General features: G+C 31.6%; 4 protein-coding genes across 7 annotated transcripts; 2 read left to right on the forward strand and 2 right to left on the reverse strand.

The window, feature by feature from the left end:
• The first annotated feature begins 9,100 nt into the window (after positions 1-9,100).
• Positions 9,101-76,256, forward strand: shd (shade). 3 transcript variants are annotated; one of them, XM_065504514.1, is made up of 8 exons: positions 9,101-9,694; positions 69,536-69,855; positions 69,934-70,132; positions 70,203-70,598; positions 70,677-70,845; positions 70,921-71,160; positions 75,322-75,534; positions 75,610-76,256. In XM_065504514.1, the coding sequence occupies exons 2-8, from the start codon at positions 69,543-69,545 to the stop codon at positions 75,718-75,720; spliced, it is 1,641 nt and encodes a 546-aa protein (XP_065360586.1). In that variant the 5' UTR covers positions 9,101-9,694; positions 69,536-69,542; the 3' UTR covers positions 75,721-76,256. The 3 variants fall into 3 exon arrangements, with proteins under 3 accessions (XP_065360586.1, XP_065360584.1, XP_065360585.1); XM_065504512.1 differs by lacking the exon at positions 9,101-9,694 and adding an exon at positions 38,457-38,472; XM_065504513.1 differs by lacking the exon at positions 9,101-9,694 and adding an exon at positions 60,437-60,934.
• Positions 76,257-81,518: 5,262 nt separating this feature from the next.
• On the forward strand, positions 81,519-118,118 carry LOC135954512 (uncharacterized). 2 transcript variants are annotated; one of them, XM_065504693.1, is made up of 5 exons: positions 81,519-81,771; positions 116,644-116,680; positions 116,766-116,869; positions 116,954-117,114; positions 117,196-118,118. In XM_065504693.1, the coding sequence occupies exons 2-5, from the start codon at positions 116,659-116,661 to the stop codon at positions 117,431-117,433; spliced, it is 525 nt and encodes a 174-aa protein (XP_065360765.1). In that variant the 5' UTR covers positions 81,519-81,771; positions 116,644-116,658; the 3' UTR covers positions 117,434-118,118. The 2 variants fall into 2 exon arrangements, with proteins under 2 accessions (XP_065360765.1, XP_065360766.1); XM_065504694.1 differs by lacking the exon at positions 116,644-116,680 and having other exon boundaries at positions 81,524-81,870.
• LOC135955637 (uncharacterized) lies at positions 93,776-98,203 on the reverse strand. The gene has a single exon (XM_065505996.1). The coding sequence runs from the start codon at positions 98,201-98,203 to the stop codon at positions 93,776-93,778; it is 4,428 nt and encodes a 1,475-aa protein (XP_065362068.1).
• Positions 118,119-120,543: 2,425 nt separating the features above from the next.
• LOC135955638 (uncharacterized) lies at positions 120,544-121,619 on the reverse strand. The gene is made up of 4 exons (XM_065505997.1): positions 121,559-121,619; positions 121,340-121,455; positions 120,885-121,017; positions 120,544-120,820 (listed from the first exon to the last, which is right to left on the reverse strand). The coding sequence occupies exons 1-4, from the start codon at positions 121,617-121,619 to the stop codon at positions 120,675-120,677; spliced, it is 456 nt and encodes a 151-aa protein (XP_065362069.1). The 3' UTR covers positions 120,544-120,674.
• Positions 121,620-121,896: the final 277 nt, after the last annotated feature.

Below are 121,896 nucleotides of genomic sequence, written 5' to 3' on the forward strand. Positions count from 1 at the left end.
AATACAACATAACTTTATTACTATAATGCTAAAGCTAAAGATATTCAATTGATTCAAATAAATTTCAAAATATTTTCATTGAATATCAACTATCATGGGTATTTTGCCCTTGAGCTATCATTATTGTATCGGAGTATCAAGTTTGTTAGATTTGCCTTTAGTCTACATTTGGAAAGGGTTTTTAAATTACCTTATAAATACACTGGCGGGACGATTTCTGATTGGTATTGGTTATCTTTGAGAATATTCTTCCTCTTTTAGCAGATACTCTGCTAATGGGTTGTGTTACTTTTAAATGTCTTTAAGTTACATTTAAGACCCAGTTACATTAAATACTCCTCAAAAATGTTGCTGGGTTGAATTAATTTTCCCTCAATACTCACACTCAAATACAAATATACACACAAGTGAGAATGTTAAGGATTTAATGACAGATTATTAAATCAAATTTAAGAAAACCTGTAATAAAATACTTGTAGAGTATATAATGTCAGGATTAGGTAGGTAAAATCCATCTATTAACATAATCAATAGACAGACAAACAATTAAATGGGATGAAAACTCATCCAAGCACCAAACACTCATACAACTGCACAATCATTCAAAACGATCAGCATTACGATCTACGTTTGTATGGGTGTATGATCTCGTAAAATGAAAACTGTCCATACATAAATATTGATGTTCTTTTTTTTTGTTTATTTTTTTGTTTTTTAGGAGTATGATCATGAGGATGTGTGTGAGCATTTGTGTGCACATACATGTCTACAGGTGTTTAGATGAATCTATGGGAGTATAATAAAATATTGCCTTGATGTGAACCTTTAAAACATTGTATTATTATAATTCACCATGAACAACGTGAACACGAATTCAATAGTAACAGGAATAATGCTTTTAGGGTTGCCAGCTGCTTTTGTAGTATTGGGGTTCAAATGAAACAAAGGATTGTGGAAATGTGATAAATATTAATGAATGAATAAATATACAAACAGCCTTAGTATATACCCAACTGACCAGAGCATTCGAAAAGTTTATCACCATCGCACTATCGTCTATCATTTTTCGCTTATTCTCTAAGATTCGAGAACAATATCAATAACGAATGACTAACAATCCTTCTAGGGCATCTTCAGCATATAATTCCGTTATTCGGACATTAGTGATAGTACAATTCTATGTTTATAAATATACATATCCATACACTTTATATTTTGATGTTATGCTAAAATGGTCAGCTCTCGGTTCTTTGCGGCGTGTAGGAGGGTATTTACATCGCTATACCCTGTCCAGTCCTGGATATTTTTCAGCCATGATGTTTCTTTTCTGCCTCTACCAGGTCTTCCTTCAATTTTCCTTTAAGGATTCGTTGTAAAATGTTGTATTTATTGCTCCTCAATATGTCTCCTAAGTATGAAGATTTCCGTTTTTTATAGTTGATATTAGTTGTTGGTCGACATTCATCCTTCTTATGAAATCATCATTTGAGGCTCTGGCAGTCCATGGTATTTTCAGAACTCGACGGTATATCCACAGTTCGAAGGCCTCCAATTTCCTTTCATTTGACTCATCAGGCTAATTGGTCGTTGCATTTCTTAACATTATATTTTTTTTTTGGTATGGCGATGAATGTTGATTTCAGCCAATCTTCTGGATAAAGACCCTGTCGTATATATGATTAAATAGTTTGACTAGAAGTTGTACGTTATTGCTGTCTATTAGTTTCAAAACTTCAGAGGGGATTTCATCTGAACATGTTGCCCTTTTGTCCTTTAAGCATTTGATAGCATATTCCACTTCGTTTCTTGTTATTGGTGCTCCTGTCATTGGGGTATCCATATTAGGTTCAAAAGCCGATCTTCCATTATCATTGAAAACCTTTGCTACATAATCCTTCCAAATCAGTTTTCTGCCCGCCAAATCCAATACAGCAGGTGATATTCTTCTATACACCCCGGCGGCTTCCTTTAGTTTCCTGTGAAGGTTAAAGTTGTCAATTCAATCCCTCTAATTATTCAAATTCAATCCCTCTAATTATTCATTATACAGATCATTTAGTCCTATATTTCTTCTTTTATCATCATCTTCAGATATCATCCAAAGTAATTTATATCGTTTTTAAACGTCTGTTAAGAAAATTTGTTTGGTTAACATGGTAGTTTACTAATCGCCAACAGTCAAGAAGAGTTTGCTTGTATGCCTACCTAGCACCCATTGATCCCCATATTGCGGTTTATAAATTGTATAGAGCGTTACTCATTAGAAGGGGACCACATCAACATTGCCACCCTACATGTGTCCAAACTACCTTTAATAGATCCCAGCGGAATTGCAACTGACACCGCGTTAGATATATTTAAAGCAGATCCCATTCTAACTTGCTCGCCTTGTCTTTAGTAGTAGAATCTATGCGAAGGGACCAAACTTATGTAATATCAGATATACGACCCAGCCTTGAGAGCTCTTTCCTAGATTGACTGATTAATATAGTCGAGCATGCAAGTTGCTATATGACTACCAACTTGCATGCTTCCACGAGTTCAAATTCATCAGAAAATACACCGGATCCAAAACCACATTGGCCAACGGTACAACGATTACTGTAGAAACTGACCTAATGAAGAAGAGGAAGAGATTGTATATCACCTTTTCTGCCAATGCCCGGCTCTGACAACCCAGAAAGAACGCATCCCCGGAACACATGCTTGGATGAGCAATCAAGGATGAATCTTAGACGAATCTACTCCATTATCAGGGAATCTGGTTGGTTAAACTCGAAGACAACGGAAGTATTGTAAATATTCGGCTGATTACCTCTTGGGTATCACAATGAGATCAGGTTTGGCTGCCCATGGATCCTAACCTAACACCACATTTAATTTTAAAGCGGTCTGTATATATACTGATCTCCTAGTCATCCACGAGGTTACCCCTACACCAATCATTTCAAATAAATCTATCAAAGTCCATATGTGGAGTAATATTTTTAAAAGATTTATTCAAGATCTGTGGAAATTGGGCAATTATATTCTTCATCTCCAACATCTAGTTGCACTGCAGACAGTAGTGCTTATTATGTGAAGATCAATAGGAATGAGTTGCAGTTTCTCAGAAGAAGGAGTTCGCAATGCTCCTTGCATGCTTCCAATGCATGCAGATCTCTGAACTTTATATAGCAGGTCCACAATATAGCTGCTAAGAAGAGACTTGAAGATGAATTTATAAGAAAAAACATGTATCCATTATCTAAAGAAATAGTCTAATTTATAAATGATTATTTTGAAATTTCCTTTTGATATACTAAATTTCCAACTAGGGTACAAGGAAGGAAACTAATTTTCAGATTCATCCATGAAAAGCGTATAAAGGTCGTAAAGAACGAAAATTCCACTTACTGACAAACGAAAAACTCAACCTCTTTCATTTGTACAGCACAGGTGCGGATCCCGAGGGGGTGAAATAGGAATTCCCCTGGATCCTCGCGAAGTACAGCATATAATTAAAAGGTTAGATAAATGGTTTCAAACCAAAAAATCAATGCACCAGATGAATACAACTATAACTTCCAGGATTTAACAAAGGAACAAATATTTTGGAATTTAGGCATAGCAGAGAGCAAATGGAAAAATTACTGGAACATCGTAAAAAATTATCCTCCAAACCTTACTTGGACCTATAGTATGGACTGCCAAATCTATAATACAGTTGGCTCCTGAAAGAGATAACTCTGAAGTTGACTTCCATATTCACCGGATCTTAATGAAAAGGAAAATGTCTGGGGTTTTGCTAGAAAATTTTACGAAACAATTTGAAGGAAGTAGTCCTAAATATATGCAAGAAAAGATGTCTGAACCATCTGATATATCCCAGAAGGCTGATGATATATCCAAGAAGTAATATTTAATTGAAACCTTTACATGAGTTCAAGATAAAACTTGAATAATCCTCATTGATTTCCGTTACTGGAAGAAATTAAATCTAAATATTCCCTCTGGGGAACCATAACCACCCGGGTGCACTGAGGGTATATACTGACAGCTCGATGAATGAGAGTAGGACTGCAGTATACTACAGGCGGTGATTTCTGTAAATAGAAATGCGTCAAACTGACTCGAGCATTCAAATGTAGCACCAATCCTAAATTAACATATCTGTAGATCTTGGAAAGCCGGGTGTCTTAGAACCAAATAGCGAGACATTCGAAGGTTACACTGATTTTGGATTTTGGGATATGACAACTGTCTGGGCAACATGGTTGCGACTGAAATTGCTAAACGGGTGTCGAAGATAAAACAATTCGAGCTGTTGATTTTGTGAACTTATTTTTATTAACTTACTTAAATGATGAAACGAGACATCGTATAGAGAGGCAAGGGTATGTGGTCTAACTACGACTATCGGAAGAAACGTCGCTGATCGGGTTTTATCGCGATGAAATTGGAACACTGATATCTATCATAACAGGCATAGGGAATCATGCTACGGAGTTGTCATAATGATGGGTAGTAGGGAATGATAAATCACTTACTATGTTACTGACCGTCATTGGGTGGAAAGAGGTCCATTCGACTCTAATTTGTTTAGGAATAAATTAAACTAAATTAAAATTCTGTAGTAACATCTAGCGGTGACCATTTATAGAAAATCAATGTGAAGTTAAAAATCCAAAAATTTTCCAAATCTTTTTACATCACAATCCCAATGGTAACTCTTTACTGCATCATAATTATTGCCTAAAAAACTACAGCTGATCATGATGGCATACCAATGTTTCTTCTAGCATAAACCTGGCTACTGATATTGATAATGACGTCGTTGTTAATGATAATAATGACGATGATGATGGGAAAGAATTTTAAGATATTCTCTAGAACCTGTTATAAATACGAAAACTCTCATACACCACAATCGTAGCCAACACACAACAAAAATACTTGTACACACAACCAGACACACATTTGTTGTCTCGTACACTTGTTGCAATTGTTGTTGGTGCTGGTGGTTGTAGTTGTTATTGTTGTATTTGGAAGTCAACAACGTAATACTACAACTTGATTTACAACTAATAAGAAAAAATAAATCGTCGTATGTACATACTTATGTAAGCAAGTGATCGTGAATTTTCATTTTCAATCAAATACAGAACGTTATTTGTTTCGGTTTATTTTTATTCATTTACTTTTTTTTTTTTTTGCTGTTGGTTTTCGTCGTTTTCGTACATTCCAGATGGGTACGATCCCCATACCCATCCATACAATCATGCAAGTTGTAGTAGTAGTTGACGGTATTTTTGTTTGTTTTTGTTTTTATTTTGCAAAAAACCGCTATTCGAACGTTACTTAAAATTCTATACAGTATTTCTTATCACTCTTACTCTCTTTTGCACAACGACATTCATACACAGTTTTATATTGTTCTCTTTATTTAGAAAAAAAAAATGACAAAGTCGAATATGTTCTCTCTTCACTAACTCTCTATTTTTAATAGAGCTGGGTTTTTGCATGAAAATTAAAGTGCTGCCAGATATGTGAATTTATTTTCAATATTCCAGAATTATTTTGATTCGATTTATTAATATAATTAGATAATCTCGGGCCTTCAATTTGGAAAGCATACAATGAAATAAAGAATGAACAAAATTAATATCGATGGACCTACTATGGCACCGTTTCAAAAACTGATAGGATGTTCATACAAAAGAACTCGAAATCTCTTCACTACATACTTACGAAACTGTAATCAGTGGATTCGTGAGTATGATATGGAATTGACATCCATATTCCTAGGATGATAATGTAATGGATAATGTCTAAAGGCTTGTTAGAAGAGTATTCGAAGACCCTAGAAGATGCATTTTCACAATTCAATAACTTAGTTGGACCGATAACATGGACTCCCTTTGAAAATAAAAAAGTCCTTAAAGGACACAATTGGCCATAAAGGACACAAAAATGAGGACCATTTTTTACAATTTAGAAACTTATTTGGACCCATGGCATGGAACGAAAACGGTCCAAAGATGTAAAACAGTGGAATTTGTCTCCATATTCCCCGAACTTTATTGACTATTTATGGAGGCTTGTTAGAAAAGTTTACGAAGACTCTAAACAATTTGAAACAATAGCCCTTAGAGGACGCAATAAAAGATGCCCGAAACTCCTGATGATCTTCATGATGGCTGTATTAGTGACACATTCAGAATTAAAACTGGAGTGAGACACTTGTCGCCCCTACTTTTTAATATCCTCCTGGAAAACATATTGAGATGAGCCGACGACATATGTTTACTATCCCACAACTCCAATGATATGCAGGCTAAGATCAGTGCAGTACAAACTGAAGCAGCTAAGGCTGGTCTAAAAATAAATATTTCCAAGACTAAGGCAATGAGAATTAATGCTTCTAACAACAGAGCATTCGCAATAGACGAGAAAAATCTTGAAGACGTATCAATTTTCTGCTATCTCGGAAGTCTTCTGACTATAACAAGTGGTTCAGCTGACGACGTAAGAAACCGAATAAAATCTGGTAAACATTCGTTTGGTATCTTAAATCCCATATGGCGATCAGCACATTTTTCGAAAAGAACCAAGCTAAACCTATTTAATGCCTGCATGAAATCATCACTTCTCTATGGATGCGAATCGTGGAATGCAGCGCAGAAGGAGGTTAACTCGCTACAGGTCTCGCTTCATAAATCGCTGCCGGAGAATTTTAAAAATATTCAAATGAAACCTCCCAAAACCCCGTACATGTCGAGATGCGAACAAGAAAATGGCGCTGACTAGGGCATACTCTACGAAAGCCCGTTGACGATGTCACAAGACAAGCTATCGAGTGGAACCCACAAGGAAGCCGTAGAAAAGGAAGACCATCACACATCTGGAGTCGCCAAATCGAAATTTAAGCAGCCAACCAACACAAGGGATGGAACGAGATAAAAACACTTGCATCGGACAAATCAGAATGAAATAAATTTATTATGGCCCTATGCTCCTTATAGGAACTACGGGAACTTATATATATACGATGATCCAAGTCATTGAGGGTATTTAGTTGTTAATAAGCCTATTCGAAAGTGTTCAAGGCACAAGTTCAGTATTATTTAGAAATAAATATGGTTTCCACGACTCAATCGTTAGAAAAATTCTAAAGTATTTTTAGAGTTTAAATCAATAACATATCGAGGAACCCTCGGAAAGCAGAAATAAGACATATTGATAGTTTTTTATGGCAATTCATATCTTCAGAAAGCTGTCATTAACACATCGAGAAACAAATCATAAGTGTCATTGTGACAACCAAATTAGTTGACAATCCAATTATTCAATCTTCATGATGGGTATTATATTTTAGTTGGAATTTGATTGTTTCAATGGTAATTTACTTTTAACAACTGACTTTCTCAATTCGTTAAATCGAATCTGTTTATGCTATACGTCAAATGTCAGACGAATCCATCCTGTTTTATGTACCTTAAAAGAATATGATTTCCTTCTGCTTTGATTGAAAAGGTCCTTTAGATATTTTATGGGACCGAAAGTAATTAAAAACAGTTATTTTTCACGATAATCTTTAAAAATAGTCCCAGATTGGTCAGTCGGCCAACAAGGTCTACGTCAATTTCATGGAGATTGAATTTGTTTTGGGAAATGCCATCAATTGGATAAATTGAGAAAACTGATTTAATTTAACTCTAAAATTATCTAATCTTCGCAAAGGAAATTTGATTAATTTTCTTAATTGCACTAAAACTCGATTATTTCCCAAATCACCGAAGGGATCATTATGGAGTCAGATCTGAAAATATATAAAAAAAAAAGTTGGAAAACCGAGCTAAATATAAAAGCTGAAGTAAATTTATTTATTTTACCATTAAGGTTAATCATTTTCAGTGACTGAAAACATATTTGGACTGCTGAATGATTGAACAAACATATCACTAATATAGAAAGATCACTTTATGTCATGATCCAAACTAAAATAGATTATGATATGCTTATCATTAGAGAATTCCTAACTAAATATCTAATTACAAACGATTTCTATTCCCCAACTGGGAATTAGTAACATTATTTTCCGGTAACTTGGTTTTAGAAAAAAACCAAAAAGAAAATCAGCTGCTTAGAAAACAACAACAACATTTTTTATTTACTATAATTTTTTTTATTATTCCATTAACAACAAATACTAAATTTATATGTTTAAAAAACAGCTGTTTAACAACTGATCATTTTATTTTATTTTCTTTCTGTGAACACAACAAAAAATAAGAATGACAACAATTTCATTCAGTCTCAATGGCTGCATGCTGACGATGTTGATGACGAAGGTGATGCATGATCAATCGATTAAAGTCTATCGATCAATGGAAAGAGAGAAGATAATCAACAATAACGAAAAACATACCGCCTGACCGATCAACATTTAAAAGAGCCAAGCCAAACCAAACCAGCAACCAGTCAGCCATGCCATGCGACCGATCAGCAATACTTTTCAACAAGATCGTAGATGTTGTTTTGTTTGCATGTTGTTGCTGTTGTCGTTGTTGTCAATTTCAGTATTAAACGGCGCCAAACCTACAATCGCCAAACACAACATTTTTTTTAGTCTTCTTCTCGTGGCCTCTGTGGAACGAACGTTCAGACTTGCAGATCGGTTGTTAGGTTAGTTGGTTTGTTGGGTGTGTTTGTTTGTTGGCTTATGTTTATTTCACTGGTTGGTTCGGTGTTTGGTTGGTTGATGGGTCGGTCGGTCGTTTGATCATTAGGTATCTACTGCTACTACAAGTACTACTACTACGATTTCATGATTACGATTCATACATAGTGGAGTGGAGTGTTTGTTGTTATTGTTGGTGGTGTGTATCGTTTGTTATTGTTTTTTTTTACTTATTTTTTATTATTATTTATATATTACTACTTGTTGATTTTATATTCGATCGTTCAAACTCACAGATACTAACGCACACCTTAACATGAATATTTATTATTTAGTATTTGCCTTACATCCACGACAAACTGTTGATTGACGGACGAACGGGCAAGCTCGCCTCGCTCACTTACGATCACTCTCATTTAATTCGTTTTTTATTGACTTGAGTCGAATCGTAGTATGTGTTTAATCTCGTTCGTTCAGCTCGTTTCGTTCAAATGTTCGCATTGTGGCATTAGTCTTTGACGAAAGCGGATGCGGATACGTTCAGACGCGGTTTTCAAAACGGTTAAAATTAAAAGCGTTTAACAAAGTTCTACTTGATACAAAGTTTTTCACACACACTCAAGCACGCACAATTTTCATTCATTGTTTCTGCGATCACTGCTTTTAATTTGAATTGTTTTGTAGTGTAATCAATCGATTGTATGAAACTATTTTGTTGCGGCTCAATTGTGTTTAATTCAAAAATTCTTAAAGAATTTTCATTAATATCGTGTTTTTTTAAAAAGAAATATCGTTTTGTTTTGTTTCATAGTTTTGTTAATTCATTTGTTTAACAAATAAAAGTTTTATTAATTTTCAAAAAAGTAACAGTGCCATATATGTATGTGATTTTTTGCCAATTCCTGTAAGGAATTTCAAAATAATAAAAAGTTATATTATAAAATTTATTAAAGATAACTTAATAGCAATTTAACCAATGCTATTTTGCAGATTAAATATTAAAACATATCCAGCGGAGTTATAAATAAAAAGGTAGGATTGTAATTGGTGTTTTATATAAAAAAAATAACAAAATTAACGTTGAAACTTTTTATTTCACAAGAAATAAAACAACTAAAATTTATTGTTAGAAAAAATGATTTTATATTAAAAAAATAAACTATGGACTTGATGCAAGATTTTAAAACTTACAAATAAATTTAAAAATCATAAATTCTTATTATATTCTAAAGTAAAGTGGTGAAATATTAATATGATTATTGTGAAGCCTTTAAAGCCGGTACTATTAGACAATTAATTTTGTTAATCTAACACCTTTATAAATTATGGTAATTGTATTAAAATAGAAACTGTTCGATATTAAAATAATTTTTAAACAAAATATAAGAAACATCTAAAGGTTTTTCTCTTTATATCGGATCGTAAGTAAGTTTTAGAACTATTGAAGTGAATTCTTCCTTGGATATATTATTTTTAATACATACAGGTTTATTGCTGTGTTGAAAATAGAGAATTACAAAAATACATTTTATTTAATTTTCCTTTTAAATATTTTAATTTATTTCCCTATCAAAATTTATTTATACAAATTTGAGGAGGACTTCTTTGTCGTATGCTCATAGGCTCTACGAGTTATTTCTTCTTATGGCACAGAATGGTGTGGGGAGCACTGATTTAATTTGAATTTAAATTATTATAGTAAATCCGAACACATTTTTAATAATTTATACTACGAATTGCTTAAATATTTTTACATTTTTATTGGTGAACAAATTTTAATAAAAAAATGTTTTGTTAAAATATTTTTTTATGAAAAATTTTTCTTTTGGGAAAAATTATAATATATTCAAACAAATTTCAACTTGTTGATTTCAAATATCAAAATGCTTGAAAGTTTATGGGGTATATTGATATTAGATTTGGTCCGTCAGTCCGTCAGAGTTCAACCTCAATTATATGATTATTGTAAAAATTAACTTCCATAATCTTACAAAGGAATGACAGTCCATGATGAAAATATAAATCAGATACGTATTTACTACATTAGTTGTGTTTTGGATCCGATCTTACAATGGGCATATATTGGCCTTTGAACCCACTCAGTATGACATTTATGTCAGGGCATTCTAACTTAATTTTCCAAGCTGAGTAACGAAGAAAACCGTCGCTGGCTGGCTGGAATTAAATCCGCAAACTCCATACTGACAGACTAGCACACTACGAACAAGCCTATCGGAACACCCCAAACATTTTAAATAATCATTCTGGTATTTGTAAAAATCTCTGTACAGCCGCGATAGAACAGTCGATAGTGTGCTGAACAATTACTCTGAGGGTTGCGGGTTCGATTCCCGCAAATCAATTCCAAAGTGAAATTGGTGCACCCCAAATTTTAAATAATCTTTCTGGTATTTGACGAAATGAAAGATGATATGCTGCCAAATAAAAATCCAAAAGTATTTTAAAAGATAGTTCGAGTTTCCAAAAAATAGTCTTAAATTGGGCAGTTATATAGAGTGACTCATTTGCGTTCTCCATGAGGTACTTAGTAAAGGGGTCGAAAAGAGAAAATCAATTACTTTATCCAACTAGTTCGAGTTATAATTAAAATCATTCCATTGCACATAAGATGATATCCAGCCTTCTGAAGTCTGTCTCCAAAATATCGATCAGGTAGTGCAAGAAGAAGTCACCCAGTATGACTAATTACTGATCAGCCAGACCGGGCAGTGGCAAAAGAGTTACCCTACCATTTTTTTCAGTCCTTCAATATCCTAGCGTGCACACTGAGCAGGACGATAGCAGTGATCATGCCACCACATTCAGCAGTCGATCATGCAGAATGCTTATTAGAGTTGCTGATCAATGACAGTCATACACAGGGCATATGACCGCCTCAAACGACCATCTTGTCTGTGTACAATCACTCGTCCTTCTTGACTCATTGTTTGCACGATGAAAGCAAGAGCGAGGATACCCTTTAGGTCAGTTTCAGGCACATTTTGGTCTACCGGTACCCAAACAAGTCCAATTGTATAATGTTTTACCATCTAATATGGAGATAACCAGCAATTCAGGACAACATTGGATTTCATATAGTTCAGAAATATGAGATTTCAAGGCTGCTTGACTATGAGTAAAAACTGAAAATTCTATACGAAGTTTAGTGTTTATTCGACTGTGATCTCAGCCTATAGAATACTAAACTAATCAGACAATCTAAAAGAAACAGGCGTTATCATCCATACACTAAGGATAAATATAAACCATCAGGGTTACCTAGAAGATATTGTATAATTCCAGACCACCCATAAGAGATTTCAAGGCTTCCTGACTCTGAGTATAACCTAAAAATTGTATCCGAAGTTTAGTGTTTTTTCGACTATGATCTCAGCCTGAAGAACATTTATACTGCTCAGCCGTTTGCTTCCTTACACCAAGGATGAATACAAGTGAGACCACCACGTGACCGTTACATCAAAGCCTCATCCGAAAAAAGGTCTGGGTGTGTTTAGTCCCTTTTGTCCGTAAGTTGAACAAGGAAACCAATAAGTTAGCTTGGCGGAAGCATTTTGGCATGGTACTGAATTAAAACCATTTTTGGAAACAGTACAGTTCAACAATTCAACTAACTTTAGAAAATGGATTTAGAAGATAATTATTTTGAATTGTATTTTTTAAGTTTCAAAAAGAGAAAAATTAGTCTATTAGTAATTTCAACAGTTCGGAATTTTTGGATGTCAAATAGTACAATAGGACTGAATTTTTCATTCCAGGTCAGTATAAATAAAATGAAATCGGATTGTAAGTTATAAAAAGTTTCTAAAGGAACAAATCTTCATGGCAGAAACAAAAGTTTCAAAATTTTTTTTCGATCACTTTAAAGACTTATTGATCGTACTAAGTTATCAACAAGATTAATGAGTTCTTTCATTCTTTCTGTCATATTGGTTGCACGTCGACCAATTTTGTGACCAGTACTAGATTCATTTGGGTTAGTTTTGTGGTCTGTCACACAGAGTGTCTAAAAGGTGTAAATTTACTGCCTTCTGGACCTACGATAATGTTAAATTTATAACTTCCTTTCATATGAAGTGTTAGAACTCGAACCGGTACCTACACCGGAGATCCAGTCACATAAAAATTTCAATGTCATTTCCCTTCTCCCTAGGGTAATTTTTTTTTTGTAATTTATCTATATTTGTATAAATAATTTCATAAGCTTAAGCAGTTTGCTTTATTCCAGAGCTTCTAAAAGCTTCTAGAATGTTTTGAAATCTAATCGCTTTGGATTTGGATAATGGAGCCCCAAAGCATGGGGACTCGTGTATGTCTTATTAATAGCAAGGCGAATTTATGTACCAATTATTTAATTTATTATATATGGAGTTTGACATTCGAAACAACTCTTTCATTGAGAATGCTTGCTTTAAACCCATTAATGAAACACATTCATTTGACTATTATAGTACACTTCTAATAATATTTGAATTTCTTAGCCTTATTTTCATTTAATGCAATTAACAATTTATTAAATAAATTCCCCTTTGAATCCCATGGTACGTGCATATTTTTATATTTCCTACGAAATTAAATAGAACATGTAACAAATATTTTGTTTTCGATTCACTTATCGATGAAATTTCTAGGAAATAAAAAATCTTTTAAAAATAGCTTGATATTATATTTTTAAATTGTTTACTGTAGATTAGGTTCAATGGCCTGTTAATAATTTAGCAAAAAAAAAATTGTTTACATTTTAACAAAATAAATATGATCGAATTTTGTGGAGGATTGTTAAGGGGATTTCCAAAATAACTACAGATTTTTTAATAACATTTAGGTAATTAAAATTAGTTTTATATATTAGAAAATTTCAATAAGATAAAACAAGTTTGAATATTTTTGTTTCAATGCTAAATCAATCGCCGATTTCCCTTTCAATTTGCAAAAAATAATCAAACTTTTAAATTGCTAGTCTAAAAATAATCTTCTTTAGCTTCAGAAATAGAGATAATCATATAGTAGAATATGATTATTCGATTATTCCAAATTATAATATTAAAATTCAAAAGAGGTCAACCAACCTATCCGAATTCATTTATGCTATTTGTTTAAATTGTTTAAACAACCTGGAACTATTGGCCAAAAATTTGCAAATAATATTTTATAGCAGCAACACGTGCCACTAAAATTTAAATAATATTTTAAAATTAATAATGAAATTAAGTTTCTCTATTTTATTTTATCGTTCTTAATCTTTATCATGGACAAAACAAATTGTTCATAGTGTTTGTAACATTTTAAAGTAGATATTTATAATTTGGAGAAAATCTATATAGTTAAAGAACGTGAGACTATTTACGTTCATATATCGCCAAGACCCATTTCACATTACACAATTTTGTAGCTCAAGGAGAAGAATTTTTTCAAACTTGAGTAAAGAGTACTTGTAGTCGGCAAGTTGTTTTGTTGTTGCACTAGAGACTTGCGAAACTAAATTACCTAATGTGAAACGAGTCTAAGTAAGACCCCTTTTACACTAGGCAATTTAGTTGCGCAAGTCTCTGGTGTTTGTAGATGCCAGAGGTAATGTCGGATTAAGTAGAAGAAACTTTTACATGCTGTTTCGTTGTTGGACAAGAGACTTGCGCAACTAAATTGCCTAGTGATCTTTTTGATTCTGCAACACATTAATTATGAATTTTGTGTTGTTATTACCTAAACTTAGCTGCTGTTGGTTTTAACTTTTCACTTTTCCATGCTCAGTGAAACCTTGAATCCGAGCTTTAGATTAATTGAAAATTTTGTATAAATAATCAACTGATCATAATCCAGTAGCTCAACTCAAAATGTCTATATTTAAATGTTTGAGCTAAAAGCATCATCCCCAGTAATAAACTTCCGGGGTAATTTTCTACAATTACCCTGAAGGGTATACAAAATTCGACCCAGCCTAATTATATCACTCTTACTTCTTATATTTATAATTCAGTCAATGTGCTGCTGCGGGTCAATGTATTCTAAATGATTGTTTATTTAGTTTTTTTTTTTGTTGTCTTTTTGTTATCACTATCCAAAATAAAAAAAATTACATTCGCAAAAAATTTAAAAAAAAAACGTAAATTACACAGTACAACACATGATTTTGGGATTCAATTCTAACAATTGCACGTGAAAGTAGCCCCAAAATTAAGAACTTATGCATCATTAGTTTTGTCAATTTGGCTGCCGTAATAATTTAATGGCCATACGATTTTTTTTCCTCAAGGTGGATTTTTATCACTTTTTCTATATTTTAGAACGGTTATATCTCGTATACCGTACGGAATATCTCTTTTGTGCCTGAAGCAAAGTTGTATATATTGAAAAGTAGAAGAAAAGTACGGAACATACCTATCCGAAAAAGGTGCATCCAGTGCCTTAAAAATCGCAAAAATGGCAATTTTTTCAAATTTTTTACCAATTTTTCACCTTTTTTGCTCAATAACTGGATTACAAATCCAATTATGGACCGAACACCATGAAATTAGGTCGTGTGATTTGTGTTTATATGAAAGTTCTTTATCATGAATTTTGCTTCTATACCATCATTTTTAACAGATTTATTCACTTTAAAGTGATTTTCGGATGCGGGTCTTATATGGGAGCTATGAATAATTATGGACCGATCATAATAAAATTTGGTGACATAAATTTTGTATATATAAAACTTATTTGGAGCGAAATTTGTGGAGATACATTTATAAATTAAACATTTATGACCGATAAAGTCCAATTTCGGGAGGACATTTGTATGGGGGCTAGGTGAAATAATGAACTGATTTCAGCCAATTTCAACAGGCTTCGTCTTTGTGCCGAGCAAATTATATGTACCAAATTTTTTTATGATCGGTCCATAATTATTCATAGCTCCCATATAAGACCCGCTTCCGAAAATCACTTTAAAGTTAATAAATAAGTTAAAAATGATGGTATACAAGCAAAATTCATGATAAATAACTTTCATATAAACACAAATCACACGACCTAATTTCATGGTGTTCGGTCCATAATTGGATTTGTAATCCAGTTATTGAGCAAAAAAGGTGAAAAATTGGTAAAAAAATATAAAAAATGAACATTTTTGCGATTTTTAAGGCACTGGATGCAACTTTATACGAGATATAACCGTGCTAAAATATAGAAAAAGTGATAAAAATCCACCTTGAGGAAAAAAATTCGTATGGCCATTAAATTATTATGGCAGCCAACTTGACAAAACTAATGATACAGAAGTTCTTATTTTTGGGGCTACTTTCACGTGCAATTGTCAGAATTGAGTCCCAAAGCAATGGACTGAAAAATGTTGTACTGTGTTATGTTTGCAAAAAAAAATATTAAATCACATTTAAATTTTGACGAGTGTTGGTGGTGCGAAAGTAAATAAAAAAAAATAAATATTTTTATTATTTCTTTGCAAATAAAATATAAAAAAAAACTTTTTATACACACAAAACAAATTTAATGTGAGACTCTTACAAAATAATAATAATAATAAAAGCATAAAACAACACCCAGTACTCGTGTAACGCGATAATGAAGTTCAATGCACCGAACTACCGAAGCGTTGCATTACAAAAACTTTATGTAATTTTAGTTGGATAAATAATTATTTTAGTGTTTTTTTTTTTTTTTTTTTTAAGCAGCAATAAATAAAACAAATTATTATTTTGGCGAAGAAGAAACAAACAAAACGAATATGAGTCAATAACATTCATTATTCTTTTTTGAATGTTAAAAATTGCTTTAATCTACTTCATATCTAAAATTTCAATATTTAATATAATAATTCAGATGTGTATGAATGTGCTTGGCCAATATAACAGAAAATCTCTTCTACCTTCATGTTATTGCTGGCGCCAATAGTTTTTCCACACTTCCGTCATGCATTAAGTTAGCACAGTTCCAGCATGTTTAATCTGGAACATTTTCATAAACTGCATTTGCAACTACTAATGGAACATTTTAAACGAAACTTTTAAGGTGTAAGAGTTTTAATCAAAATAAATATAATTTGTGGGTGAAAAATATTAAAACCAAAAACAAAAAAATGTAATAATTTACTATCTCCTATGTCTACGCCATGTTAACTCTTAACTGGTATCATGAGGACAAAATGGACCCCAACATTAAAAAAATACTTAAAAACAAAAGGCTACAATTTATATAAGAAAGTATATCTATATATATAAAATTGAAATGGTCCATGTATGTAATGGCATCACATGAGAACGGCTGGAGCGATTTGGCTGATTTTTTATACCCTACACCACCATAGTGGGGAGGGTATTATGCGTTTGTGCAGATGTTTGTAACGCCCAAAAGTATTAGTCTAACACCCACCTTAAAGTATACGGATCGACTTAGAATCACTTTCTGAGTCGACTAAATGATGTCCGTCCGTCCGTCTGGTCGGCTGGCTGGCTGGCTGTCCCTGTAAACCTTGGGCGCAGAGTACAGATCGCAATTTTGAAGATATTTCGATGAAATTTGGTACATATTATTTTTTCGGCCCAAGGACGGAGCCTATTGAAACTGGTTGAAATCGGTCCACTATTTTATCCGTCATAAATGTTTAATTTATATATGTATCTCCACAAATTCCGTTACAAATAAGTTTTATATACACAAAATTCATGTCACCAAATTTTGTTACGATCGGTTCATAATTAGTCATAGCTCCCATATAGACCCGCTTCCGAAAATCACTTTAACGAGCATAAATCGCTTAAAAATGTTTGTATACACACAAAATTCAACATACTTAACTTTAATATAGACATAAATCACACGACCTAATTTCATGGTGATCGGTCCATAATTGGTCATAGCCCCCATATAAGGCCCACTTCCGAAAATCACTCAAAATATAAGTTATTGAAATTTTAAAAGAAAAATGTTTTTGCTCTTTTACTTAGTGTAGGGTTTTATATGGTCGGGCTTGACCGACCATACTTTCTTACTTGTTTTTTATTCGATTCAAAATTTTCAGGAGATGGTTTGTAAAGAAAAAAATTCAAAAATTCGGGGTAAAACTCGGAATTTTTTTTTTTTTGAGTCCAGTCAACTGTAATAAAAAAGCTCCCTAAAGTATGCAGTACAAATTTTGATATTTTATTTGCAAATAAATAAGAACAGGCATGTGTATGTGGGTTGGAGAAACTTGCAGAACTAATATTAGTAAATGCTACCGGGCGAAGCCGGGGCGGTCAACTAGTATAATATATAAAAAATATATACACCGAGAAAACAGATTCGTAGTAGTAACCGAATTTGTTGACAATCGAATGATTCGGTTGCACACATAGAATTTTTCGGTTCTATCAACAGAAAGTCAGTTGAAAAAGAAGAATTTCGGTTGAAGCAACCAAACTTTTGTTACCACTTCTAAAATTGTGTAGCCACAACTGTAAAATTCGTTTACTAAGATACAATCATTCGATTGGCAACAAATTCGGTTGCTATCACGAATCTGTTTTCTCTGTGAACAAACTGAATTAATAAAACTTTTATTTCTATATTAGAAAATGTTTGCTTAATTTAATATATAAAAAAAAATATGTTTAGAACAGTAAATATATCATTTCTTGAATGGGGTCAATTTGGACCCCCGATACCAATTACGTAACTGGAAATATCGACACCAGTTAAGGGTTAAAATAACAGGTCCCTTTTCCTTGTATGTATCTCAGCATTTTTATACCGCTGATATATTGATATAATATGTGGCACAGTAGGTTATCTGTGGACTTCGAAAAAAGCTATTTCAACTAACAAAGTTTTGATCATACTTTCAATATGTGATAAATTAAACAGACTGTTTTAACAAATGTTGTCAATCATTTTATTGAAATAAAGGGAATTTAAATTGTAAACACCTATGTCACCTAATTTTTAATTCTTCTGAACTTTAATAATCATTTAAGTCATACCGAAATTACCGTTACAAAAATAGCGGTTTCCGATAAGCTACCGTTACCGAAATAATCGCTATGTCAAATAAGTATATTTAGTCGGCAATCTTTCACAATAAGATAATTATATTAAACTATTCTTGAAGCTAATAAATCATGCATTTGTTTCAGTTAAATAATGAAGATCTTTCCAAATCTAGAAACTCCAAAAATGGAAGAGTTTAATCTGAATGTTCCCTGTAATGTGTCGTACGATCCATTGTCTAAGCGACCACGAATAGATGAGACCTTGTTAATGAACAACACTTTATATTGTAGTATCGATAAACCAGTAAAACTCAACACATATTGCCACTATGATCCAGTGAATCGATAAAACTGGTTACCTTATTGTAACCGATAAGCATCTTCGCGTTTTCATGTAACTCCAGAATAGACTTCAAAGCACCGGGCCATACATGAGAGTTGATCGGATATATGTATGTGGTGTAAATTATAAAGAGATCAGCTGGAGTGATGTATTTCTAAGACCGTTTTAAAAAACCGAGGCACTTGAATGCTTCTTTAGACACTTGAAAAATGTGTTTTGTCCAGCGGTCATCACACTGAATTCTCATCCTTAGAATATCAAGAGCTTCTGATTCTCCAATATTTACACTGCTCATAAAAACTCAACATGATCTATCATGCGTTAATGGGTTAACATACAATATTGAGTCTTACGTTATATGTTACGCTATCAGCTACAAATCAATAGATAGGGTTGAAAGTATGACTTGGAAGGATGTTAAATAATTAAGAAATAAGCTAAGAGAAATAACGGAGCCAGATTCAACCTTGAACTCGTCTAGAGAGATCCTATTTATAATAACTCGTATAGTGCAATTTCTGAGAAAGCACGACATAGATCGAGATAAGCTATCACCAACCCCAAAAGCAATACGTTGGAATGAAATATTTAAATAATAAATAAAATATTAAAAGATAACTGATATTATGACTCATTTAACTACCATTTTAGATCAAAACAAAGGTAAATTAAGCGTTTGTCCTGTTATTTGTAACTCTTTAAAATATAAGTTCAACATCCACCTAAATGTATACCAAACTACTCAGGATCACTTCCTGTATCGATTTAACGATGTTCGCCCGCAATTAATCATATCCGTGTGATGAATCATATTGAAAGTTTTTGGAAACGGTCTAATATTTAATTTTAACATTCTAATTTCCTCATGGAAAGGGCATTACAATGTCAATATTTTTAATGCAAGATCGGTAAATAATTGATCATAGTTCTATCGTAGTTCGCGCAGAATATAAGGCGATATTACTATTTATAAAGTTAAAATTTATATGAGTAGTACTTATGCAGGTTCTATGGACATATCCCCATAAAATTCAGTTGAGTAATTTTGTTTAAATGAAACAAGTTTATGAGGAATGTTATCATTAGAGCTTTTCACGGGAATTCACCTTCTCACGAAGGTGAAGGGTATAAAAATGTTGGACCAACATAGCACAACCAAAAATATTTTGTCAATTCACAAGGACTCGGCGGCTCGGCTTTCGGCTGGCTGGTTGGTTACGATAACACAATAAACATAACATACAGTGTAGTATTATTTTAGGAAATTTTTTGATTGAAAGGCAATACATAACAACATTTTTAAACCATTGTGAAATATTAGGATATTATGACAATATGACATGATAGGAGACCTTGTGAATTGACCTTTTTTGTACACTTTTTTTTAAATGCAGGTAATAGTCTATGAAATCAGCTTATTAAAACTTTACTAATTTTTGGAATGGAAAAAGTCCAAATGCACTGCTGTAGAAAGCTCGTTAATATATAGTTAATACTGCCATTTAATTATATTAAAACACTTCAGAGCAGTCTTACTAGGTCTTAGTGTACAAATCCTATTATAGCGTACTATTATATTACAGTTAGAAAGCCCATTCTCTAAACAACATACATTTGCATGCGAATATACAAATACGATGAATGTATCTAGATATCACAGCAAATCTAAACATATGTTATATTTGCATGTGTGCTGCAACAGCAGCAATGTTATGTTTGCTGTTTGTGAAGATGCTGACGATGATGACGGTGTTGATGTTGCCGTTGATGATCATTACAATCAACAACTCCCAACTATTCCAACACAAATCTATGAGCGGTATACACAAATACACCGTACAATCTCTTTTTTTTCACATAATCACGATGATGATGATGGTAATGAACTTGAAATAAAAATAATACAATATTATTATTATTATTGTATTATTGTATTGTATTGTATTATTAAAATATGTAGTAAATACTTACTACATACATACATACATCCATGCGAACATTCATTCAGTCATTCACACAACACATTTGCTGTTCATACATGTGTGTATCACAACAAGTTTGTTACGTGTAAAGTATAACACAACAACAACAACAACAACAGCAATAAGCACAGTAATGTCGTGTGTTCGCAGATAAATATTCGTACATTCACACAATCATCATACATTTCGTATGTACATAAGTATCTACTGCATACTTGGTATCGCACAAATATCCATCCATACTTTTGTTTAAATACGAGATACTAAAAATGTTTGATTTGTGATGGTTTTAAATAACACCTTTTTTCAAAAAAAAAAAAACAAAAGAAACAACAGATTTTTTTTCTTTGAGCGGCTACCGTTTTTATTCGATTTGATTGTATGCTTCAGTTATTAACAGGTGGTTAAAGGTGCGAAATCATAATTGTTACATGTGGGTATTCCGTTAGATTATTTGCATGCATGGGAGCTAAAAGAATCCTCTCAATGTCAGTGAATTAGTTTTTGAGAAGCTATTAGTTCCAAAATTGTGAATTTTGATCTCAGTTACATGCTGTGATGCTGAGTCAATCGAGTAACTCTATAGGTTTTTTGAACAGTTCCTTGCACTCTCAATGCATGAAATATTAATGAATACCAAAATCGTTGTTTAGTTCCCTTATACCGACATTTTTATATAAATTCATTGAATGGTAAAATTATCCATCCGTTAATCCCACATCTATCAGATTCAATACGGCCATGACTTGCTATGTCTTAGAGCCGACTTAACAGATATGTATTTTATCAAATGCGTTTACTCTTTCCCTGACCATATTTTCGAAAAAAAAAATAAAAATATATCAAACAAGTAAGAGTACTATATTCGGCCGTGCCGAATCTTAAATACCCTCCACCTAAATATGATGGTATAACAACTGAAATAATATAACAATTGTTAATAAGACTAGTTTACGCAGATCTAATTCAGCAATTTATAATTGAAATTCCTATTAGAACGTATGAAATGTAACAATTTATATACCTAATAATAAGTTAATACGTTTGGATCAACATTTTTCCTTTTTAACCTCAAGTGAAGATTCTTCACTGAAGAAACAGATTATAAAAAAGGGTATACAAATATTTTAGACAAATTTCAAGATATTGGGTTGTGGGACTTATATGGGAGATATGACCTATTATGAGTCGATTGTCATAAAATATTTTAACGCGATTTTTATGTATTTATATGGGAGCTGTTGCCAAATATGGCACAAAATTCAGTAGTATGATTTTAAAAATTACTAATCTGTGTACTTTTTTGGTTCAATATATGGAACCTATGACCTATTATGGGCCTAAGTATTTGAGTGCTATTTTTGTACAATTTCATATAAACAACGCCATTAACAAGAGTGGACCTTATATGGGAGTTGTGACGAATTATGGACCAATATTTAAAAAATCTTGTAGTACGATTCTTGGATACAAATTACTGATCGGTGTAAAATTTTGGTTCAGTACAGATTATGTTGGATATTTGTGAAGGTTAATGTGTTTTCCGGAAGTGGTTATTATATGGAGGCTATGACCAATTATGGGCCTATCATCGTAACAATTGGTACAACGATTTTTGTATATATTGAACAAATTTGTTTCGAATTTCAACCTGATAAATATATTTGTAAGAAATTTATGAGGAGTTTAGTGATTTTCGGGAGTGGATCTTATGTGGGAGCTATGGTTAAATATGGACCGATATGCACAGTAGTATGATTGCTGGATACAAATTACTAATCTGTGCGTAATTTCATTTTGATATCGATTTGTTTTAAATATTTTTTTCGGAAATGGGCCTTATAGGGGAGCTATGACCAATTATCGGCCAATCTGCGTAAAATTTGGTACAGTAATTTCTATGTATATACTTAACATTTGTATTTTAGCATGATAAAGCTATTTATAAGAGATTTATGTGTACTTAACTGATTTTCAGAAGTGGACCTTATAAGGGAGCTATGGTAAAATATGGACCGATATTCACAAAATCCTGTAGTATGATTTCTAAATACAAATTAGAGATTTGTATAAAATTTTGTTTTGATATTGATATTTTCAGGATATTTATGTAGGTTAATGTGTTTTTCGGAAGTGGTCCTTATATGGGAGCTATAACTAATTATTGGCCGATCTTCATAGAATCAGGTATACCGATTTTGGTATATATGGGGACTATTTATGACGAATTTAAACTTAATAGCGATATTTATAAGACATTTATGCTTATTTAAGTGGTTTTCGGAAATTAACTTTATATGGAGCCTATGGTCAAATATGGGCTGATCCACAAAAAATTTGGTGTTGTGATTTTTTTAAGCACGAAACTTATTTTTCCTAAATTTTGTGTGGATACTGCAATTTGGTAGGCATTTACAGACCATAAAACCATATTTCGGGAAGAAATTTGTATGGGGGCTAGGAGAAATCATGGACCGATTCCTATAATTTTTACTAGAGTTAGTCCTTTTAACATAAAAATAACGTGTGTAATTTTATGGTATTATCTGCAATATATTTGCACAAATAACAAAAACAATTTTAAAATTATCATGTTTTTTTTAGGTTGTCTCACATTTTGGTTCATAACTCTGGTACCACTGAACCGATATAGCTGATTTTCAATACCAAACTGCTTAGGAGAACAGTAAACATTTTTCTTGCAAGTTTACCAATTTTATTTGTCTATTTTGGACGTGAGCGTGTTTTACACAGACAGACATACGGACATAGCTCAATCGACTTAGAATTTCATAAGGATCAATAATATATATACTTTGTTGGGTCTCAGATGAATATTTCTCAATGTTACACACGGAATGACAAACTTATATATACCCTCTTTCACCACTTATGGTGGTGGAGGGTATAAAAAGAAAATATTATGTCCGTGTAACACGTTGGTGGACTAATATTTATTTGCGGTCCCTGGAAGGAAATTGAAAAATCGTTTCATTCCCGGGAATTTTTTAACACTAAATTAAACCAAAAACCAGAAAAAAAATTTTCGGATAAATTGACTTATAATTTAACCAGGGTTTTAAAAGAAGTATAAAATAACTTGGCTGTACAATGTTGGTCCAGCTTTTATAAGGGTTTCTAATTTAATAGTGGCATTTGAGCGGTATTGTCACAGTGGTAGTTTTAATCAGTATAAAATCAATAAATTCTTTGTTTAATTAAAAAACTTAAGAATTTCGATCATGTTAAATCTATAAAATATGCGTAGTTAGAGAAATTTTTCAAATCTGATTGTAGATAAACAAATTTGAACCACTATTATTGTTATTGTATTCTCTAAATATAAATAATATTTATTGAATATTGATTTACCTGGACAAACACAAAGCAAACGAAACAATTTTCATATCAACAGAATCAAAAATAATGACGATCCGTTATCTAGTTTTCGAGATACTGTGCTCTCTTTGAACACTGAAAATCAGTCAACTTTGAAGGGCTATATCATCTGAAGCAAAAATCTGATTGTAATAAGAGTAGCATATTTGAAATCGTTGGACAGTTTCCTGTAAAATAGGTTCATTCAATCTTTTTTGCAACCTCAATTGTTCTGCAGGCGCCACTATGCATCGGTCAAGGTAAAATTCAAAAACAACATTTTTATCGAAATACTGAGTCATTGGTCCCAACTTATAGAACTCTTGGTCCTAAACTCATTGTTAATTAAATGGCTTTGTAATTTACCAAAATATACGTTATTGCACCACAATCCTATATGTGTTTCAAGACAGTCTATTGCGTCTACAAAAGGTAGCCGAGTGATATAGTGTAAATTAGATGCAGAAGTTTTGCTTGTTAGAGCTTTAGGATTAGAAAACCGATAAAGTATGACTGAGCCGCAAATTCTGTACTTCGGGGTGACGCGATCTCTACCCTGATGGTTCAAAGAAGAAAACGGACACTGGTTCGGGAATATTCTCTGATGAACTTGTTCTCTCTCAGACTGCCCGACATTTGCACCGTCTTCCACGCAGAGGCCTCTGCTATCAACACAGAAGAAACCGATATTTAAATCTCGAAACTTCAAACATAAATATCTACCTATAGCCTTGCATCAGTGAAGGCTCTTAATTACCTGACGGTTCAAAGACGAAAACGGACACTTGTTCGGCAATTTTCTCTGATGAACTTGTTCTCTCTCAGACTGCCCTACATCTGCACCGTCTTCCAGATAGAGGTCTCTGCCATTGACACAGAAGAAACCCGGATTTAAATCTTGAAACTTCAACTTAAATATCTACGTGGACAGCCTTGCATCAATGAAGGCTCTCAATTCCAAAGTAACAATTCCGGGGAAATGAAATAGACAATGAGTAAAAAACTGGTCGGCGATATCGAATCTTATAGAAGAGTGAGCGTTGGATGAGATGGATTTCAGGTTGTCTACTATTATTACTTGTAGAATGCGCTGTCCCTCTCCGACAAGGTAAAAGACAAAAACTCACTTATTTGTAACTGCCACGCTCTACAGGAGTGTAGTCTAATATATCTGTGTATAATTCTCTACAATTTTATCAAAACTACCGGTTGGTTCTTTAAATCTTCATTAAGTATTTGGAATCTTTATTACAGATGGACATTCCACTTCCTGGATTGCAAAATCATTGTTTTTACTTTACTCGTAATCGACTATTTATTAAGCATGTTTTCTCATGACTAATAAAAGTAGTGCACCAATTCCATAGAAGCTACTGGAGGTTTGCGGACGGGCCAAGAACACCATGTTGATTGTTTAAACATATTCGCACATAGGCAAATCAGAGGCTTAAATTAAGGAGTGTTTTGAACCTACGATACTTCCCTGTGAAACACAACAATTTCGAAGGGGTTTTAATCAAGTTATGATGTTATTTTGCCAATGTATGGAGTCTTTTTTCCAACATCCTCAGAACTATTTTTATTGTAATCATAATCGCCTAATCGAAATGATGAATGATTGTTTTAATACGCAACTTAGTTCATGACTGATAAATATCAATCCTTCCTTCTCGGCACTACATAACCAACTATCATCAGATTTTTTCAATGGATTTGGTTCCTCTATCGGTAACTTCAAAGTCTGCTATCCACATCTAAACGAATGACTTGCATCAGTTTCCTAGTAGCAATGTACTGCTTCTTATTGATAGCTGGTGTTCACTCTATTTTAACTTATACTTTTTGACAATAATTCGTTCAATATTTGCATTTTTGCAACCTGGGGGATTTGGAAACCACTTAAAATGTGAAGTCGTCATATTTAACATTTGAGTGGATGGCTCACGTATTTAAAACAATTTGTCCTCTATAGTGCCTCCTTTCAAGTATGAGTATTTGTACGCTGAAAATATTGAATGTAAACAGTATACTCCTGATATTGATGTCATCCCGTCAATCCACAGGTTTCAGTTAAAACTATGACAGTCTGATTGAACTATATAGCCCTTTACGGATTAGTTAGGTCTTCCAGTTTTAACAATAAATAGCTTTGTGAACTCTCCTCATTATTTAGGAATATAGCTCCATTTCTGTTTTATTTGAGTAACCAAAAAAACTGCTTATTGTTGCAATAACTTCGGAAAGAGATCATTGCCTGAATATAGCAAGACATCAAACAATTACAATCCTATTCAAATAAATGAATAACTTTTCATCACAAGGTCTATTACATGTATTGTGTTTATACATTTCCCTTGATCTTGAATTTACTTCAACAATTATTTTTACATCATTATTTACTTAATTGGCGATAAAATTCTTTTAATCCGCTGCACGTACTTACCATGTAATTCGACAAGTTTTGAAAAGTTCATTGTATTTTTGTTTGCGATGCGATTGTACTCGAATACGTAGTGTGCAGTAGCGGTAAATGCACTTTCATTTATTTACAATATTACAACATCTTTCAGATTCATTTATTCGTCATTATTTTCTGGGGCGTTAAGATGTTTTTTTTTGTGGTTCAGTAACATTTATTTATTATTATTATTTAAGGTTCCCTTAATATTTTACATGTGCAGTTAATGTTTTAGTTATTTTTATATACGTGAACAATAATTTATTTATTGTTTCATTATTGAAAATAATTATCAGAAATATTTTAACACAAATACTTATTTATTTATAATAATGATTTGTATACGTGCTTCATGGTCCATAATTCAATTTTTAATTTGATGGTAAATGGGCAAAATATGTTCTTAATATTGGGCGCTATAGTTGTTGAGTGATAAATTTTAGCTTTGTTTGTAATATTCAAGTTAAAATTGGGAAATTGATTTACAATTTTAAGGGAGTTATAAAGAGTGAGTCAGAAAAAGCTTGTACTTGTGTTAAGTTAAATAAAACTTAAACCGTTCAATATAAAAATTCTCAAAAAATACGTAAATTTATTCAAACATTAAAATATTGGCATATTACTCGGTATTTATAAATTTATCCACTTTTTTCGGAAATCCTCCCATTAAAGATTTTATAGTTGCTTCCGTTACCTTCTTCGATGAGGTGCTCCACTTACGCTTAATATCGGATATGTCCTGGGATACATTTTCACAGGCCGAAGTTCTGGACAGTTTGGTGGATTTGCCTCTCGTGGTAAAAAATTTACATTATTGTTTGAATAAGGGCCTTTTCCATAGAGGCATGATGCCAGATCTGGCCAGAAATATGATGGCACTCTGAGCTATTTGAAACTAGCCCCCATACAAATGTCCTTCCGAAATTGGACTTTATCGGTCATAAATGTTTAATTTATATATGTATCTCCACAAATTCCGCTCCAAATAAGTTTTATATATACAAAATTCATGTCACCAAATTTTGTTACGATCGGTCCATAATTAGTCATAGCTCCCATATAGACCCGCTTCCGAAAATCACTTTAACGTGCATAAATCGCTTAAAAATGTTGGTATACACACAAAATTCAACATAGTTAACTTTAATATAGACATAAATCACACGACCTAATTTCATGGTAATCGGTCCATAATTGGTCATAGCTCCCATATAAGGCCCACTTCCGAAAATCACTCAAAAATATAAATTATTGAAATTTTAAAAGAAAAATGTTTTTGCTCTTTTACTAAGTGTAGGGTATTATATGGTCAGGCTTGACCGACAATACTTTCTTACTGAAATAGTTGACCGATTTCAGCCAGTTTCAATAGGCTTGGTCCTTGAGCCGAAAAAATAATATGTACCAAATTTGATCGAAATATCTTCAAAATTGCGACCTGTACTCTGCGCACAAGGTTTACACGGACAGCCAGCCAGACGGACGGACGGACGGACATCGCTTAATCGACTCAGAAAGTGATTCTAAGTCGATCGGTATACTTTAAGGTGGGTGTTAGACTAATATTTTTGGGCGTTACAAACATCTGCACAAACGCATAATACCCTCCCCACTATGGTGGTGTAGGGTATAAAAATAAATAACAAAATGTAAAAAAATTAGTCCAAGGTCAAAGGGAATCCCGCAATTCCTAAAAATTGTAGCAAAAATCCCAGTATTTTCCTTCAGGGCTGGGAAAATACTTTGGGGATAAATAGGGAACACATCAGGGTTTTAAAAGCTGTTTTCAGTTTTCTGATCCCAGCTTTGGGATTTTAGGAAATTTTAAATTTATATATAAAAATAGGTCACATTCCCAAGGGTGTAGAGGCGACATATTCGAAAAATGGGACATATTTTTTATACCAGAATGTTCTCCGTAAAGATACCTTACAGAAAAATATAAAATTGCTATATGTTCTTAAAGAAAGTGTATTTTTAATAAAAAAAGAGTTAAGTCACCTTTTCGGCCAAAAAACAGCAAAAATTAATTATATTTTTAAATATATAAATTGAAAATCGTTTGTTTTTGGATCCTTAATTGATATTGCTCTGAAATCTTTTGTATGTTAATCATAATTTAGTTGTCTAACTAACAAAAAAAATTCGAGTTCATTCGGTGCTAAAGTACGAGATATATTTTTAAAAAAGCAGACCAAGGTTTGGCAAAATTTTAAAATTTAAATTTTGAAATGCCTATAACTCGGAAATTATAAGAAATATATAGCACACGCTAGCATGTTTTCAAGACCTAGCCGAGCGCTTTCCATAAATATAAAAATCTTTGAAATGGGTGGGAAACAAAAAAATTGCACGTGTTTTAAAATTGTACATGTTGAAGGTACCCTAATTTGAGCCCCCAGAGGGCCGCCCCCGGATCAGTTGTTGGGCCCATTTTAATAACTTAAACTCGAATACGTAAAATTTGATCCCGATCGGACCAGCCATTTATAAATGCCAGATTTATTTCCAAAAAATTTTGAATCTGCCCCACTGTGCAGTGTGACGATGAAACTTCAAATCTTTAGCTATTTTTTTGAAAATCCATATTGGATTCACTGTAAATTTTGAGCGAAATAACAGTTGAAAATTAATGATTTAGAAAAGATAATATCTGACATATTTTTCAAAGCTAACGGTATTAAAAACATAATAATTTGTATAAGTTTTTTCTGACTCACTCTTTATATGTAAGTAATTAAAGTGCAAGCTTAAATACAAAAATAATTCTTAAAAATCCAAAGAGTTTACTGTAGAATAGCGTTCCTAATTGGGAAAATTAGGGATACGCTTTACTTTGGAACACAGTATCCGATATTGGCTTGAATCGTTCTTGGATTTTGGCTCGAAATCCATATGTTGCTAGAAAGATGGGAAAACGTCATAGTTAACAATGGCCAATACTTTGAATAAATTTATATTGTAGAAATGTTTCAAAATAAAAGCTAACAATTTTAAAAAATCCGATAGTATTCTTTCTTGTGAATGGAAAAAGTTCGGAAAATTAGGAACCCAACTGTAGAGAGAATTGATACAAATATTAATTGACACTTGCACTTCCTTGTTAGTGGTTGAAAGCAACAATTTTGTAAAAATAACAAAGATAATTTTAATTTTATACAATAAATCATTATGATTTATTGTATATAATCGTTATTTACTTTCCATTTTTTGTGTGTTTTTCATAAGAATTTTATATCACACAGCCATAATTCATTCAATTAACACATTTCGTGTTTTTATTCTTTGAAAATTTAAAAAAAATATGGATGAATCAGACTAATTTTCTTTTGTGGTTAGTTTTGTTTTTTTTTATACCCTTGTAAAGTTAGTACAAAGGATTTAAACTTGTTTCTAATATCTAAAATTTGATATTAAAAATAAATTTTATTGAAAAAGTTTGTCGCTTTGCTGGCTTGGTGTTAAATCATATTTACAGAAACAAATTACATTTGCTATTACTCTGAAGTGTGTTCTATTTTACTGCATCACTAAAAATAAGATTTCGAATATCCAGTTTTGGTAAAAACAAATTGTAGTAGGACATATGTTTATACCTATAAAAACCATGACTTTTGAATATGTTCGAAAGACAAACTCCATAAATTATAAATACATGACGCCCTTATGATTCAAATTTTTTTCTTATTTATTTCGAAATACTAAACTGTTATTTGACCACCTATAAATGTATACGACACTTTATGTCAACGTCATTTATACTCATTATAAATAATTTTATTTCATTTAACACCAACATAAAACAAAATCAAATTACTATTCTAATAATAAAATTTAAACTGATTTATTAATATAAAACTTAATTTAATATTCACATTCGATTTAATCAGTCATTTACCAATAATTTGTAAGTTTACAATTACAATTAAAAAATTTATTTTTTTTAGAAATTTAAGATCTCTTTAAACTTGACACTGAAGCTTAAAATCAATAAATTATTTTTCTTTGTTCAACAATATCGAAATCAAAATTACAATATGTTTAGTTAATATGAGAAGTTGTAATATATTAGGTCAAGTTGGGAAACAAATGTGCAATTGATTGATTGTCTTTACAAGTGCAATTGTAACATTAAACTTTACAAAAATAAGTGCTTAATTCCTTAGTTGGGTAACGATCAGAAATACGATTTAAATTAAACCAGACTTACATTTATTTCAGCATTGAACAACGCTGGTTATAAGCTGACACCTTGTTTCTTCTCTCTTTAGTGTTTCTCATAACTACAAAATATTATATATGACGTTCAGCAAATGTTGGTAGACAAATTTGTATCCATAACACAGGTCAACAGCAAAAAAAGATTTGATGCATCATGGTTACCTAAGTACAAAATTGGTAAAATTGGACAGATTTTGAATAGATAATTTTCGTAAATGAAACACAAAAAATAACAAAAATGTGTTTTCAATTACTAAACTTATCTATTCAATAATTTTTGTATTTGAAATTCCACCAATAACGAAAATTGTATATTCAATTGTCAAAATAATCAAATTCAAAACTCAAAATTCAATAGAAAATTTCAAGAAATTTTGTTTTTGGGCAAATTAATACTTGATTTAATTATGAAATAATTGAAACCAGTTCAATATGTGACAAATATTTGAATTGAAACGGTTTAAGAATTAGTTTTTTCTGTGTATATATATTCTGGAATCTTATAGATAGCGGAGTCGATTAAGCCATGTCCGTCTGTCTGTTTTCTGTTGAAATCAATTTTCTGAAGACCCCAGATATCTTCGTGATTCAAATCTTCAATAATTCTGTCACAGAAGTTTCCTATTTAAAATCAGCAAAATCGGTCCACAAATGGCTGAGATATGAGGAAAAAACCAGGACAACCTCGATTTTTGACCTATATCTGGATTACTATGTCATTAATTTAGACAATATGGATATCTAATGATAGATATTTCAAAGACCTTTGCAACGACCAATTTTTTTCACAAAAAAAAAATTAAAAAACAAAAAATTTTTAAAATTTAAAAAACAAAAATTTTTAAAATTAAAAAACAAAAATTTAAATTTAAAAAATTTTGAAAATAAAAATTTTCCAAAAAATTAAAAAAACAACTGAGGAAAAAAAATAAATTTTGTTTACCTAAAAATATTTAAAATTTGTATTTTGAAGTATAATTTGGTGAAGGGTAAATAGGATTCGGCACAGCCGAATATAGCTCTCTAACTTGTTTGTATATAATTTCTCTAAGCGAGAGATTTGTGTTGAAATTAACTTGTTTAACTTTAACTCTAAATTAAATATTCACCCCTATCGCCAATAACATGTGAAATTTTGTTCCCATGAAATATCTATTTCCCTCGAAGGGAAAATTGCTATCGGGAATATCACGATGAACTTTACATTCACAATAGTTGATTTTGTTCATAGCAGCTGTTTATTGTTTACAAAATTCCATCTAAAAATTTAACAACAAGGGGAATTTTTTCACGTGAACAAAGTTGATGAACCAAAAAAGGAAAAGGGAAAATATTTCATGTGAAATATTGATTCGCGATAGGGGTGATTAAATAGAGTTATAATGAATTTTGGGGAGAATGTTTTTTTTTAGATTGAAAGAACATTGAAAAAAAATCTTGATCAGAAAGAAATAAAGGTCTAACAGATATTTGTAAGGCAAAAGAAGTCAAACAACTATTTCGAAGAACAGTCGTTGAAGTCGTATAAAGTTCAGGATGATGGCTCTATCAAAAAAAAAGCCCCTTGAGTGTTATTCATACAATAATGTAATTTTTGTACCACTGCACAGTGTGAGGTTTTGACATTCTAGCATATCAAAATTCATAACTCGGTAATAAATAAAGGTACAGTCACGCATTTTGGTACAAGTAATATATGACTAACTTCACAACTTCTGTAGAAAAATGGGCGGAATTGGGCAACTGCCACGCCCACTTCCCATATAAAATAATTTTTTTTTTACATTATAATCATTAAAAATCAAATAAGAAAATATAGTCGGGCAAGCCCGACCTATGATACCCTGCACCGAGTGATTATAAACAGTTTTATTTTGATATGAAACTTATTTGTATTGAATCTTATTTTCGAGAATGGTGCTTATATGGCAGCTATGATTAATTGTTGACCGATCGTCACAAAATTTGGTGGAATCATTTACGTACATATAAAACTTATGTATGCTGAATTTTGTTTGGATATGTTTATAATTAAGACATTTATGAGAGCTTAACTATTTTCAGATAGGGCAGTTGTATGGGGGCTAGGAGAAATAATGGCCCGATTCAATAGACTTAGTTCTTGGGGCAATATAAAAGTTCGTGCCTAATTTTGTCGAATTATCTTTAAAATTGCCACCTGTAGTCAAAAATTTGTTGTCACGAAATACCTGAACCCATGATCAGTTTTTGGAGGCAAGTTTTGGCATATTTTTTTGGTTGATTCTGTAAGAAGACAGATTAGGTTATCTAATGTAAATGATGCGACAACTTTTCCTTGCTTTCCTATATATTTGTATGTCCAGTGAAAAAACACAAAATTTCAAAATAAGTTCAAAAAAGAGATATATTTTTTAAAACCTTCAAACTTTTTTTCTACTCACGCGTTTTACAATTTATTAATTTTTTTTAATAAACAATATATGAAACTACAAATTAGAAAAAATTTCATGAAGATATTGCACTTTAAAAAAAAATTACACACATTTAAAATTGAGCTACGCGCCTTGATATGCTTATTTCTTATAAAAGTCTGCAATTACAGTGAAGTTTCAGGTACTGTTACTTTATAAAACTGTAAATTTCGTTACTTTCAAATGCAATTCTTTGTAGTTGGGAATGTTATCAATCAATACTATTTAAAATTATTTAAAAAAAAAAACAAACAAAAAATTGTATATTGATTGTATATCACTGGAGGCAAATCCAACCAACTGTCCAGAAATTCGCCTGTGGAAAGGCATTGGGATCTTGTAAAAAAAAGGATTAAAGAACACAGGAAAGGTATCCCAGGACATGTCTAATTTTAAGCGTAAGTGGTGCACCTTGTCCAAGAAGGTAACGGCAGCAACAATAAAATCTTTAATGGGAGGATTTACGGAAAAAGTGGATAAATTTATAAATAGCGAGTAATATGCAAATATTTTAATGTTTGAATAAATTTGTACAAGTATATTAATTACAAATGTCACTTTTTGTTGAATATGTATTTGTTGATTGAAAGTTGTATAGGATTTAGATTCCAAAATGACAAAGTTTTCGTGTTTTATTTAAGTTGGATAAGGCTGAAATATTGGAATCTTAATCCAAAACCTGTTGGAAAAATACAGACATTTTTTTTCAAAAATAAAATTACAATAATGAAATTAATGGTTTTTCGACTTTTCTATATAAACAACATATTTTTTAAATTTTAGCTTGAAAATAAATCGAATCGATTATTCGACAATAATTGATCGAATAATATTTTTATTCGGAACTGAATAATTATATTCATACGAAAGCAAATAATTCGATTTGTCGATTATTCGAATAATTTTTAATCGAATGACATTAATATGTGTGATATCTATGTAGATACTATGTAAATGTTTTCATTACCGATTATTATATTCATTAGATATTTTGCTATTTTTAGAATCTTTGATAAAATTTAACAGCGAAATGATGTGCCTGAAATAGCAAAACATATTTATTATCTTAGATTGGCTCTATTGTCTTCTTCAAAGCCAAAAAAGTTTCCAACAAAAAGTCTACTGATTTTCTGAGCAATCACGTTGGCACGTACAAAATAAATAAATAAACAAAATAAAATAATTAATTCAAATTCAAATACAATAAATATTAATTTAAATTTTGAATTAATTTGCAAAATTTTTATTAAAATGCCATAATTTCCAAAACATTTGAAAAACTTTAAACAGCTAACTTTTTTGAATTCTAATTTTAAAGCGAATAACGAATAACAGCAAAAGTTCAATTGAAATGTTGTTTACAGTTCATTTCAAGCCTTCTCATCAGATATGAAGACCTAGATTGTAAAGGTCTGTTTACACGTTATATTTTATTTATAAATTAATGTTTGTTTACATCCAAATTTGTATGCAAATAAGCCCCATCTGAAGCTTCAAACAGATATCGGTATAAATTATCAGACGTAATGGCGTTTGTTAAATAAACAGCCTAAAAATCTAACAATTTCATAATTATTTAGAATTTCTTGAATTAGTCATCAGTACAATGCTAGTGTTAACTACGTAATAACAAATTTTGAAATTCCCCTTAAGTAAAACTATTAATTTTCTAACGTCAGTACTGCTTAATGTTTTAGGCAAATACACTGTATGTATATGAACATTATTGTTAAGCTGTCTTTTTAAAGATTTTTATAACCAATTTAGTAAGATTTGCTCCACTAATTATCATTAATTTAAGATTTAAGAAAACAAATATTCTCAGAATTTCTATTAAAAATGTTATTTTCACTTCCTACTGTCCCACTATATATTTGTGTTTTTTTTTTATTTATGAATTTACAAGTTTGTATCTAAAATTCTTTATCTTCATTCATTTCGGACTTGTTTACTTATACCATTAGCTGGTATTTCAGAGAAGATTTTTTTATTTATTTGGTATTGGTAGCGTTTGGTAGTGATGGTATGGTATGGAATGAAAGATTCTTTCTTTCACTTTTCTAACTATCATTTTCTAACAACAATGTTTACAGGTAAAAGTTACACAACAAGTCCAAGTCGTCGAAGTCTTTAAGAATGAAGTATGAATTATTAATGACTTGTTTTACTGCTAATTTAAACATACACCATACAAAACAACACACAGACAGACATTCATGTTTTACTACATACATTTTTTACGTCTTCTCCTATTTACTTTTTACATTCAAACCATCAAGTCACCATACAGAACAGAAGGGTTGAAAATATTAGTACAATGTCTTATTGGCTTTCGATCCTCAAGGTGTTAGACTGGATATTTAAGATTGTAGACAAGTGGTTCCTAAATAGAGTCCCAAAAAAATCGGAATATTTTAGTATGCTTCCCATTTCGAGTCTTAATCGAATAAAAGTTTATATTCGAGTGATCGATTTAATCGATTATCGAATCAAATTATTATTAAAATTCTATAATATATGGGTGAGTAAATTTTTTTTGCGGCAAATTCCCTTACTTTTCTTGTTCTATAGGTCATTCAAAGAAACTTTTCCGAATAAATCATTGCTCTAAAATAAATTTGAAGCAAGCCAAAAGAACTGCTCATATTTTGAGGTCAAGAACGAATCAAGCCAATATCGGATAGTCTGTTCCAAAGTGAAGCGTATCCCAGACAGAGTGTTCTGCATCGATAGAAACTTCGTTCTAAATACTTTGTAACACATATTGCAACATGTGGCCGAGTGTTCTCATGATGTAATATTACAGTTTCATGTCTGGCCGCATATTCTGGGCGTTTTTCGTACAATGCTCGCTTCAAATGAATCCGTTGTGTTCGATACAGGTTCCCTGTAATGATCTGGCCAGATTTTAGCAGCTCTTAACTTTCGGTACCACCAAATACAGAGCATTACCTTAGCACCATGGATATTTGGCAGTGGTGTCGATTCGGCTAGTTGGCCGGTATTCAAGGACGATCTCTTACGCTTCGGATTATCGTAATGGATCTATTTTTCATCGCAAGTAATGACTCGGTGCAAAAAGGATTTTCTTTTATATCATTCAAGCATTATTTCGGACTTGCAAAATCGTATTTCCATGTCTCTCGGCTTCAATTCTTATGATACCCAATTTCCCTGCTTTTGGATGAATCCTGCTGCTCGCAAACGTCTTGTAATTGCTGCTTAAGTAGCTCCCAATGATTTTGCAAACTCTTGTTGAGTTTTATATCAATCTTAATGGAGTAATGGCTCTAATTCTTGGTCTTCAAACTTTTTTGGCTGGTAAAGACTTTTTTCATAGTTGATTTAATTATGCATTCTTCTTTCAAGACTTCAGCTTTTATCCAGTCCTCCTTCTTAATCGACAGAAGACACTATTAAAGAGTGTTCAAAAAAAAACTTATACATTTATTAAGTTAAATAAAACTAAAACCGTTTAATATAAAAATTCTCAAAAATAAATTTATTATTTATTCAAATATTGTACAAATTCATTAAGTACTAAAATATTGGCATAATACTCGGTATTTATAAATTTATCCACTTTTTCCGGAAACTCTTCCGTTACCTTTTTGGACGAGGTGGTCCACTTACATTTAAAATCTGACATGTCCTGAGATACCTTTCCTGTGTTCTTTAATTATATTTTAACAACAGTCCAATACCTTTCCACAGGCCAAAGATCTGGACAGTTGGGCGGATTTGACTCCAGTGGTACCAATTTTACATTATTGTTTGAATACCACTCAAGGGCCTGTTTTCCATAGAGGCATGATGCCAAATCCGGCCAGAAATATGAAGGCACTCTGTGCTGTTTTAAGAAAGGTAAAAGCCGTTTTTGTTCTACAAATACTCCGTAATATATATTTCTGGGTTTATAGTGACTGATGCCACATATGATTGGCTTCTTTTGCCACAACTGTCAATGGCATGCCACCATAAACTTCTCGAGAAATTTTTGCCCGGTATCGTTCTTGAACATTGCCTCGTCGATCAGCCGCATAAAAATCTTGACCCGGATGTTGTGAAAAGTCTGCCAGTACATAAGTTTCATCATCCTTTACTCAACAGGTGTATTTATTTTATAAAATTTGACCTCAATTTTTTCGCTCGTTATTTTGCTTCTAAGTTCTTTAACGCATTGCGATCTGGAACATTCTGAACTTTATACGACTTCAATCTATCATTAGCTTTGGCTCTGTGCACAAAAGTATCAGAGCATTTAACTTTACAAGCTGCTTTTCTGATAGAAGTTTTCGGTGCTCTTCCAAAGAGTTTGTTCGACTTCTTTTGCCTTACCAATATCTGTTAGACTTTTTTTCTTCCTGATCCAGGTTTTCTTTCAATACTCAAGTCTTCCTTATACTGTTTAATGGATTTTGAAATAGTTCAAATCTTTTGCCAATTTTTGATAAGTTTTAATTATTTTTTTACTTACTTTTTTTCGGCGACAAATTTGAGAGTTTTAAATGAATAATTTAGAAAATATAATATCAGACATATTTCTGAAAGTGAACGTGATTAAAAAAAATAATAATTTGTTGGAACCAGGATAACTTTTGGCTGGAATAGTGTGTATGACTGAAGCTTCTTCAAACAATTTTCAACATGTTTCGAAAACTCTGTTTTTATCAAGGGCACATTAAGATCTTAAGATCTCTATATATGAATCTGAGGCTTCATCAAATTATAAAGTAACAGCTTGTAATCTAAGCAATTAGTAGAGTTTATTTGAGTTAATTTTGCATCTATATGATACATATTTCCATATTAGACTACATCGAGATGTAAACCGAGATATTTAACCGTATCCTGTGGAATTATTTGGTTATTAATTTTAATGGGGGCACATGATTATCTACGCAATGTATAAGATATATTCGTGAATTTTTGTTCATTGACCTTAATTTTTATTTTTTTAACTTTTATCGTTCCAGTTGAAGTTATGATCCTGTAAGTATCGAGATGCTTCTTGAGGATTTTCATAAATGCTTAGGATAGCCTTATCATCGGCAAATGTAGAAGTAAGATTATGATTGTTTGCTGGCATATCATAGGTGTATATTAAATATAAAGTAGGGCCTAAGATACTACATTGGGATACACCAGCTTGGATTGGCTGTGGAGAGCTTAACAAATTTTCTTCTTTAAGCCTAAATTTTCCACCAGTGAAATAGCTATCTTAGAGTTTATCAGTATTAACGGGTGAGTTTTGCCTTATTTTATATAATAAACCTTCATGCTGTAAAGCTTGGGAAATATCGATGAAGAGAGCATATTACCGTAATTTGATAAATAATTATTAAAATTAGACTTACTACCTGTGTATAGAAACAGATCGTATAACCCGAACGAACAAACCACATGTTCTTGTTCGATAAACGAGCTGTTAGTTAGATCTTTGAGCGAAGATCTCGAATTTAGGTGAATGTATAGTGTCTCCTTTCAAAGTTTATATCCAATAAATCCATTAACTTCTCAAGTGCGTTCCAGCATACGGTAGATTATATACAATCTCCGCATTATTATGACATGTTAAACAGCCAATAGTGCCGAATCGAAGCACTGATCATTATCATCACATCAAGGGTCAGAATTCGCTGAAAAGTTCCAATTATCTTTATCATTGCATTCTTTCCGTTCAAATATTGTTAAATTTCTTCAAGAACTTATAGCTTGGAAGAACACCACAAACGTAATCGATATCTTCAACATACTTTAGACTAGTTAGTCTCAACTTTTATCTACAAAATTGCATACAAAGGATTAAATGAGATCCTACTCCTCAATAAAGATTCAAGCACCAACTTTGGATTGCTATTTTTCTCTGCTAATAGTGAATGCTATTTTGCTATTTTGGATGCCATTATCGAGATTTTGCAAAACTGATGCTGTAAAACACTATTTCAGTCTGACTAATGATTTGAGGTCCCAAAAAGCAGATCCTCAGTAGGACTAAAATTACAATGTAGAGTCCGATAAAACATGATCCCCCCTTCCGTATTAAGACAACTAGAGATGATACTGAAAGTTAGTTCGATCTTAAGAGCGTGAGTGTCGAACTCACAATTCACTTTCATTACACAGGTCAACAGCAAAAAAAGGCTTCACTAACCACTATATAGATTTGATGCATCATGGTTACCTAATTACAAAAATGGTTTAAATTCTATGGACAGATTTTTAAAAAAAAATTTTTTTCTAAAATTGTGAATTTTTTTAAATGTTTCTCCACATAATTAATGATTACTCAAAAAGGGTTAGGCTGATATTATTATTTTTTTCACATAACCTTTAATCTGTTTATATATTGCGTTTCAATCGGCTCAGTAGTTTCGGAGTTATAATAACAAAATGAAGCAAAAAATATATTTTTTAAGTGAAAATAGCTAATTTTTTTGTTTTAAAAAATTTATGAAAAATTGAAAACGGCAGTACTTGTTCACGTTTATTACTTTGTCGCAAAGCCACATATAATAGCAACAAAATGAGATATCGAAAATAAAAATCGAATGATTATTTTCGAATTTATTCACGATTAGGTGAATTTGCTTATTTTCACAAAATTTAACTTTTTTGTTTGATATACATAAAATTGAGTAGTTAATATTCTGCTTTCGAATGATTGAATTTTGAAAACATTTTCCTGTTGCTATGTACAAATTTTCACATATACATTGCGTTTCAATCGGCTCAATAGTTTCGAAGTTATGATAACAAATTGAAGCAAAAAATATATTTTTTACGTGAAAATTGCAAATTTTTGTGTTTTAAAAAAATCATGAAAAATCGAAAACGGTAGAAATTGTTTAGATTTATTGCTTTATCGCAAAGCCATATGTAATAGCAACAAAATGAGGTATCAAGAATTTATTCACAATTAAGTGAATTCGCTCATTTTCACAAAATTGTATGTGCTTACAAGCGTGTATTTTGAGTGGAAATACATTTGTTATGTTTTTGTTACAATAACAAAACACATGTAAAATGTAAGCAAATAAAATTTTGTGAAAATGAGCAAATTCACTTAAAACTTAAATAAATAAAAATCAATAGTCGTTCGTTGGTAATTGCATCAGTTGAGAACGGCCGGACCGATTTAGACAATTTTTTTTTAAAATCTTGGTCATAGTCTTAGGTTTTTACGTAATGAATTGGCCACGCCCACTTTTTCAATTTATCTAAAATCTTTTCGATGTATCTAAAATCGAAGAACTCCTGGACCGATTTGGCTATACATATTTTTTTAAATGTTCGCAAAAGTCCAAAAAAGTTTTTTCCGCCCAATAACACGCCCACTTATCAAATTCTGTAAATAAGTAACCAAAGGCATGGCATCTGGAAAATGGTTGATCGACCGCCATCTAAAACATTGACCAGATTTTTTGATATGTGCCGGAATGATAAATTTGGCTGAACGCTGCTATACTCCGAAATGCCAAGATATTATACTTGGAATCAATAGTCAAAGAAATTTCAACTGCGGAAACAAGGCATTCCAGTTCCAGGTTTCCCCCATTTATTTTCCAACGAAACATTATGTCCATCCGAGAAACGATGAGTATTTCTATTTGCGTTGCCCAAAAATCGATTTTTTATATAAAAACTCACAATATCTAAAATCGTTAATAACTTGGCCAATAAGCGTTTAATCAAGAAAAGGAGCTCGATCTGTGATCACTCATATTTCTGAACAAAAATCGATTATTTATATAAAAACTCACAATATGTACATTGATTTTGATCCATGTTTTTTCTCGGCGTGTAGAACTGCTAGGTATTTTTCAGGCTGAGAGGTTATTTATGGGTTCTAGTTCTTACAATTCACTTTAATATCTCATTGGCATCTGACTACTCTATGACAGGTCACATAACTAATCCATACGAACTTGTTCTCTTTCGTATATTATAATTCAAAGTAAGATTAAGTTTAAGTTTGCCATTCTGTTAAGGCATCTGTGACCATCAAATGATAGCAACTCCATTTTAGGGGAATTTAGATGATATAGTAAATGCTATATATGTTTAGTCATTTTAAAATATAGTTGAAACCGGAATATTTGATATCCTTGAAAAGAGATGTGTATTGTAGGGACATTGAGATCTTTATGGATATTACATGGACCAGACCTAGTTATTCTTAGAAGTCATGCCAGTTGTGTTTATAGTTTTTCGATCTAGAGACTGTTCGCCTTATACAGACGCTATATTGATTTTATAACTGCCTTTTTCAAGATAACATTGTAGTCCAAGTCTAGGGTGATAGTGAGCCAATAATCCAGTGCATTTGAACATACTTTTCTTCTAATTGTGCTGCTTTAGATTCAATATGGTGGACTCATGTTAGACTTCGGACGAGATAGATTCCAATGTTGCCTAAATAAGATGGGAGGAAAACTACCCTTGAATGATAGGGACACATTTGAAGACACTAAAGTTTATTTTCAATTTGTCCAGCCATTTATCCAACTCCTTGATGTGAGTCCGAAATTATTCATATATTATGGCGAGATTTTTATAAATGCTTACAAAAGCGAAGGTGGAGGTTTGATTCATTGCGATAGTGGATATTTATTTCTCATATAATATTTATTAAATAATCCTAGAATACTTGGATGGATTACACCAGCAGACATTTGTTGACATGAGGAGATCACATCTTTAGATCTTATACCTGAAAAGATCTGATTTTCAAGAAGCAACTTTTCAATATACCCAGTTGGTCCTGCTCTGTTTTATTTAATTTATACCATTATCAAATATCTATTCAATCTAATGTGCTACAATTTTCTCCACCACTTGCCAATTCGTGCGATTCTAGACAGATCATTTATATATTCAAGAATGTTTAAACATGGCATGTTGTTTTTGTTCCTGTTGCTGCTATAATTTAATATGTATGTAGTTAGAAAAAAAATAGAAAGAAAAAAAAACATAACAACCACTAAAAAAATAGCGAAAAGAATAAAAACAATTTCTAATATTTTTCTAAGTTTCTGGTATAAAACCAACAAATCAATGGCAGCTAAATTCTGTGTGTTCTTCTCAAGAAATTCGCAACTAACCGGCAGACTAGGAACAAGCCTAGTGTAGTGAAAAAAGTTAAGTAAAAAAAAAATAAATAATAATTTTGTTTTTAAAGTAATTCTTGTAAAACGTACAATGAACCAACCGACAAACTCCTTAGTACAGTCCAAATGGTTAGAACGTGATTAGTTAGCTGATGGTATTTTTTTTTTTTTTTTAATTCCGCTGCCAGTTTGTTTTTTAGCCAGCAGCCGCCTAAGGCCAATTTAAGCTGAGGTGATGTTATTTTTTTTCCTATTTCACAAAGAGGCATTAGAAAGATCATAGAAAAGAAAAAGTCTTATTTAGAATGGTAGCTATTTGGTTGGTTGTATAGCGGCTTCAAACCATGTATTATACAAAAAAAATAAAATTAAAACGTAGAAAAAGTGACATAATCGTTGAGTTGTGGAAGAAAGAAATTAAATTTAAAAAAAAAACAAACTAGTTGTTTACATTTTGTAAACAAAGTGACCAGATGTCTAAGAGCTCATCAACTGAAGTAAATTTTGCACTTATTTAATGCAAAATAAAACACATTTTCATAAACATTTTCAATTAATTATAGATTTTTATTTTTATTTAATGATTATTTGATGATTACGTGCCTCTTATCAGCTAAAACAGTGAATCAAATGTGCCTATAGGTCATTATCATTAGACACTATTTTACCATTTCATTTCTCATGTGTTGCTATAAAAATGAAAAAAATAAATAAATTTGTAGTTAATCTGATGGTGCCAAGGTCAAGGCCATGCTGCTGTTTGCAACAAAGTTGCTTCAGCAAATTTAAAATTAAATGAGAAAATATGTTTTAATAATGAGTAATTATAATATGTATTAGAATGTCTTATGTTTTGAAGGGGTAGATTAGTGTAAAATTATGAATGTAAAATGTTTATAAACGAAGTTCTCCGAGCAACCATATTCGGAACATTAAACTTCCATTGTACGATCTATAAGAATAAAAATACTCTCTATTTAAAACCCTGGTAATATCTTGCAATTACTCAATAATTTACTTTTCAATGACTACAACATACCGGCTCTTAACTGAAAGGTCAATACTGCTCCTGTCAACTGGCATCTGTCAGTTGACTCCTGTCAAAATTTGCACAAGCTGCGTCATTTAGTTTGTGTTTGACAGCCATTGATAGCAGACTACCTCGTGACTTGAGGAGAAATTCGAAAAAAGTGAATTTCGTTTTATTTTTTGTGGAAAAAAATCCATCACTCCAATAAAGGTTAAGCTTTATAAATACTATGGGAACTCTGCACCATCAATTTCAATGGTAAAAACAGTAGATTACTGAACTACGTTGTGGCCGTACTTTCTGGACGTCCACAACGTAGTTCAGTAATCACAGCCTGTGACTCACAGGTATCTCACATAGCTCAGTGGTTTCAATATTGAATGATTACTTGGATACGAGAAAGCTCTCCACAAGATGGCTGCCGGATTTAGCCCTGAAAGAATATTTATATTTCCAAACCTGATGAAATGACACGGCGGAAAGAGATTTGTGTTGGCCAATCGGAGATTGAAAGTACGAGATATTCTGCAAGTCACGGGCATCTCACATGCTCAGTGGTTTTAATATTGAATGATCACTTGGATATGAGAAAGCTTTCCACAAGATGACAGCAGGATTTAGCCCGGAGTGACTATTTCACTTTCCAAACCTGATGAAATGTCAAGGCGGAAAGAGATTTGTGTTGGCCGATCAGAGATTGAAAGTGCGAGAGATTCTTGAAGTCACAGGCATCTCACATAGCTCAGTGGTTTCAATATTGAATGATCACTTGGATATGAGAAAGCTTTCCACAAGATGGCTGCAGGATTTAGCCCGGAGTGACTATTTCTCTTTCCAAACCTGAAAAAATGTCTCGGCGGAAAGAGATTTGACTCCAACGATGAAATCATCTCACAAAAAAATATCTATTTTGATGATCTCGACAAATCTTATTTTTTGGATGGGATTAAAAAAATTGAAGAAACGTTGAGTAAAGTGCATAGAGCTCAAAAAATAAAATAATTTTATATGCGAATACCTGAGTTTCATTCAAAAAGGCACGAGCTTTTTGACCCACCCTCGTATATGCAAAAACAAAATCAATGAAACTCAATACAAGGCCCACTGTTCCTTATTATCAAATTTATGATCACATTATTCCAGCTTTCCTTGTTCTATAAGAATATCAATGTAAATTGATACGATAGATAATGCCAATTGACAGATTCAACAAAGTTTAAAAAAACTTGTCAAAAGGTCAAAGGGAATCCCGCAATTCCTAAAAATTGGAGGGAAAATCCCAAAAATGATATTTTTTACAATTTTTACAAAAGCTGCTTTCCGTTTTCTAATCCCAGCTTTGGAATTTTAGAACATATGGCCCAAAGTTGAAAATGATAAACAAAAAAATAGGTCACATTCCGAAGGGTGTAGGGGCGACATCTTCGAAAAATGGGACATGTTTTTTATACCAAAATGTTATCCGTAAAAATACCTTATAGAAAAATATAAAATTGTTATATGTTCTTAAAGAAAATATATTTTTAATAAAAAAAGAGTTAAGTCGCCTTTTCGGCCAAAAAACAGAAAAAATTAATTATTTTTTGAATATATAAATGGAAAATTGTTTATTTTTGGATCCATAATTGATATTACTCTGAAATATTTTGTATGGACCGAGTCCATTCGGTCCAAAATTACGACCTATATTTTTAAAAAAGCAGACCAAGGTTTCGCAAAATTTTAAAATTTAAATTTTTAAATGGCTATAACTCGGAAATTATAAGAGATAGGGTTACAAATTTCCCTGGAATTTTGCCAATTTTTCACTACCCGATTTCCGGGATTTTTAGTCGGGATTCCCGGGAATTAAAAACTGACGAAACTGCAAAGAAAACAATCTAGAACTCAATTTTTTTTTTAAAAAAATTGGAAAAAAGTTTTTTTTACAGTTTTTCGTTCATATCTCGGCAATAATAGACTGATTATTATTATTATTATTTATTTATTTGGGGTTTTTCGAATGAACATTTAAAAAAGCATGTGGAAAACTGTACGATCTAGAAATATAGATGCCAAAATGGACCGATGCGAATTATTCCAGAAAACACTAGTAGAACAGAGGCCCCTACTTTTGATGGCGGCACACCATTTGGTATTTTCAAGTATAGAATTGATTTTGGCCATTTTGGGAACAATGACAGCTTTATAATGGGTGTGTTTTGCAGATGTTGTATTATAAAAATTCACCTTTGAATCCAATAATTTGGAAATTTTCGAGATCAACATAAATTTTATCTCTTAACTATTCAGTTAAATGTATTGAATTCATTCCTTTTACTAAAAGGCTTAAAACATTTTTTTTCAATTTATTTTGAAAATGATTAAAAGCTAAATAAAACTGAATGAATAAAAAATATTTAACTCAATTTTTAGTTTAATCATTCAAAGTTTGAACAAATTCTGTTACTAATTAACTTCAAAATTAATTCAATTAGATATTGGGAATGGATTTATGAAATGAAAGGCTGACATTTTTTAATTACGGATTAAGATTTTAGTGAATTAAGCTCAAATTTAATTTATTAATACGAAGCTCTATATATAATGATTATAACACTAAATTTTTATATGAATTTTTTGTTATAATATTTATAGTTTACAGTATTATTATATATTTCGGGAATAGTCGGCTACCCGGGAATGTAGAGAAAAATTTTACCGATTCCCGGGAATCAAAAAAGGTCGGGAAATTAAAAACCCTAGCTGTGTAGCACATATCACTGATATCAAGTCCATATAATTCTGCAAAAACAAACAGTATTTCAATAAGGCACGATATCGATACAATGGCGTATTTATTTGTAGCTGATCTTCAATAATTTCCAAGCATTGCACGATCGTGAACCTCACCATGGTAAACATGTAAACCTTGACTGAAGTATCACAAATGAATTTAAGATAGCATTTCTTATGTCCCTGTTGAAAATCTCTTTATTACAGTACTAACATTCACTGCGGATACCAAAAATTTGGATCCCATTTGAAGGTTTGCTAGCAGAAAATAATATTGTTTTTGAACATTTTCTAAGGCAACAAATACATATAATCGCTTTCAATCTGGCCACTTTAATTTAAGAAAATATTTAATTTAGTATAGTACGCAAAATAAGCCTGTTTTAAAATATTTTTTTTTGTATTCCTCTTAATCAAGATGGTATTTAAAACCATAAGAAGAGGTATATTTTTAGACAAAAAATTAAAAATATTCATACATATGGATGGACAATTTTTTTTATTTTTATTGTATTGGGTTAATGACTTTTTAGACACAAACTTACTTAAACGATTACACAGTACAACATTTTTCAGTTCATTGCTTTGGGACTCAATTCTGACAATTGCACGTGAAAGTAGCCCCTAAAATAAGAACTTCTGCATCATTAGTTTTGTCAAGTTGGCTGCCGTAATAATTTAATGACCATACGAATTTTTTTTCCTCAAGGTGGATTTTTATCACTTTTTCTATATTTTAGCACGGTTATATCTCGTATACCGTACGGACTATCTCTTTTGTGGCTGAAGGAAAGTTGTAGATATTGAATAGTAGAAAAAAAAGTACGGAACATACCTACCCGAAAAAGATGCACCGAGTGCCTTAAAATCGCAAAAATACCCATTTTTAACAAAAAATACCAATTTTTCACCTTTTTTGCTCAATAACCGGATTACAAGTCCAATTATGGACCGATCACCATGAAATTAGGTCGCATGATTTGTGTCTATATGGAAGTTATTTATCATGAATTTTGTATGTATACCATCATTTTTAACAGATTTATGCACTTTAAAGTGATTTCCGGAAGCGGGTCTTATATGGGAGCTATGAATAATTATGGACCGATCATAATAAAAATTTTTGACATGAATTTTGTATATACAAAACTTATTTGGAGCGAAATTTGTGTAGATACATATATAAATTAAACATTTATGACCGATAAAGTCCAATTTCGGGAGGACATTTGTATGGAGGCTAGGTGAAATAATGAACCGATTTCAGCCAATTTCAACAGGCTTCTTCCTTGGGCCGAACAAATTATATGTACCATATTTTTTTATGATCGGTCCATAATTAGTCATTGCTCCCATATAAGACACGCTTCCGAAAATCACTTTAAAGTGCATAAATCTGTTAAAAATTATGGTATACATACAAAATTCATGATAAATAACTTTCATATAGAAACAAATCACACGACCTAATTTCATGGTGATCGGTCCATAATTGGATTTGTAATCCAGTTATTGAGCAAAAAAGGTGAAAAATTGTTAAAAAAAAATTAAAAAATGGGCATTTTTGCGATTTTTAAGGCACTGGATGCACCTTTTTCGGGTAGGTATGTTCCGTACTTTTTTTCTACTATTCAATATCTACAACTTTCCTTCAGCCACAAAAGAGATATTCCGTACGGTATACGAGATATAACCGTGCTAAAATATAGAAAAAGTGATAAAAATCCTCCTTGAGGAAAAAAAATTCGTATGGAAATTAAATTTTTACGGCAGCCAACTAGACAAAACTAATGATGCAGAAGTTCTTATTTTTGGGGCTACTTTCACGTGCAATTGTCAGAATTGAGTCCCAAAATCATGTGTTGTACTGTGTTATTCAAATAAAATCAAAAAAAAAAAAAAACACAATAAAATATAAAGTAATGAAAATATTTGTCATATGGCGCTTGTGTGTCTTTCACAAAGTATTATGAAAAAAAACAGAAACATAATTTAAATAAATCAGTCTCGTATATTGTTAACAAAAAAAATATAAAATAGTGGTCGTTGTGCGAGTATTTGGTATAATTTTCTAATTTTCTATTGTACAATATTCATAATTATCGGTCAATAAAAAAAATGCTAATCACTGTTAATACTCTTATTATTATTTCAATAATAATATTCAATAAGTTTGACTATGACCAGGCAGAAATTCACAAAAAGTTCACATGAAACTTCTAATCAAATATCAAAGTATGAAATTGAAAAGAAGAAAACAACAACAAATTATAACAAAAATAAGTAAAATAAAACAAGAAATAGAAACTGAAAATATTTAATATATTTCTATAGATAACAATTTAACACATGGTAACACTTATCGAAAATTCAGACACGATCAGTCACTGTATTTCTTTTTTTTTTAATTTATTCGTACTTAAGTACATATGTACATAATTTTTCAATTTAATTATTTATCTGTTTAAAATTATTCATATCTTTACAACTTAATGATTCTTGAGCTTAAACGTTTCAGTCTGAAAGATTAGGATCATTGTGTTAAATGACGTAATCTTGTTAATGTGGTTTAAACGAGACAAAAGGGCGCGTATTTTTATTACACTGCTGTATAAAAGTTATGTCATGGTAATGCTACAAACATATGTATTAATGGTAACATGAATCTAGAACCAGTTTTGAAGTTGCTTAGATACAAAATTATTTTTAGAATAATATTTAAATAGAGGACGTGCTTCGTTTTTTCAAATTGACTACTTTAGCTTAGTGTGATCTTCTAAGTAACTGATCTGAAAATATGTTTATGATAGTAAAGGTAGATAAAAATTGTTTATTTGATGAAATAAACAGTTGTGGGAACAAACATCATGGAATAAGATAATCATGACCTTCATTGTACCCTGATCACTTTTATTTAAAGTAAAGGGGAATATCGCTTTTTATTAACATCGACTTTAGTTAATTTTTACTTATAACTTATAAATTCTTATATATAAAACTTTTTCAATTATCTATTGGATGTAAGACTTAAAAATGCGCGAGTTTTTCAAATGTTTAACTTTTATTTTGAAACATTTGTAGAATATAAATTTTTAACGTCTGGCCATTGTTAGCTATGAACTTTTCCCATCTATCTGGCTACATATGGATTCCGAGCGAGAAGAACTACTCATCTTTTGAGGCCAAAAACGAATCAAGCCAATATCGGATACTCTGTTCCAAAGTGAAGCGTATCCCAAAGACAGCGTTCTGCATCGATCGAAACAATAGGGCACGATCTGGACTATAAAGCGGTTGAAGTAAAACTTCCCAACCACTTTATTATAAATACTTTTTAACAGGTGGTGCAACATGTGGCCGATCGTTGTCATTATGGAATATTACGGTTTCATGTATGGCCGCTTATTCTAGGCTTTTGTAATAACAATCACTTCAAACAAATATGTTGCTTTCGATACAAGTTCCCTGTGATGGTCTAGTCAGATTTCAGCAGCTCATAATAGATAGGATCCTTTTGCTCTCCCAAATACAGAGAATTACCTTAGCGCCATGGATATTTGGCTTTGGTGTCGCTTCGACTAGTTGACTGGGCTTCGCTTACGCTTTGGGTTATCGTAATGCTTCTCTTTTCCATCGCAAGTAATGATTCGGTGCAAATATGATTTTCTTTTATATAAATTGCTGATTACGTAGCTCCCAATGATTTTGCAAGCTCTTATTGAGTTTGACAACAATCTACATTGAGTAATGCCTCCAATTCTTGGTCTTCAAACTTTTTTGACTGGCCTGGGCGATATTTCGCATATCTCGCACAAACCATCTCTCGCACTTCGAAACCGATGGAACACATTCTCCATAAGCTTTGGTGAGCAATCGGTGTGCTTCAGCGGCACTTTTTTTCAAATTAAAGAAGTAAAGCAAAACTTCCAGCATTTGACGATTCGTTGGTACAAAATTCGATATTTTCGAAGCAAAAAGAACTTTGTTGTTTACACAATAATATTCAATAACTAAGTGAGAATAAATGACAGATATGTATTCTTCAAAATGACGTTTAAGTTATTAAAAACAAAAAATAAAGTTCAAAATATACGCCATATATTTTAAATCTCGCATTTTTAAGTCATACATCCAATAATTTTAAATTATGAAAAATTCTCAAGGTGTAAATTTGGATATGCATAATAAATACAGCTGTATTTAGTACTCATTTAGCCTTGTGCTTTTGTAAAATTATTGAGATTTTTCGAATAAAGTTATTCATTCGGTTATTAATCCAGAACTAAAAACGTCAACAGACAATCTGAAATATTTAATTCTTTAGCACTCAATCGTCCAACTTCGGTTAGTTTGTAAGAGCAGAGCTTCGAATTACATTATTAATTAAATTTGAGCTTAATTCACTAAAATCTTAATTCAGAATTAAAAAGTGTCAACAATTCATTCTAAAAATCCATTCCCAAAAAAAAACTAACTCTTTAGCTTCATGCATAGGCTTTTATTAATTTTTTTTTTCTTTATTGAATATTTCTTATTAGAAATTTACAAATAAGTATTCAAATCTTAACCTAAACTAAAACTAAAGTTGTTATTGCCGCTGCAATATCCAACATGAGTGCTCGTTAAATGATTATCTGGCCAGATCCAGTGTTTCAAATCGCCTCAGTCGTCTATGACCCTCAAATGACAGCAACTCCCTGGCGATGGGGTTTGGATGATCCATTAGTTTTGAAATGTATTTTAGACTGGAGAGTTTGATCTCCTCGCGTATTATGGGGACATTGAGATCCCTGTGGATATTACTATTGCGAATGTACCATGGGGCACCTGTTATTGTCCTTAACAGTGCTGACTGCTTTCTTTGCAATTTTTCAACGTTAGATGAGGAGGAGCTGAATGCCGTATAGCCATATCGGTTTTATAATTGTTTTGTACAAAAGCACTTTGTATTCTAGAGCAGACCGTGGGCCAATTAACCAATACAGTTGGACTGACTTTAATTTTATTTGCGTAACCTTGGCTTCAATATGGTGGGACCATGTTAAACGGCGATCAAGATGGATACCGAGATATCGCACATGGCTCTGTTCTGGGATTTTGATATTATTTATCTGTATGGAAGGGCAACTTTCTCGTCTTAAAGTAAATGTAACGTGAATACATTTTGTTGCATTGACCTTAATTTTCCATTTGTCCAGCCATTTTTCCAAATCGCCGATGTGAGACTGGAGTTGTTCAGAAGCTATTACGGGGTTTTCATGTGTACTTAAAATATTTGAATAGAATTCATTTATTGTTGAATCAATCCATAATGGAATTAATTCATAACAGAATTCATTCAACCTTGATGATAACGAATAAGTTCGGGCTGATATTTAAATTGATTTTGAAAATTAATTCTTTCGAATTTTTGGTTAAGAATAACTGGTGCACCATGGTGATAAGTTGATATTGAGTTTTATGCAAAGATACAAATTTTTCAAATTGAAATTGAATGTTTATTTATGAATATTTTGTAGTGGAATTTTACAGTTATATAGATTTTTCTATTAAAAATGGATAAATAAAAACAAATTTTGACACATATTATATTTATTGTCACTGCAATAAAGGAATGGGGAAAATCGGGAAATATTTCGATCCGCTGTTATTTTTTTAAATCGCAACACAAACGAAGAAATATGATGGTTTTAAAAATTAAACATACCCGAGGTGTCCTACTTTGGCAACCCTTGGCCGAGAGCCCCTGGTGGGCCCAAATTCAAAACTTAAGCTCGACAATACTTCATCTTTACGCATGTGAAATTTCATCCAAACCGCACTAACCGTTTAGAATTTCCAGATTTATTTCCCTCTTTTTTCTATGCCACTGTGTAGCGTTGCTCACGATTTATGATCTAAACGAGTCAGCATTAAGTCCATAAACCCTAGATTAAATCCATAAACAGAAATATATTCCCTTTTTGGCTGTCGAGTAGTGTAATTTTTATTTGATTTAAATATTTCCAAATTACTTCATTATAGGCTCAAGTATATATTAACTAGGCACTAATTTGGCGATCTAAAAAGAACATAAAGGTGAAATAAAATATTATAAGAAGGTGAAATAAAATATTATATTATATAAAGAAAGAGACTTTCTTACTATAACATCGTGGAATCATAGAGCCAGTTGTATAGCTTGGGTTCCTATGATACACTGTCTTGTAATAATTGATACCTCTATCTGCTCGCAATGGAATCGGAAATGGGATCCTGCATTTCGAGCTCAAACAGTTTATATTGGACAATCTCAAAAGGATTGCCAGGAAAAGTGTAAATTTCCTCATTATAAAGTAATTTTATTTGCTATATAGTTACTCAGACCTCGCTCTCTCATTCATGCATTTAACCTAGCTTCCGGAAAGAGAGCCGCTATTTCATTAATAACCGATAATACCTTAGCCAGTTACCACAAGATTGAAAGCAGACATTTTTGCCTGAAAAATAGTAAAAAAGTCAGCTAGCTTAAAAGTTGATTGTATACCATTTACTTCACTAAAGAATTAAGCGGACTATATTATAGGTGTCATTAGGGCATATACAGATGGCTCCAAAAAGGTTGCCATCTACATGAGGATGAGCCCTCTCATCCACAAAGGGTGCATAATTACATATCAAAATATTACAACATCATGGAGTGTCCAGAGTTCTTAGCAGACCATCAACCTCCAGCATTTAGCCAAATGTATTGCCAAATCCATTGGCATCCATTTTAAGATGGAAAAAAATATTTTCGATTGCCTTCCTGTTATTAAAATGGCCAAAAAGCCTACGAACTACCGAAAAGTGGAAATTCGTCAGTATTCGTAAGTAAGATATAACGTCCTTCCTCATTACTCTCACTAAAATAGACTGCGCCTGAACTAGATGTTTAATAAAACGATTTCTGTCGGATGTGTGACCCCAGACAAAGAATATTACATCTGAATACAGGGCCGATGACACCAAGGAGTAGAGCGTTGAATATTTCTAATTTCATTCACATATAATTTTTATTGATCGATTATTTTCGATCAAATGTCTGGCCGATTGGACATTGGATGAACATTTTTAAGAACAGGACATTTGCCTACGAACTACCAAAAAGGGGAGATTCGTAAGTATTCGTCAGAAGGATACAGCGTACTTCCTCATTAATCTCCCTAAAATAGACTGTGCCAGAACTAGATGTTAAATAAAACGATTCCTGTCGGATCTGTGCCGACGATACCGATTAGAAAAACGTTAAATACTTCCAATTCAGAATGGCAGTAGTCCTACGAACTAAGTGGAGGCGATCGATACCTTTTCTGTTCTTTTCCCTTGTTAAATGCATGCTAGCTGTACAGCAGAAACTAAATGAGACTGAACAAAACAGGTGAACTAATGAACCTTCCTGTGCTACAACGTGGTCGACCTGGCTTATATATGATGCCAGCAAGACAAATCTACTTATAATCTTGGATGAATCTACTCCTTCATCAGGGTACCTGGTTGGTTTAACTCGGAAACAACAGAAGTACTATGAATACTCAGCTTTTTAGCCCTTGGGTATCACAATGGGATCAGTTTTGAATGGACTCAAGTGAGCTGTCCATGGAACCTAACCTACGAACTACCAAAAAGGGGAGATGATATTTATTCGCCAGAAGGAGAACCAGCCAAAGAATATTACACCTGAATGCAGAGCGTACTTCTTTATTATACCCTTCACCTTCGTGACCGTCGACCCTATAAAGTATATATATTCTGGATCCTAATAAATAGAGGAGTCGATTAAGCCATGTCCGTCTGTCCGTCTGTCTGTTGAAATCAATTTTCTGAAGACCCCAAATATCTTTGGGATCCAAATCTTCAATAATTCTGTCTGACATGCTTTCGAAAAGTTTGCTATTTAAAATCAGCAAAATCGGTTCACAAATGGCTGAGATATGAGGAAAAAACCAGGACAACCTCAATTTTTTACCTATATCTGGATTACTAAATCATTAATATAGACAATATGGATATCTTATGATAGACATTTCAAAGACCTTTGCAACGACGTATATAATAAGACCATACAATGGGTGAAAATCGGAAAAAATATTTTTTAACACGAATTTTTTTTTTTCACCAAAAAAAATTTAAAAAACAAAAAAAAATAATTTAAATTTAAAAAATTTTAAAATAACAATTCAAAAAAACATATTTAACAAAAAATTAAAAAAATAAATTTTGTTTACCTAAAAATATTTAAAATTTGAATTTGAAGTATAATTTGGTGAAGGGTATATAAGAATCGGCACAGCAGAATATAGCTCTCTTACTTGTTACTATGAGTAAAATAGACTGCGCCAGAACTAGATGTTAAATAAAACGATTTATGTAAGACCTTTCCCGCATTGTCATTGATATTCAATGGAAAATTTATTTAAATTTATAACGACCTCCAGGACATTTAATTAGAACTTAGATTTTATTGTTTTAATTTACTCAAAATACATATTAGTAATAGTTTACGCTTTAAAACAAATTCTTTTTTTTTAAAAAAAAAAATCCCCCAACCACATTATGCTAAAAATAAAATAAGCAAAAATTTCATGCTTCCTAAATATATATTTGGAGGCCATTCAGATAAACTGAAACCTAAATATTGTTCTTAAATATATTTCATCTTAATCAACCATCATTATTTATTAACCAGTTTTTTTTTAATTATTTGGATAATAGTACAGCTAAAATATATTTAAATAGTGCTAAAATAAGAAACAAAAAACAAATAAATATAATCGGATTTAATATACATATTATTTGTTGTGCAAAAATCCAAATTAAAATCTATAATCTACAAAAAACTTGAAATTAAGAAAGTCATTATCATCATTTCTGCCGCTAACACCGCGCGCCAACCAGCCAGCCAACAAAACAAACAAACAAGAAAATTTAATAAATTTTAAAATAATATTAAACATGTTTGCCAAAGTTTGCGGTTTTTAGTGTTTTATTTTTATTTTTTATTTAAATAAATAGGTAATAATTATTATGTTTCCTAACCAGATCTCTTCTCATACATTTTGCAAAAGATTTTATATGTAGAAAGAATGTTTGACGGAAGTTTTTTTTTTAATTTAATTTAAACAACGCAGCAGGCAGTTTTAGTTTATATTCCTTTCAAAAATCATAGACAGACGCACCCATACTCGTTTACAATTAATAAACACTCTTACATAAATACATGCATATATTAATATTTGCACGTATAACGGAAGTAGTTTTGCAAACAAATTTATGCCTACCGATTTGCGGATCATATTCTATAAATTATGATCTCGAATTTGCATAAAATACTTAAATTTTGTTTTCACACAAACAAAATACTCAATTTGCCAAAACAGAGAAACAAGTTTTCTTTTTATTTTTAGTTTATCAAACAACAATTAAAAACTAGAATTTAAAGTGTTTTTCTAGATGAATCGGATAATAAAGTTCTATTTTTTACCAAATATCGGCATGTGACCGAGACATTTTATTAGGTGTTGGAAACCAGGAAATAAATAAATACTAATAATAGTTGCAGGGGTCTAAATGTGGACAATATGTATAATTGATAAGGAAACCAACTTATAGAATAACAACATGACAACTATTCTACATCTGCGATCATATTTTATTCAAATCCCCATTGAAAAGATTGTATACCGTATTCAGCTAATCAATGCGAATTATAGCAAAAAGACGAACAAACAAACACCTTGTTGGCACATTGAATCCATTTTACCACTAAAATAGCTTTCAGATCTACTCTCGTTAGTATAACGTTACCGAAATAACTGAAATTGACATTACCGGTACAACACCGTTACCGAAATAATACAGATTAGCCAACATTGGTATGAGCAATAGAAAGATCAATATGAATTGGAACTAATAATTTAACTTCCCGCTCTCCTCTTGACATGATCTTGAGATCAAATAAAGTGTGATCGGTGACGAAACTTTTCGAACTTCTTAAAGCGGTCTATTCAATCTCCATCTTAAACTTTTGAAATTAATTTTAATACGCACTAGTCCAATATTGGCAAAACATTAAAAATTGGACAACAGATAAAGGAATCAAATGTGAAATTTGGAACTAATAATTGAACTTCCCGCTCACCTCTTGACATGATCTTGAGATCAAATAAAGTGTGATCGTAGAGGAAGCTTTTCCAACTTCTTAAAGCGGTCTATTCAATCTCCATCTTAAACTTTTGAAATTAATTTTAATACGCACTAGTCCAATATTGGCAAAACGTTAAAAATTGGACAACAGATAATGGAATCAAATGTGAAATTTAAATGGCCAAAACATCTTATATAAAATATAAGAATATGTTAAGTAGTCGCGAAATGAACAGGCAACATCACCTCCCTATGGTAAAATGCTACAACTGATCAATTATGCTATTTTCTATGGATTCTTAAAACTGATCATATGAATAAACTTTAAACTTTCGAAATGTGGTCATACCATAGGCTTCTTCGTCTCAGTCTCATGGACAGAAATTGTAAAGGGTCTTTCATTAAGCGCTTCCTATCTTTAAATTTAAATAAAACAAAGTGTGTGCGAGAAATCAACGACTTTTTTATTCGTTTGAAAGGCTTATCGATGCCATTATGTATGGAATATTGTGCAAATGTCTGCCGTGTGCAAATGTCTGCCGTGGCTTCGCTGGGTGGCACTCATCCGAAATGTCCAATTTTCCATGACTGTGGCGAATAAATCAATCTGAATTTGACGGATGGAATGGACTGAGGGCCGCTGTGGTTTGTTGCTTATTCGCATAGAGCTGCGGCTTAAGAAAACCCCATAAGAAAAAGTCTAACGAGGTCAAATCGCACGATCTCGTTTGCCAGTTCAAATCACCTTCACGTGAGATTACCATATCCTCAAATCGGTCGTGCTGAAACCACATGTCATTTGTGCCCATATCATTAAATTCAGTTCAAAATAAGTTTTTGACTATTGGCCAACATCACACAGTGGGGAAGAAATGAATATAACTCGAAAATTATAAAAGATAAATATCACACGCAAGACCTAGACCGAGCGCTTTCTAAAAATATAAAAATCTTGGCAATCGGATGGGAAACAAAAAAAAGGTACGTGTTTAAAAATTTTACATGTTGAAGGTACCCTACTTTGAGCACCCATAGTGCCGCCCCTGAAGCATTTGTAGGGCCCATTTAAATAAACTAAACTGGAATACACTCATGGCAATTTTTATACTGATCGGACTACCCGTTTAAAAATCCTAGATTTATTTCCAAAAAATGATGATTCTACCCCACTGTGCATCGTTATCAAAGAAATATGCACCGATGAGTGACTTTTTAGAGAATTGGTATTGTCCTAAATTCGACAACTTTGTTTGTTGACTTAACCATTCATCCAGAAATGGGTCGCACCGTAAAATGGACGAAGCGTGCCCAACGTTACCGGACAGAACACCTATTTTGATAAAACCATTTTATCATTTGCTAATACTAATAATAGTTTTATCAGTTGAACGCTATATCCGTTCAAGATGATTTGGTAAAACAAATGGAATAAATGACAGCCATGCTATCAACTGTCAAAGTTCGGAAGTCCCTATTGGATGAGCCTTTACCAAATTTATATGCCAATTGACTTATCTATTGTTCAGTTAGATTAGTATCAGTATTATATACAAATTTGGTTTTGTTTATTCCTAAACAATAAAAGAAAGAGGGAGGGAGAATCCATATGAAAACGGACAGAAAACTGCTATTTTCGGATTTGACATATTCTATTTTAATGAAATTTACCACAAATATTATGGTTCCAAAGGGTTCATCAAATCATTGACTTTTTCTTCGGAAACTCCTTTCATTTAAAAAATATCGCGATTTGAAAATTGAAAAATTTGTCTAAAATTATCTACACATAATTTGAAACTACTCAAAGTCCAACATAATTCTTGATTCCATTTTAAAGGCAAAGATATTGTCCTTAAAATGGTGTGAATAAAATAGTTTACTTCCAAAAGGTTAAAGGTCAATATTCGGATTATATATTTCAATGTAAAAAATATCAAAGATATAATCAGAATATTGACCTTTAATCTTTTGGAAGTAAACTATTTTATTCATACCATTTTAAGGACAATATTTTTGGCTTTAAAATGGAGTCAAAAATTATGATGGTCTTTGAGTAGTTTCAAAGTTAATGGGTATATAATTATCGACAATTTTAAAAAATTTTCAATTTTTAAATCGCAATATATTTATATCGGAATGAGTTTTCATTGAAAAAGTCACTGGTATGAGGAACATAGTGGATATATTGTATGTGGTAAATTTCATTAAATTCGAAGATGGTTGTTATTGTTGTAGCAGCAGTGTTTGTTAAGTTGACAGCTCTTGGCCAACTGAACTCGGATCATTCCGGTGTGTAGAACCGGCTAGCGTGGGAATGATGGGAGATGGTAAATCCGTCTGCTGTCCGCTTTCACATGGATCCTCCCAGGAGTTTTATTTATTTTTGTTTATCCCTTAAAACTACGTTTAGAGTTGGTAAAAAGCCGATCTAGTGTAGAATGGAATGTAGGAAAATAATGAAATCAAAACTCTAATATTTTGCGTAAGCCTTATTATTTCTCATAGAGTTTATCGCAAAACTTGCATTTCTAGTTTTCCTAAAAAATGTGGGAAGGGTTTCCTGATAGGCTGGCCTAAGCAACTAGATGTAACAAAATATCAGACTTATGCTAGAAGTCTTAACCTTTATATATTCTGTTCTCTGCCAGATTTCCTAAGATGAGAACTCTTGGCTGTTGTATATTTATATCAGGCAAATATTGAAAATTCTAGCCCAAATACCTATTGACCTAAATTTCTGGAAATAGTTTAAGTTAAAAGTAAATACTTTATCTACAAATCAATAAATAGTTTTAAATACTTTCTTTAAAATATACAATACATCATATTCTAAATTAACAACAACATACATACATAAGTATATAAATAAATAATGGAAACGTTTTTAGGTTTTTAAAATTTTTCCAATTATTATATTGAAAGTTGACACAACGTGTTCACAAGTTTCTGACCTACCCTAATATAAATTATTTTGTTTGCATGCTTGGCAAAAATAAATATTTATAAATACAATTATTAACATCTCTTAAATAAACATGAGAGAGATCTCTAGTTTCGAGAGTAGACAGATCAGGAAATTGAATTTTCCAGTACTGTTTTCAGTACTTTTTGACTTTTAACAATTATAAATGCTATAATTTGGTTGTGACGAATCTTATATGCCCTTCATCTTAGTAAACTTTAAAAGAAAAATTTATATTTCTGAATCAGAAATTATAATTATGAGTAGCCAGCCATTAAAGGTATGTGATTTTGATATGACAAAACTTCTGAGAAAATTGGAGCCGTAATAGATTTCTTTCTATTTGAGGGAATTAAAACTTCAGTTTGTTTATAAACTTTCTCTCATTCAAGAACAAAAAAAAAATGTGTCAGTAATGATGACTTGGCAGTAATTTTAATTTACTCTATTAGGGGTAACAGATAACGGTTATCGATAATAGTATTTGAAATTTAACGCTACATTAGTAAAGTACTTAGTCCAATAAACAAATACAGACAATTACAATATTATGGCAACTCCATTTGTATTTTTTACACTGATTGTGACTTTTTTTCGATTTTATTTTATTTTTGTCTTTATTGTTGTTCTTGTTGTTGTATAAATTGTTATCTGTTTCATACTTAATTCAATAAATTTTCTGTATTTGCAAATACAATTTTGTAGATTTCATTATTGTTGGACATATGGTTATTGTTGTAGTTGTTGCTAGTGTTGGTGATCAGAATTTTTATAAAAAAAAAATACAATATACTGACTACTTGCACTTGAACTATGTAATAATTTCATACAACAGCAACAACAACAACAACGAAATTGAATTCATTCTGAATTAAAATTTTATTCATTTCAAAGTCATCATTACACGAGGAACACAAAATAAATAAACAATAAATATTGTTGAAATGCAAAATTAAAAATAATAATTTTCCGTAATACGCAATTGAAGAATTTAATAATTAAACAAATAAAACAAATTTCAAACCATTTCAAACAAAGGAAACAATTTTTAAATTAGTTTCAAAATCAAATATTTAAGATGTTTTGAAGTTGTAGCTTTAAGAATACCGTTATTTCAATATAAAGAAGTGATCGTGATCTTTCAAACTCTATGGACTCCAATAAAATAGAATTGCTATATATTGTGCACAAATTTGTAACATTTGTAATATGTTCAAATTAAACAAAGTGTTAATTAAATAAATGTTTAGTAATTCAATAAATCCATCTGGTTATTTCAAATATTGCTTGATCTAAAAAATGTTTGCTCTTTTGTGCGTTAAACATGTTTGTTAATTTTTTGAATAAATTAAAATAGTTAAACATTGTAAAGCTTTTTTTTTAAATTTCAAATGCATAAAAATTCAATGGCAGGTAAATATTTAAAAGTGATATTTAATTAATAAACATTCGTTCAAACAAACCTAATTGTATTTAGTCACACTTGTCGTTTTTCTGATAGATAATAGATCTATATGATTTTTAATGTACTCTATGCAATGACTTCGTTACACTCAGAAAAAAGTGTTAGTAGATCAGATAATCAATTTGGCTAAGCTATCATTATACCTAAAATACTCTTTCAGTTTGACTGTCGTTAGCGAAAGATCAGACAAATCAACAAGTAAGAGAGCTATATTCGAATCTTATATACCCTTCACCAAATTATACTTCAAAATACAAATTTTAAATAATTTTAGGTAAACAAAATTATTTTTTTTTTTCCAATTATTTTAAATTTTTTTTTTAAATTTTAAAAAAAGTTTTTTGGTTTTTGAAAATTTTTTTTGGTGAAAAAAAAAATTCGGGTTAAAAATTATTTTTTTCCGATTTTGACCCATTGTAGGTCCAACTTAATATGTATGGTCTTATATACATTGCAAAGGTCTTTGAAATATCTATCACTAGATATCCATATTGTCTATATTAATGACTTAGTAATCCAGGTAAAAAATCGAGGTTGTCCTGTTATTTTCCTCATATCTCAGCCATTTGTGGACCGATTTTGCTGATTTTAAATAGGAAACTTTTCGAAAGCATGTCTGACAGAATTATTGAAGATTTGGATGCCGAAGATATCTGAGGTCTTCAGAAAATTGGTTTCAACAGACAGACAGACGGACGGACATGGCTTAATCGACTCCGCTATCTATAAGGATCCAGAATTGTGGAAATTACAAACGGAATGAATGACAAACTTATATATACCCTTCTCACGAAGGTGAAGGGTATAAAAACCAGGGCAATAATAAGACAGACTCTTTACTGCTGGACTTTCTGCGTAATTATACCCAGCAGTTATAGGGTTATGTTCCGAACTGGTGATTTTACCTATAATTTAGGATGACTACTTGTTACTTAACTAGCTATGATAAAAAGCTCCACGTGCATGTCCCAAATAGAAGGTCAATTGACCCTTTTGGATTACAAAGTTGTCAACGCATTGGATTCCCATACTGGTTACATACTGGCTACTTGATCAGCTACATAACTAGTTATTTTAACCTTTACGGGTGCTAGTTAACATCAAATATTCATCTCATAAACAGTCCAAAAACCGATTGCTTGTTAACAAATCTTCATCCGACAACTCTCCAATAGAATATAACTACTTCCTATAGTGTAGAACAAAATATTCGTTTAAAGTGACCATAATCTAGGTTACTTAGATAAACTAAAGTGATAATTGACTTCACGCTAGGTTGCGTGGTATGTCAGTAAATATATTTAAGCAAAAAGAAAATAGGAAGTTTCTTGAAATATATTGTTGGTTACGCCTGACAACCAACATTTTCTAGTATTAAGCAGGCTGTCGCTCTGTTGGACGGCCTTTGGGAAGGAGCTAGACTGGAAGTGGTCTCTGTTAACGAGATACCAGACCGGCATATGTCCACGGGCAGTATAAACCGGAGGATATACTGGAACTCCTTCGTATAGGCAATACTAATATCCCGACTAGGGTATTCAATTAATCGGGTTTCTGGATTAATCGGTTAATCGAGTAAATAATTAATCGGGGTTTAGATTTAATCGGTTAATATTAAATTATTCGATTAACCGAATAATTTCTATTTTAATTTTAAATTGAAAAGAAAAACACGAATAAAAAGAACAAAATCATAAAAAACAAACAAAACATAATAATTCAACAAAACAATAAATAAAAATATACACATGTGAGTTCTTTTTTTAGATTTTAAGGAGATCTTCTAAAATAATCTTTTAAAAAAAGAATGTAATTTAAATGCTTCAATTTTAAATGATTTTTTTTTAGTTTTAATTAAACTTGACTTGTAAAAACTATCTCACTGATTGTAGAAATAAGGCACGATAAAAAGTATCCAATTTCTCAGTTATTTTTTTAGTTTTTTCTAAGCATATTTTTTTAGATTTTGAATACTTTAATAGTATCGTTATGTTCTGATTAAAGACTCATTTCAGTAATGTCTTTAGTTTCGTCTATTACCATGTCGTCCTTCAACTCATTATCACAATAATATTCTAGAAAAAATGTCATTTCCAAATTTCTTAGTTTCAGTTTTCGTACTATACTTCAAATAACTATTGCTAGAAGGGAATGTTCACGAGTTAAGAAATTAAATTTTAAAAAATAATTCTGTATAAAGTGCAAAAAAGAGACATTTCGGTTAATCGACACAAATTAATCGGTTTATTAGTTATTTGAAAATTGTCAATTTTAAATTATTCGAACAGTTAACCGACAAAAATTAATCGGTTAAACGATTAACAGTTAATCGATTGAATACCCTAATCCCGACACATGATTGGATGGTTGCCAGGGTCTCCGAATCCGAAGGATCACGGTCATCATGAACCAGAAATCTCTAGCGCCTCTTCGGGAAAGTCGAGGAAAGATAAGGATAAACCTGTTCTGGATGACAATAAACCTATCCCCTACTAGTTCTATTGTTCAAGAGTACACCCACTTCAACTGTGAGTTGGAGGGTAACATTGCGGAATTTTCCGTTGAGACTTTTGAAGTCTTATTTCTAATAAACGAGGATAACCTGAAATGGACCCTTTGTAGGATTAACCGATATAAATCTCTGATCTGCAACGGAATGAGGATCTAATTATAACATGGTTGACTCGTATATATTCGGCCTGTTTAGCAGATATACTGTAGCCTTCATCCCTAAGGGAGGGTAGGCTTCTCATACTAGACCTAATGACTTTAGGCCTATTAGTCTATCGTTCTTCCTCAGAAGCCTTTATCAGTATAAACAGATTGAGGTCATGCAAATGAATAGAAAGTAAACAGTTATAGAACAGATAATAAATAAGTTATTATACGACTACTTCAAAGTAATATAGACGGTTACTTATTGAGTAATTGCAAGTCATCGCTGAATCAATATCGCTCCAGATTTGATATAAGATAATATACTAAGAGCTTTACAATATTTGACTCATTATGTTGCCAATATTGTCATTTAGGAGTTGATTGACAACTACTTAGATAGGCAACTGAGAGACAAAAACCTAAATCCCATATGCATAAACAGTTTATAAATTTATCAAAGGTTTATCAAACAAAATTTCCATACAACATTTGTTTTATAAACCTTTGATAAATTTATAAACTGTTTATGCATATGGGGGTAAGTCTGTTGTATAACTCATATGTGTGAAAAAGGGTAACCCAGCAGTTAAGCAAGTAGTCAATGTAACCATTACAGACAGTAATTGTCACTAATGTGTGACCACTTGGCTGACTCCAGTTTATATAGTTTGTTCATTTGACACGTATGTACTCTTTGTAGTGAGAGCGAAGTCAATTGGTTTCTTTTTACATCCCAGGTAATCTAGCGCGAAGACAATTGTCACTTAAGTGTCTCTAAGTAATGTAGAGTGTAGTCACTTTAAACGTTTATTTTATATTGCACTTTTTGTGAGTAATTGGTGAAAACTATACTAGCGTGAAATCAATTGTCTATTTAGTGTCTCTTAGTAACCTGGAGTGTAGCCACTTTTAACGTTTATCTTGTACTGCTCTTTAGAAAGTAGTTATTTTACCAAAAATGAGAAATCTATTGGAGAGTTGTGGCAGGTGGATTGTCTATGAGATGTCTTTTCAACTGACTATTTGAGGTGAATTAGCACTCGTAAATAATTACATAGTTATGTATCTGATAAAGTAACCAGTTACCTCTAGGTAACCGGTATGAAAATCCATTGCGTTGACTACTTTGAACCAGCTATCAGACAGTCTCATTGTAATCAAAATGGGTTAATTGACCCAGTGCTCTCGTGAACAGTTTGGTCTACTGGGCTATAAAATAAACAATTCAAATAAATTTAGTTTGACGCAGTCCAAAGACATATTCAAAGGTACTCTTTTAAACATATCTAAGAATTTAAATAATTTCACTTTAATTTCAGAAAATATTCCGACTTTACCAATTAACGTTTGATATATATTTTATAAGCTCTTCTGTAATTGTTGCATTAGTTTTAGAATTTATAAGCATTTATTTTTATTCACTGTGCACTGATTGCCCTTTGAATTAACTTAGTCTATTCCTAAAATTTCTATTTTAATCCGTGCTTAAAATTAATTCCAGTCTAAGTTCATGTGTAAGCAATTTTATAATTACTTATTCATTGAATAATTTAAGATTGTTGCAAATAGTTTAAGATTTATATAATTGCAGTATTAATTTGTATAGTAAATAAATTATTACTACTCATTAGCAATAAATTTAATATTGATAAGATGAAACAATTTAAATTTTATTACTAATTAATAAATTTAGTCTACGTTAGTTAGATGATTATTAAAATTAACTTGAAAAAATACGTACCCTGATTTGAAGCGCTTAGTATTACAGGTATGACTTTGGTGAATTTTTGAAAGCTCTTTTCAAACTTTTCCTCCTGTGTACAATACGCCGCCCTGAATTGATAGATAACACAAAACTGCAACGCTTAGAGGTACCAATAACCAAACAAATATTTAAATACCGGTTAGACAGTTGCCAGACAGTTAGAGTTTTTGTTAGTCTAGCGTATTTTTTGTCTGATTGTTTGTTTCGAAAATACAAACATAAACAAAAAAACACAAGCTGCAAATTTAAATTTCCACCAGTTATTTGATTAACACTTCATAGACCCCAACAAAATGATTGCAACAGCTTTTGCATCCACATATGGACAACAGTGTTTTGGAACACAAATATTAGAATAAATAAATATTTGAAGGAGATAATTATAAATAAATTTCAATGTAGTAAGTAATATTAAAGGTATTTATAGACGGCAATACTGAGTATTAATATTTGTCAAAAACTCAAGTATCATAATACAATTTCATCGTCTAAACAAAATTTGTATTAGATTTTAAAAAAATACAAATGATTTTTTTGATTTACGGTCGGTATTCAAAATTTGTTTAAATCAATTCAAAAACTTTTTATTTCCATATGTATCGGTTATGTATTTTTAAATACAAATAAGACAAATAAAAATGTCAAGAAAATATAAAATAAAAATAAATTCTTCAGAAATATATCAATCAACAAAGAAATAAAATATTTGTAATATTATCGTGTAAACAATAAATATTTTTTCGAAACGATTTCTTGACATGCCGAATGATTTCAATAATATTTTAAATTTTGAAAAGTGTTAATACTCAGTATTGCCATCTGTAAATACCTTAATTACCTTTAGTTATCTAGCTAAAATGTAGTAAGTATCGCCTGTCAATTAAATTGTTTTATTTCAATAGTTTGATGATTAGATAGTGTAAGTTAATGATTGAATTCAATCGAATTTTTCCAAAAACCTGTAATATTTTTAAATAAGACTAGAAATATACAATTTTTTGAAAATTCCGATGTTTGTCCATTCTTATAATATAATAGTGGTTTTTAACCAGGTAATTGGTGACAATTCACAAGAATTAAGTTAAATCTGAACAAAATAATTATTTCGTTTCGAAATTTTTCAAATCAGAATGTACCGATTAAACAATTTTAAACCACTATTCTTCCCATTAGTTTCTCTATATAGTAATATCCTAACAAAGTGCATGTTCGCCAACTTTAAACACTAATAACAGAGAAACTCTCAACAGAAAGTATTTGTGGAATATTTTCCCCAGCTAGATCCTTTCGTTTGGCAGACAGGCGGTCAGACTGAAAGATATATCTAGATCGTCTTAGAAATTCATAAATATATATATTTTTGTGGATTTGCGATGAATATTTCGATATGTTACAAACGAAATGACAAAAATCATTCATCTTTTTTGAAGGTGGGTATAAAAAAACTATTCTTCGTTCTGCTCCTATTCTATAAATATCACAGAATATACAACATCCATGATGGCAAGATGAATTCCATATACAAGACATAATTGTATTTCGTCATAGGTATATACTACGTCTTTGTGAAATTTAATTCCAAAAATTAAATTGTGCTGCGCATTTTATTGTAATTGAATCATAAGAACCTTTAATACGCATCAGCTTCAAGTTAAAAAACTTCTCATTTAATTTGAGTATATTTAAATTAAAATAATGTCTTCTGCCACGAACACTATTTAATATTTGATTCATTCAAAACTCTATAAAGTATTTTGAATAACAATATTGTTGCAGAAATTATCACTAGTTGCCAGCAAGTCATAAGATGAAAGCCAGTAATTTTAGAACAAGTTGATCCAAATAGATTCATTCATTTTAGTTAATCTAGATCCTGAAATTAATAAGAATCAAAACGTTTAAAGCGATTACAATCAACTAGTGACCCCAGGAAATATTTCTATATTTCGTAAGGACGTTTAAATTATTCGTAATCGCTCACTATTTGTCTATATTGTACTCATACATCCTGCATTTTCTTAGTTGTTCGCCATTTTTAACACTGTTCTACAATCTTCCTCGTATTTCTTCGTATTACGCAGCACACACATTCCCAATTATACCCGGAGGCTGCTAATTTTCAGTTGTTCTACATTTAAGAAGACATGTTCACGATCTTCGTTCATGGTCACTGAACACTTGTGTGAGATAGAGTTCAAATATACATGGTATTATATTTGGAATTAACTTATTAGTCCACCTACTATTAGAAGATGTTATGCACTTCGTTCATAGTTTTCAGAATCTCTCAAACGACTTTTCATGTTGTGAATAACTGTAGCATTCATCGATCATATTCAAACTCTCTCTGATCTGCAGTGACAAATGCTTCATTCGATACATTTTGAATTAATCCTATTGTTATTATACATCTTACAGCTAGTAAAATCTGATTATATAAGACCTATTGAAGCAAATATATATTCCGCTTCTCTGACCTACCATACAGAGGGATGGCTTCATACATTTTTGTGCAAAAATTATAAGGAGTGGTAGAAGAGCATTGAAATTTGACACCGAGAATTATATGGACTAAGTTAAGAAAAAATTTAAATTTTATCAAAATCGTCCACGCCCACTGCCCAAACAATCCATATCAGGGATCGTTGAACCATTGCTGAATACTTCACTAGATTCAATATTATGAGTTAAGGATGACCTATTTTTTTCTGGAGGAATACATTTGGATCTTCTTGTCACAATAGTATTGAGCCGTTATCTAATCATTTGATTTCTTTAATATATATTTGCATATCAATGATGAATGTCCGGATTTTCTAATATTGGATTCATTTGATACATTTTTAATTGAGTCCTAAAAGCATATTCTTTGATTCCAGTATTTTACACATTGCCTTCGAGCTTTTGTAATACTCAGAGCCCCCCGTTCCTCAAATATAGCAAGGCAATGTACCCATATTGTCGGTCACCATACAAGTGATATTTACACATGTCATGTACTCGGGGGCACGAGGATATTCTGAATCTTTTTGATCTCCTATATTGATTCGAGGTAATTAATTGTACCTTAAGAATTTTAAGTATTTTATATAAAATCGTAGCCATGAGTGGCAAAGGTATAAATAAGTTTTTCATTCCGTTTGTAATTTATACATTTTTCATTTGCGACCCCATAAAGTATATATATTCTGGATTATTATAGATAGCGAAGTCGATATAGCCATGTCCGTCTGTATGTTGAAATCAACTTTCCGTAGCCCCTAAATAACTTACATACATGATTCATGCATCAATATGTCGGGAATTCTTCGACAAAATTGGCCCACAATTGGCTGAGATTTAAGGAAAAAACCGGGAAAACCTCGATTTTAGGCTTATTTTTGATCTATATCTGCATTACTAAGTCATTAATGTAGACAATATGGATATCTAATGATAGATATTTGCAACGATGTATATAAAGCTATAGTAAGGATCTACAATGAGTCCAACTAGGGAAAAATATTTTTTAAATCGAATATTTTTTCATCAAACATTTTTTTTGTCATAAATTATTTTTCCAAAAAATTTTTTATTTAAAATTAAAAAAAAAAAATTGGAAAAAACTTTTTTAAAAAAAATTAAAAAACAATTTCGAAAAAAATATTTAAATTTTGTTTACCTAAAAATATTTAAAAAAATTATTTTTAAGTATAATTTGGTGAAGGGTATTTAATATTCGTCACATCCGAATATAGCTCTCTTACTTGTTATTTCTAAATTAGTAATCGCATTAATAACAAATTAATCTAAACAAAATATTTCTCTTAATAACAAATTAAATCCACACAATAAATAGATCCCTCCAATGCACAGTGCACAGTTTAAGAAAACGTATTAATTATTTCTTGATTTCCTTCAGTTATGAAATTCAAATAAGTGCAATTCGTATTTAGTTTAAAACAAGTTATTTCTAAAATTTATTATCTGATATTACAAAAATTGTACATTAATTTAAACCTTGAACTAAAATCACATGAACTAGTTGTTGTGCCAAATAAATGAATGTAACAAATAAATTGTATTTATTCGTATTAAGTATTATTGTAATTTAAATAATATTTATTTCAATTTTTATATTTTATAGATTTTCTATGGTTATGGCTATAGCGTTACTAGTGGCAATTGCCATTCTACTGGTCTTCTATTGTAATTTCGATTTGCGTAAATTTTCGGAAAGTTACATTAAACCGCTGCTAATTAAACCCGATCAGCTGAGTAAGTTTGCCAACGATTCAGAGGCTTCGATAATAACGGACAGTGATTACTATCATGCTCAAGAGATACGGCCCAAACGGGTGTGGGATATACCGGGACCCAGGTCGTTGCCTTTGTTAGGAACAAAATGGATTTTTATGGTGTTTTTTCGTAAATACAAAATGTCTACTTTGCACGAAGTGTATGCGGGTAGGTAAAACACTGAGTTTTGTGGAAAATATTCAAAAATAATAATAATGTTTTGTTTTTTTGTCTGTTCTCTTGCAGATCTTAATCGCAAATATGGCGATATAGTTTTAGAAGTAATGCCTTCTGGCATACCTATAGTGCATTTATTCAACAGATCCGATTTGGAAAAAGTGCTGAAGTATCCCAGCAAGTATCCCTTTAGACCACCCACGGAAATTGTGGTCACCTATAGACGTTCGAAACCCGATCGTTATGCCAGTGTGGGCATAGTAAATGAGTAAGTGTTTGTTGGCCTCTCTTGGTCCGATGCCGAGTGTATGGTTGTATTAAAAATTACTTCTGTTTAGACAGGGTCCTACATGGCAGAAATTACGTTCATCGCTTACCTCCTACATAACATCGCCCAGAATTTTGCAAAACTTTTTGCCAGCCTTAAATTTGGTGTGTGATGATTTCATAGATGTCTTGAAGGCACACCGAGATCCCAACACCTTTGAGGTGCGCAACTTTGAGGATATAGCCAATTTAATGGGCCTAGAGGCTGTCTGCACTCTTATGCTGGGCAGACGTATGGGCTTCCTTACCGCCAATGCTGAGCAACCGGAAAAAATCAAACAACTGGCGGGTGCCGTTAAGCAATTGTTCATATCGCAGCGTGACTCCTATTATGGTTTGGGTCTGTGGAAGTATTTTCCCACCAAAACCTATCGCGAGTTTGCCAAAGCCGAGGACACTATTTACGAGTAAGTTACTAAAGACATTGTTACATTCTTGTACAGCTCTTAAGAAATCTAGAAAGTAACTTCTCAGTTCATGCCTAGTGTGATTTCGGAAATGGTGGATAAAGCGTTGGAAGAGAATAATGCCAATTTCATGCATCACGACGATGAGTTACGCAGTGTCTTCCTGAATATACTGGAGATTAAAGATCTGGATATAAGAGATAAGAAATCGGCGATTATAGATTTTATAGCAGCCGGCATCGAAACGGTGAGTATTTTCATTTATGAAGTGGCCAGTTCAGATAATATTTTTAATTTTCTTTTGTTTGTATATGAATTTCAGCTGGCCAATACTTTACTATTTGTTTTAAGTTCTGTTACTAGTAATCCAGCGGTAATTAGCCGAATTCTAGAGGAGTTCCGAGAATATCGCAGTACTTTAATTTTACAAGACGCTTTTACAAATGCCACATACACAAAAGCCTGTATACAGGAGTCGTATCGCATCAGGCCAACGGCGTTTTGTTTGGCGAGAATATTAGAAGAGGATATGCAACTATCCGGTTATAATTTAAAGGCAGGGGTAAGTAGAGATTTCGTATGAATTCTTTTAGTTTTTAAGTACAAAGATTTTGTAGTTATTATCCAAAAGAAGAAATACCAATTTGAAGATAAATTTCTAAGATAATTGCAAGGAACATTTGAGGAATTATCGTTATTTCATTCGAATAAAAAATATATCTTTTCCTCAATTATTCCAATAATTTTTATTCGAATGATAGTTGTCAACCATTACCCAACTTAAACTAGTTTCTCACTAACAAGATCCTTCATTGATAAATGATACTCATCTTAGCGGGGTGGTAGATCTGCTATAAGGAGTCTTAATCGGGTTTGGCTCTGCACAAGTTTTGTTGCATTCGGGATGGGATGGTTTTGCAGTTTTACAATATATTTCTCACGGACTTTCTTAAACTCTTCCTTTACCAACGGCACTTCCGTGGATGTTTTCATTTCTAATATACCATGGTGCTCCCGTCATGGTCCTATTCCCCATAATTAAATTCCATACGTCCAAATTGGTTTTAAAACGATCGAATACAGGATGAATTTATATTTAAGGCTTTATTTTGATTGATCACTGATTAACCAATGAAAGCTAGAAGCTTTTAGCTTCATGCGAAGTCTCTTGATTTCCATGTGACAGCGCCAAATAAGACGTCTATCTAGATGGATACCAAGGTAGGTGACATAATCAGACTGCGGTTGTTGAGTGTGAATGGTGGGCCATTTCCACTCCTTAGGGCACTGCTATACGTTCAATATATATTGACCGCGTTGTAGTATCGCGATATTTATTGAACGTGTAGCATGCAGTATTGATGGATCAAGATCCAAATCACAGAATAACCTAATTTTGCGTGATCCATTACAATGGATCGCGATCCAAATATCACAATATATATTGAACGTGTAGCAGTACCCTTAGAGCGAACGTAACATACTTACTTTTCAACTCAATTACCGTGTCTCCACACGTACGAATAATTTTCTAGTTGAACAAAAAAGTATGATCTTTTACTGGATTATTTTCTAGAATAGCTTCGACAAACAAGAGACTAGGCTAATAGGTCTATAAGAAGATGACAGGGTTAAATCTTTACCCGGTTTTGGTATCATTATTACTAGAGAAATTTTCCAATTTTTTGGTTAAATCCCTAGTTTCATGATTACATTAAACAATATAGATAGCACAATTATTGCCATATTTGGTAGGTTTTTAGTCATTGATGGTGTTATTAAATCATATTCCGGAGACTTTTTCAAGTTTAATTTATTATACCCTACACCTTCGTGAGAAGGGTATATATAAGTTTGTAATTTCCACAATATAATTTTCCGACCCTATAAGGTATATACATATATTCTGGATCCTTATAGATAGCTGAGTCGATTAAGTCATGTCCGTCTGTCTGTTGAAATCAATTTTCTGAAGACCCCAGATATCTTCGGGATCCAAATCTTCAATAATTCTGTCAGACATGCTTTCGAGAAGTTTACTATTTAAAATCAACAAAATCGGTCCACAAATGGCTGAGATATGAGGAAAAAACCAGGACAACCTCGATTTTTGACCTATATCTAGATTACTAAGTAATTAATATAGACAATATGAATATCTAATGATAGATATTTCAAAGACCTTTGCAAAGACATATATAAGACCATTGTAAGTTGAACCTACTATGGGTCAAAATCGGAAATAATATTTTTTAACCGGATTTTTTTTTCACCAAAAAAAAATTTAAAAAGCAAAAAATTTTTTTTGGTAAATTTAAAAACAAAATAAATAATAATTAAAAAAAAACAACTTTGGAAAAAAAATAAATTTTGTTTCCCTAAAAATATTTAAAATTTGTATTTTGAAGTATAATTTGGTGAAAGGTATATAAGATTCGACACAGCTCTCTTACTTGTTTTTTAATAACTCTTTTAACATCCTCAGGACTAATAGCGAATTTGGCTGCATTAGCCATTATTGAAACTGGCAATTCTTCGAGTTCAAACTCATTTGTGTGGATTTAGGTTGAAATACTTTACTTAAATTTTCAGCAAATACTGTGGCACATAGCACTTCGTGCCCAGGTGCCGTTAGCTTTTCTCGTTACCTTCGAAAGACAGAAATTTGTGTATTTTGTACTCTTCTAACTTTTAAATGAAGCGCTCTTTTCAGATTTCGTTCTGCTGTGCACAGCCTCTGCTTTACAGCAGGTGATCCAGTATCTTGCCAGTCTCTTCAAAGTATTCTCTTTTCGAAAAGATGTCTTTCAATATCCGAATTTGAAATAGGCGTATTAGGTTTATCAATGGCATGAAGTCATTGACATTTTTATATAAATTTTCCTAACACTGTAAAATAGGAATTGTGGGGAATAGGAATGACTGCTAATATGTTTCCTATATTTTAGCCAATTTGTCTTAAAATACAAAGAGTCCTTAGTACATCTTGGGATGTTGGGTCTCTCGCAATAAGTAACAATTACAGGGGATATTGCATTTCTGGGGATATTGCATTTGGAAGTCTATTAGATCAGGAATTTATCTGGGATCAGTTGGTCAAAAAGTTGGGTGCCCAGGAGACATGAAATCTAAGCAATTTTTGTAGATATGTTTGGCGTTGTAGTCCCCACATGTCAGAGACCGATGTCCTAGTGTTATAAAGAATTCTTCAAATTTCTCCTTGGTCAACTCCAGCTGGGTATTCATTTGCACATAGTATCTCAATCGGTTTCTAATTATGATATCTGTACCGCCATGTGCCTTACCATCCGAATGGTTTGTTTAATAAAATGGGTAACCTGATACATATATAAAAGTTATATCTATATCTAAGATGTGTCTCCGAAATTAACATCACTTCGATGTTTTACTTTAACATAAAATGGGAAATTTCCGATTTGTGCTGGTTTAAACAATTTTCTTTCGAGAAACATATTCCAGAAATATATTTTTAATTAACGATAAATGGATCTAAAGGATATGTGTTTATTCAACATGATCAAGATCGGAAGACCCAAGGTCAATTTGTTTGTGATTTACTGTGGAATGAATGACATATACTTTAATTTACTAATATGTATTAACAAAAAATGTAAGAGTGGATATCTTGGGGCTAGGGTCAATTGTGGACAGATCCTCACAAAAGTTGTTTATTTTACGATATTAGTTACACTGTCCAACAGCATTTTTGGAACAGACTAGCCCTGAAAGGGCATGTTGAATATATCATTTTTGTAGAATAAACTTATAGTCCAGCTGGTCTGAATTTTTTTTTACTGGGTTAAAGTTTTAATTTTTTCATCGAAGGTAGCATTATACTAACAGAAAAAATGTTGTAAGTTAATATCTGAGAGAATTCTTATTGTCAGAGTTATATTGTGGAATTTTATGGGGATCATTTTTGTGGAAGATCTTAACCCCCTATCTCCTCTCTTTAGGGGTCAATTTGACCCCTTTTTCCAGAAAATCGAAAAAGTCCTTTCAAAAAGGACATTTAAGGATTAAAATATTCTACGAAAGTTTTTTGCGTAAAGATTCAGAAATTTTTTTTTACAATATCATCTTTATTTGCAATAAAATTTGCAATAAAAATAAATCTCATCCCTATAAAAAGTTACACGCATCTAAAGTTGGAACATGAAAAAATGCTCGTATTTTTTACGTATATCAGTATAATTTCAAAGTACTTAGAACTAAGTTGTGCAAAAATTTGTCAGGATTGCAGGATTATTGGATAATCAAACAGTATTCCGGGAAGAGATTTGTATGAGGGCTAGGTGAAATAGTAAACCGATATATCCCATTTTCAGTACCAAACAGACCTTATCAACAGAGAGCATTTTCAGCCAGCTAGCTCCTTTCGTTTGGGCCGTAAAGTGTTTTCAACAGACAGACAGACAGACGGACATAGCTAGATCTTCTTATCTGGAATATTTCGATGTGTTACAAACGCAATGACACCTCATTTTGTTTGATGTAAAATAATAAATTGGCGCATTGATTTTCGTTTTCAAATAAGATCACTCGTTCAAATAAAGTAAAAACGCGTCAAATTAAAAAATACTTAAAAACAATATAAAAGCAAAATATTTTTAATCGTTTAATCGTTAATTAATGACGAAAAAACTTTTCTGATTTCACTCATATACTTTAATATATTTTTTACTTTTTTTTCATATTGCAGACAGTAGTCCTGTGTCAGAATATGATTGCTTGTCATAAGGACAACAATTTTAAAGAGGCCAAAACATTCCGTCCCGAAAGATGGATTGATAAGGATGGAAATTTTAGTGTAAATATTCAAAGTTCGACCATAGTGGTGCCTTTTGGCATTGGTAAGAGAACGTGTCCGGGTAAACGATTTGTCGAAATGGAAACTGTTTTACTGCTAGCAAAGGTAAGCAAGCAATCCTCAACATAATTGTAAAGCACAATCACATATACCTATAAAAATATTCTTTTTTTTTCCCAGATTTTACTTGCCTTCGATGTAAGCTTCACAAAACCATTGGAAACGGAATTTGAATTTCTATTAGCGCCTAAAACTCCCCTAAGTTTAGTGTTGCGTGATCGTGTGTTTTGAAAATTAAAATGTGTACATACAACAACAACAAATACAAACCAACCAACCAACTAACAGCAATAAAATAGAAACATTAACAGCAGAATGAGAATGATTAACAGAGAAACATTTAACATTTAACAAAGTATTCATTTAGTTTATAAGAATTGCCAGATTAAAATCAAATAACACAAGAAATCTTTAAAGAAAAATCAACTAAACTACTACTAAACCTCCTCCTGTTTTAACGTGTCTTATAAAATTTAAGCTTAGCATAAATTTTATTTAAAAAAAATCAAATTTTTGTTCTTGTAATTATTAAAAATATTTAATTTCTTTATGAAAATTATTATTTTTTTTTTGTTAGTTTTTAAGTAGCTGCATTTTTTGAGTGTGTGTGAGAGTAACGAAAGACTGTAAACGATTTGCAATTTAATGTTATTTATTATAGAAACAAAGAAAAAAAAATTAATTAATAAAAAAACAGAAACAATATACAAAAAAAAAATTAAATAAATAAATAAACATGTAAATAAATTGAAAAATATACCTATAAATTGTGTGTGTAATACGAATAATTGTCCTGTGATTATTAAAATAAAGTAGAAGTTGTACTGAAGTGGTTCAAATCTGGATCAAGTTTAGTTCAAAAGAGCAGAATTGAAATCGGCCCCGATTCCCGAGGAACCAATTGTTGTCTTAACTTTTGGCCCAACAATCTGCATGATGATGATGAAACAAAGTGTTTTATGCGCATAAAATATTCCATATAAATTTAAAAATTAAAATCATAAAATCATTTTTAATAAAACAATCAACACAATTTCTTAAATTTAATTTGCATATTAAAAAAAAGATGAAAAGCATTGAAATTTTTCAAGAAATGCAGTAGACTTTTTAAATTATTGCCCATGTAGATTCTAATTCAAAGCAGAGTTTGAAATTAATCCACAAAAATCATTATTCAGATTATTATTATTCTGCAATTCATTCCATAAATTGCCATTGCCAAAAAACTAATTATTTAGCTTTATTCATTCATGATTAAATTTTTGTTAATACAAATCTAATGTAATCTAAATTGATTTAAAATATTTTTTCTTCATTCAATTTGTTTTTGTTTTTAATCATTTACAAGATTTGAATTGAAGAAAATTTTAATTATTCAATACTTTTTTAAGCCACTTTATAGTAGATTTGAATTCAAGAAAATAAGGAATTAATTCTATAAAGAATGTATTATCAAAGGTATGAATACCAAACGTTTGAAGTACTTAGGCTGAATTCTTTAATAAAATGGTTACGAGAATATATTTAATTTCATTTTGAAAATTGAATTAAGATTTAAACTTTTCAAATCTTTGCTTGAAAGTAATTCAAAGTTATTATTTGCATCCAATTTTTTAAACAACTGTCTACAAATTATTCGAATTATTAGATTTTTTCCAAGATAGCTGGTTTTCATATATATATTTGTGATATTATTGGAAGTTTCCATTTGTGTTGAATTTTTTTTTTTTAAATACCAAAACTTTTAAGAGATTTATGCTAGCTGAAGTGATTTTCGGAAGTGGAAAATCGGAATGGAAGCTATGACTAATTACCGACCGATCGTTATAAAATTTGGTAACACGACTTCAATTTTATTGGAAAACCAAAATTTTTATGAGGTTTATGATAGTTGAAGTGATTTTCAGAAGTGGGCCTTATATGGGAACTATGACTAAAAATTTTGGACTGATCGTCACAAAATTTGTTGGTGCGAGTTCAGCTTATAAAAACTTATTTGTGTTGAATTTGGTTTGGATATCTATATTAATAAGATATTTATGAGAGCTAAACTATTTTCAGATAGGGCAATCGTATGGGGCTAGGAGAAATATTGGACCGATTCTAACTAAATTCAATAGGCTTTGTCCTTGTGGCAATAGAAGAGTTTGTAACAAATTTTGTCAAACGGACGGACAAACGAACATCGCTTAATCGGTTGGAACAATCTTTTTGGACATTACAGACATCAGCTCTTACCCAACAACTTTGTTGATGAAAAAAATCTATATAAATAAAAATCAAATGTCGTTCGTTGGTAATTGCATCAGTAGAGAACGGCCGGACCGATTTTGACATTTGTTGGTGACAATGTTGGTGATAGCCTAACTTAGGTTTTTACGGAATGAAAAATTGACCACGCCCACTTTTTTCGATTTCTCTAAAATCGAAAAACGGCTACACCAATTTGACTAATTTTTTGTTTAAATAATCATAGTAATCCAATTTAAAAAAAATTTACCACGCCAATTTTTTTCTATATATCTAAAATCGCAGGACGCCTGGACCGATTTAACTACTTTTTTTTAATGTTTGAAATACATAGTCCGCCAAAGCTTTTACATAAATAAAAATTTTCCACGTCCACTAATACGCCCACTTATTAAATACATCTCAAAAATACATCGGTCAGTCAATCATATTTCAGACCAAAAGCGTTTAATCAAGAAAAGGAGCTCGATCTGTGATCACTCATATTTCTGACCAAAAATCGATTTTTTATATAAAAACTCAAAATATCTAAAATCGCTAATAACTTGCCCAATAAGCGTCTAATCAGGAAAAGGAGCTCGATCTGTCATCACTCATATTTCTGGCCAAAAATCGATTTGTTTATATAAAAACTCAAAATATCTAAATTCGCTGATAACTTGGCCAATAAGCGTTTAATCAAGAAAAGCAGCTCGATCTGTGATCACTTATATTTCAGACCAAAAATCTATTTGTTTATATAAAAATTCAAAATATCTAAAATCGCTAATAACATGGCCAATAAGCGATTAATTAAGAAAAGGAGCTCGATCTATGATCACTCATATTTCTGGCCAAAAATCGATTTTTTATATAAAAACTCAAAATATCTAAATTCGCTAATAACTTGGCCAATAAGCGTTTAATCAAGAAAAGCAGCTCGATCTGTGATCACTCATATTTCTGACCAAAAATCGATTTTTTATATAAAATTTCAAAATATGAATGATTTACATGTATTCTGTTGTTGCAAGACTTAGGTTTTTGACAACAAACTTAGGTTCTTTGTCTCTCAGTAGCGCTTCTATGTATATTTTTCAAACCGCTTCTCACAAATTCACAAATCGAACACAAGCATTTTTTTAACTAGGACAAGACGTTTAACGTCTCACATAGGGTTGAAATGTACCAAAAATGGGGATTAATTCAAAAGCTGAACTTTATCTGTTTCAGTCATGTTTGGTATTGGGTTAAAGTGCAGTAAATAATACATCACAAACTGCTAAAATTACAGTTGTGAGTAACTTACTTTATTGGCAGTGAGCGGTCAAAGTCAAATAATTTTTACAAATTTTGCGTGCTGTGGTTAAAATTGAAAATTGTGATATTTCGAGAGCTTATATTTTTTGTTAAATCTGTTAAAAGTAGAAATATTAAAATGGAACCATGAAATTCAGGTATTTGAGACCATAAATAAATAATTTTTGTTTAGATAAATGTTTTGAAAATATTTTTTAAGATTTTTTTAAAGTTCTCCATTATTGAGGTTTTTTCGATATATAGATTGAGTTTAAAAAAAATCAGGGCGAGATCGGGTAAATTCCATTAAATGCTCTTAAAATATGAACTTTCAGCTTCTATATACAGAAAAAAAAATGTGCGGGTTTATTGAGGTTTTTTACTTATTTAAGTAATAGTGAAAGAACTCCTCTTGCTAAAAACATATTCTACAAAACAGGTTAAAACATTTTTTTCTTACATTTTTTTTTAAAGTTGTGTTTTTATGTATTTATGATTGTTCATTAAAAAAATTTATAATATTGTCTTTTGTGGTTTTTTTTAAAAAAAATTTGTACATACATATATAAAATTTTGTGAAAAAACAAAAATTAGATTTTAAATTAAATTTATGCTAATGTAAATACATACAATAAATTTATATTTTGAATTTTTTAATAGCACATTAAGTATGCTTTAATTTCCAATATTATTCAATAATTTATCGCTTTCCATTCCAAAGTTACAGCATAAATTGTGAAAAAATATCTTTTTTTCCAAAAAAACAATAATGCGCTTAAAGGGTTAAAAAATTTTTTTTAACCTTTTTTTCTAAAATGCTGTGTTTTTATGTGCTTATAATAAATCATCAATAACAAAATATAATATTTTAAAACTACTGCTTCTATGAATTAATCGCCACTTTGGGTACCATTCAACCCACTGTGCGTCTGTCGGGGCAGCTAGTTATAATAAAAATTCTACGGGAGATCTTTCCCTTTTCTCAATTTTCCTATTCAAATTCAATGGGAAAAAACTCCCGGGGAACAAACTCCCGGGGAATTTTTTATTCATAATTGGGCTGACATGACAATCAAAATGGAAAAAGGAATCTAAATCAGTGATCACTTTATTTTCAACAAAAAATGGATTTTTCATACGAAAATTTAATTAAAAACGTGGCTATAAGTTATAAAATTAGCTGATTCAAATGAAAAAGGGACGAGTTTGTAAATATAATGAATTAAAAATTACTATTAGAAAATAAAAAAAGTGTCATTAAAAGTAAAAAAAAAAAACATGTCATACTATCATCTGCATCAAATTTCATATAGTACCATTAAAATATAGCAAAAGTACCATAAGGAGTTCTTATGGATTCTAACTCACTCAGCACTACATATGCTTAATTTAATGTTTATAGGTCAATTATTATAGAAAATTCAAAACGTACCATTAAAGTAACGAAAAAGTACTATTTGTTCTGTGTTTATTGTATCTTAATACTTTTAAGCACACTATCGTCGAAAGGTTACTTACTGGAGGAACCAATGTTTAACATTTCATAAAAATTGGCTTTATAATTTCGGACAAAATGTATTTTACACGTTTTTGACAGATTGAGATGTTACAAATTTTATTCGAATAAATATGAATATCATGGTGGGAGCTAGTAATAAAATATATGTACCAAAAATAAATAGATGTTTGAATGGAGCCAAATTTTATTTTACACGCTTTCGCATTAAATTTTCCTTCCGGATCATATAAAAATTGTATATAGTCCAGAAGAAATTTTTTTTTTACAAAAGAAAAAATATATGTTCTTTTTTGGGAAAAAACATAAAAAATACGGCCCCTTTTACATGTTCCAAATTTGGATTTGAATTTATTATATTTAGAATTTTATCACCAATATAGCTGATATTTTAAAAATAAATTTGGACCCTCCGTAGGGCCGCCATATCTAAAAAAACAAAAAAAGATAGAGCAAAATTAAAAAAAAAAATCAATAAACCTAAATATATCTTCAACTAATAGAGATAACCTACACATGTAAGCATGTAAGTAGACCTTCTCAAGGACTATTTATATTTTAAGTTTCAGCTCATTCAGTTCATAAATGGATTTTTGATGATTTTTTTAAAAAATTTGAGACCCGAGGTGACCAATTTCGAGGGGCCACGGACTGGCCCCCATTAGCGCTAAAAAGCTGAAAAAATGTAAATAACTCGAAAACACCTCAGCTCCAACCATGTGAAATTCGTAACAATATATCCAATAGTTCCCGAGATAACGAATTATTTCCAAAAAAAAAGTTTCTAAACCACTGTGCCCTGGTATTACTGATTTGTATTAACTTTGAAATATTAACATGAAACATATATTTTAACTGTTTATAAAGCTTTTATTATGTTAACTACATAATAATAAGCTGTACAAACAGTATTTAACATTTATCTAAAATAAATAAGCACGACTTTAAAAGAAAGCTGTTTCTATATAATTTTGTGACTGTACTTTTAACACTTGAAGAGAACACACAAAGTTGTTTGTAAAAGAGAGCACTAAGAAAACAACAAAAAGCGTTTTTCTAGTTGATGAATTTTCAAACAAACCAAAGAAATTTAGTTGTAAATTAAGAGTGCTGGAGAACGCGTGCGTGAAAAAAGTGTAACGGTCGTATTGAAAATAAAAAAAAAACGGAAATTAAAATACAAAAAGAAAAGAAACGAAACGAATCTAAAACTAAACGAAATATTTTATAATTTTAAAGTGATTTTGAAAAAAAAATACTAAACTGCACCAGTAACAAAATTAGTATTTGTTTAAATATTTGTAATAACAAATAGATTTAACAACAGCAAAACAAATGTGTGTAACTAATTTATTATTAAAACATATTTTAAATATTCATTATATGGCACAATTAAATACCTATTATTAGTTGTAAATTTAAATTCATTTAACAGGAATTATTAAAAATGCATACATGTTTTAAAAATCTAAAATATTATTTTTGTACAAATAGATATTTCAATGAAAAAAATATTTAAAAATTTAAACCTGTTTGAAACAATTATTTTTTTAATTTACGTTTTTTTCTAATTTTTTTTTTATTAATAAATGCATTTTATTTGTTTTCAAAACGTAGAAAACAACAACAATAAAACCAGTAACAACAATATAAACAAATAACTCTCATGCAACAACTACAAAAAAACCAAAAGCAAACAATTTTAACAAGCAACAGTTGTGTAAACGCAACTAACTACATAGCACAATTATTGTCCTCCCCTCACATGAAAATAAAACGTTTTTTAACTCTTTAAATACAAATTTGAAAAAACCAAAACAAATGAAAACAATTTGAAGAAAATAGGTAGTAGCCACACCCTAATTTAACTGAAATATTTTAACAAATTATTTACTTACATTTGTATATTAATACTTCTAAACATTTTTTTCACATATCTACATAAATAATTTCATTCATTCATCTATTTGTTTATTTTTCAAACAAACAAATATCTAAAAATTTATGTTAAATGAATCATTTGAGAATATTTTTTTTTTCATTTTCGTTACTGCACGCCAAGTACAAGCTGTTTAAGCAATATGACACTACTATATCTCCTCCATAGCCCTTAAGCGTCCCCCTCTATGATTTCCCAGCAGTTTTAATAGTGGTAAATAGTATTACTTTAATGCAGTAGTTTTTCATATATTTTTAGTCATATGACATGTTGGGATCAGACAGAAAAGTCAATATATTACTTTACACATCCCAAGTAATCAATTATAGAGTCAATTGTCACTTTAATATCCCTAAGTAATCTATAATGTAGTGTGTTTAATTAAGAATTAGTTATACACCAATACCCCGGTTTGCGTCGCTTCGTTTCAATTATAAATCTCGGAACCAAATAATGAAAATAAATACAAATTTTATGGAAAATTGTGCTTCGGTTCTCGTCGTTTCGGTTTGCGTCTCGTTTCTCCGGTCCCAATTAGCGACGCAAACCGAGGTATTGGTGTATACTCAAAAGAAGTAATATATTTGGTCAATTCACAAGGTCTCTTATCATGTCATAATGTCCTAATCACAATGGTTTTCATTGCTTTTCAAGCAAAAAATGTCCTAAAATAATACTACGCTGTAGGGTTCTATAGCTTAAACAAAAAGTCGACTTTTAGACTTTTCAACTTCGAACTTTTTTCGTTTTTTAAAAAGTCGACTTTTCGAACTATCGACTTTTCGACTTTTTTAGACTATTTTCGACTTTTTTAGACTATTTGCGACTTTCCGACTATTTTCGACTTTTCAATTTTTTACCATTTCTTGTAAAAAATATATAGTTTCTACATTTATTGATGCGCTTTTTTTGTAATGTTTAGCAATAAAAATAAAATTTATCAAGGCGATAATAGTTAGAAGAATGTTGGAAGAATTTTGTGTAGAAAAAGCTTTATTTTATAAACATTTATTTATTATTTATATTAGCATACACTACAAAAAATACAAGTGTACCAAATTGCAATAGTTTTAGTTTAATGTTGAAATTAAATATTTTTTTAACAATCTAAAATGTCGACTTTTTTCGACTTTTATCGACTATTCGACTTTTCCGACTTTTATCGACTATTTTCGACTTTTATCGAGACTTTTTTCAGCAAAAAGTCGATTGTTCGAACAATCGACTTATAGAACCCTACTACACTGCATGCTATGTTTATTGCGTTATCGTAACCAAAAAGCAGAGACCTCCGCCGAATGCCTAAGAGTCGGTTAAGGCGAGCCGCCGAGTCGAGATATATTAGGACATTATGACAATATGACTGATAAGAAACCTTGTGAATTGACCAATTGTAGAATCAATTGCCACTGAGTTTCCTTTTCTAATCCGGAGTGTAATCTACTTAGGATCATAGGTTTGTTTACCCTCAAGGACAAGCACATTTCAAAATAACTAGTCAAAAAGCTTACTCGGTAACCAGCTTGACCCTAAATGATGTATAAAATCACTAGTTAGGCGAAAGTTACCAGAACTGCTGGGTTGTCATTGTTTCTAGGCAGATCTTTAAATATATTGAAGAATTCAATATCTTACTTGTCATTAAGCTGTGATCAATGTTGTCAGAAATTTTAAATAAATCAATTTTTTGTGAGATGATTTCATCGTTGGAGTCAAATCTCTTTCGGTCGAGACATTTCATCAGGTTTGAAAACAAGAAATAGTCAATCGGTGCTAAATCCGGAGAATATTTGTAAGCAAACGCGGCAGCGATCTTGCGGATAGCTTTTTCATACCCTAGTGATAATTTAAAATTGAAACCACTGAGCCATTTGAGATGCCTATGGCTTCCACAATCTCTCGAACTTTCAACCTCCGATCGCCCAACACTATATCGTGAATTTTTTTCAATTATTTTGGGTGTAGAAACCTCAACGGGGTATCAGAAAGTTCTGAGTTGCCTATGGTTTCCAAAATCTCTCGGACTTTCAATCTCCGATCGGCCAAAACTATATCATTATTTTTTTAAATTGTTTCGGGTGTAGAAAACTCAACTAGATGTCCAGGAAGTCATCTTCCGTGCTTGTACTGCCACAACAAAATTTAGTAAACCACTTCTTTTACCATTGAAATTGATGGTGCAGAGTTCCTATAATAATTATCATGTTTAGCCTTTATTTGAATGATGATTTTTTTCAGCAAAAAATAATGCTAATGATCAGAGGAAATTCACTTTTTTCCAATTTGTATTCAAGTCACGAGGTAGTCTTCTATCAATGGCTGACAAACACAAACTAAATGACGCAGCTTGTTCAAATTTTGACAGGAGTCAACTGACAGATGTTTATTTTTAATTAAAAACCTAATTAGGTTTTTATACCCTTCACCTTCGTGAGAAGGTTATATATAAGTTTGTCACTCCGTTTGTAATTTCTACATTTTTCATTTCCGACCCTATAAAGTATATATATATATTGTATCCTTATAGATCCGTCTGTCTGTTGAAATCAATTTTCTGAAGACCCCAGATATCTTCGGGATCCAAATCTTCAATAATTCTGTCAGACATGCTTTCGAGAAGTTTGCTATTTAAAATCAGCAAAATCGTTCCATAAATAACGGAAAAAAAATTTTTGATGAAAAAAAATTCGGGTTAAAAAATATTTTTCCCGATTTTGACCCATTGTAGGTCCAACTTACTATAGCCTTATCTACATCGTTGCAATAGACTTTGAAATATCTATCATTAGATGTCCATATTGTCTATATTAATGACTTAGTAATCCAGATATAGATCAAAAATAGGTCAAAAATCGAGGTTGTCCCGGTTTTTTGCTCATATCTCCGTTATTTATGGACCGATTTTGCAAATTTTAAAAAAAATTTTGAAAAACAATTAAAAAAAATTTAATTTGTTTACCTAATATTTAAATATTTAAAAAAAAAATATTTTAAAGTATAATTTGGTTAAGGGTATATAAGATTCGGCACAGCCGAATATACATAGCTCTCTTACTTGTTTATTTATTCATTGAATCTGCCTTTAGTTCCTAGGCCTTACAATAAGTATTCAAATCTTATAACTAAAATCAAATACATTTGTTCTTAATTAAGAGCCATGGTGGTATAATTGGACTCAGATTAGTGGGGTGGTAGGTCAGTTTTACGAAGTCTTGTTCGTGTTTGAGGTTTAGTAAGCAGTCTTGCAAGATGGTTCGGATGTTCTTGCAATTTCGGGATGTATCTATATGGTACTTCTAAGTCTCTATGGATGTTTTTATTTCTTATGGTGATCCAGTCATGGCCCTCAGAATGTTGGATTGGCCCGTCTTTATAAAATCAATACTGATATTACCTGACAATCCCCATAGTTTGATTTCATATGTTTAAATTGGTCTTCTACAGGATGTCTTTGCAGTCAAGACTTAAGATAGATTGGTCGTTGATTAGTTAGTGCAGATTAAAAGATTTTAGTTTATTATGGTTTATATATTGAGTTGCCAAGTAAGGCGTCTATCCATGTGAATGCCGAAGTATGTGACATTGTCAGGCTGTGGGATGTTCACGCTGTTAAATGAGACAGATGTACAGTGTCCTATTCTAAGTGTAAACGTAACATGTTTTCATTTGGTTTCATTTACACGTATTCTCCAGTTTTTCAATCATCTCTCGACACGTCTAAGATAATTATCTAGTTCTCTTGCAGCCATGCTTGAATCCGTTCGTGAACTAAGAACGGCAATGTAGTCTGCTAATGTAGAAATGGTTAAGTTATCGCTCGTTGGAAATTCAGAGGTGTATATCTTGTAAACTGTTGGTTCAAGAACAATTCCCTGTGAATCGCCAGCATTGATTTCATAGACTCTTGTCACACAATTACTGTACTTTACCCTAAACAAACGGTTCTTTAGGTAAGGCTCTAGTAAACTATGAGTATTATCGTATGTATTAGACCTTAAAGCCAAACTTTATCAAAGGCCTGTGTGACATCTAAAAATATGGCCGAGCAATATTTTTAAGTTCAAAAGATTTTCTTATCTCTCCAGTCAAACGGTTAACCTGATCGTTCCATGATGCTCACGATAACAAAATTGGTGAACTGGGATCATTATCATTGATCATTAAATCATAGCCTGGTGAGTTTCTTGGGTTAATATTGTCTTTATAGCCTTCAGAATTTCTTTTGGGCTGACTGTGATTATTCCGGATTCTGATAATGTTTGAATAGCTGACTCCTCTAATATAAACATGTTCATGGGTTATTACATTACAATTTCTATTTACGTTTTTCGATATGGATCAGGAATTTTCCAAAACCAGGGGATATGAAATTCAAGCAGTTTTTTTTATCAACTAGAGTTCAGTATAGCTGTCTGCCTTCGGATGTTGTGATCACCACATGCCAGCAAACGATCCCTAGTGTACTAAAAAATCTTTAAATTTTTCCTTGGTCACTGAAAATCGTGGAGGAGATTATATTAAGCTTAGAGTTAAATCTAAAAATTCGCATTCGAGACGAGTGCATGTGTATAGAGTTATATGTAATTCAATTGAAATGCAAAAAAGTATTCACTCTTTTACATCTCTCATCACAATGACGACATTCTATTGTTTTATTTGCACCTACAAACATTCTCGTAAATGAAACTATTATTGTGACAACTAGTCAGCCGTTCGCATGCATTTATATCCTTAACAAGTCTTCTCATGTTCATTTAACACTGTAATTGTAGTTTAAATTGTCGTTTTAACATTGAATTTACTTGGTGCATAGCAATTGTAGGTTTTTGTTTTAGCCTTAATTTAAAATTTAAACTAAATGACAACAGCAATAACATTCACCCCTTTATAGGCAAAGGTTTTATTAAAACCTACACAAATCATTTTCCACATTCTATTGAATTTTATTAAACACCCTCTTTAATTTTGTTTTTAGATTTTCATACAAACACACTTACTGCAAAGAGGGTGCTGGTTCACTTGGAATTTGCATTAATTGCGATTTAAGTTTCAGTTGTCAATTTCATAACGTTAAAAAGCTCAAATAAAAAAATGTCTCAAGAATCTCATATTGAGTTCGGATACGTGTTTTTTTTAAGAAAAAAAAAGTGATGGTCTCTTATTACTCTTCTTACGAATGTAATAACGTGACATTTCAGAATTGGCTTCTGAGTTAAAAACTAGTTTTGATTCTATATCGGCTTAACATGTTTGCCTTAAACGAAACCCAGATATCTGAAAAGGATCTGTGTGCCTGATCAAACTTTTTGTATTTAAAGTTTCTTTATAAAAGTCTAAAAAAGGCAAAAAAATACTTCGGAGTTTTAATCAAGAATTGCCTTTTCAATATCTCGAACCTCAAATCTTAGGGATACTGCAGCTCTAAAAGAGGTGTACAATAGATGACAGCTCAATTAATAAATAAAATAGCATATTGAGCAGCTATTTTCAGATTTTTATCAAACGTTTTTAAATGATATTCTGGATTATTAAGCAATAAGTTTTATGATCAGTGAGTGCTTAGAGGTACTTTTTTAATTATAACCAATTTATTCTTGCGTTTGTTTTTGTTAAATAACTAATCGAGGATCCAATTTATTATGGAATCAAAAGTGTAACAGTAATGAGTCAGTGATTTGAAAGTAATTCTAGTGGCGGATCTACTGACTTATGTCGATCGTGTGGTCAGTTAACAGGTTGTTTACTCGATATCACATTCAAACCCATTTTTGTGTCTGGTAAATGTAAAATCATGCAGTAGATTTTTGGATGTACATCTTATTTGAAACAAATAATGGACGGAGGAATTTGTAATAAATAAATTGCCCGTTTTAAAATATGGTTATCGAAATAGTACAAATTAGCATTACCTTCCCTAGAAGGAAGGAAACCGACGCTTAACTGGTGCCTGCTTGGTTCCTCGGTGATATGCACTGGTTCCAGTCTTAACACTTTATATGAAAGGGACTTGTCTCTTTAACATGACGATTGTACTATTTACTAGGTACTTTTTTGGGACCATATGTAGACATTGGAAACAGAGATTCAATAGTACATTTTAGTAATTCTAGTCTATACTTTAGGCACTTTTCTGAAGTAGTTGTCGATAATGAAACTGTTAACATTTTCCTTCAGGGGTTATACAAATGTATGTATCTATTTTATTAAATACATTTTTGTTATAATTTTGTCATTGTCATAAAATGCAGGTTAAATAACAATATTGCCACTTATAAACCTTTCGGTACAGATCGTGTTAATATCGCTTAGAAAAAAACTCATTTTCTCATTGTTGTTGTCTTCTTGCACTTTTGTTATAAATTCCCCCTATTCATAACAAGTGCCCGCACTCAACGCCAACAAACAAACTGACGGCATATTTGGTTTGTTTATTAAAATATTTGTCATTGTTTTGTTAAATTCATTTTGTTAATGCATTCGTATTTGTTTTTTACATTCTTTTGCACGTGCAGAGTAGCGATCAAGGATGGAAAAGTTGATACGATCGTACTTTTTTCTGATACTATTGAAAAGTACCATGGTACTCCTGAGACTCATTTGATGCTTTCAAACAATTTTCGGTATTTTATGTATAAATTCCTATAGATTCGGATTAATTTTTATGATCGAATTTTATGAAAAATTAAATAAATATTTAATACCGGTATAAAAAATATGAAAGTATAAAAAATATGCTGCGATTTTAAAAAATATATACTTTTCTTAAGACGTTCGGTCCCTATAATTTCACTATTCCGACCTTGCCCATTTTTTAGCTAAACTTCGTACAGTGGTAAGAAATACATTCGTACTAAGCTCACAATTATTGTTCTCCAAATATTCCAAAATAATTAATCCAATTCAGCCAACTACATACCATGGTAACGAAATAAATCCTTGTAAGATTTACAGATTTCTCTAAAATAGTTCACCTGATATAGCCTAATTTCAACCAAAAAAAAAACTTGTAAAATTTTAAAAGTTTGTAGCATCTCCATTTCCGTTATCCAAAATTGACTCTGTACTTTGTATTTGAAGTGCAAAACCACTGTTCTGATTCACATACTATTACTTTGTATGTTAGGTGACTCACATCCTCTTCCTGTCCTTCCCATTTTTGCTTGAAATTCATGCAGTGATACGAAATCGATTCGTATAAAGATTGAAGACTTTCCCAATTACAGTTCTCCACATATTCGCAAATAACTATTTACTTTATATGATTGGTGCCACGCCCTCTAATACAATTCCACCCATTTTTAGCCAAACTCCGTACAGTGATAAGAAATTAATTTGTACAAAGTTTAAATACTTTTCTATAGAAAATCTTGTGTATAACAGTATTTTCTATAGAAAATCTTGTGTATAACAGTATTTTCTATAGAAAATCTTGTGTATAACAGTATTTTCTATAGAAAATCTTGTGTATAACAGTATTTTCTATAGAAAATCTTGTGTATAACAGTATTTTCTATAGAAAATCATGTGTGTAACAGTATTTTCTGTAGAAAATCTTGTGTATAACAGTATTTTCTATAGAAAATCTTGTGTATAACAGTATTTTCTATAGAAAATCTTGTGTATAACAGTATTTTCTATAGAAAATCTTGTGTATAACAGTATTTTCTATAGAAAATCTTGTGTATAACAGTATTTTCTATAGAAAATCTTGTGTATAACAGTATTTTCTATAGAAAATCTTGTGTATAACAGTATTTTCTATAGAAAATCTTGTGTATAACAGTATTTTCTATAGAAAATCTTGTGTATAACAGTATTTTCTATAGAAAATCTTGTGTATAACAGTATTTTCTATAGAAAATCTTGTGTATAACAGTATTTTCTATAGAAAATCTTGTGTATAACAGTATTTTCTATAGAAAATCTTGTGTATAACAGTATTTTCTATAGAAAATCTTGTGTATAACAGTATTTTCTATTGAAAATCTTGTGTATAACAGTATTTTCTATAGAAAATCTTGTGTATAACAGTATTTTCTATAGAAAATCTTGTGTATAACAGTATTTTCTATAGAAAATCTTGTGTATAACAGTATTTTCTATAGAAAATCTTGTGTATAACAGTATTTTCTATAGAAAATCTTGTGTATAACAGTATTTTCTATAGAAAATCTTGTGTATAACAGTATTTTCCATAGAAAATCTTGTGTATAACAGTATTTTCTATAGAAAATCTTGTGTATAACAGTATTTTCTATAGAAAATCTTGTGTATAACAGTATTTTCTATAGAAAATCTTGTGTATAACAGTATTTTCTATAGAAAATCTTGTGTATAACAGTATTTTCTATAGAAAATCTTGTGTATAACAGTATTTTCTATTGAAAATCTTGTGTATAACAGTATTTTCTATAGAAAATCTTGTGTATAACAGTATTTTCTATAGAAAATCTTGTGTATAACTGTATTTTCTATAGAAAATCTTGTGTATAACAGTATTTTCTATAGAAAATCTTGTGTATAACAGTATTTTCTATAGAAAATCTTGTGTATAACAGTATTTTTTTTATAGAAAATCTTGTGTATAACAGTATTTTTTTATAGAAAATCTTGTGTATAACAGTATTTTCTCCAGACAATCTTCAATATAACAGTGTTTTTACAGATGAATTGCATTACAAAACTACGCTAATATGAAAATAAATTAAAATTTTAAATTTTAGTAATCTGAATTTGGAAAATAATATTCTGATACTGAAATTTGAATTTTCCATTCCTGGTAGCGATGTTAGCAGCAGAAAGAGAGAAACAGATTAAAGCTCATCATAAACGTTTGCGTGACAAAATAAGATTATTTTTTTCAGATACAAAATGCATCCGCAATGTTATATACAGTAAAGATGCCAGATTTGCACATATTAGAAAAGCGCTTTGTTGATATTTCTAAGATAATGAAGGACTTGATTGTTTTTTAAATACATACTAACTTATCTGATTAATTTGCAATCTACACGAACAAAAAAGTAAAAATCTAGCGAAGCTTCAATGAATTGTCGTCCAAACAATGGCAATACCAAAATAATGTCAATTTAATATGTTGCACATCAAATAAAAATAAATTGAAATCTAAATTTTCCATTTTCGCTCTGAATCGAAATAATCTCCCCCCCAATCTGGCAACTATTTTATACCTATATGAATATATAGTTTTAGCTTATATCGTTGCAATTTTTCTCTAATTTGTAGTCAGTCGTAATGCTATGTACTAGTAAAACAGGTTTCCAGTTAAAAAGTAGTTTTTCTAGCAAAATTTTTCTTTCTGTGCTCCAAACAACAACAACATCTGCAAAAAAAACAAAAAAAAAAACTATTGAACAAAACAGTGTGTCCACATGTGAAAAAGTAATTGAACTTTTGCAGTTTGTTGTTGTAGCTGTTGTTGGACAGAGATGCAGAAACATATAGTACGCGATAAACTATTACAATCTTAGATTGTTGAAGTAAATTTTCACATTATTGTAGCAACAAAACAGAAGCGGTATTTTCCTTTACGAGTAGATTTCAACAACTACAGGAAACTGCTGTGACTGCAGAAAGTTGTAAGTAATGCAATTTCAAAACGAGCTAAGAAATTCTTAGAAATAGTTACATGAGTTACTTGTAAATATGTATGAACTTCTATGTAGAGACTTTGTTGCTTTAGAATCTGTTAAATAATTAAATTCGATAACATCAGCGAGTGCTGTTGCATGATGATACATGGTAGACGATGACATACACTTCGCATGTGAATGATTCATTTTAATAATTCAATTTGTGTTTATTTTTTGTATTATTTTTTATATGAAATTCCATATTAACCCTTTTATTAAGTACTTTTAAACTTCTTGAACTTTGGGATGAATGGTAATTATCAGACAATAAAAAGCGTTGATTAAATTTATTTTTTATCAAGATGAAGGAGTTTATTTTAATTGAATCATTATTAAGCACAACTGAGAAAATGTACATAGATGTATGTATGAATGTATGTAAGTATAGTATAAACTGTAAACAATTATGTAAAGCTACATTCCTTACTAAGTATATATACACAAGAGCCCCTATTTTCTCATAAATTTTGACCAAATGTCAGAACTAGAACTCCATTTTACAACCTACATTTGACCAAATGTATCACAACGGGACCCGTAAGGACCCCCGTTTGTCTATCTCAAGAGTTAGATGCCAGTTTAACCTAGCGCAGTCAGTGGTTTTCATCAGGTTTTTTATTTAAATACAATATTAGCGAGCTGATATTAACTGATGTTAATATGATTCAACTTGTTTTAATAAGTTTTCTAAAAAAACTAATTGAAGAATCATCTTAAAACCCTGTAACACCCTGTAACAGTGGTTGACAATACGATTGAAACTTTTCAAAATATTTAACTAATAGGTCAAAATCCAAAATAATCTTATGAAATTTGTAATTTGTAGTATGCTCAGGAACATTTTTAGAACTTGTTCCAAAATCACTAGTTCTAGAACGACTATAAAAAAAACACTTAAGGTTCTTTGTGTTTAATTATTTTTTTATTTCAAATTTAAAGAAAATCAAAATGAATAAAAAAAAATTTCTTGATTGGAAGAGGAAAAAACAGTTTCAGTTTTCGTTATCGGCGCCGAATACGGTGTATGTGGAAACCCAACTTTAGACATTGATTCTAGTCTAATTCTATAGAACACAAACTTGTTACGAAAGAACTTGATAGAACCATTAAATTATGTTATGGAAAATATTAAATTTTATTTGTAAAAAACATAATAATTGAAGAAAAATCCAGTATAAAATATTGTTCTTTTATAACATAAAACATATGAAGGATTTGGGCGGATATATTAATCTAATTAGGTACGTTCAAAAACTTTTCCAAAACATTTTTTAACAGGATTTATCGTGAGCAACAAAGGTTAAATCAGGCACGGATCCATGTGAACGATTGGGGGGGGGGTGTTGTGGAGTAATTGAAGTAAAATGTATATTACATTATTCCTTTTTTATATTAAAACTTCGGTTTTTCCTTTTTTCACCCTCTGGATCCGCGCCTGGTCAAATATATACAGGAATTAAATTAAAATACTTTATTTGTAACTAGCTGAACCCGGTCCGCGTTGCTGGCCATTAGAAAACATCTGTTTTATATTGCATCTCGATCTCGATTTTAATATACAGTGTCGAAACACTTGTTATTTGTATCCAGATGACGGCGGATAAGGCAAATGAATGTATTTAAGACAAATGGGATATTATATTTATGAATTCATCTTAATGCCAGGGGATATACAATGTTTCTTGTTTTTTTATTTGGAGTAAAAATATATAAATTATTTGGTGTGCCAACTCGGGAGCAAGCCACATACAATTGACCGTGTGAAAAACATGAATTTTCCAAATGTAAGCCAGCAATAGTCAACGATTGGCCTTGTGCTTTGTTAATGGTTATAGCAAAGGCAAGACGAATTGGGAACTGGAGCCGCTTGAATTCAAATGGTAAGTCGTTGGAAATCATCGGTATGCGTGGAATCAGAACGTCTTCGCCTTTGAATCTACCACCGATTATTGTTGCCTCAATTAAATTAGGTGAACATTTTTTGATGGTCAATCTTGTTCCGTTGCATAATTTTGGCGCGTTTAAGTTCCGGAGAAGCATTATCGGTGATCCAACCTTTAATGTTAATACATGTGGTGGCATTCCGGCTGGTTCCAATGAATTCAAAAATTCAGTAGGATAATTGACGGCTTGTTCTTCGATCGTAACAGTGTCAATAGATTTGTATTTAATTGTTTCGCCAGGCAGTTTCAATTGAATTTGCTCATTGAGTTTATTGACATCATCATTTTTGGGTGCCAAAATTGCACGTTCCCACAGCCAATCCGAGTTTTTGTAGTTGGTTGTAAGACTTGGGAATACCTTATCGACAACGGCTTGAATATTCGTTAGCATTTGGCAGAAGTTCGGCGGGAACGAAATCTCATTAGTGGCGGGATCAATTGGAATTTTTCCATTTCCGATGTCCAACAGTTGTTTTGAGAATGTTTCGGCAGAAGGGTCTTGCAGCAAATGCACTCGCATATTCGTCGATAGCGTGATTTTTTCGACTCGGTTCCAAAGGTATGAAGATTTTAAGCATGCGTTCAACTCATCTGCGGGCATTGATCGAGGAATAACGGGCAAAGTTTGGCGGAAGTCACCAGCAAGAAGAATCAGAGCACCTCCCATCGGTTGGTTGTTTCCCCGAAAATCACGCAGGGTCCGGTCGAGCGCTTCGAGCAATTTCTTATGTGCCATTGTGCATTCATCCCAAATGATAATCTTGCACGTTTTAAGGATTGTGGCCATGCCGGAGTTTTTGCTGATTTTGCAAATTGGTGATTCCGTTTGGTTCAATTTCAATGGCAGTTTGAGTGCTGAGTGCTGAGTGCGTCCGCCGTCCAATAACGTCGATGCAATTCCCGATGATGCCACTGCGAGTGCAATCCAATTCTGCATCCGAACCGACGCCAATATTAAATTGATGAGGAATGTTTTGCCTGTCCCTCCTGGTGCATCGAGGAAAAAAAGTCCGCCATTTCCGTTTGATATACGTTGCATAATTTTTTCGTAAGCATTTTTCTGATCAGGAACTAAACGTTTGGTTTGAGTTTTCACATATTGTTTTTGCTGGTTCACATCGAAGTGCTGTTCTCGCACCAGGTCTCTGTCTTGCAAACTGTTTATGTCCCGTATTGATGCCGGCATTCCTAGGTCAGTTAAGACTTTGTTGTTCATGGATATGCACATGTCCTCAATCAAGAGTAGAGCTTGGTTGAAAATATTGTCTGAATACTGCTTGTTAGGATCAGTTACGCGTGATTGCATGAGAATGTCTTCACTTAAGCTTTCGCGATGCGTTTCCCACAGTTCTCGTGGATTCGATGGTGAGCATGTTGTTAAAATAATCGCAAACAAAGTGCGTATTTGTTTTGGGTGACATGTGAGTGATGCCTCTGTTAGTGTTGTGTTCCAATGCTGATCACTTTCAAGCAGCCCCAATCTGAAACACGCTTCTCGATAAGTTTGGCATTCGTTTCCATCGATGGTTCTTAAGTCGGCGAATGATGTTGGACCTTTGATACTATGCAATAACAATCGCAAATAATAACATTCAGCATTATTTGGATGAACTGTGTAGACACGTCCCAAGGCATGAGAAGAATACACACCAACATATTCTGAGACAATCGCACCACGCTTTCTCCTCATGAATTTCTTTAACGACGTGTTCCAAGTGTAATATTTGGGAACTTCTGGATATAATAAAGTCTTGGCGAAATTGTCAGTTGAACACAAATCAAAGAAAGCGGTGAGAGTGGTGTGTGGCGGCTGCTCTGCTCTATTTTCAGCGTTTTGCTCGGTGAAATAAACACGCTGGCCATTTTCCAAATGAACAGCTAGATGTTGAACTGTAGGATATCGCTCGTGAATGTTGAATGATAATATACGCCAAACCGCTTCATTGCTGCTGATGTAGCGCCCCATCTGGAACTGTGTGATTTCGTCAGTTGGATTGGCCAGCCCGAATACTGCCATATCACTGCCTTTGTTGACGTATTTGCAAATGTATTTGATTGACTTTACAGAATTGCAGTACTCAACATTGATGTGGGCATCAAACATTTTTGAAAGCAGCGGTGAGTAGGGCACGATCCATCTGTTATCGACGTCAACATCTGCATTGCGCATTTTGATTGTGGTTGTGTATCCACCGTCATCCGGCTTTCTTCGCCTATACAGAGGATATCCATCGCCTCCAGTTTGAGTTTCTCGGATCAGCTCACGTGGATAGCGCTTTGTACACTTACTTTCTTTCATGCATGGTGAATTTGTGTTCAGTTCACCGCAAGGCCCGTGGATCATGTGTTTTCGTATTGATTCAAATAGAATCGGATCTTCTGCGGGATTCGGTAGTTCAGCGGAAATCACGTCATCGATTTGAGTTGGCATGATTTTTTGTTTAAGCCAGACTAAAATATGGGCGTGTGGCAGGCCTCGCTTTTGCCATTCAACCGAGTACATCCAGCATTGAGTTTCGCCAAATATGTGATTTTTGGTGATGACATCCATCAGCCTAATCAACTTTTGTTTAAATACTCGGGCGAAGAGATCGTGCCTATGTGTTGAACTTTGGCCGGTGAATAACAGGTCGGGGATGTCTTTCCATGCTGGATTGCATGTGAAAGTGATAAAGAGGTCCGGTCGTCCATATTTGCGTACGTATGTCATAGAATCTTGAGCGTACTCATGCATGTGTCGCGGACTGCCAGTGTATGTCGCTGGCAAGATCACCATTTGGCCGATATTCGCAGCGTTTCCATCATTGACGATTGCATCACGCAAATGGACATATTCCTCAACGCGTAGCTTTTTTTGATTCAACCGAATGAAGAGTAGACGTTCACTTTCAATTTTCGCGTACATGTCGACGATGAATTGATGGAAGAGTTCGCGACATTTCAACAAATAATTATATTCATTTGGCCTGACCATAAGACGATATGCATAAAAGTCCATACAGGAAACTCTTTTTGTTGACTCTTCATTTGAGTTGAGATTCATTTGCATTACGTTGAAATGATACCCATCCTCACCCCGTGGAAAAAGCACTGGATATTGTAGGGCATCATACGACCGATGAGTTTCGGCAACGCGTTGAACACTTGCATTCCGGCGATGAATAATTATATCTCGCCGCTCGAATTCTGTGCCAACCATAACAACTGCGACATCATCTATCACCGGTGCATTGAAGCGCCGCTCATGTTCACCAGCCGGAGTCTTGTCAGCTCTTATCACAATCACATAATCATCAGTCGGCATCTGGTCTAAGGCTGTTTTGAATAGTCGGATAAGGCTGTTGTGTTCGTGTAACATTGCTTGAAGACTCGAAACAATTTCCCGCCTAACTTCAGTACTGATTGCGCAACGGTGTTCGGCTTCTGTAACTTCATTTCCAGTGAAATAAATTTGAAGGAACTTCGCATCATCATTGGGAAGGGGGAGCAACGATCCAATTCTGTGGTATATTTGGCCTTGAACTTTGAAGGTGGACATAAAGCCGACGTTGTTTACAATATTAGTTGCCCCGAAGGACGTCATTTGAAAGCATGAGTTGTACTTTCGGATATTTTGAAGAAAGTGCTTTGAAATCGGAGTGGTGCCGGAAATGTAACTTAGAAGCGGCTCAGGAGGTTCAATAACTGGTGGCAGAACAACCTTACCGTTCGAACAGCACATTCCCGGGGATTCCTTAGGGAACTTCAATGCGTTGCAATGTAAGCAAACTTTGTTCATTGCGCCAATCAGTACGTCCTTGTGATTTCTGTAGTCATCATCCTTATCGTAATGGAATGCCGCCAACTTTAAATATATTCTTTCTCTTGATCGAGCCATTCGGGATCTACTGGCTTGTAGTCTTTCGGTATGCTGTTGTGGTGTCTCTGCAGCTCTCGATGAAGATGAACTGCGACGCATTTCCTGAAGCCGTGATTCGCGTTCTCTTTCCGTTTCTGCGGCTCTAGACGTAGATGCCCTTTCCCGTTTTTCCTGAAGACGTGATTCGCGTTCCGCAGCTGTTTCGGCTGCTCTTCTTTCCCTGATATTACGTGATTTGGTTGTGTTTTTACCAATACCTGTTTTTTTTGGTGGCATTTTTTGTAAATTTTCACCTTAAATAATTTGTAAACCTTTTTTTATTCTTGCAAAAAATTCCAAAACACTTGTTACTTACTAATTTGATTTAACTTATAGCTTTTTAACTGATCAACACAAAACAGTGACGAAATGAAAACAAATTTTATTTGTATAAACCGTTATTTTTAGTTATGCGCAGAGTTATTCAAAATATTTTTTTTTAATAGATTTCACTTAGAAAATTTCTTATTCATGCACCTAATATGCAAGATTAAACAAAATTGTTTATGATCGATTGATAATACAGAAGACAATGTTGCACCTTATTATCGAACGATATGAAAATGTACCGGACATGTGCTGGAATTTATTCCTTTCTTCGCTTAAATCATTAGCTTCAGAGTACACCACTGTGAATTAAAATTTTTCAGAGATCGTAAATAACACGTCCATATACCAAAAAAACCCAAATTGTGATTAATATTTTGTGATAAAAATAAATCACAAAAAATAACAGTTATAAAATGATTTTTATTTGCATGGTTTGGAGTGACCTTTATTTGTTTTTGTTGTTTTTAATGGTTTGATGAGAGACAAACAATTAAATTGTTCTTGATCTTAATAACTGTTAATTCCTCTTTTATTTACGCACAATAATTTGTTTAGTAATTTTTAACGAATTATAGAAGAAATATGAAGTTTGATAAATCACTCACCTATATTATTTGTGTTTGTTTCTTTTCTGTTTCTCTCAACCACTGATCTAAAATGTTCTCTAATAATGTTCTCAGTGATATATGTATGTAAAATATTTTTAATGTAAAATATTTTTAAATTGCTGGTAATGAGAATTAACCATTGAAATGAAAGTGAACCCGTTATTTTCTGTCTCTGAAATTTTTAGAATGATGTTATGCAACGAAAAGAATTGTCATTGTTTGAACGTTGGGAATGAAAAAAAGCATTTGTGTAATGAAAAAAAATTTTTTTTTCAACAAAATTTAGTTTGTTGAGGAAAAAAAATGTTGGACAAAATTAATTTTTTTAAAAATTTTTTTTTTGCCAAAAATCACTGACCTTGAAAACCTTTATATAGGAAACTATATAAACTATCTATACGAATTGAAAAAAAGTTCGATCAACAACTATACATACATATGTACAATAATTTTTTTTTACAAAATCTTTTTTTTTTTGATGGCATTAGCGGTATAATGTTAAAATTTGATTTTTACACACCCCTCCGCCCACAGACCGAATATCAAAAATCTGACTTTACACTGTTACCCGCTGGGATATTCTGAAGATTCCCTGAAAATTTCATCAAAATCGGTCCAGCCGTTTTTTATATATATAGATGGCAATAGTGGTATAATGTAAAAATTTGATTTTGCCACACCCCTCCGCCCACAGACCGAAAATCAAAAATCTGACTTTACAGTGTTACCCGCTAGGGAATTCTGAAGATTCCCTGAAAATTTCATCAAAATCGGTCCAGCCGTTTTTGAGTTCATTCGGAACATACATACATACATACATACATACCCACATACAAACATCCATTTTTATATATATAGATTTAATGAAAGACACAAACATTTCTTTATCTGGTTCCCAGAACTAGTTCCATATATGATAATTTTGAATAAAAAACAATGATGGAAGAACTAGTTCTTGAACCGTTCTTAAGATTGTTTGTTTCCTAATCATTGATGGTTCTAGAATCATTCCAAGGAAGGAGTTTTGGCTTCGTAACGATTGCCTAGAAGCTGACAATTTCATACAAAAATCATTATAGCAACGCCAAACTAGAATGGATACTGGCTATATGCATGCGTTCTAGAACTAGTTGTGCAAATAGGTGTGTTAATTAAATTCTGAAAATAGAAAATAACCTAAAAAGTGTTCTGTATTATGGTATTGACAAAACAATGGAAACTTAAGTTTAATTTTTACAAAAATATGGCTGGCTCCTTTGTTTTTGTTTCACAGTCTCCTTTGAAGTACTTTGATATTCCCTTATAACCGCATCTGATAAATCCTTCTTTGTGGTATAATTTTCAGTCAGTATTTTGCGATCTACAATTTTAAGTGATTGAGATCTGGCAATTGGACAGGCCACTTTAAAACACGTGCCTTACAACCCTAGAGATGTGTGTGGAGTCATTATCCAAACTAGAGTCACACTTTCTTCAACATATGGATACATAATATCGTTTAAAATGGTTCTGTATCCGATTCCAGTCATAGTATCTCCTTGCCTGAAACCCACCCATAATATTGCCACTGCCAAACTTAATTGTATTATTTGTATACTTGGCGTTCAGTATTTTTTCGGCCGTCTTGAAAATATTCTGCCATCACTGTCTCTTAAATTGTATTTGAATTCATCCAAATTTCCGCCTGGACCAGTTTAAATGTTCTTTAGAAATATGTAGTTCTTTCGCGGCCGATATCAACCAATACACTGGCCTCATTAGCCCTGTGGCTAACAGTTGGAAAAATTATTTCAATTGAGAATTTCTTAAAGTCTCTTGCTATTAAATTATCTTGTCTTCGAGTAGTTTGACAAGGCAAATGTTTAGTTTTTACAGTTCATGTCTTACGATTTTTTTATAATTTTTGAAACTGCCGAATTATTAATTGAGTATTTATCACAGATAGTTTTTTGCTTCAATCCAGCACTAAAATCGTTTATTATATTGGTTTTTAAATTTTGGCAAATCTTGACTCAAGCCATTTTTACTAACTATTTAAAAAACTTGTTGTGCGAAAAAAATAACAAAATATTTTTAAATATTTTACCATTGAAATTGATGGTGCAGAGTTCCCAATGTATTTATCAAGCTTAGCCTTTATTTGCGTGTTGATTATTTCCGCTAAAGCAGAAAAACTTAACTTTTTTTCTAATTTCTCCTCAAGTCACGAGGTAGTTTGCTATCAATGGCTGTCAAACACAAATTAAATGACTCAGTTTGTTAAAATTTTGACAGAAGGCAACTGACAGATGCCTGTTGATAGCAAAAGTGTTGACCTTGCAGTTAAGAGCCTTGAAATTTAAAAAGGCGCGGACTATATATTTGATAAAAGGTCTAGTTCTTGAAAACTTTAATTACGGAATATAGTTTTCCAAAAAGTTTCCATTGTATTCACTCACCGAATATCAAGTGAAATATGGTCAATAACAAAATTTTGCCAATTATTTTGTTATTGTTTACAAAATACATTCTAATTCACATTGACTTTTTGAACTAAAATTCGACTAACTTTCTATTACATGTCTTTGTATTAATCAGGTATAGGTATAAATATTAAAAAATATATATATTTTTTAGCGATAATTTTATAGGCGATACATAGAATTCGTGTTGGCATTTACTAAATACAACAAAAACTACAAATTAAACTAAAACAACAACAACAACACAAATATAAGTACATACATCGAAAAATAAACACGTGAGACTTTTAATAAAAACAACAAAAAACGACTTAAACACGATAAACTAAATTCAATAAAAAAAAATATTAAAAAAAATAATAGTTACAATAAAAAAAACCTAAGGCAATAAAATCAATGACAAACAAATGCAATAAAATACAGCTAAAAAAGGGAATTAGTAACAAAGAGTGAAGAGAGAGAGAGTGAAAAAACTGACCAATAACAAATGAAAAATGTAATAGACACGCAAACAGTGGGGAGCAAAAGTAAAACTAAGAAAAGTTTGTTTAAGTGATACAAAAAAATATTATAGCATTATGTATATAGCACAAAGTATACAGAGGCGACACGACAAAAAAATATATTCATCTCTTTCTCTCGAAACAATTTCAACTGGTTTGGTTTTGTGCTTATTTATATAGTTGTTTGTTTTAACGCACTGTCTGTATTAAACCGCAAATTTGTTTTCTCTTTCTATCGAAACAATTTCAAAAAAAGCTGATTTTAGTGTTTTTGAACTGTCAAATTTGACACATCTGTATACTTTGTGGTATATAGGATTGGTCTTTAACGTGCCGCAAGCCCTCTGAAGTTTTGAGATGCATTTACAAGGGGAAAAAAGTATTTTTTTTTCAGTTTTTGTAAAAATTTTTCCATTAAAAAATTACATTTGCAATTTAATTTAAAAGAATAGAAATGTGTACGTAATTGTCGTTCTAATGAGACATAAAAAACAGAAATTGGTCAAAAAATTTTAAAGTTATTAAAAATTCGCCAAGCCATTAACATGTCTCAGGCAACTAGAACAAGAAATGTAGGAACAAAATTAACATATTTTGATAAATATTAAAATAAAAGCTAATTTTTACTTAAAATATATCCATATTTACTTGTATGTGAGTTTTTGTCTTCGTAGGATACCGCTAACCTATTTGCAGGTATGACCAAAAAAATAAAATTTTTTTAACGGTAGTTTCAAAACTCCATTTTCAAATTTTTAAAAATTTTGTTAAACAAATTTCATCTCATTGGAATTTATTGGCAACATAATAGGGAATAAAAATGTGAAAAAAGTATGTCAATACCTCCTATAGTTTTTCCGTACCTGCGAAATAAATTTTGCGTTTTTCGAGAAAAACTAATTTGTTGGCCATATTTTGGCGAATGAACCCAATTTCCTTATTGTTATTAATTTTAAGTAAAATCTGTTCAGAATATTATAGCCCAGATAATTCTAAATATACTCAGAAAGTTTTACTAAAATTGGAAAACCTTAACCCTTAAATCGTGAAGGTCAAAGGCCAAATTTTTCAATATTCGGAATTTCTCTTGGAAAGATATCGAAATGTTGTATATTTTTGGTCCGATTTTGATGAAACTTAACAAAAATATAACACAAAGCCTAGTATTTACAAAAACAACAGAAAAATTAAAATTAACCCTATATAGCGCTTGGGGTTAAAATGACCCGAAACTTCTAAAACCATAAAAAAATTATGATTTTAAAAGTTTGGGGTCATTTTAACCCCAAGTGCCATTAAGGGTTAATTTCCATTCTTGTGCCGTTATTATAAACCCTAGAGTTTATCCCAGCAAAAACTTTACTTACCTAGTCAGCCAGCAAGTATAATTGGAGCAAAGCGATAACTACTTATTATTTGACTGAAACACTACTTACCGTTGTTCGAGATTTTTAAAAAATTCAGGGGTCAAGCTTACAAATGTACTTACAATCAGTTGAGAAATAAGTAGTAAATTCACAACAAGAATATGTAGCTAAAAAAAAAAACACAAAAAATATTGCCTTGTGTGGGAATCGAACAGTCACATTATTTGCTTTTGTTTGATAGTCAAGCTGCTAACTCACTGCTCCATGTACGAGTTATTTTATTGTAAGTTAACAATAGTTTTAACATCAACATATAAATGAATATGATATGAACAAAAAAATTAATGGTTTTGACAGGTGGCGAACCTCCCGTTGTCCAGTCAAACACACTAGATAGCTGTGCTAAATGCAAAAGTTCATTACCAGCCTGCATAAAAATAAGTACTTATTCTAGTAAATAAAATAATGTGCTGGGTAACCACCACTCCTTACAAAAGAATGCATGAAATAACTAGTGGTCATTACAAAAATTCACAAAATTTTTCCTGGGATGTTATAATTTTCTTAAGTTTCATCAAAATCGGCCCAAAAATAAATAACATTTCTATATCTTTAAATTAGAAATTCCAAATTTTGAAAAAATTGACATTTGACCTTAACGATTTAAGGTTTAATGTTTTCCAATTTAAGTAAAACTTTCAGAGTTTATTTATAATTATCTGCACTATAATATACTGAATAGGTTTTACTTAAAATTCACAACATTAAGGAAATAGAGCTCATTCGCAAAAAAATGGCCAAATTATTGATTTTTCTCGAAAATTTCAAAATTTAAATCGAAGGTACGGAAAAACTATAAGAGATATTTTCATAATTTTTCACACTTTTATTCCCTATTATATTCTCAATAAATCCCAATGAGATGATAAAAAAAATTCTGACATTTGTTTAACAAAATTTTTAAAAATTTGAAAAAGGAGTTTTTAAATTGCCGTTAAAAAATTTTTATTTTTGTTGGTCATACCTGCAATAGGTTAACGGTATCCTATGAAGACAAAAACTCATATACAAGTAAATATGGATATATTTTAAGTAAAAATTAGCTTTTATTTTAATATTTCTCAAAATATGTTAATTTTGTTCGTACATTTCTTGTTCTAGTAGCCTGAGACACGGTAATGTCCTGCCGAATTTGTAATAACTTTAACATTTTTTGACCAATTTCTGTTTTTTATGTCTCATTAGAACGAGAATTACGTACACATTTCTATTCTTTTAAATGAAATTGCAAATGTAATTTTTTAATGGCAAAATTTTTACAAAAACTGAAAAAAATGCAATTTTTCCCCTTGTAAATCCATCTCAAAACTTCAGAGGGCTTGATTTTCAGGATGATTTTTTTACTAATGTTCACCAAACTGGGGGGTGAGAATGGCCAAAATCCAACTTTCGTTTATTAAGGGCCATCCTAATATACATATCTAGAATAATTTATCAAAGCTGTCCTTGGCAATGTTGACAGAAAATATGAAAATAGAAGCTAAATCGAACTTAAGAAATTTTCAAAAAAAATGCTAAATGTCTTAAGAAATAATAGAAAAGCTTTTCATATCATGTAGAGGATTTTAAGACACTATTTCTAAGTAATATTTTGCACTATTGTAATACTTAGGAAATGTTTTAATTAAAATGGGCAACATTTCGAAAGAATTACATTTTTAAAAATCAATTTTCATATTTTAACCATTCCATTAAAGCATTCATTACGAATTAATTCATAGGCTTAATTCATTAGTACTTCAAACGTATTAAAATAATGTATTTTGGTTTGATTGAGCCGAGGTACTATTACATGACCCATAGCCATTTTGTTTATACAAATATACCTACACTCTAATAAATTTTCATGTAAATTTCCTACATTAATAGTAGGTAACTTTTCTCCTACTATAATTAGTGTAAAAATACATGTTGTGTGTAAATTCAAAAAAAAAAAAAATTAATAACAAATGCTTTTTGTGTTTTTAGAAATAAAATATTGACAATTTGTATATTAAACGTTTAAAGAAGATTACACACTTTGTGTGTAAAACTTCTATTTATGCACAATATATGTAATTTTAAACATAAAATGCCTATTATATTATAAACATTCCAAATACTACATTTTGTTTGTATTTTTGCAGATAACATTATGTAATTGATTTTGATAAACAAATAAATAAGTAAATTTACGCATATTGTGCAATTTTACTTGAAAACTTACTTATTTTATAGTAGTAAATATACATTCATTTTTTAGAGTGTATATATATCGGCATGTTGTCCGCTCTTAAGGAAGTGTTTTCACCGTTTTCATAAGGCTAAATACCATAAACAGCTTGATAAAGAATTTAGTTGCCTCAATGTAATTTTTTAATTATCTCTAATCTGAAGTTCCAGTGTTTCATCCTCTTCCTCACACGCTATGCAGATTGTCAGATGGAATAATACGAGACTTCAACTCTGTATATCCAGTTAACACATTAAGCAGTCTTTTGAGTGTTCCATATTGGACATTGGCCATTCTGCCGATTGTAGAGTTCAGTCAGTTTATTTCCCATCAAATCAAACAATTCAAAGTTGGTTATAAAATCAACTTACATATAATATGTACAAAATTCAGTGTCATTTCTTAAGTTAAACTTGTTTGGGATTTCCTGAGAATTTACAACATCCATTTCTATAGTTGTCGAAGTCCGGTCAGGCCACATTGAAGACGATTTTACAACATCCATTTCTATAGTTGTCGAAGTCCGGTCAGGCCACATTGAAGACGATTTCATCGATCTTCATGACGAGCTTATGGACTTCGATGACGGCCTTATCGACCTCGACTGAAGGTCCCCGAACACTTCCTCAAGGAGGTTCGGAAGGTTCCTAGGAAGTGTTTAGAGGAAGCCGTTTATTTTTTGTATTTCTTGCTGTAATTTTGAGGAATAAGGAATATTCCTTGAGCAATGACTTACTAGCTCCCAAGAAACTAATTCCTTTTTTGTAAACGGAGTATTCCCATTTTAAAATTACGTTACAACGGTGGTTCAACTGTTCTTATGTTTTCAATAGAATCCAGATCTGAGTATTGATCATATCAATTCATATCTTAAATTCTATTGTTTGCAAAGTACATTTTTCCACCTTAATTAATATGTTTAGGACAATATTCACTTGGAGTAAGCCTTTTTGCTACAATCTTATGATGTTGGGTGCATAACTTAAAAATGCGAGACTTTTTAAAATTTTAAGCTTTTATTTTGAAACATTTGTACAATATAAATTTATTAAAAGTTTTGGCCATTGCTAGCTACGACCTTTCACATTTTTCAGGCAACATATGGATTCCGAGCCAAAAGAACTTGTCAATTTTTAAGTCCATGAACGACTAAAGCCAATATCGGATACTCTGTTCCAATGTGAAGCGTATCCCAGAGATAGCGTTCTGCATTAATCGAAACAAATAGTAGTCGGAAGGGGCACGGTCTGGATTATAAAGCGGGTGAAGCAAAACTTAAAACCAATTCATTCTAAATACTTTTTAATAGGTATTGCTGCATGTGGCCAAGCGTTGTCATGATGGACAATGTCTGGCCACATATTCTGGACGTTTTTCAACCAATGCTCGCTTCAAACGAATGAGTTGCATTCGGTACAGGTTCCCTGTGATTGTTTGGTCAGATTTCTGCAGCTTATAATAGATAGAACCCTTTTGCTCAGATAATTAACATGGATATTTGGCTTTGGTGTCGATTCGGCTGATTGGCCGGGCTTCACATACGATCTCTTACGCTTCGGATTATCGTAATGATCCATTTTTCATCGCAAGTAATGATTCGGTGCAAAAAATTGTTTTCTTTTATAGCATTCAAGCATCATTTCAGACATGTAAAATCGTATTTCAAGGACTCTTGGCTTCAATTCATATGGTACCCAATTTCCATGCTTTTGGATGAATGCTGCTTGCAAACGTTTTGCTGCTTGAGTAGCTCTCAATGATTTTGCAAGGTTTTGTTGAGTTTTACAATAATATTCATGGAGTAATGCATTCAATTCTTGGTCTTTGTCTCAATTCTTGGTCTTTGTTTCAAAATCACCACTTCTGAACCGCATAAACCATCCCTCGCACGTTGAAATCTTTGGTGAGCAATCGGTGTGCTTCAGCGTCGCTTTTTTCATATTAAAGAAGTAAAACAACATCTATTGTAAGTCCCACATTTTTAAGTTATACACCCAATTTGTTGTACAGTTCAATGGATTTTTTGAAATCATAATTTTTTTGATAAAAACGGCTTTTTTGGGATGTATTTTGTATATATTTTATTAACTAATATTGTTAATGTTCATTTCATATTCATTTAGTAAAAGATAATTTTATTAAAAATTAATTTAAAATGAATGATCATATAAAAACTCAAAACTCAACGGACAAAACATCTAATAAGATGTTTAAAAATTTGAATCGGTACTGTATATTTGCAATGTGAGTTATCGGGAATCACAATGAATGGACTTAAAAATTCCAAAAGATAAAAATATAGGAAGACGTAGTGTGCAAAATTTAAGTTTTATAGAGTTTATTGCGAAAAAAACAATGACAAGGAACAAGTACTCCAGTAAATTTAAAATTAAAGTTATTGAAGACTGGAAGACGGGCTTATCACTACATGAATTTAGTAAAAAATATTCAATTAACAGATCAGTTATTTCCAGGCTCGTTTCAAAATTTTTTAAGACTGGTCGATAATCTCCGGTGCATTCTGGAGGTCGTTCGCGAAAAAAACACGATATTATGATTTATTGATCAAAAGAGCAATACATAAAGATCCTACAGCATTAGCTATTCAAGTACGAACAAGTTTAAGATTATGCGTTAGCGAAAGAACAATCCGTAGAAGAGTAGTAGAAGCCCGATTATTCAGCTGACGACCAGCAAAAAAACATTTCTATCAGCTTAGAACAAGAAAGCTAGACTGAAATTTGCCAAAGCCCACATCGACTGGAGAGTCCAAAAATTAAAGACAGTACTGTTCCCTGCCGAATCCAAATACAACTTAAAAAGTTCCGTGGAATAAGGCGTGTACGCTGACCAAAAGGCTGAAATCCTAAGTATTGCAAAGGAACAATTAAACATGGAGGAGGCAATGTAATGGGCTGGGGTTGCTTTTCTGGTCAAGAATTTGGGCCAAATCATAAAATTTATGGGATTATGGATCGGACCATGTACCGTGATGTATTGAAAGCTGTAATGTTGCCTTATGCCAGTGAAGAGATGCCAATTATAGGGAGCTTCCAACAGGATAACGATCCTAAGCACCACTCCAAAGTTTGTAAGACTTGGCTACACAGCAATAAGATTCTAGTTCTTCATTGGCCTGGTCAATCTCCCGATCTCAATCCTATTGAGAACTTGTGGCACATTGTTAATATGAAAATAAATAGTGAAAATTGTTGAAATAAGGATCGGAAATTTTCACGATTTATTTCATGTCGTTAAAATAGCCTGGGAAGGAATATCGAAAAACGTCATAAACACATATCATATTATATGCCATGAGATGTTCTTGTGCCATCCAAAACAATGGATTTGCAACAAAAAATTAACTAAAATTTTTTTTATAGTATATCCTTGAAGGGCTGCTTTAGTTTTGTCCGTTTCATTTTCTACCTTAAAATATTTTTTGATTTTAAGTTACCTCTTATAGAAAGGTTAACTTTGAAAGTATTTGTTTATCAATACTAAACATATTAACAAATGAAAATAATACATAATAGATATTTAAAACTATGATTTTATACAAAAAAATACCATATGAAAAAAATTCATTGAGGGGGTGCTTTAGTTATGGCCAATACTGTATGCTGATATCGGTGTGTAATATCTTCTTACTTCATATATTCTACCAGAATTAGAAATATATATTTTACTAATACTAAAGAATTCACGCATTTTTTATCCAACACTGTAAATGCACGATATAAACATCAAATGTGTACGTGAACTCTACACCTTTGCGCTTGGCCTCTTTCTTTCGGAACGGAAAGCATGTGAATAAATAATTTGTTGTTATTCATACGAAAACAACATGAACTACCAGTTTTGATTTGAATTGGTAAAGAAAAGGGGGGAAAATTATAACTATTCTCTTTAACTCTTCGTATTCCTTGGAATTTAATCAGACTAGTGAGAGAAAAATAAAGCACACCCTCTACTAACCAACTGCGTATTTGTTGTACAGTTGAGTTTTGACCTTTTTTTACGTCATTGGTTTTGTGGGTGATTTGTTTTTATTTCGTTCTCTTATTGTGTCATTTCTAATGACGAAATTCTAAACAAAAACAAGTTCTAACAACAAACAAGTCGATGGTTAATAGAGAAGACTAAAAAAAATGTAAACAAACTTCACTGCAGCTGGTTTTCAAAACATGGTCAATGACAGTTGATAAAACACAGAAAAGGAGGGAGAGATAGATTATTTAAAGTAGAGAGAAATAAAGTGAAGTAAAAACATGTTTATGGTATCGTCTAATACTTACTCTTAGTTGTGCTGTATTAAAATGAAATGTGTACTAGTATGCACTTGCTAACAAGTGGCCTCAAAGGTATTAATTATTTATGTAAATCACATAAACGTTATCACTGACCACACCTGTCTAAATTACTACAAGGTAGTAGTTGTATAATTGCTTGGAATCTTACAATTAAGCCTATCTGTAAGAGTTTGAAATGTTAAATTTCTTATTAGATTAGTTACGCAAACATTAATTGATTAAATTAGCACACATTAAAACGTGGATCAGTATATATGTAAATATGTACATAGATTAAGGAGAAACATTTACAAAATTATCAAAGCCCTCTAGATAACATGACCCTCTTCACTAAAAGTTACTTGGCTTAAATGGAACTACATATTTTCCTCAAGGTAGCTGATTCCATGATAAGTAAAACTGTTACGTATGCGAATGATGGTGCTGTGGCGGTTTCAAGGAAACATCTGGTCACTCTCTCACACTGTTCTTAGTGTAGATCCTTGAAAAACGTACCTCGTAGTCTTCTCGATAAAATACAGACAGTTCGAATGAACAGGAAATCATTCTGAACTGTCAGGGAATATAAATACCCAAACGAGTTCGCCAAAGGAAGCTATGTATATGGATGTAGAATGAACATATTGAGGACCTGCACTATTAATTCAAGTGACGAAAAAAGCTTTTTGATGTGCTAATCAAGATAACTTAGCTGGAACAACAACCGATTAACTGAACTGATACAAGGCAATAATAACAATAGACTTGATCTTATTGCAACATCTTACATGTATCCTAGGACCCATTACAGCAGACCAATCATCTACTTAACTGGAACAACGACCGTATAACGAACATCTGATACAAAATAACAATAGACTAGATCTAACGGCGCGCCGCGGCGTAAATGGAGATGCAGGAAGCTCCAATAACTAGGACAGTGCAATCCCACATAAGAAATACTAGAAAACAACTGCAGCAAATCGTATAAGATGGAGATGCTTTGTGGAAACCAAATGCTCACAAGAGGAGTAATGGAGAAAATAAAGCCCATTCTCTGAGAGTCGGTCGACCTCATGTCCAAACAGATCTGAACTCAGCAGGGTCATGGAAGCCTTGTAATACTAACCATTGCACAGCGACACCCTCTCCCACTAGACGATTTCGACGAATCTGTGATAGATACAGCAAATCGGGATAGGGCATATGTCCTCTTTAAAGATCAACACAGATGAATTCATTCCTAATTTTCTGAAGAGGTTTAGTTTTGGCTGCCGTATTAATACGGCGTTACCTCAGCTTAGGAAGTGCAGAACTACAGTGAAAATATTCAGCTATTTACCGACAACAGTATACCTGCGATCAAATCTCTCTCTGGTTTTTACACGACATCTAGATTGGTTCATGTATGCTGGGTGTATCTTAAGGCGAGATATCCTAATATGGAGCTGTTCTGGGTGCAAGGTTATGATGAAATGCCTGTGATTCAATCGCTAGATTAGTTCACAAATTCCGGATGTCTCTTAAGATGACGAAACATTCTATATTGGGACATTTTAGGGTGCCGCGATCAAATCTCTCTATGGTTTATACACGATATCTAGATTGGTTCATGAATGCTGGGTGTATCTTAATGAAATGGCGAGACATCCTAATCTGGAGCTATTCTGGGTGCAATGTTATGATGGAATACTTGCGATTCAATCACCAGATTTGTTCACAAATGCCGGATGTCTCTTTAGATGACGAAACATTCTATACTGGGATTTTTTTTTGGATGCCGCGATCAGATCTCTCTCTGGTTTTTGCACTGCATCTAGATTGTCTCATGAATGCTGGGTGTATCTTAATTAGATGGCGAGACATCCTAATCTGGAGCTGTTCTGGGTGCAAGGCTATGATGAAATACCTGCGATTCAATTGATAGATTGGTTCACAAATGCCGGATGTCTCTTTATATGACGAGACATTCTATACTTGGATGTTTTTTGTGCCGCGATCAAATCTCTCTCTGGTTTCTACAAGACATCTAGATTGACATGGAACTGTTCTGGGTGCATGGTTACGACAAAATACCTGCGATTCAATCACAAGATTGGTTTACAAATGCAGCGTGTGCCTTTAGATAACGAGACATTATATACTGGGATTTTTTGGGTGCTGCGATCAAATCTCTCTCTGGTTTATACACCACATCTAGATTGGCTCATGAATGCTGGGTGTATCTTAATGAGATTCCGAGACATCCTAATCTGGACCTATTCTGGGTGCAATGTTATGATGCTTTACTTACGATTCAATCGCAAGTATTCAAGCGAGAACTGACTAAGATCGGTTCTCGCTTGAAGACAATGAAATTGACTAGTTGATTGTAGTTTCGTTAACTTTATGGATATGATCAGACCCATGCTACAGCTCAACGTCTTATATTTATAACTTCTATATGATTGCACATATCTGCGACTCTGATAATTTACATAGAAGTTGTCATGATGAGGTCGAGGAGGAGTCGGTGAAATATCTCCTACATAGGGTAAAGTCAGAACCTTGTTGGAAAACTGAAACATAATCCTTATAACAAAGGGACCGGATTATAGACCCATAACCTAATGTTATTATGCATTCGCATATTTGTCCTAAATTCCGAGATATAGGATTCCAAATTTCACATATCCATGAATGAAACTAATCAATGCTAAAAGTTTATAAATCTCAGTGGTATTTGTATCCAAAAGTTTTAATATATTTTCATAGGTGCCATTGGACTCATATTTACCTAAAACAAGTCTGTTTTATTGGAAATAATTAAACGTAAATTACATTTGGATTATACAACAATTTCTCTAAACCTCCACAAGTAACTTCTGAAAAATAGTATTGAAAGTTTGAGAAAACTGTCAATATCATTGCGACCTACATATTGAACTTTGGATTTAAGTTTAATATAAATAAATATTTATATTTTGAACTTCACGATGTTTAACTAAAATCAGTTCCGAGTTATGACTGAATCGTGACTAACTATTTTACGAATATATGTATGTGAAAAATCGGATTATTTAGAAACATGTGTAAATGAATTGTTTTTTGAGCACATATCTTTCCAAACTTCTTCAAAGCCAGAAATGTTAACAGCAGTAGAGTGTATCTAATAATCGGTTTTCACCTAGCACTTTTAATACTAATTTCTTTCTCGTTCTTAAGCTCTTAAGCCAGCTACTCATTACAAAGTATAATTTTCTTTTTAGCCGATGAAACCTTAGAACTTTATATGGTTATTGACTCTATTCCACATGTTTTTTACTGTAGCACAACGTTGTTGTTGATAGGAGGTTGGGCAGTTTGCCCATCAGAAACCTGTCTGCAGTGAAATTCTGTTTTGCCTTAGATGCACTTGGCTGTTTTGATTGCATGTTGTAACTCTCGTACCCGTAAGATAATAACAAACTTTGTAGGTTTTCTACTGAGGAATTCTTTAAATAGAAATTTTGCAATCACGTTTAATGAATATTAACCAACAAAAAATAAATAAATTGGCGCTAAATAATCTTTATATGTACAATATAAATAATGTTTGTTTATAATTTCTATTAGCAAGGGGTTATTTCTGGCTCGAGTGAGAATCGTTGTGTTTATTGCATGCAAATTAAAATTTATTAAGATACAAAGATGCGAGTAACACTAAACAACTAAGAAATAATTGCAGTTGAAAATAATTTGCAACAGCTTCCTATAGCTATAGCAATTGGGAAGTGTTAATGTGTTTTAAGATATGGGTCAGAAATACTTAAAAAAAACTGATTAATTCACTAAATATTTTTAAAATTATTTATACAACTTTTAAATCCTCCCATTGAGGATTTTATGCTTGTTTTGTTATCATTTTGGTGCAGGTGTTTTAATTGTGATAAAATTGAAAAAGCAAATTGAAAATGGAAATCCAAATTATTGAATTTCAATTTCTGTTTTTCTACAGCGAACGAGTGCTTTGAGTTGACGTTTTATATGTATTTTGTTTTTGTTACAATAACAAAACACATATTAAATTTCCACTCAAAGTACTCGTTCGCTATAGAAAAACAGAACATTAATTTCAATTTGCTTTTTCTCAATATTAACTAGATTTTCTGAATCCCAATTTCTATTTGCTCAATATTAATTTGGATTACTCAATTTCAATTTGTTTTTTCACAACATAAATTTAAATTTTCTCAATTTCAACTTGAAAGGGTGTGGTCTTATTCGGGAAGTTTTGCTTTAATTTGAAAAAAGTGCCGCTGAAGCACACCGAAGCATCGGTCTCAACATGCGAGAGATGGTTTGTGCGATTAAGAAGTGGTGATTGTGACACGAAAGACAAATATCGCCGAAGCTAGCCAAAAAGAGTTTGAAGACCAAGAATTGGAGGCATTACTCCTTGAAGATTGTGGTAAAACTCAATCGGTGACAGTAGAGTATCCAGCTCTACTGATTCTCTGAAGCATCGTCGCAATATGGGTTGTGTTTCGCCGTTCTATTGGTACTACAATGGAATGTGTTCTGATGAAATAAGGGAAGTTCTTTCTGTTACCCGTAGTTTCTTATGAAATAATCGTTCATCAGCGGGGGCTCATCCATTCGTGGTCGATTGGTCAGTAGATCGCACAACACAATACAGAGAAAATTCGTTCTTTAGCCGTACCGTCCGTATGTGGAATAAGATTCCTGTCGAAGTATTTCCTGTCCCTTTCAATGTAGGAAAAGTCAAATCAAAAGTCCACAAACACTACTCCCTCTATCCTCCTTCCCATAACCTATTTTCCAAGTTCCAAAACAATGCATTGTATGAGTAGGGATCATCCCCTGAGTGCTGGTCCAAGCAAAAAAAGAGCTTTCTAAATCATTGGGAGCTACTCAAGCAGCAATTTTAAAACCATTGCGACTAGCAGCATTCATTCAGAGGCGGGGAAATTGGGTACCATATGAATTGAAGCCGAGAGACCTTGAAAGACGATTTTGCATGTCCAAAACGATGCTCGAACGCACCGAATCATTAGTTGCTATGAAAAATGGATCCATTACGATAACCCGAAGCGTTAGAGATCGTTCGTGAAGCCCAGACAACCAGCCGAATCGACACCAAAGCCAAATATCCATGGCGCTAAAGTAATGATCTGTATTTGGTGGGAGCAAAAGGGTCCTATTCTATATATCTATTATGAGCTACTGAAATCTGGCCAAACCATTACAGGGAACCTGTACCGAATGCAACTATTCGTTTGAATCGAGAATTGACCGAAAAACTCCCAGAATATGCGGGCAGAAAACCGTAATATTCCATCATGACAACGCTAGGTCACATATTTCAATACCTGTTAAAAAGTATTTAGAATGACCCCGTCCCACTACTATTTGTTTCGATCGATGCAGAACGCTCTCTCTGGGATACGCTTCACTTGGGAACAGAGTATCCGAAATTGGCTTGATTTGATCTTAGCCTCAAAAGATGAGCAGTTCTTTCGGATCGGAATCCATATGTTGTCAGAAAGATGGGAAAAGGTCATAGCTAACAATGGCCAACACTTTGGATAAATTTATATTGTACAAATGTTTCGCATTTTTAAGTCATACATCCAATATTTTGTCAAATTAAAATTGGAAAATAAATTAGAATACATACATTATTATACCCTTCTCACGAAGTTGAAGTTTGTCATTCCGTTTGTAATTTCCACAATATAAATTTCCGACCCTATAAAGTATATATATATTCTGGATCCTTATAGATAGCGGAGTCGATTAAGCCATGTCCGTCTGTCTGTCCGTCTGTTGAAATCAATTTTCTGAAGACGACATCAGATATCTTTGGGATCCAAATCTTCAATAATTCTGTCAGACATGCTTTCGAGAAGTTTCCTATTTAAAATCAGCAAAATCGGTCCACAAATGGCTGAGATATGAGAAAAAATTAGGACAACGTCGATGTTTGACCTATTTGTATTAAGTCATTAATATAGACAATCGGAAAAAATATTTTTTAACCCGAATTTTTTTTTTTCACCAAAAAAAAAATTTAAAAAACTAAAATTTTTTTTAAAAATTTAAAAAAAAAATATTTAAAATAAAAATCGAAAAAAAAAAATTCCAAAAAATTAAAAAAAAAAATTTTGTTTATCTAAAAATATTTTAAGGCACAGCCGAATATAGCTCTCTTACTTGTTTAAGTTTACAACAATGTGTCCTTCCGACCGACATTTAAAAATAATTAAATCACGAATAGGACCTCAACAGGGATACTTAGAAACCCGACATTTATATTATATACAAATATTTCCAAGTAATAAAATATACAAAATTAATTTAATCGGCACAAAAATCGGTGTTTCCCGTATTACATTAAATCAAAAGGATATTAATTACTAATTTTGACCTAAATTTCGGTATATTTGAATTCATTTTTGAGGATAGATATTGGCCCTTATTTTAATTAAATACATATATTCATCATACAATTCTTAACTTCAAAAATATGAAATTTAGAATTATGTAGTTTAACTGCTAACCTTGGCACCTAATCGTAACATATTTTTTTATTTTCAAAACCAAGTCATTGTGATTTTCTAATTTAATAAAGGCCAACTTTACCCACATTCAACGCATGATTGCACATGTTTATTTCTGTACACAATTTTTACGTAATTTGTGAACATTTCTGAATGTAATTTCAAGCACATATGTACATAAATGTTTACTACATATTTAATGAAAAATTAATGGTCTTTCAAAAATGATTGAAACTAATTTGGTGAAAAACAAGATGACATAATAATGTATTTATTCAACATTTGTTCTTTTTATCAATAGAAAATTTCCGACAACATGAGTTTTTTAAGTTCTATAGGTAGTTTTATTGTTGTAATATATTATTTTACTGACCTGTAGCTCCAATAATAAATAAATATTTCTTCTTCTTTTTTAATTCCCAGAAATATCACGTGTTGAAATGTCGCCTGCTGAGGAAAATTCATATACAACGGGTCCCAGTAAAACGGCCACTTATACTTTGGTGGCCTTAAAACTTTTAGAATTGGTGAGTCAAATTATCTAGTACATAATGTAACTGTTCGTTAATTAATTTAATTAAAAAAAATTATGTTCATTTATGTTGGTGTAGTGTCTCATCATTTGCTGCATTGGCTTGATCGATGAACCAGCCACTCACTCATCTATACGCACATTTATTACGCCTCGTGTGGTGGCCTTATGTTATGTGACCTTTGGCTGCCTATTAATTTATACAGCCATTTATTTAATTATGGCTTTATTTGGTGATTTGTAAGTACATCTCTCTGCTATATGCTTAACAAGCTTTAATTTAATTGAATTTTTATGTTTTATCTTATTTTTCTGAACTAGAACGCCTTGGCGCACCTCTGCTTTGTGGTCGATTGTGGCTTTTATTCTGTTTGTGGCCACCACCGCCTTATTGTTCCGCGATTGGTCTTCAACCAAGGATTTGAACTACTGGCATCCCAATATGCAGCGTTTGGATTTGGTATTGGGCGCTGCCTCCGTATCCTTAGTCACTGCTCTCATTTACATTTTGGATATATTGGCCACTTTGCGTTTTGGTTTAAGTGGTGCTTTAGAATAGACAAAAATTTAACGATCAATTTTACTCGTTTAATCGTGTTACTGTGGCAACTCCATTTACAAAAACAAAAACCTTATATTACCGTTCATTCCATTTCCGTCCATTATTGTTTAACATGTTTATTTATTTAAACTAGACAACCCTGTTGTTGTGGTTGTGTGCCTTAGCTAACCGTTTAGTCTGTTCATAACAGGTTGCTGTCTTTACTAATGTTAACATACAACAATTCGAGTTTTACTTAACATTTCGCTGTAATATTTACAGTGAAATGAATAGGTAGCATGCTGCATACATATTTTAACATACACTTTATTAATATAAGCTGTGTTTCCGTACTAAACAGTTATACAGATTTTAGTTGGAATTAGTCAATGAATTAATTTAAATTCCTTTTAAAACCTTTTATTTATGACTAGTATGGAAACTCAGCAATAATTTTAGTTTTAAATTTCTTAAAAAAACGTTATTTTTTACTAGCATTGTCATGTGTGGTGTATTGTTTTTATTGATGTTAAATTGAGCAAAATAATACAAAAAACAAAATGTACAAAAATTATTTAACTTTAATATATATTTACATACACATTAAACATAATTAATATTTAAGAAAGAAAATAAATGTTTATAATTTTTAAATAAATTAAATATATTCGTAAATGTTTGCATTTTTATACCCTGCAGAAAATGTGTTTTAATTTCAGTTAAATACAAAACACTATCGATTTTAAATATTTTAAATAAACAATAGGATTTTTCGGATGGACTGAAAACATACATAATTATAAAAGTAATGCTATATTGTTATCATATATTGATTTGTTTGGCCAACATATGTATTATAGAACATTCAGAATACATTCAAATTACTTGACATAGGGCCTGATTCAAAAACACAACCGGGAAAACAAATTTCAAATTTTTGTATTAACAAGTAAGAGAGCTATATTCGAATCTTAGATACCCTTCACCAAATTATACTTCAAAATAAAAATTTTAAATATTTTTAGGTAAACAAAATTTATTTTTTTTTTCAAAGTTGTTTTTTAAAATTTTTTCTTTTTTGTTTTTTCAAATTTTTTTAATATTTAAATTTATATTAAATATTTAATTTTTTAATATTTAATAAAAAAATCGGCTTAAAAAATATATTTTCCGATTTTGACCCATTGTAGATCCAACTTACTATTTAAAATATCTATCATTAGATATCCATATTGTCTATATTAATGACTTAGTAATCCAGATATAGATAAAAAAAATTGGTCAAAAATCGAGGTTTGTGGACCGATTTTCTCGATTTTAAATAGCAACCGAGCCGGAATAATTCCGGAGATATTGATGTATGAATTGTGTATGTAAGTTATTTGGGGGTTTCGGAAAGACAGACAGACTGACATGGCTTAATCGACTCCGCTATCTTCAAGGATCCAGAATATATATACTTTATAGGGTCGGAAATGAAAAATATAGAAATTACAAACGGAATGACAAACTTATATGTATGTATATACCCTTCTCACGAAGGTGAAGGGTATAAAAACACTCAAAAATAATTCTCCAATAATAAGTATGTATCCATTTATTAGTATTGCTTCGTTATGTCAAAATTGTTAGTTCTTTAGTTTAGTTAGTTCAGACAACTTTGTCATGACAACAAGCGTCAATAATTGTTATGATAAATATATGTCAGGGGGTTAAGAATTAAATTGCGCCCAACATGTCTATATCTCTATGAATTTCGAGGAATGCCGGACGGATTAGATTAATTTTCAAATTCAAATCAATGTTTAAATTTTTTGTACAAATCATTTATTACGAATTAATTCATAGGCTTTATTCCTTAGTACTTCAAACATATTAAATTCATTCCTTTAAAAAACTAATTCCTTATAAAATCATTTCATTTGTCTTTAATTCAAATCCATTACCCCCTGTCTATACCTGATAAAATTGTATCATAATAAATGTCAAAATAGTCTTCAAGATAAAAAATTATCTCCATTTATTAGTATTATTGCATCGTTATGACAAAATTGTTAGTGCTTTCGCTTAGACAACGTTTTCTTGGCAACAAACGTCATAAATTGATATGATAAATATGTCAAGTCAAGTATAGACAGAGGTTATAATTTAGCTGCATAAAATATACAGCCCAATTATGAATAAAAAATTCCGCGGGAGTTTGTTCCCCGGGAGTTTTTTCCCATTGAGTTTGAATAGGAAAAATGTGAAAAGAGGAAAAACTCCCGGGGAATTTTTATTCATAATTGGGCTGATAATGAATCATTGAATTGTTCTGCTATTAGGAATTAGTTTTAGAGGTTTTTCAATTCATTTTTTTAAATTATTAAAATGAAAAAAAATTTTGTCATTTAATTTGAATTAGATTTTCAGGCCTGTCACACATTTTATCCCATCGATTTTGTTTTAGCTTCTTCAAATTCTGTTTTTTTTTCAAGTTTTCAGAAATAAATTGAATACGAATTTGAGAAAAAGTAATAAAAAAACACTTAGTAAAAATATTCGTTAATCATTAAAGGTTGAATGAATTTTATTATCAATTGTTTCCATTACGAATTACAATAATTCAACAATGATCGAATTCTATTTAAATAAATGACTTTGTATGCAAAATAATTAGTTTATGGAATCAATTGTTGACATTTTTAATTCTGAATTAAGATTTTAGTGAATCAAGCTCAAATTTAATTAATTAACTTGAAGATCTGCTTGAAATAAAACTTTGAAAATTTGAATCAAATTGGATACAAATACATTTCCATAAGTTTGAAAATGTGTTTAACATTAACATTGTTTGTAAATATGGCAACAGTGAATGTTAAAGCTGCTAACATTAACATTGAAGCTGCTAAAAGCTCTAGAAATAGTACATTATACTTTTGTCCGTTATATAGACAATTCATGAAACTACTAGAAGAGCAATCTGGGTATATAAATAGTAACAGAACTCACAATAGTGTTAGAAATAACATCAACTGTATTACCAATGTATTCTTGGACATTATAAAATTTGTAATTAAAGTGTGGGTATTAAAAGAGTGTGACTATTATTGTTGTGTAAATTTAAATAAATAATGAGTTATTACAAATTTTAAACTACTGATCGCTTTTATTTTCAATCAAAAGAATTAGGTTTATTTAAAGTAAATAAACCACCGTTTTTAAAATGTAAAAACGTAACAATATTATAGAATGAAGATAACAATTAAGACATTAGTTTTTAAATACTTTGTTTTGGAGCAGTTGGATCTGGATTGGTTCGAACTTCATGTTGTAAATTCGAAACCAAAAAATGTTTTACTCTATTCTTACAACGTATACCATGGAATATCATGGCAATGGGTGATATGATTAGTAGTTGTATGCCTGTAATGAAATTAAAATATTTTTAGAAATTGAAAATTAAATAACGAAAGATTTCATTACATACCCAGTATACACAATATATATAATAATAGTTCAAGAGAAAAATATCGTATTAATTGATGTACAAAGAATATAATTTCGCCAATGACTCCAAAACTGAAAAGTATTAACCAGGGAGCTATAAATAATAGACGTTCCTAAAATGGGAAAAGTAATACATAATTAAGTAAATATGTATGTACACAATTTTAAATAGAAAGCATCTCTTTAATCGAATTCTTTTATTTTTTCGGAATTCAAGTAACAATGAATAATATTAGTAAATAGAAATAATTTATTAAATGAAATATTTGATGAAAGCATATTGTTATGAAGTTGCACACAAAAGATTTGAATTTAACAGTCTGTAACCTGTTTATTTGAAACCCTTCAATTTATACATTGAACTTTTCAACTATGTAGATCTGTGTAGAAACTATTTTATTACAATTGTTTAGAATTTAATAAGTTGTTAAATACCTTAATAATTCCCAAAATCATTAGACCAGTTATAATGAGCATAACCAAAGAAATGACTATAACAGCAATTGGCACATCCAGCGATGGCGGGGGATTTTCTTCAAATTCATTAAAATCTAAAAAAAAAAACAGCAATAAATCACTAATTTAATTAAATCTTTTTAGTCATCAATAAATTAAAAAGTTTGATTAAAAGTTTGTTTTAAAATTTATACTTGCCCCTAAACATTTCGGTTAAATAGTTAATTTCGTGTATCTTATTTGCCGCCAAAATCGTCATGACCGTTAGAAAAATTATTATTAAACTTGCAGTTAGAATGCCATGTTTTGACAGATTATCCAGTTTCATTTTTATAGTTTATTTATTATTAGTTTTTAATAAAAATATTTAATACCGACGTTTTCACACATCAATGTTTTTGAACAAACTGTTGTTCCCAGCACTCATATTCGAGATTGTGGCAAAATAAATAATTGTACACATAACAATATAACAAAATATAAACAAAAAATTACACTAGTTTACAAAAAAATATTTATTCTTTTAATTGAAAGCA

The sequence above is a fragment of the Calliphora vicina genome, chromosome 3 (genome assembly GCF_958450345.1).
Source record: "Calliphora vicina chromosome 3, idCalVici1.1, whole genome shotgun sequence".
Lineage (NCBI taxonomy): Eukaryota > Metazoa > Arthropoda > Insecta > Diptera > Calliphoridae > Calliphora > Calliphora vicina.

Bases quoted from the DNA above. Each gene is read 5' to 3' on its own strand.
- shd (XM_065504512.1), top strand. The intron at 70,846-70,920 runs GTGAGTATTTTC...TATGAATTTCAG, and splicing joins TAGCAGCCGGCATCGAAACG to CTGGCCAATACTTTACTATT. The intron at 75,535-75,609 runs GTAAGCAAGCAA...TTTTTTTCCCAG, and splicing joins CTGTTTTACTGCTAGCAAAG to ATTTTACTTGCCTTCGATGT.
- LOC135955637 (XM_065505996.1), bottom strand. From the start codon at position 98,203: ATGCCACCAAAAAAAACAGGTATTGGTAAAAACACAACCAAATCACGT.
- LOC135954512 (XM_065504693.1), top strand. From the start codon at position 116,659: ATGAGTTTTTTAAGTTCTATAG. The intron at 116,681-116,765 runs GTAGTTTTATTG...TTTAATTCCCAG, and splicing joins GAGTTTTTTAAGTTCTATAG to AAATATCACGTGTTGAAATG. The intron at 116,870-116,953 runs GTGAGTCAAATT...ATGTTGGTGTAG, and splicing joins CCTTAAAACTTTTAGAATTG to TGTCTCATCATTTGCTGCAT.
- LOC135955638 (XM_065505997.1), bottom strand. From the start codon at position 121,619: ATGACGATTTTGGCGGCAAATAAGATACACGAAATTAACTATTTAACC. The intron at 121,456-121,558 runs GCAAGTATAAAT...TTTTTTTTTTAG, and splicing joins TTTAACCGAAATGTTTAGGG to ATTTTAATGAATTTGAAGAA. The intron at 120,821-120,884 runs GTATGTAATGAA...ATTTCATTACAG, and splicing joins ATATATATTGTGTATACTGG to GCATACAACTACTAATCATA.